This window comes from Lepisosteus oculatus, chromosome 22 (assembly GCF_040954835.1).
Source record: "Lepisosteus oculatus isolate fLepOcu1 chromosome 22, fLepOcu1.hap2, whole genome shotgun sequence".
NCBI classification, from domain to species: domain Eukaryota; kingdom Metazoa; phylum Chordata; class Actinopteri; order Semionotiformes; family Lepisosteidae; genus Lepisosteus; species Lepisosteus oculatus.
The window spans coordinates 8,571,914-8,716,092 of NC_090717.1; the positions used below are offsets into that span (position 1 = coordinate 8,571,914).

The following is a 144,179-nucleotide window of genomic DNA, read 5'->3' on the forward strand; positions in this document are numbered from 1 at the left end:
TAACAATAACTCTTTCTCTGCCTATCTAATTGTGAAGTACTGATGTATGCCTTCATTTCATGAAGATATGACTACCGTACTGGCTTACTTATTGCAGTATCTTGTAAGGCAGGGATTCTCACTCCTAGTTTGGAAGAGCCACACACTTCTGGGCTTCATTCACTTGAGCTTAATTATCTAAATTAAATCTTAACTGAACAAATTGCTTCTTTGGAATATTTGCAATATTTTTCTACTGAAAAGTTTGGGATTTGACTTGCAATAGGTAAAAGCCAACCTCCTTTGCGTTTAAAAGTCAAACTAATCTTAAGTCAATTAAGAATTCAATTATAGAACGGAGAGCTTGGATTAACTAAAAGCCAGCAAGTGTGTGATCTTCCAAGACCAGGATTGGTAATTGCTTCTCTAAGGTGTTAAATGAGCTTGAATATGTCAGAATTGTGGAGCTCATGTGCATCAGCATACAGTATAACTCATCTTCTGTAAATTGTCTCCCTGAGAGTCTGAACATTAAGGTTCTGCTCTCATGTACACTGAATGATGTAACTCCAGTTTATGTTATGGGCTAATTGTAAAAATGTATTCCAGCTCTTAATCAGAGATCAGCTGCTGATGAAGACACAGCTCCACACATTGGCAATAGAGTTTTCTTGAGTGTAACACTGCGTGAGTGCATCTCACTGCCTAAATCAGTTAGATGCTACATGACTGTTGACATTTTTAAAACTTGTCATAAACACCCATCTTCTCTCTGTAGGTGGTGATTTTATTTATAACACTTCATTTTACAAATTCAATCTACTAAGCTTTTCTCATTTTTCTTCTTTGCCTCATGCACATTATTGTAGAGTGCTTTACACTTCTTGAAATAAGATATGAATCATTATATTCTTAATCTCAAATCCTAGGGATTCAGTGCAGAATTACATGATAGCACACCAGCAATTACTACCAATCTGTTTCACTTCCTCCCCACCCCCCCCAAAAAAAACAGTTAAAAGACAGAGCTGAGTTTTTTCCATTATGTTGTCTTTGAGCTTTGATTATATTTGGCCCTCTACCCTGCACACTAATTACTGCTGTACAGCAATGAAGAGGGCTCCTGCCTTTACATCAAGTCCTTCAACTTAAGAATAAATACAAAGGGTTCTTTGAAAACATCAACAGATTTTAGGAAATTTTGTATGACTGTCAGTATTAAAGAATTGAGCACGAAGGGGTAGTAGCTTAGTTTTAATTCTCTTCCTTCACTTGTAACCTCTTGGGGCAAGATTGACTGCTTCTTATTATTGATAAAGAGATACAAGTTACAAGGCAAGCAGCCAAGTTTCAGGGTGAGGAAATAAAAATTATCCAAAAAAGTAAAAGGAAGTCAGGGATACAGCATCTTAATAACACACAAGTGCTATAACTATTTTGGGGGGGTATTTTCCCTGTAGAAATACAAGCACAAGTTGAAAGAGGAAGATTGGGTATTGATGGATTTAGGGAAAACTGTTGGGTCTGAGTGAAATTTGAAGAGATAAAGAAGATGCTAAGCAAACATCAAGCAATGAATTGAGACCGAGATAAGCAGCCCTCTTGATATTTTGTTGATGCGAGCTACTCTCAGCATTTTTTCCACACCACACATTTGTTAGAAAAAGGGTTTTCATGTTTAGACATGTTTTTGGGAAGGCAAGACTGAAAACAAGGAAAAATTGTAGCCAAGTTGCAAATAAGTACATTTTATGGTTAATTTATTATTTTTTCTAAACTTACCTTTAGAAGAATCATTTTCAGTTTTATAATCATTCCCATTTGGTATTTGGGATGAAGGATTGAGCAACTGCAGAATTTTACAATCCAATGATTAATTGTGAACGCATTCTTTTTTGCCTAATTAAGATCAAGTGAATATAACACTAGACCAGTTGAGCTACTGTTTCTGCACGTCTCTGTGCAAATAAATGTTTTGGGAGCCTGAATGGCTGTTGTTCCCAAGAGCTGGGATACTGATCCTGTTAACTGCATTAACCCAATAGCAAAACAAAGTGCAGAGGGAGGAAATAATCAATAGGAAGGGAGGAGATAATCGATGAACAGCTTTAACTGACTCAAGTTGAAGTATTGATCTTGGCAAAGAAAAGCCTCTTTTAAAACTGCCCTGGTAAAACGCTGATGGCTTTATAATGGGAAGCCATCATTTTAAATAGTCTAGACACAATGCAAATTACTTTGAATGAGATGCAACTACCATATATTTACTAAAGAATACAACAACAAAACTGCTATTTCGCATGACTAAGATCATTATTTTTGCTTCTGAATAAGTACCTAGTAACTTTATCTTTAATTCATTTGTTCTTATGAGCCATGAAATAAGATTAATCTTTTGTTTTCAAATGGTTCTCAACTTAAGCAGTGACATGTCATGGTAAATGTTTGCATACAAATAAATTGACTGGATTCTCAATTATCTGTCAGGAAAGCTTTGAAACCAAAATATTTTCCATTGCCGGATCAGTCAAGTAACCAGGGTTTGCAAAGTTGCTGTACTCTCAGACTTTTATACTTAAATACCTGCATCTCAAACTGCAGGATTTTAAATTTAAAACAGTTTTGGTCTCTGGGTATCCCTGATGAAAAATTGTTGCTGTCCAATTGGCTTGGAGGTGTGGAAGAGAGGCTGTGAGGGATTTGTCAGCATGACTCCGAGTAAAGCTGCCTTGAATTTGCAACAAAGTTTTGCTCATATTAAAACCGATACCTTCCTGCATCATCACACACATGATCATCCTTAAGCTCTGTTAAGGACACAAGAAGATTCTAAATTTGCATCCAGCTTGCAGACTTTTTGTGCCTTATGAAATAGGTTCATGTGCCAAGCAGGAAATCATCCACGTCTCAAATTTTTCTTAAAGTCCCCAAATACATCAGAGTAAGATTTTAGGCTATTTTATTAGCATAGTACAGTACATACCAGAGCCACAGCAGGTTACCATCCATAACTTAATGCTACAGAAATCAGGATAAGACAACTAAAGAGCAAGTGACTCGGTGACTCCCCCCTGGATAAGATGTAGGTCCAGTTTAAGAATCACCCCAAGCAATATAAGCGTAGCAAGTGAAAATATAACAGCAAAATCAAGTTAAATTAAAATGCCTTCTATGAAACATACACCAGCCGAAACAGGGATGAAATTGATTATCAAAGCCTAAATCATAGAAAAAAATATTATTTATTCATATTGTATTAAAAAAGTTATTTTAAATGTATTAGCTTAATATAAAATTCTTAAAAACTTAGGTTTTTACTTACCAACATAAGATGTTCATATTGCCAGCCAGCTTCCAGTTGCGAAAACGTATGAAACTCCGTTTCAGTCAGCTTTATAATCCACCAAGAAACTTTCAAATAGCTTTTACTAGATCGCATTCATAGCCAAGCTATTGCCTTTTCCTTTTTTTTCCCTTTCATTTTCAAAAAGGGAACCAAAATACCAAGTTTCCATTTCCAAACTTGAATTTCTATTTCATGTTAACCTTAGTTACAATGACTTGTGTTGTCATATAACAGAATATATGGGTCAGAAAAACCCAAACAGATTTTTATAATTACAACTGATTAGTCTGAAAAGCTTTGGACAGGTGGTTCTGATCAATTATTTGTGGTGCAATCACTGAAAGCCTGTAAAACAAGTCTATGATAGCTTATTTAACATATAGGCGAATAAGCCAGTTCTCATAGTAAATCACAGAATATATGTTGCATATGTTACTATTTTATTAAAGGAAATTGTTAAAGACTCAAATGATTTCTAATATTCTCCTCAGAGATGCAATAAAAATAAATGAGTTGTCTAGCCATGTCAAGGTACCTTGTTAACTCACATTTTGTTAAAGGACACTAAAGGTTTTCCTATTTTCTAGATTATGATGTCCATGATATTGGTTTAAGTGTACCATGATTAAATCAAACATTACAGTCAATACACTAATTTAAAACAGGGGACACAAGTTCATTTTGCTGGAAGGCATTTTCTTGTCCCACCAGCCTGTCAGCATCTTAATTGGACTTGCTGTATAAATTAATCAGACACATTTAATATGTCTCACCTGGCTTCAGAATGTTTAACACATGTGCTGCCTTCATCCATGTGCAGCATTTAAAATCCTCAAAATGCAATACACCTATAGAGAAAATTAAATACCTTTACCTTGAACAAATAGCTTAATTAAGTAATTGAGACCTTCAGCTGGGACAAAATCCAGCAGCCCCTTAATGACTGGAGATCGAGACCTCAGATCTCAGATGATTTGAAAAAACCATTACAGGCAGGATGAGTTTCTTTTATGATGTTTGTTACAATTTCAGCATTGAAAGACATCTCATCTGCCAAGCAAACCCTGAAACATTACTGCCTCATACATGAAAGAAACTGCTATACAGCAGCCTAGGCAGAACAGTCTGTGTTTTTTTTTTTAGTTTTTGTCATAAGGCTTTAAAATAATGGAAATATATTCCTAGTGTATTCTTACTGAATGTCATAGGGATAACACATGAATATCTTGAAATTTTCTTTGAATGCTTTTGGGGAGAGATGGTGAACAGTAATGCCCCCGATACACAAATACGCTATCTCAGCTGCCACTTAAAATAAGTATGATCATTTTGTATCAGCCAGTAATTGGGTTGGTCAGCATAATCTCAGCCTTACCACCAGTATTGCAATCCAACCCCATCTCGGGGGTAAAAAGTAACCACAACAACATCAACAATAATAATAATAAAAAAAACAATGATTAGTATGATTTATTAATAGGTTTTTGGGATAACCATCGTAAATGTTAGACTTTAAAGCAGAAAAAAATGCAATTAACCATTCTGTCCTCCTGCCTGTGATTGTGCAATTATACCGACGTTAAGTTAAATAAATGAATGTTAAAAAATATGTCTTCTCTTAGAGATAAAATATGAGCTGTTTGCCATGGATTTGGGCCAGCCAGTGGCCTGGTGGTTGGCCCTGTGACCTGAGTTCTAAGGTTTTGGGTTCATGGCCGACCTTGTCTGTGTGGAGCTACTGTGCTTGTGTGGGCATTGTTGCCAGCTGCTGTGGGTTCCCATTCTTCCACCTTTACAAAAAAATGCTTGCCAGGTTGTCTAAATACCGCCCACACTTCCTGCTTGATATTTAAGACTGTTGTATAAGGATGGCGGCTGAACTCCCACCTGAGAAATATGCTCTTTTCCCTCTAGCCGACTCTGGTTGAAGTCAGCCCGCACACTTTCTTGCATACCAACATTAGCTTGTTTCACAGACCACACATTTTCCCCCCAATAAAACCAGTGAGCAGTGTCTTCTGTACATACTTTTTTCCTTTATTCGAGAGATCATCATTTAAATAAAGGCCATACAGAACAAGGATCTTCAAATACAGCAACTAAAAAACTGCCAACAAAACAGACAGAAAAACTGTCCCTCCTCATAAAAATGTAGTCTCACTGCAAAATAAAAGAATTTATAGGAAACAGAATGCATGTACAGTGTTAAATGTTTTTGTTTGTAGTTCAATTGAACAAAAACTTGTCACAGTTACGATTTTTTACAGTTTATTTAGTACAAAGACAATGTGTTGGACCCAAACCTGAGGCCCCTATCTAAAGTCTACGCAGAGCACAAAAACTGGGAGATAATCTACAAATCGCACAGCCACCTCCGATATTATATTATGAAAGACTCTGAATTTGTTTTACAGAATCAAATAACAACAGTTTTTTAACAATGTACAACTTATGTGAGACAAGGAAACACAGAAAAAGATTCACTGATTTATACCCATACTACTATTAAAAAACAACTAGACAAATGGATTGCAACTCAACCCCTAGGCAGGACATCCCAATCCTGGTCCTGGTTTTTATTCTATCTTCTATCTGAGCTTTTCTTATTATTTAATAAGGCCTTTAATTGAACACTTTGCTTAATTAGAACTCCTTCACTATTTTCACCTTCTGAAAACAATGAAGATTTCAATGTGTTTATTGGTCATTTCACAGACCCTGATTGGCAATATTGAGATGCCTAGACTTGAGTACCTACTGTAAACTAAATCAGGTGGTCCAAGACTAGTGATAATTCGTGCCTATGACTGCAGTTAACTCAAAATATCTAAAAAGTTAAAATTATAATTCACATTAATCAAACTGGTAAGTAAATTAAGGACTCAGTTAGGAAACTGAGAAAGTCACATAAAAAAGCATACTCTGGGTTAAGAAGGACAAGGCCTAAGACGTTCCCCCCTTGTTAAAAACTGCTCCAGCTATCTGATGCCTACGTTATGTCCATTAAAGACTGATTCCAGATGCTTCAGCAGACTCAGCAACATGCAAATCATGTACGTCTTTCAGAAATGGCAAAGTGTATGTGCCATTGAATTTCATTCAAACTGGATATACCAGGAATAGGAATACGACATTATCTTACTCCCACGATTCTGCAAAACTAAATGCACTAAGTTCCATAATAAACAACACAAGCAAGATGAATATTGATTTTCCAAAGTTTTTGGGTCACTTGCAAGAGTAACATTTTAGCTAGCATTTTTAATGCAATATTAAGACTGATTAACATAACTTAAATCTGATCTCTTTTTATTTTATTTTGATAAGGCACTACATTGTTAACGTATGAAACCCTTATTACTGCATAATTACAGCATAATAATAGATATTACACATGATTAAGCATTTGTATATTTAATAAACAGTTTATAACAATGATCAGGGAGAAATTCTCCAAAACACCTGTGAATTCCAGCTACAGTACTAGGGTAAAAATAGTCTGATGTATCTCAGTGTTTGCTACTCTTAAGACAAACTGCCTCATACTCATAGCTAATTATTTGAAACTTGTCCTAACACATTCATGATAGCGTTATTATTAGGTTTATTTGTTTATCTGTTTTGTTTTTTCATGTTACATGCATCAACTTGTGTGTTCATGTTTTGTCTTTTTTCATTTCTTTAGCATTTGTATTTCACACTCATGTATCTTGAGTTTGCTCATTTCACTCTGCCTCGTCCTTGGGCAAGACATAATAATGATGAATAGTAATTGCTTACACTTATGTAGTGCTTTTCTGGACACTCCACTCAAAGCGCTTTACAGGTAATGGGGATCCCCTCCACCCCCACCAATGTGCAGCATCCACCTGGATGATGCGACGGCAGCCATAGTGTGCCAGCTATTAGTTGGGAGGAGAGCAGAGTAGTGAAGCTAATTCAGAGATGGAGATTACTAGGAGGCCATGATTGGCAAGGGCCAATGGGAAATTTGGCCCGTACACAGGGGTTACACCCCTACTCTTTCCGAGAAACGCCTTGGGATTTTTAATGACCACAGAGAGTCAGGACCTCGGTTTTATGTCTCACTGGAGGGACAGCGCCTGCTTACAGTAATGTCCCTGTCACTATAATGGGGCATTAGGACCCACATGGACTGCAGGGTGAGCGCCCCCTGCTGGCCATACTAACACCTCTTCCAGCAGCAACCTTAGTTTTTCCCAGGAGGTCTCCCATCCAGGCACTGACCAGGCCCACACCTGCTTAGCTTCAGTGAGCTGCCAGAAGTGAGTTGCAGAGTGATATGACATGAACAAAAATGTTCTGGTTTTATCAATTTTGCATATAGGTTGAAGTTCCAACTGTATCATTATTCAAACCAAAGCCAAGACAGAACAACCCTGTATTATCAGTGTTGCCAGCCTAGGAAAACCAAATAGAAACAGTATGTGTAGGCAGACTCAAAATCAGATTTATTTATGACAAAAGGCCAATGAATATACAGATTTAAACAGCTGCGCAGAGAAAAACTGATTATGAAGCAGTGTCCTTGTGGTCTCTCATGGCAGGTGAATATTTTTTATGTGTGTCTGGGTGGGTTCTGGAATATCACTGCTCTAAGACAAAGCTTTTTTTTTGTTCATTTTTGGTTAGGTCTGACTTTGATTAAAATGAAATGCAAATACAAGAATCAAGAATTTCAGTACAAGGGTGAAAATAATAATTCTAAGTCATTCTTTATTTGTTTTTGACTGCTACTGTATTTGTACCTTACTGTACACTACTTTAGTAGAGTAATCTAAAAGGCAGGAGGATATCATCATTTTTCAAAAACCTAGTCTCTTGTTTCCTTTTTAAAGAAATCAAATGCTTTTTCATTTTCATTTCTATTTTGCTGCAGGAGGAACAACACTGAAAATGTCATGATAGACCTCAAATCAGTTAAACCAAATGATCCCCTTTAAAGCACAAGGGAGAAAACTGATCTGCAGTGCTGAAATATCTCAAAAATATATTTAATAAGCCTTTAGTACTGGGTGTTCAGAAGGCATAGCAAATATAATCTTTTCAAGGAACTGAAGCTGTAAGGGATATTTGCTTCGTCATAAATGAACTAAAAGCTTTGTCATCAATACTGTCTTTCTATCACCACACATGTTTAGTGATCTCTTAGGCAAGCGTCAATGCAGTAATAAACACTTCTTGCACTGGAATCCTGCCTCAAGTATAACTCTAAACAAACCTAAAATCTTAAATAAACTGTTGTCATGCAGTCTTCTGTAGACTGTCTGTTTATATACTAGAAGTTTGGATTTAATTTGGAGAATTGTAATTTTGTTGTATATATGCAGTTTAATTTGGCTAAGGATTTGCTGTCCTTTCCAAAAGATTAGCATATATTTTATATCCCTCATATGGCATTACTATACTTACATTTCCAGATTACTAAAAAATTAAACAGTGATGAATTTTATAAGGGTTTGCTTGTCATAAACTCCATTGAAAGCATATACAGTATGAATAAGTCTTCCTGATTTCTGGTTATGGTGAAGCGTTCGTTGAAAGGTTCACCTGTTTGAATTAGCCAGTGTTAGTTTTCTATTTACACCAATTCATTTTCTTCCCTCATTTCTCATTTTTGTTTTCTTCAAAAGTCAACTGATGCACTCCAAGCTGTGTGTTACACAGCTGACAAATCAATGCGATTTGCAGAGTTTGTGCTCTTATCCCACGTGTTCATTTTTGTGGGTGTTGTTCCAGGACGGTTTCCATTCATCTGGAAAGAAGAAAATAAAAAAACTGTAATGTGATCCCAATATTACTTCCTTTTACAGGACTTGAGCCAGAAAAGGTAACAAATATAGACTGAAGAACAATTCCTTAACTTTAACAACCTTCAATATTCAATATGCGATAAAATTGTTACTTCTGTGAATATGTTTGCCAAGAATTGTCTTTAAATTTTTGTATATAAGGATAAGCCTAATGAATGATCTCTAATGTAAATTTTCCCAGAAATACTTACAACCATTAGAATCCTGTCAGTGAGTACAATTTCAACAGAAGACCTTAAGACTGTTTTAAGAGATTTAACACTTACTTCTTCTTACTTACTACTTTTGCTTTTTTGAACTTTTTTGAATTTGTTGTGTTTCACTCAACTATTTTACCTTTACTGTTTCTTCTACAAATATTTATTAGCAGCACAAAAACTTCAGTAGAAACTCAACATTGTATCAAAAGTGTCTTGTCCAATTACTGGTCAACTGATTGACTTGGAAATTTGTCTTAGAAACAAGTGAAACGAAGTAAATCTGGCTGGTAGTAGCTTTGGGCAACCCATAGGTGGAACCCTTCCTCCTTGACCAAAAAAATATTAGAAACATCACAGGGCGTAGTACTGTGCTCTGCTAGTCTTTGAGGTTAGCACTTAAAAACTGGTGCCATCTCCACTCTTCAAGCAACAGACATCATTGCATGTTCTTAGAATGATGTGAGATAATAAATCAGATATTCTGGCCAAATCAGACTCCGATTGACATTCAGAAGAACAGTTACACACTTAAACTTAATAGCAGAGTGTAAATTGTATTACACAGCCATTCAACAGGTTTACTCTGGTTTACTCTCTCTGTACAACTGAATAATCATGCTTTGTAAAAATATGTGTTCAATTAATACACTGGGAGAAAGCTGTATAACGCACAAGAAAAACAAACAGTACTTACAATGTCTGAGTTGAAAGGTTTCACATTGATGTTGCGGATGGAACTGCTGGTTAGAGACCAAACCTTGGTTTTGTGTTTAAAGGCAGCTCTGATCTTTAAAAAAGGAATGAAAAGGTATTATCTTTAAAGGAACATAAATATGAATAAATGAGCATAGTACTATCCTCACTTTAAATCTTTAAGTAGGATCAACTACTCGCAAAACTCTGGTAAAGTATTTTAAAAATACACTGATGAAAAATTCACTTCTGTTTTGAAGAACTTCATATACTGTAGACATTTTTTTCCTGCGGTTCTTTTTACTTTTTATTGGAAACTATAATTAAATTACATAATCATTACAGGGATATTAAACATGCAGATTAGTTGTTCCATGCTCATTTATTTTTGAAAGAGTTCTCTTTGATGTTGGTAATCATTTTTAATTTTCACCATATTAAACAAAATAATTAAATATATGCATTACTCTGCTAGGTTTTCAGACAACTTCAAAAGGGATTTTTTACAAGCAGTGTTATACAATACAGTCCATTATAGAGAATTAGAGCTGATTAGGTTCAGGATTAAATTCAAATAGTTTACGGTACCTCAGAGTTGAGAAGGCAGTGGAAAAGAAATACGAAGAACCCCTTTAAGAAATAGAACCATAAATAATATTCAGAGCCTATATCTCTGTAATCCAAAAACTTAATGATCTGGTGAAATTTCTTTTTCATTTAACATCCCTTTTACATAATGCATTTAAGTCTTCTTTTCATTTTTAAAAGACGTATCAGCAGGAAAAAACTTGGTTAAGCCTAATAAATACACAATTACAAACATTTTCTGGTTAAAAATATTTAGTATAATTCTTTTATACAAAAATATGTAAGCAGATTTTGATAATTCCTACAATGTATTTACTTAATAACATGTAAATACCATTTATTTTAATCTTCCAAAAACTCTGCTAAATCTTTCAAAATTTATCTCAAACCACACTTCTTATAAAACATAAGACTTTCCATGAAGAACCATGTGACTACATTTCCAGTTGCATCTTCTATGAATGAACAACATTAATGATGCAATCTCTTTTTTTACTTTTTCTAAATCTTAACAAAAGACGTTCAAAGATTCACTCTGGGTCTTCAGGTGCACAGATGCTGTAACTGAAGTTTGAAATCTTCACTGTGGTAACACAGATAAGTTTTTCTGATATAAAGGAAACACTAAAAATGGGCAATTACAACAAAAGTTCTAGCAAATCAATTGTTATTTTCCTCACTGTCTGATACATGTTTGATTGATTTCCATAATGGTGAACTAATGCAGAGCTCTTCTTATTTTATTTGTGCTACTACAAGATCAAAGGCATTGCTAAAACATTTTAAGAATGGGAAATATTTTGATGTGGTAGGCAAAAGTGGAAAGCCTTTAAATGGAGAAATTAATTAATAGTGACTAGAAGGCAGAGGTTATTAAGGAAGACCACACTGGCCTATTTCCCTGCTTGTTCATAGGTATTGGAGAACAAAGGAAGTTGTTTTTAATTTTTTTTTATATTAACCACTAATATGACTTGTACGTACATCACAAGTAAAAAACAAATCTTCTAAAATGTGCATCTGTACGTATCATATAATCCATCAACAGACTGAGTACAATGAGATATTCATGCAAATATTCATCATTTGGTTTGCTAGGTATATTCCTAGCATTGAAACAAAACAATCCTTCCGTTTTAAAGCGAGAGCTGTGCTTAGCTCGTAAATTGTACATACCTGTAGGGAATTAAAAATAGCAAACATGTACTGGAATAGCAGGGCATGGTCATTGAATGCCAGGACCCCAAATATCCATGAAATTCCCAGTATAGGAAGGAGGACAGCAACAGCTTTGGCAGTCAGCCTAAAAGGGACATTGAAACTCTTGTCAAGGGGACATGTACCTGCAAGCAGCTGAGCAAGTCTGTGATTATAGCAGTTAATGTGTGCAGTCGCCAACATTCAGAAAATAAAACTTTTTTGTTCAGCCAGCTCAATCACATGCGACTGCCTTGCTAGTTCGACCACAGTTGGAGGGAACCTGCTAGCTACTATAGCTGTGTCTATAGCAGAGCTACCCATTACATTTCTGGCAGACAATCAATACCTCACATCTGTCCCATATTACATACTGTATGGGTGCATCTCATTACAGTTTTCTACATGAGAGCATGTAAGGAATGTCTGACTGGTTTAAAATTAAGAAACATGTTATGAGATGTAATGTATGTACATACTGTAGGTTAATTGTTAAAGATACTGTGTTTATCTAACGTAGCACTGCTTTAATTTGAAAATAAAAACTGTTCTGTTCACAATCAGTAAAGGAATGTAGGAAACTATCTACTGCCTGCAACAAATGTCACAAGTTATACCCCTGGTCAACAGATAATAATAATAAACGTTATTTTATATAGCACCTTCTCAAAGAGCTTTACAGAATGACAACAGATATAGAAGATGCCTTCTTCTTCAACAATGTGTGACAACAGCATCCAATTCATGTGTTTCGGTTAACACAAAATGAGATGTGGAAGAGAATTAAATTACTCTTTCATCCACATGTAGCCTAAACTAGACTGACAAGAAAAAATTCCCAAAATGAGTGAACAGCAACACAATTTATACAACCCTCGCACAGCTTTTACATTTTCGATTTAGCTCAGAAATGCTTCAGAAAGTGAATGTGCACTTTATTCCTGTTCCAAAGAACAACAATCAGCTGCCTTTAGCTGCAAATTGTTTCACTTGATTTTATGTCTGCCCCATGTGACACACAAGGTACTTCTCATTGGGATGAGAATAAGGCATCACTTGAAAGGAAGCATCTGACACAAAACAGATCCCAGAGCCCACTGGGTGCATAACATTACCTGCTACATTACTTAAGAACAATAGTCAGATCTATGACAGACAGACACTGCTCGCAGGTGGACCAATTCCTTCTTCTGAACAAGCACTGAACCATAAATCATTTCACTTATGATTGAATATGGAGTAGGATTCCATCTTACTAGTAAGACTCCTCAAATGGATACGAAATTAATTACTTTCATGTGGAATCAAGTATTATGTTTTCTGGGGTATCACAGACATCCATTTATATTTTGTTCTTCTTTTTAGCATTTAGAATAGTCAATTATTTTATTGCTATTTAAACTCAATACCAGTCTGGAAGCTATGAATATCGTAGTCACACAAGTGTAAAGCAACATTAAATTCCCTGGCATCCCTGAAGATGTGTGCCACACTGTATGTGTGTGTGACATTCCTGACTGATTCACGTCTACCTAAATCCAGCAGTAATTGACCATTTGGGTGTGGTCACCAGGTCATTCCCGTCACCTCGTGAACAGGATCACTGACCATCGTTTGTCTGACTCTAACAGAAATGCCCAAAATATCATCATAAACACAAAAAACCTGATAGCACACAAGGAGAGGTTGAACCTAGGCTGAAAAGTGCTGGTGCGTACGTCTTAGGTTCTCTTTATCATTAAGTGATCATTTTATTGTTATTCTTTTCCCTATCTCTTTTCCCTGCAACAATAACACAGTGGATAGTAATCTGTTGAATATCTCTTTAGCTGAAAGACATTATTATCCAATGAGCACATCTTGCATCTGAGTGACACCTACAGTATAATAGTCCTGTCACTGTAAAATGAGTTACTTTTGTTTTTCTTGAGACATCTTGACTTCAAACAATATTAATCTAAAATGATTAGCTTTAATAAGCAGCTAAGATGAAGAGCAATGCCTGATGGATTTTCTGAGGGACACAATTGACTGTCAGTTACTGATTACATTCAAAGAAATACTTTAATGATGGCATCAGCAACTTGTCCTGAACACAGATGAGGGTAAAATGGATAATCCAAACAACAAATAATACACTAACACATCTTTCATAGACTGTGACACCCATTGATGGAGCACCACAGTACAACACGACTGTTTTCTACATTCAAAGAAAAAACTAATTTGAAATGGACATAAGAAAAACAGTGGTACTCTTGTACAACTATATACTGTAGCTATTGTTACTGTTTACAGTTTTTACCCTAACTTTATCATTAAAACCAGAAACAATGCATCTTCTCTCATAAAGCATAGTGAAATGAATGTCAACTTTGATTGTAAAACATTCATTGCTTATGTAGAGGCAAAACAAGTTCCTTTATTCTTTATTGAGATATATGTGCTTTAATATGTCTATTTCTAAAGAGCAATCATTCAACAGAAATACAGCAAAGTGCAAAGTGGAAGGATGAGTTGTGTACTCGCTAAAATCAAATGGTTATGAATTTACAATTAAACACAAGATTGTGAAAGAAAGCAAAAGTGATCTTGCAGAGATTTTCACAATATGAGAGAAGCAAAGTTGTGTGTGTGTTATTGTTTTAAAGAAAAAAATGATTTTTCTTCATTAGGCCTTATTCCTTTCTTCAGTATCTTCAACAAAAGAAGTGGAAATTATAATAATCATGCTTAATTACTATCATTACAGCAAAAGGAAATGATAAAGACTCATTCCATTTTGTGAATTTCCATCAGAAAAAAATGAGATTACACAAGAACTCTGTGTGTGGGTTTCCTTAGTTATTTTCAGCACATTTTAGATTGACTGCACACGTTCGAAGGAAAACAAAAACAAATTATGTACCATTAAATCTTCAGTAGTCATGATTATAATTAAGGTACAGTATTCTTTTATAGCTGTCTTTTTGTCTGTTAATTGTTTTTCTTTATAAACTATTTTGTCTTTGATTTTGATATGTGGTTACTCATCCTTTCTCTGTTCTTATTTATCTTACTTTATCCATTTAAGTTGTCCACCCTCAGAGTACATAGGCTTGTTTTGTGTGATCTGAACTGATTAGTTCTTATCACTAAAGAATATAAACAAAAACATGTCTGAATTTGTTTGAAAGAATATTAATAATAAAGAAAGCAATCACTATACTCTTTTTCATCTTGGTATCTTGACGTGATTTCATGTTGACAAGAAGTAGTTAATTTTCTGTACTGTACCACTTCTGTATACTGTAACTCTGCTTTTTGCAATATTACTAAAATTGAAAGAACTTTATTTCTTAACTTTAGTCACAGTTTCTCAAATCCATTTTTACTTCTGAAGGCAGTTATGAGGTAAACGCCCTTGCTTTTCACCAAGAGCTATCTGTGTAACTACAACAAATAAGACAACTTTCACAAGCAATACAACTGTCTTTGTTAAACTATCACCATTTCAATGATGTTAGTATGAAAGACAGCTTCAGTACTGTACTGTATATTCAAAACACCTGTACCATGCAACCTAAACTAGGTTGTATATTCTACTCTAAATTCTCCTTGTGTGCTTGTGTATGTACAGTATATCTTCTCACTTTGTATCCTTTACTATTGTTTGTTGCAATTCGTAAAGAGCTATCTGACAATGGGTGGATGTTTACACAAGACACAAAAGTCTTTTTATTTCATTGCAGCAATTTTAGATAAAGCTTAGACCTCTGTCTTGTTGCACATAGAAGATTCAGTTTTGCTGTCAGCTGTTTTTCAATGATTTAGCGTTTCACTTGATTTTGAAGTAATGGATGACAAAATCGACATTAAGCTTAGTAATCACTGCAAAAAAAACAGAGCTGGCTCCATCAGAGCTAACAAGGCAGCTTTTGCTGAAGTTATCAACATGAGATGTCTTTCATTCACCCCTTCTTCCTTTTTCAGGAGCATTCTGTCCCCATGACAACATCTACACTGAACTGAAAGAGATATCAAGGTTGAAAATGCAATAAATACATTCCAGCAAAAGCAATTTTTCAAATACAATTTTTCAAAGAGCCAGTCACAGGAAAGAAAAGGCTTGCCAAATCCTTAATTATCTCTAATAATACATTTTATAATAACGTTGCATCTAGAGTTTTACGGACCCACTATATACCTCCTCCCCAGCCTTTTCAGTTTTGGTATACTGTACCACTGATCCGAGGTACTGAAAGAAAGTGTCCCCAGTCTGCTGGAATAACATGATTTGAGGTTGCTTCCTAAACCTTTTTTAAACCTGGATAGTAAACTGAACAGACCAACAGCAAAGCCATTTCACTGAGCTGTGAGACGTTTGAAGAAGAAAACCTCACACCAATTTCAATCATATTTGGGGAAGGTAAGTCCAATTAAGCAAAAAGGCATGATGGCTGTATATTAAGTGACTTATCTATACAATTAAGTCATTCCCTTCCATTTCTTCAAGGGGAATTAAGATTATCTAAATTAGGGTCTTTGTTTTGGCCATTGTAAGTAAAAAGATGAGGCTTTTGGAGAGTGGTGATATATAGGATACAGAATTTGATTTTACAAAAAGTTTATTTTGTGGTGGTGTGTTTCATTCATGTTGTTTTGTTTGTTTTTAATGTTTCATTATTGAGTCTGTTTGCTCTTGTTGTGTTTCTTTTATGTAGCAATAAATGTCAGGTTTAGCAGATAATGCTGATAGAACAAGGCAGCAAGAGGGCACCAGCAATGCCTGAAAAAATGTTCTTGCACTCCCTTTCCTAAAGGGCACCCAGTACTTGAACCACTTAAAGGAATGGATGTTACTAGTTCTCCCTAGCCGTGATATTTGTTTCATAGCCCTCATTTGAGCGGAGAGGGTTGGATATCGCCGTGTTTACTTTTTCTTCAGAACAAAAAAAACATGCTGTTTGTATACTCATTACCACATGCACTGATGTCAAAGAGTCCCTGATCATTTACACATTTTATTCTCTGGCCCTTAACTTTAACAAAACAAGACAAAAGCTAATAAATACCTATTACATCATCATTTTCCAAGATAGGGAGTTAATGGTAGCCTGCAGGTGGTAAATAATAATAATCAATACATCTTTGACAGCTTTTGGAATGTGTAGTTGTTCCAGCTGGTGGTACTATTCCTAAAATCACCAACTGTAGAATAAGCTATGACATTATAATGCTAGGGATTTTAATGAAAGATAAATGAAACACATTCCCTCTATCGGGCAAACTCCTGGATCTCATGAGAATCCTTTAAATATACAAACATTCATTTCCAGCATCTAATTACACATTACACAGGTGAACAACAGGATTCAGTTCCGATCTAAACTGTACTGCCAGACTTGCCTAATGGCTTCAATCATTCACTCCTCTTGTGTGCACCAGCCACAATTCCTAAGCAGCATGCTGTTTGAATATTTCATGCTCTCTATAGGAAGGGGTAATTAAAAGCCTAATACACTGTATGTGGATTTATCTTAATTTACAGCTTTGTTAACTAATGGCCCACAGTATCATTGTTGCTACATCTGTTTCATTTTTGTTTGAGAGCAAGGGCAAAGACCGGCATAGATGCCCATCACAAATAACAAACTAAGACAGCAGATGTCAGATGAGTTATATATATGGATTCACTTATATAGCAGGTTTCTGGACACTTCATTTAAAGCACTTTACAGGTAATGGGGATCCCCTCCACCACCACCAATGTGTAGCATGGCAGCCAAAGTGCACCAGTACACTCACCACACATCAGCTATCAGCGGGGAGGAGAACAGAGTAATGAAGTCAGTTCATAGATGTGGATTATTAGGAGGTAATGATTGGGAAATTTGGCCAGGATGCTGGAGTAACACCCCTACTCTTTTTGAGAAACACCCTGGGATTTTTAATGACCACTGAGATTCAGGACATCGGTTTTACATCTCATCCAAAGGATGGCACATTTCTTATAGTATAGTTTCCCCATCACTACACTGGGGCATTAGGACCCACACAGACCACAGGATGAGCACCCCCTACTGGTCCCATTTACACCGCTTCTAGCAGCAACCTAAGCTTTCCATCCAGGTGGTGGCCAGGCTCCTGCTTGCTGATATTCAGTGGGTTGCCAATTATAATGCAGGATGATATCACTGCTGTTGATATGGTTATGGCTACTTGAATAGATGTCGTCAAATATCATTGTAGGAAAAGTAGCACATCAAAAGATATTTTGAACAGGGACTGAGAGATGAGACAGAGCAGGTGAAAGGCCTTTAAGACACTAAAAAGATATTTTGATCAATTTTTCTTCTTCGCATAGTTTATTAAATTAAGCCTTCAAGGCATACATATGCAGGGGAAAAAAAACGTTGAAATGGGTTTTGATGAGAATCTAAAAGTATTGAAAAAACAGAGCAAAAGAGGTTTTTATGAAAAGAAGACAGAAAAGAGACCTCGTGTTATGTGAAAGGTGTGCACCTGCAATGACCAGCTACACTCATCTACAGTGAAACTAAAGCGGTTTTCACATAAAACTGCTTTCAAGTATTTCTCTGTAAGGTATCTTTAATTTTTAATAAACGCTAATGTATTTGTAATTGTTCTGTACCCATAACAGAAAGTCACTTGGGTGATTTTATTCTCTCTTAATGATCCAAAATATATTTCAAGTTATATATTGACAAATGTCTAAATTCGTTTTCACTGAAAATGTGTCTCACACACACTGTACAAATACCAAGCCAGCAATCTTTTTCACAAAAACTTGAAGCGCTTTTGTTATTAGTTAATAACCAGACCATTTTAAGTATGACAAGGTATCACCAATGGCAATTAAGAAATTAAGCCTTCCATAGGTGGAACCTAATGGAAATTAATTTTTGCCATATGCAGAATTTAAAATAAATGCAATTTAGCATAAGATTGAGCTTTAGAAATTACTATATAACAAATTATAATATATATATAATGTTTCACATTTCACACTGAAGACTGCTATTCAAATTAAATTCAGTAGAGACCCATGAATGAATTCAAGGGCAGGGAACCAGCTATTTCCTTTAAAATATAATTGATTAATTTCAATGGCTACCACTTAAGAATAGGAGATGCCTACAAGACATCTAGTTATCACTATTACACTTTTGGGGGAGCTAGAAAATGTTTAATATATGGCTTATTGGACATATATTTATTTATTCCTGATTAGGCGGTAAGTTCCAGGACAGCCATGGGATAAATGGTCCATCATGTGTAGAGTGCCAGAATTCCTTCATCCATTTCATTCTAACATGATTTAGACTCCAAAAAGTTGCTGTTGAACGAAATACAGCCTTTTGCAAGAAAGCAACAGTAAAGGAGTAGTTTATATAATCTGCACATTTCCTTCTGGGAATTTCTTCTAATTTGATGCTTATCAGCTCCCACTGCCATTTGTCATGCTATCTCAGATTTGACTTCTTAAAGCTGATTGCAAGACGGCGTGAGAGAGAAGCAAATTAGTGATACACTGTGCTCTTAAGACCACTGGAGAAACAGTGAGGGCTGAAGCTGTGAAGCACAGCCATGCCATCTTTATTTCGTTTTAATTATTGTACCACAAGCCCCACAGAGATTTTTCAGACCTTTTATTTTCTGAAAGAATTAAAAAAACAGGATAAAATAAGACGACACAATGTTCTGTGGAATGTTTAGCCAAGTTGTTAACATCATACTGAATTGACTGAATTTGAGTAAATGCTTCTCTATACAGAAGTGTAATTACAGTAAGTAACAGATATGAATGTAATGCTGTCATATTTGCAACAGGGAAACAAAGTATACTCATTTTGTTACAATCTAATTCTGCTGATATCAAATTGTAAATTTACCTGCCAAGGATGGTCTTTAGGACTACTCAGTATTTGTCCAGCTTTCAACAAGAAAAACTACTAAACAGTTTATTCACAATGTTCTGTATTAGATTTCAGCGACTTTCACAGCTTCATCCCTGCAGCAATATGTTTTTCCCACAATAAAGTGAAATGTTTCACCTGGGAGCTCAGCAATGCAGAGAATGGCATAATGCTTTGCTATGATGATGATATCAAGATTACTTTTCTATCTGTGCATTTCCTTAAAACCCTGTACATTTCAATCAAGCTGCAGGACAGATACACATAATAAATATTTATAAGAGATCTATCTGCCAACCAACATCTATCAACAAATCAGTCTGCTCATTGCTTTATAAACTGACAGACATACAAAACTGGCTTCTCTCTGAAACTCTAAAGTGAACTCCATCTTCCATCAAGTGGGCTATAGGGAATCCCATTTGAAGTAGAATGCAAACGTTAATAAAATGAAAACAAGAATAATACGGCTGTCGCCTTAAGGCAGGAAAACAGTAATAACAAAAACTCCTGATGTAATAACTACTCGTTCCCAATTGCAAAGCACACACGTATGTGTATTTGGCTCACAGTTCTGAAAGACTCGAGCTGGAAATCTATCTTCTTCAATTATTCAAAGTATGATCATTTCTGTAAGTAAGATACTGTATTAAAGATTTAAAGCTTTCATCTAGGATTTTAGTGCCTTCATCCCCTAAAACTGATTAAACTGCATGTTTTCCAGTACCACTGGGCAACCTGACACAATTAGCATTTATCAATTTATGATAAGCAGTTTTTTTTTTCAGTAGCTTTTATGAGTAACTGCTAATAACACAAAACAGTTAATAGTGACTATTTCAAAACAACTTAAAATAGACCATTCTCCCAAACAAATAATTAAGTAGGTCAAAATTACTGCTTGGTTACTTAAAATTAATATTATTGATGGTATTGCTGCTTACAAAAGTATCTTTTTGCAGGAGACTATAACATTGAAAGCCTGATAAAAGTCATGTAAAGCCTAAGAATTCACAACTATCAAAGTGCATCAGTGTACTGCATTCAGTATACTGAACGTGCCTCAGTTAGGTAAAGGTTGTGAAACATCTTAGCTTTAAATTGCTTGCTTTGCACTTTAACTACTATAAAAGTAATAACTTTATTCTATTGGTTTTAATCATAGAAAATAAAATTGAAAGACAATATTTACTTGATTGCATTGGCGTCTCCATGCACCTTGTAGTTATCAGCACTAATTCTAGAGATGATTCTCGTCACGGCTATGAGGATACCAATGTTGATCTAAAGAGAAAAAAGAATAAGAATAAGAAAAACTGCTTGCAGACACAAGTTTTTTTAATATTCATAAACAGTGAAACCTTTTGTACTCTTGTACTTGAACAGCGAGCTATACAATACATATAGTGACATACCAGCACCATTAAACAAGCAGTTCTCACGTGAAAGTAGTAAGAACTAGAGATAAGAAACCAAGAATAACTAAAGGCCCATCAATACCTAATAGTGTTTAGATACAAAAAGCCATTGAACAATAATGCAGGTTCACAATGCTTGTTACTGCCATGAAAATAGAGGAGAAAGAGAGTCTTCATTCAAGTGCATGGATTATTCAGGTTCTTTGCCAGTCTGTCTATCTGCTTATTAAAGGAATAGATCAAAGTGGTTTTTATATGGAGGTACTTTATATGGTAATGAAATTAAATCTCCACACTTCAGCTATTACAGTATTTGTATTGACACGTTTTAGTCCCAGGATGAAACAATATTTAGGTGCACTAGAAGGATATTTTATTTTGTAAAGGATGTGACTTCTCTCTCAGTATTTTAGACTTTCATAAGAGCAGAAAATAGCAGTCAGCAGCAGAGTGCCTAACTGGGAAATAGTTTCTGAAATGTATCTTTCATATTCCTCTTTGTCCTTAAAGAAAGCAAAAAGACAGTAGCAACATACTAATAATACCAAATCATGTTTTTGGCTATTAATCAGACTTTAACTAGAGTTAGGCTACTCTCACTCTATTGCTAATCAGATGTCCAAAAGATATTGTCCTCTATAACTGTCTCAGACAATTTATCTACCAAAGGCAAAAGAAAGAAAAACATACAACATTTTCTTACCACTATGACAAACAGGGCAGGTGCAACAAATGCCCAGATGGCTCCATTCTCAAGGGAAAGCCAACAGCTGTGTGAGAAAAAATGGACATGGAGAATTACCTTAAGTTATATGTACTGGGGCCATTACAGTTTCGTGAAGTTTTACGTAGAATATGTTTCCACCACATATAGTATAAGGCTTTTTTTCTGATTGGAACTGCAGTTACAAAAAAGAATATCAGGATGTTGCTGGTGTTGGAATAGAGAGATAAACGTCATTTTGGGTAATGGGTTTTGAGATGATTAAAGCCAAGGTCTAGTGTGAAATTTCTTTAAATCAATGTAAACAAGATTATTAAAGAATTCCTGATCTTTTGCCCTGCCTGTCCTCAAAAGCTTTGACCTCTGACCTGATCAACTTTATCATGCTCACTGTGGTGTATCTCAGAGGAAATACAGCTGTGTATTTTTCAAGAGCAGTTTTCACTTTTGCCTCAGACCATGTTTCTTAGATAAGTAAGAGCTGTTAGTTTTGTTTTTTTTTACACCCGAGTTAGAGTGAGCAACTCAATAGTAATGGTTACGCTACACAGCTAAAGCCATTTTATGCTAGATTACACAAATCATTATGGTTTATGTCACATATGTCACCGAAATATGATTCCTGACAGACTACTGCTGTGAGATATTGTTAGACATAATAATCATAGTCAAAGAATAATATAATTCAATATAAATTATCAATATTTGTGTACTGAAATGCATTAAAAATGCAACACATAAATATTGGATCCAATAGCATTTGTTACGTTTTTAATGTCTCTCTGTATACTGTATAAAATAGATTGTTGGGCCTCCCTAAAATAAAGCTAACACTATTAACTTCATATGCAAATGCATTTTAAAACATTCATGACCCTAGCAGTATTTTCCTTCCTGTGCTCAATGCACATTTCAAGTGATATTCACTTAGAGAGGTAGCTATAGAGAGGTAAAATCTGAATTTTTAAAACTTCAGCAGAGAATTGACTTGAATTTATTACTGGACCCTGAAGAATACATCTTTTATACAGCAGGTTGGTTGATAATACAGCTTTTTCTTTTGCTGTTATTTTAAATATTAATTAAACTGTAATGTCTAGTGGAGAGGCAGAAGCAGGACCATAATTAATCCATCTGCACTCTAGATACTGTATGTTTTGCAGTGGATAGGGATTAGTTGTTCACTCAGCTGTATCTGCAAAACAACTACACTGTTATTTTTTAGTTTGATTTAACTCATCCTTTTCAAAATCCACAAAGTGACTGTTCAGTCTCTGCATTAATTTGGCACAAATCAAACAGATTTGCACTGGTTTTTAGAATTCAAGGATTTTTTGGAGCAGCAAGAGTATTTCTTGGAGAGAATAAAATCAATTATTTCTCCCTATGTAGTTTTAAAGCTTTCATCTAGGATTTTAAACCATACTGCTATTAATAAATTTAACTTCTCTTTACTACATACATTAATGAATTCCTTAAAATCAAGACAGAACATCCTTAGGGCTGCATTGTGAGAAGGGACACATAAACTTGGGTTTTAATTAAGAGTGAAAATGAAAGAAGTTCTATTTGCCTTTCAAAAATTGATGAATTGTGTTCTCAGAAGTATTTGGTTATTTCATACAGATTTTGCTCTGCTTTACATTTTGAATACATTTTAAATTCTGAAGTCTTTAAAAAGCTTTTTAAAGATCCATCCATTATTTCATGTGTAGTACTAATTCTGTGCTTTGGAGGAGCTGCTGCAAAAACCAAAAAAGTATAAATAAAATCCATGTGAAATTAAGTTTGGTCATACAGACTAAATGAAATACAGCAGCATTTGGCTCTCTTGATGTTTCCATGTAGAGTATCATTCTTGTAATAAATGAGGGATATAAACTAATGGAAAGGGATCATTTAGAGGATGATCAAACCCAACATGCACTTTTAAAATGTGTCTTTGGGAGGTTAGGGTTAGAGAACCCAGAAAAAAAAAACAAGATGGTGGATTTTGGTGTTCATAGGCCCTAGACACTTTCACTCCGAAATGTGCAAAAAGAGGAGTAAATGCCAACTGAATGACGTCGCTTGACATGATGCACTTTAAACTGTTCTAATGCTAAACCACATGGTTGATGGAGCGAATCGAGCGACCTCTAGTTTCCAGAACAGCCACTAGATAGAGTATGATTATTGATTTGGAGCACCTAGAGTCGATCGCAAGCATGTTGTTTCAGCTTGTTTGTTATTAGACACTAGTTTTCCCCTCCTGGGCCTACAGTGCCTCATGGGAAACGTGACACCGATGGAGAGAACATGAAAACTCAAAAACAGACAAGCGTCCTCGGTTGGAATCCAACCCTCAAGACCCTGAAGCTGTGAAGCAGAAGAACTAACCACCATGTTAACAGGTCATCACAAAACATAATGGAACATATGAATCAAAAACAAATACAGTCAGCTTTCACAAAACAAATTATGGGCTTAAGCAATAAATACTAATATAAATGCACTGTGGTAGCTCTATTGTTCCTGTAGTATGAAAGGAAGTGGGCAGTTGAGCACATTTTGGTTAAAGTTTTTGCTACTTTTTGGGCATTTGTATTACACTGCAAGAGACATGGTTAGATGCCTATAATTAACGAAGCAAATTAAAAACTAAAGAGAATTTAAAGCATATGCTACTGTTTCCTTCACAAATGTCCCTCCAGAACTTCAAAATACCAGGAACAAAATTATTGTTCTTTACTGGATATAATTCATGGAAATATGATTTGTAGGTTGTTGTTTTTTATTTATGTACATCCATTTAAGTTGAATGTGTCTGTATTGCAAGCAAAAAAAACAACATTTTTGTGCTAAAAAAATAAAACTATTTCTTGAAAGACAAAATTTTAAAAAATCAAAAGGTTTTTAGTGAAAAGCCTAATTAATCACTAATGTGTAGCATGGTGACTGACCTGGCTGGAGAACTGCAAATCTTACAGCATTATGAAGCAAGAAATATGAAAGCACCTACCATTACTTTTCAATTCCACACTCCCTACAACATACATGGGGTCTGCAAGCTGTATTCCATCAGTTTACTTAGTTCCAACTAAACCCACATACAGCTACTGCAGACCAGCAGGGATTATATACTGTACAGTATAACAAAGGAACACAAGGAACAGAAACCTTCAGAAATCACTAACACATTGACTGTGAAATGAGAATTAAACAGTCAGAAATATATTAGTAAACTGGGGTTCACAAAGTGAGGTACAGTACACTTAATACACTGTTCTATTTCTGCTACTTACTTTCCCACTTCTCCATAGCTGTCCAGGGCTGACGTCACAGACACGATGCAGATCACTAGAGGGGAACCTAAGACAAGATAACATGTTCTGTATACTGTAAACTAGAAAAAAAACAAGGAAAATCAAAGGCCAGAACCTGTTCAAATCTCAAAACAAATCACAAATTACAAATGTTTGTCTGGAGCATCTTTCGCCATACTAGTTGAAGAAACCTGTCATCAAGTATACAACTTACATTTTTTTATCTGTTTTAAGGGGGTTATAATTTGAATACATCCAGGCCAAAGCCCAGCATCACACCGTGCCAACAGTTCACATCTCTTTCCCTTAAGATACTTCAATGTCGGACTCAAGAAACAGACTTGGGCCTACTTCGATAGCACCCGAGTCGCTCATTGTACACCAGTGGTGAATTAAAGATGAACTATGTGGCTGTGGTAAAAAGTGAATATTTATTTAAGGCTTTTGGCAATGCAACTCTGAGACCGCATAGTTTTACCATTTAAAAAGAGGAATTATGCAAGATGGGGACATGTGCTAGATATGCCAAAGGCAATTAACTGGGGAATGCACTGAGAAGCAGTAGTTATGATAACTCATTTAGCTATTAATAAGCACAGTTGGCTGAAATCCTGCATTGTGTGCGTTTGGCCACAATGAAGCTATATCAATTTTTTTTTACATGAAAATTCCGCATCCAAAATAATCAATGCAACAAGTGGGTAAGACATAGCCCTAAGCTTACTGACAAACAAAACAGTAGGGTCTCAAGGTCTGTGAATTTAACATCCGTGGTTTCACTTATTTGCAACTCTGGGTGGCTGACAGGGTCTTGTATGGAAGAAAAGCAGAAAGGAATAAAACCAAGCTGAAATTTGTTAAATGCAACATTCAAATTAGCTGAGCAACAGACTAGGATCCTGAGAAAAATCTAGCTAGGACTGACGCCCTACCTGCCCTCTGCCCAAGTATCCACTACGCAGCGTTGGTATCTCAGCGTGGTCTTGTTTTGGTATTGTATCAGATGTTCCAGATTAAGTTAGCAGTACGGGGAATAATAGGCTGGAGACGACTGTACTTGTTCACTGTTTATTTCCCTTTTCATTACAGTGGGACATGCTAATCATGGAGGCAGAGAGAGAAGTGCAGGTATCCACTGGACACAGAGGGGAGATTCATGTTGTTTATTTTATTTACAACACGTTTGTGATTAGTGTGGTTTGTTTTAGTTGTTTTACACACTAAATATTGTAATACATTACACAATACTATAGGGGTGGACCTGGTTATATGCAAATGTTGTTATTTGTGATGGTTCTCAGCATTAAACACTCGCAAATGTTAAGACCCTACTGTGCATACTTTGACTTGCTGAAAGTAATGGCGATCTTCAACATGCTTCTCTTTGACACACATACACTTTCAATGTCATCTCCAGTGTTAAATCCTAGGAAATGTTAAAAAAACTGGACAGTGATTCATATACAAAACATAAGACATGGCCTATTTACCACTACATTTTAGTCATGTGTCCTCATTCTGGCACACACAATCCATTTTAGCTCAGCTAAATTCAAGCACTTTGTAATTAATGTTGTTTGCAAAGTACAACATTAATTATTTATCACTTGCAGTATGAAAACACTAACAGTAATCATTCCTGATTTGCAGGGTACCTAAATGAATCTCAAGCCAACCTGATTTATTTTAAGACCTACTAAACTGTTATTGAATATCTCACAACATATAGGTTTGAGTACAGACTTACTGTAAAGAATACAATTATCTCTTTGGCTAATTGAACACTAAACACTACAAATTAAAGGTATTTCTTATTAGGTGTCATCTCCAAAACTATTCATACATCTTTTTCCCAGGGTGAACAGTATTCTTGGGAGAAAAAGAAAATGTGGACATTAAGACAGTTGTAGGATATAAATCAAGAAACATGCCACATTAGATTGATGTTTTGGTCACTAATTTCTCATACTGTGTGAGAAATCACTAAGATTTTCAGTGATCTATTCAGTTGTTTAAACTTAACAGAAGTATGTGTCTTCTGAGGAAATGCTTTCATGAAGTTCCCCCTCTCGCACATTAAAAAGGGAAATCAAGCCTTGTCAGGACTGACTAATGAAGCTCATCCAGAATTACGAGAACAAAATCGTATTATTCCCCACTTAGTTATTAATCTGATTTTAAATGGCTATTAATTGGATATGCTTATCCAAACTCAAAGAAAGAATATTCGTCAGGGGCCAAAGGCACTGATCAATCCTTGGAAATGTCATTTCAGCAGTCCCACCGTCTCAGTTGTACAGTATAGTGTTATCTAAATAGGAAATTCATTTCTAAAAAGTGCTGACTCACTAAAATAAACCTTAATGTGTCTAATTACATGTGAATAAAACTGTCATTTTTTTAACAGTGCTAAGCACCAAAAAGGGAAACAAATTATTCATAATAAATAGTCCTTTCACCCCAAACGTTACCAAATAAATAGCTCATCCCCACGAGAAAAGCCAAAACACAACTGCTTCTCTTTATTTTTGCATCACGTTCATTTGAGAAAATAACCGCAGAGCAGCAGTGACAGGGAAAAGTTGATTTATCAGGACAGGTGCACTGAGAATAATGTCAGGGAAGATGGCTGTTGTCTGCATGCATAATACAGTCCTTATCGAGAATGCTCACATTCTAAATCAATGCAAAGAATATTAAGGGAATGTAAATATTTCTGCATATTTCAGCAAAATGAAATCCACTTCAGTGTCAGTGCATTTAACCCTGTAAAGCATATTAAAAAAATGAAAATGTGGATCTTGTTCTACTGGGTATTTCAATCAAAAACTGTCACCAGTCAAGCAGATTTGAAAATACTATATTACTTTTGCTTCCACTACAATTTTGTTATTCACAGCCTGAACAACAAACTTTTTTTTCTTCCCCTTTCCGCTCTTTCAGATTTAAATTCAGCTGTCAATATTTCTGAAATTAAAAATATGGCTTTATGGATGAAGTTAATGACTACAAAAAAATTGTACTACAGTAGCACAATATTCTAAAACAGGGAGCGTTTCTTCTGCTGGAAATTAGTCACATTATTTATATTAGTCAAATTTGACTTTTTTTTTTAGCCACAGAGCCTACAGTACATTCCAAAATATCTTCAAATATACTTTAAAACTGGTATGAGTTACAGTTATAGGACAATACACTCTGTTTCTGTATTTGTATACAATTTAGTTATTTTACTTATATATCAGAGAGACTAAATTTATAAATGACTAGAGCCTCTGTTAAAACCTGTTTATGGGTATGAAAATGAGGAATTACTATTTAAAGTGGCCTGGAGCCCAGACGTACGTTTCACAACTATGATATAGTGCATTAAATACAGAAGCACGTACTGTACAGTACTAGGATTCTTTCCACTGGGAACGTCACAATAATTACTCTGTACAGCTGTAGCATTTCTGTATGACTGAGGAAAACCTGGTAGAACACTGGTTTCAATCTGTCATCACAGGAAATCTCCAAGGGGTGGAGATATCCATGCCAAACCTGCCTGCTGAGAGATTCAAGGGAATTACATCACCCCTACAGATTCCTTGTTCATCACGAGCCTGATTATACTCTTCTCCCTCACGTCTATAATCTCTGAAGCACCCTCAGTGACAGGCAGGCAGCAATTTATTGTCACAGTATCACAGCTCCATTGTTGTATGTAAATGCTGGAGCCCAGTTTGAACAGAAATCTCTGAGATACTAAACTGCACATATTGTACCAAACAAGCATCAAGCCCACTATGCCAAAAAGATTGGTTCCCAGGAGGAGGTTTGAACCCTCTGAGACACTGTGAGGAATGATGTCACTGTAACTCACCCATTGTATACTTTCTGACATGTTTTCAGATTTTTAACAACTAAAACGTAGATTTCATTTTTTGTTGCACTACTTAAAAAAAAGATTCCAAAATAGAAAATCAAGACAATAGTGTACATTTTTATTTGAAAATGAGGGATTTAAATGATTTGTCGTGTGAAATTTAGTGCACCAAATCATTAATGTTTTTTTCTCCACTTCCTCAGTCTATTCAACCTACTACCCATACAGTTTATTATAAATTCTATTAAAACATGCAGCTTCGAGTCAGGTTTCATTACAGCATCAATGTTCCATTGCGTCAATAACAAAAGACTAGTGCAAGGATGCCTGATTTGTCTGTTTACTCGTCCTTGATGCAACAGCGGATGAGAGCCAGACAGACACAGTTTAAAAGAAACCAGATGGAATGACACTAAATTACAGCCCACATTTAGAACATTAAGAGTGTTGTTGTTCTTTCCCAGATCTAGAGACTCATGGCTAGTGTCAAAGTTCTCTTCTGCCTCCTTATCACACTGTAACTTTGAGCCTTATTAACACAGTATGAGTATACAATATACTATATATACACTATATATATGGGTGTAATGCATAGTGCAAAATAAAGTCCCAAGGTGTATTAGACAATAATACTCCAGTGGCTCATAGCACAAAATTTGACCTTCATCTGTGTAAACTATCTTTTTTTCTCCATCTCAAGTGGTCTATGTTTTTTCTAAAGATCGTTCAACAAAATAACTAAATATATAATTTATGTCCTTCAGTTATTTCTGCTATGAATTAATAATTAATCACAACGACAGCACATAAACATCAATTATACAACATTATCTATTTCACAATATTCATATATTAAAATTTCTTCTGCCTACATGGGAGACTTAATAGATGGATTTCAATGCAAAAAAAAACATACAAGATTTTTAAAAGCATATGTGGGGACACCAGATACAAATCAGGAAAAAATTAGATAAAAAATGAGAAAATCGTGCTTAAATAAATCAATTATGATAATCATAAATTCTTAATTGATTCCAGAAGGGGGCACTTGTGCAGCACTTTGATAGACACCCACACGCACGTAACAGGAAAGACTTACCCCAGCCTATCCCATAGTAATAGAAATGCTTGCTTTCCTCAGACCCGAACACTTTGATCACCATGCTGTAAAGATGAAGACCTTCTACCAACATCCAGGCAAATGCACTCAAGAAGAAAAAGTGAAGCAGAATGGCCATAATTTTGCAGGGCAGCTGTAAAACAACAGGAGGAAATACATTTAGTCCCCCTGATTCAGCGACATCTACACCCCGCTGTTCAGCTCTTCTATTTTCACGAAACGGCATTCTTTACTTTCTTACGGAGGAGTGGGTCCTCAAACACGCACTGCATCTCCTGGCCGTGCAATGAGCTGATTAAAGCCAATGTGTTGCCCAACATTTCCAGCAAAGGCCAGTAGCACCCCTCACTGCTTTCTCATGGCCCCCCTCTCGGGGCTGGGACCCTTCTCACAGAGGGAGCTCGACTGTGGATCGTGAATACGGCTCTCCTTCACACTCTATATCAGGGATGGGAAATCCCGGTCCTGTGGGGAGTCTAGTTGTGGTCCTGGGGGGTGAGTGTGTTGGCAAGTCTCTGCACTGCAGCTGGGATGAAGTTAGTTAAGTTGGAACTCAAAACCTGCAGACACACTGGCCCTCCAGGAACTGGACTGGCCACCCTGGCTCTTTGTAGAAACACAGTTGCCAGCATAAGAAGTTTGTGCAGAAAATGCATGTTCACCCCATTCTGTCATATTGTATGACCTACCAGAATAAGGTTCACACCCCATTTTAGGGGTTCTGACCTATAGTTTTAGACATTTAAATTGCTTAAAATGTAAGAGTGCAGTCACTTGAATTTATCCCCGTTTTTTACAACACCACCAGTGGTGGGACAATTAAGATGTCAATGACAACATTAATGACAACATCATATTGATTTTACATGTATGTAAGAAGCGTACCGAAGAGCTTCACACAAAACAAAAAACAAAAAAGAACAGGTGTTAAGAAAAATAAAGAAAAATATACACAAAAATAATTTGCGAGGTGTGTGTGTGTCTGTACTGTGGCATGTCTAGAACTATTGTTTGTTTTTTTAATTTTATTTTATGTTGAGTGTTGTTTTTCATAGTTTTGTGTGGTGATCCCAAACAATTTCCACCTTTTTTAGAATTAAATAACATAGATTAACATCATGTATATCAACATATAATAATAAATCCAAATGACAAATATTGAAACCAAATCACTTGTTTTGGACAATTGTTCTGCATAGTGGTACATAACATAAATATCCTGAAGGCTCATTGTGTACTTCTTTTAGGCTGTGTGAAGGAGTATATGATGAAAGAAGATCACGAGTGTAGTCTGCTGTTAAATGATTTAGAACTATAAGAGTAAGACTCTGAACGCAACAGGGAGCCAAAGCAAAGGCACTAAGAATGGTGTAATATGTTCGGAATTTTACCGGAAGTCTGGGCAATTGAATCTTGAACACAAAGCAGCTTAAGGACGATTTATTTAAATATCAGCAAATAAAGCTTTGACACGTCTTTCCAGAAAAGACAATAGCATTTGTTAGCTTCTGTGCTACCTGCTTGGGAGAGACGAGCAAATATAAAAAATGTTTTTCAAAACATTTGTTTGGTTTTTCACACAGGTGAAAAAAATCAACCTTTGTAACACTGCAAATATGCTTTTCAAAAAATGTCTCCACAGATGAAGGAATGTACGTGTCTTGCACACACTGTAGTTATTAAGGGGCTGAATGTGTCATGTGACACTGAGATATCATGGGTGAAAACTGGATCCATATTGACTGAATGTTGCCAGGATTTCCTTTACATAATATGTAGCATAGCCAAAGCTGAACAAACAACTGCTCTGAATCTCTGTGGAAAAAAAAGGAAATTACATTTTATTAATCCCCTGTGAAGTCTGATTTAAATCAAACCAATCAACCATTTTCCTTTAGCTAGATTTTAAACTTTTAATTTCTCAGCTTGATGAAACCAATTTTTTTTTCAAGACCATATAATATTTCTAGGACATCTCAACAATATTTTTTTTAAATAAATTGATTTTCATTGCCAAAACTGATTCTGGTACGAAGATGTGAAATATATGATGTAGGATCAGAGGTGGGAACGTTTCATTTGTTTGTGTAGGAATGATACAAAGGAATACTGCCTTTTATATGAATCACGTTAGGTATGGTATTTTATACAACTTTGGAACAATTACAATGGAAAGCTGAAGTGGGAAAATCCTGACATTTCTTGTTACATGGCATCATCCTAACAGAAATTATTTCTACACCTTTGATCTTTCAGAAATGAGTCATTGTAGCAGCCACTTATATCTATCTACTTCTTACTACAAAGATGTAAAACGTCTGCTGTAATTTCCTAGCATGTGACATCCTTCAGCTTGATTGAATACCAACCTTCCATTTTTGTTACCATTTCTTTCAATTCAGGGTCGCATGGGTGCCAGAGCCTATCCCGAGCAAAGAGCACAAGCCAGGGTACAGCCTGGATGGGACGCCAATCCATTGCAGGGAAGATGCACAGGCACGCAGACACTCACACCTAGAGCCAAATTTCCCACAAGCCAATTAACCTACCAGTATGTTTTCACACTGTGGGAGGAAACTGGAGCACCCAGAGGAAACCTACCTGAACACGGGGTGAACGTACAGTACAAACTCCTCTGAGACTTATTCTCTAATCCCTTGGTCTGAAATTAAATGTAGTGCTCAGGTCACTGACATTCAAACAGAGCTTCAAAAACGCTCTTCATATAATTAGTCAAAACCAATAAATCTGGCAAAGGAATTCAGAACACTCATTCTTCTTTGTGAACGAGAGCCACATATCTGCAAGCAATCAAGTGTTAATTCACAGCTGGCTAACTGTAAAGCAGATGTACTTCCTGTGCTTTTTAAAACTCATTATTAGCTCATTTAACCATGCTGCTCCAGGGGTTTAGTTTAGTTTTGCTTAATCAATGAATTCAAGTGCAAGACAGATAGTGACTCAGGAACATATCAATATCAAGTTTGTCCTCAAAGTTATTTCACATTAGGAAAGAGATTTTATAAGATCTTTATCCTAGTGAAGCTTTTTAGTTGTGGCTGCAATCGACAAAAGCTACGCAGACATACTGTATGTGTACAATTTCTCAGCTGGAATAACAGCAGAAAAGACAAAGGCACCAACAGCTTTCGTTAACAAATGTGTAACACTGAAAGGCTTAAAGCTGAATAGGATTATCTTTCCTCACTTCTGGAAAATGCAGTGTTTGATCCTTCATAATGCTGATTTTACTATTTCTCATAAACCTATACACTATTTATAGTTGGGAATTATTTCCCACCAAGAGCAAAGTACACAAACGATAAAAGATCTGTAAAGAAATTTGAGAAACGCAGTAAAAAAAAGACAAAAAGAAAAATTGATTCCACTCCATTTTACTTTTTTTTTCTTGAGCTGTAGGTTAGATTTAAATAGGTCTTTAATTCTTTTTCCATTCGCAGTAGACAAACTAATGCAAATGACCATAAATGAATACAAGTTAAGAACTGGGAGTATGATTACCTTGGTTCAGCTGAGCAAATAATTACCTCAATTACCCAATTAGTAGCTTGGATGGAGCAAAATCAGAAGCTACCGCAACCTTTGATGATAAGCAACTCCGATATACAAATATGTTGAATGTATAATGCTTTCTTATCAACAGTTACAGTATATGTAAGACATAAGGTTAGTATTAAGGGTAACTACGTATTGCACTTACCGTTCCTGAATCAAACCGGAAACTGATTAGAAGCAGGATCTGAGCCACCAGGATAGCGAAAGACAAATTGGCATGGATGTGGTAGCGCTGGTTACGGATTGTGCTCACAGATCTGAAAAGGAACATCAAGCAGAAACAGCTCTCGTCGTTTAAGTAAATTAAATGTTGAATTTTTTATGGCGCATTGCATTAAATGTTCATAGCAGCTGTTACAGGGGAGAACAAGGCACTTTTTCTTTCCATAAAGCAACTGTCCAATTAATTTAAAATGTTGGTGAGTCGTATGCTGTTTCCAGCAACACTTCCACAATATCTTACACCTAACTGAAAATTCAATTAATACATTTTTGTTTGCTGTGGTGCTGAATGCATGTGCTTTTTATACTACATTACATTATGCAGTTACATCATCATGAAAGAGATTCCATGATTCATTTGTTTCTAATATAGTAGCGATTAATCCTAATTGTTGTAAATGTATAATGAAAAGTGAAAAATGAACTACCAAAATCCTACCATGACTTTTTTGAGTTTCATTTAACTAGATGATGACTTGATAATGAAATCAATTAAATTTGCAATGGGTGTTGCTACAATACTGAGCACAGTTCCCCTGAAAATCTAAACTAATTTCAAAGCCATCCATTATCCATCCATTATCAGAAAGCCACATATTCCTGGCAAAGTTTTCAGACACTTTTTGCTTAAACTGGTAGAACAGGGTGCGAGGTAGGTCTACACCCAGGCCAGTCCATTTCACAGAACACACATACATGAGAGTACCACACAGGCACACTTTAGACACACCAGTCTGTCTTTAGAAGGTGGGAGGAATCTCAGACACTTGGAGAAAACCCACATGAACAAAGGTATAACATACAAACTCCACAAAGAAGGTGTTCCAGGTTGGAATCAAACCTAGGATGTTTTGGTGGGCCAACTCATAGCCGTGGGGTCCTGGGATCAGTTACAGATCTGGGGTGCTATCTGTGTGGAGTTTGTCTGTTCTGTGTACACATGGGTTTCCTCTAGGTGCTCCTGTTTCCTCCCCCAGTCCAAAGACATAGTGACATAGTTAACTGGTTTCTAGGGAAATTGGCCCTGGTGGGGGTGTGTACAAGTTAGTGTCTGTGTGTGCCCTGTGATGGACTGGGCTCCCATCCAGGGTGTACCCCACCTTGCGCCATTGCTCATTGATCCAATGAAAGAACATGCATTATCAGAGGAAAAGTTTGAAATAGATCTATCCCTCTGATTACAGAGCTTTCAATTAAAATAGTATGAAAACAGAAATGTACTGTATTAACATGTAAAAGAAATGTTCCTACATTTTTACTGGCACTTAGCAGTATATTGCAATACTTGCACAACGTAAAACTTTCATTTTTAGTTTCTGTCATTTATATTTGTTGTTCTAAAATTATCTTTTTTAACAGTACATTTGCTTTGCATCCTCGACTAATTAATATATCACTCCAATTTCCACAGAATCCCTGACCAAATGTTAACTTGGTCTGATCAGAGAAAGAAACAGCTGAACAGTATTACTTATTCATCAGAGAGTGCAAATTAGGGTAAAATATTAATTAACAATTCACATATTTAATTATGAAACTGAAACATAAAAGTCATAATAAGAATTATCAATGAAGAGCAAGTTACAAAAAGTATTTCTTTTAAATAATCATAATTATGTTGATTAAAAAAATAGGTTATAATTTAATGTTATAATTGGGGTTGTGGGACCAAATGAACAATTTACCAAGTCATCACATGTGGACATACTCACGAGAGGATGGCGAAGGTGACAAGAGTGATGGTCAAACAGAAAATGGAGATGGAGCACCCAATGTAGCTGATAGAAGACAGCGCCACCTGGTGTACACGACTGAGCTGTACACAGAAATAACATCAAAGAACTTCTATAAATAACTCAGGATTTTGTGAGAACTCCATTCTTTAAAAGCAGAGTTTTTCCAGACACTGTATATCACAGGAGGCATCTCTTAGCCTTGAGTAAAGTCAAACTGCACAGGTCCACATATTTTAAGGCAGTATTAAGAAGTGAATGCATATATTGTAGGCCTATTGAGTTGCTACTGGTATGTGACAAAACAATCAATTTCAAAAACCTCTCCTCTTCAAAATATCCAGAAGCCCATAGCTATACATCTGTTCTGAACCTTAAAATGAATTCTGCAACATCTTTTCTATAATTAGATGTAAGGTTTATATTGGACACATAGTGTCAGGCTAGACAATAAATCAAATAGTAGTGTTATCAGGGGTTGATCCTACTACAATTGCCTGTAAAATAATTAAAATGAGTATCCCCCAAGGGTGGCAATAATGACATACTGAAGAGTATCACAATTGCTAATCTGAACAAGCCTGTTTCTAAAGATTTCTATCTCTTTCTCTTTGCTTTCTAACTCATTCTCCCTCCCTCACCCACAGCATTAAGTATTTAAAAATGTAATAAAAATACCTTTAACTATGAACTAACAATACAATTTTAAGGATGAGCTAATATCACCATCTTTAACTTTAACCTCTTGAGTGGCTGACTTAATGGCTGAGAAGCACAGAAGAAGTGAAAAGCCTCCTGTTTTTTGAAGTATGCTTTCAGAGCTAATAATATTTTCAGAACAACTTTTAACTAATAGTTCTGACTGCCATTAAATGGAGTGCTCCTGGCCAGGATCCAAGAAAGATTTAATCACATAATGTCAGAGCAACCAAGTAGCACCATCACTTGCATAACACATTCCCTTGCCTCAGTTCTCAAACAATTCTCGATTGCCATACCAGCCAATTACTAAATTACTGGGGTCTACTGAATTACTGTAAGTGCATCCGGACAAATTTGGTGAGTGTTTTGTTTCACTGCGTCATTTACATAGCTTATGGTTATTAGAGATGCAAATTATGAACACTGTAAAACCTATCCATCCATTTCTAAAACCACTCTATCCAATACAGGGTCATGGGGAAACCAGAGCCTATCCCAGCAGGAAATGGGACCGAGGCAGGATGCACCCTGAATGGGATGCCAGTCCGTCACAAGGAACACATACTCCCACCTGGACCTATTTTACAGTATATAAACCCTCATGAACACATGGAGAACCCAAAGCCCCAGCACTGAGAGGCACAGCTCTAATCCTGCCACCCTGAACATCATAAAATGTAATACAATTTCTTAAATGAATAAACAAAGGTTACTGAACTGCTCCACAGTTCTGAAAAAAACGACTCAAAATTTGTACACTATTCCCTCTCTACTCCTTACTAATTTCAGACAGCAGCTATAAAGAATTGATTACTATCAGTTCTATAACTGATAGTAATAGAACTATCCATATATTGGGGTGGAGCAGTGGCTCTGTGGCTAAGGATCTATGCCTGTAGCTAGAAGGTTGCTGGTTCAAATCCTGCAGCTGGCAGAGGAATCCTATTCTGTTGGGCCCCTGAGCAAGGCCCTTCACCCCAGCTGCTCCAGGGGCGCTGTACAATGGCTGACCCTGCACTCTGACCCCAAGCTTCTCTCTGTCTGGATTTCTGTGTGTCTCATGGAGAGCCAGTTGGGGTATGTAAAAACAAACAAATTCCTAATAAAAGAAATTGTATATGGCCAATAAAGTGATTTTATCTTATAATGTAGACTTTTTCACCATGGTCCCTAACATTACAGTTAATTAACTCACAAGTTAAAAACCAAAATTATTTGTAACCCTGGAACAACCTCATAGGACATTTAAGAAAAATCACTTTGTCAGGAAACAAGAGATTTCTTAGCATGATTTCAGTAATCTGTCCAGATCAAATAGACTAGAGACCATTTGGCTCATAAATGAGAATATTACCCAGCAAAATTAAAATTGAGGTTTGTTAATATGTGGCAAATGTGATTATATGTTTTCCAAGGAGTTTAATTTGGCTTCATGCAGTCTTTAATAAAACTTAATTATGTAAATGTGATTCTATTTTTCAGTGGGAACTGAAAACTGAAAGTAGATTGTGATTTACAGTAGCCCTAAAGCTTATTTACACACCCTGGATGATCTGCAGCTAAGCGGCAATTTAGCATGACACTTTTCAGTATTTTATGATACAGCTAAAAAAACGTAAAACCGGTATAACTTTTAATATTGTAAGTTTGAAATAGAACATTTGACAAAATTAGTTACACATAAAACCTTACATTTAAACATTTTAGCCATTGAATTTGATGAACGCTATCCATATTTGCTAGGTGGCACCATTTTTTTGGATAAAATACCCTGCTAAATGTCAACCCTGGCTGTTCTTCAGTGCTAACTAGGGCAACTACAGTAGAATGAAGATTGCAAATCACCCATAAAACACAACAGATCCACTTTTGTTCTCCACAGAAGGGATGATATTCTTCAACATGAACATGTTTCTGTGCTAATCATACTGCTGTCATGTTTCAGCCAATCATATTGTGTGGTTCAGCAATTACTTGACTGCCAAGTCAACTAATTGCTGTTTAGCAAATCATTGTTTATTTTTATGTTGCCATGGAACTATGCCATCAACCTCAAGATTCAGATGGTCAACCTCAAACTGTGGTCTTGCAGAAGCTGTATCCTGCTGTTGCTGTGAATTAGTGAATTGATTGTGAATTAGTCTTCTGGATGACAGATACCAATGTTGAAATTGATAGATCTTATAGATTTTTCATAGCTGTCTCTAGAGATGTTGCCATGAATCGCCTGTTTACCTCAGATCTTTGGAAATTCTCTAATCTTCCCCAGGATGACATGGTCCTGAGGGTTTTGCTTCTGTTTTCAGCCTCCTTTAACACGTTGTGGAACCTATGTTACAGTACTTCCAGATGTTTCTAGAAAGACTTTGTGAAAATATTATAAAATATCAGAAGATTAAACACACATATTTGAACATATCTTCAACATATTTACAGGGTATGAATTTTTGAACTATGTGTATGTAGAAATATATAATTACTGCATAAGCAGCCTCCTGGCCTGTTGATACCTCTCTGGTTTGTGCCTGTCATGACGTGGCGTTTCTGATTATTCCGATTGTGTATCTTAGCCTCCCTAAGGAGAGTGGAGACAGGTAGAGCTGTAGCTTGTCATTCAAGGGAACAGCAACAAAACATGGTAGCTGCTTCTCAATTCAATATCTAATCCTCACAATGACACAGTTTGAAGTGATCGTGCCTGGGAGGGTACAATGTAGCACTAGGATGTAGGCTCATATTTTCAAATAAATGAAAACACTCTTCTTATCTCTTCTTATTTCTGATATTGTTATTGCTTCCCTTTTATAAAAGACCACAATGAATGCATTAAGGTGGATTTTACTCCATAAAAGTAACATTATACTATCTCATTCACTTTCTGCTTGAATTTGTTAAACAACCCTAAGGAGACTGGTTTACATTCAAAGAAGGAGGCCAAGGTACATAAAATCACTAGGTCTGTTGAAGTCTTCCTTTCTGTACAAGCCTACAAAAACATTCGTCTGACTCTCTCGTCCCTGTTCACTGCCATTTGCTGTGCCCACTCTCTTCATGAACCTCATGGGAATTACAGCACTTTGCACTGTGCCCGTCTGGGCAACGTTTTACACTCCATACTGTATGTTAACCAGCTGATGTTTCTGGGCTTCTAGGGATATAGGGATATAGAAAAGATGGTACAGGCCAGCAGGAAATTGCCTTGGCCCAGTGGGAGTCAGATTGCAAGGGACTGGTGTGATTCCTCTTTAACTATTAACTTTGCAACAGCTAATAGGGACCTGAGGGTCACTGTTCTAGAATGGCAACTCATTATAACTCAGAGTCCAACAAGTGACCTCCTGACATGGTAGAATTTATTCCTGCTCTTCATTGCAAACTTTCCAGGAAGCATTAAAACATGACCATCAATCGGGCTCTGCAACCACTCCATAATGCAGCTGCTCACAAGCACACTGAACCATCTATGTTTTTTCTCTCTCTTTTGCTGACATGCTCAATATATATCGGAGTCAGGTTGCAAAGAAGGGGGGCTTGGTGACTGAATTATAACATGCCCTGGTACCTCTCTTAGCTGCGTGCTGACCTTCGCAATCTCTATACAAAAAGCTACAGCATGCAAGTCAGGCCAAGACAAGAGGCCACAGGGACTCTTTTTTGCTGGTGATGTATTTTTGATACAATTACATCAGCGCAAACCACCCTTTCAATAGCTTGGCCCTAAGAATTTGCTATTCCCAGCCCAAGGAAAGTGTAACTCAACAGATTTTGTTAAAGTACTTATTTTCCTAAATAGAAAATGCAATCTAGAGCAATCTATAATAACACGCACGCAACTCATAATCGCTATAATTATGATGTGGTTGCAAATATTGTTGCAGAAAAGTCAAACTCTGCTCTAATCTAACTGAAAAAATATGTTAACCAGGTGTTGAGAAACGTAGCCTACATGTATTTCTGAAGTGATTGCTCTCTTTGATCATGTAGATTTTGCTGTGTTTTAAGTAAATTAACAATGGCAAAAAGAGAAACTGATTTTTAAAATGAATGAAAGAAAAAAACAAGTTTATTTATCTATTTGCCTGCCTTGTACTGCACTGAATGAATATGTGCTGAGAAGGTCACCTGGGGACATCTTGAAACAGAGAAGCTTTAAAAAGGTTAAAAACAAGCCCTATAAGGCCAAGCACCTCCACAAATAATTGCTACCTGCAGAAGCAGAAGGGTTTTGTAGCCTTTACAAAATCACTATGATAATTGCGTTTGCAAGCTAACCTGAAATGAAATATTATCCCTATACCTTTTTTGAGGATTATCTCCAAAGGATTAAAATACGAGTGACATGTAGAGGTTGTATACCCAAAAAAAAGTTCCTGTGCTTTGTATTTTAATGCTGTTTACTTGGTTTATGCCTCAGGGCATCCAGTATCTTTCTTGCCTTCCAAAACCACAGCGCTATTTAAGCCATGCAGAAACAGCATCCCATCAACAGCATAACCCTAAACCACAAGTGACTGGCACTAAAGTTCTCTGCAAGTTTCTCCCTGTTATTTCTACATAAATCTGCTAAACCAGCAAACCCACATGAGTTCTATTTATGATATGATAAAGATGGTGTGCTCATTTGTGCTATATGAATAGTGAGCTCGTCTACCTGTGTTCTGTGAGAAAAAAAAAGAGAATGTGCATACAGTACGGACAATACATACTATACAAGCCACCCTTTACTTTTAAACGGTTGCTATTTGATAAAGCATACACATTTGAATTTTTAGAACAGACCACCAAGAAGATCAGAAATGCATTACTTTAAAATCCAAAATATTTTCAAAGTAACGCAGCTCCACCTTCAGGGCAATATGGTTAAAAATAATTTAATAAAGAAGAACTGTTTTGAAGGGCTGCCCAGATTAAAGGTTACCTAAGAAGTCTCAATTTTTGCAAATGTCAGGCTCGTCTCTCAGTAGCTTGCTTTTTCAAGTTTGTTTTTGTTTTTAATTTAGTGTCTGTGAATATGCATTTCCAAAGGAGAGTGAAACAGCACTGCCTACACAGAGGCCCTGTTCCAACAGTAGCTCGGAGAACTTTCTTTCACTGCTTTGTGAGCACACTTCATTCTCAGCATGCTATCAATTCCTAGGCCTCCGTTAAGTCTTTAAAACAGAACAAGTGCCAAACTTAGCATTACCACATGCTTAGTGTCCAGTAAATCCTGCAGTCAGACCACTAAGAGTCAGTCTCCAAGCCTCAGTTGCCTCTTTCAAGACAAGCAGTATGCACAACATCTTTTACTGTGACCTCCTTTAACTGCTGAGCAACACTAGCTTCAATTTAAGTTTTATTTTTGCGGTTTTTAATTTCTGGGCTTTACCAAAAACTTCGTACTTCAAACCTGGAGCGTTAATTTTCAAATCCGTGACCCCTCAACCAATGTTAGAGATTCAAAAAAGCAGGACAATCCGAAGAGGAAACAATTGCTTCATAGTGTTGGGAGTGGTAGTGAAACCCAAACAGAGTATTATCAATGACGAATACATATTGTAGCAGAGTACCCCGCTGAAGGAGGAATGCAAAAAGTGCTGCACAGAGAACCCCATCAAGAGAATTTAAGGTGCCAATTAGCTTTGCTAAATTTAAATGGAAATAACATCTGTATACAATACTTCATATCAGATCTCTAAACATTTTTTGTCAATGTACTGTCATTTAAGAACAAGCAGCCAAGCAATATCTGAGTTAAGTGACCCCCAGATGTGGAATTCTTAAAAAGAAGCATGTTGATCTTGAAAACCTGATTTGTAGATTCCAGTTTCAAAGCCAAGAGTTAGGTATTAGTGCATAACCTCTGTATTAAATGGGTCAGTCTATTACAGGTCCTGACTGAACTCAAATGTTTATTAAACACACACCCTACTTGTGACTGATTAAAACCAGGCAGGATCTCAATTGGCCTGTGTTGAAAAGGTAACACGGCAATCTCTTTCAAAAAACAAATGCAGTTAACTCTTTTCTGGACAATTTTTGTACAGTGCAATTTTGTGAACATCGCTTTGGCATAAAATTGCAAAATGCCTGACTCATCTCCATTTTTTGTTTTATTTGAAACACCCGAGAGTCACCAGCTTCTGGAAAGACTAATTTTCCTTATTTGTTTGTGCAACACATTAAAACAAGAACCTATTCAAGGAGGCCAACTCTGGTTATTCCAAATATATGTGAACATTGCAGGTAGCAGTTTCGGACCCCAAGTCCAGAACTGAACCCAGGGCCCCTGTGCTGCGAGGCAGCAGTGCTAACAACTGCACCCCCATATCACCCCTTTTCAGGATTGTGACTTGTAAATTAAAACTCCCAGAGGAACAAAAGGAGTGAAACAAGAAACAAGGCTCTGGCTGTAGCCTGTATCTTTAATGTATTAATCTAGGCTTTGCACTTCCACAGGGAGAAAGGGATCCAGCTGCTTTAGTTTAGATTTGTGGGATGATGGATAAGTATGAAAAGCATACATATCATTCCATCACCCTCTATTTTTAGAATTACGCTCATCTGAAACGGAGAACTAGTAGGTGAAATGAGTCAGTTTTTCTTTTTAATCCCAGTCTGCGTGATGCCAGGTTTTTGACACCGTGCTCCAACCCAGCCATATAATTGAACTGCGTCCTGATTTGACGAGAAACTAGGTCTGAGGGGCTGCCGAGAAACATTTGGGGTCAGGCGCCAAATCAAACAGCAAAGGAGAAACCCCTGCAAACCTATACACGCCTCATGACTTTGCGCCCTTGAGAGCAAATGATTTCACTTGGCACAATCTGAAAGGGGAAAAAAAGAAGAAGTTGGGCAGTCGAATGATAAGGTAAGCAATTTAACGAGCTCTGAGAAAAGTCATTAAAAACCTGAACCCAGGCAGACACGGCATAAAAAAACAGTTTTACGCGAGGAGTGAGAGAAGTGTGAATTTAAAAAAATGAAGCAAATGGATGGATCTGGCAAGGAACATACACTCATCCCTTACAATGCAATCAATTATATTCCCATACCTTTCGCTTATTTTGAGCATAACCACATCTTCTACAAGGCACCTTTTGCACATTCAATAATGAATAAGCAGCAAACATCCTAATGAATGATAAGGTATTGGTTTCTCAGTCACTTTCACCCCAGCCTCCACCTGCATTTCAGGTTTCACCTGTTTGGGCAGAACGGCAGCACACTACTTCATGCCTGGCATTTACTGCTTTGTGTGTGTGGGGATGGTGGGGAGGTTGAGAAAATACTTCTGTGTTTTTTTCAGACATTACAAGGCAGTGGTTAGGTTTCGTATAAACTTAGCTCACTACCTTATAATTAGAACAAATCTAAAACTCATTGCTTTCCAAAGATGGCAAGATGGTAATGCTCACATACAGTACATCTGGGATCAACGGAGTTGGCCTCTAATTAGTTTCTTGTGAGAGAAAAGTATAGCATCAAAGTTCAAGGCCATGGTTTTGCATTATTGAGCTGCAGCTTCAGAAATTGTTCTGTTTTTTAAGGGCATGGAACAATAGCTTAATCCTGTGAGTCTGAAGAAAGCCTTCAGCCCATATTCAGCCAGAACAATGGGTCAAAGGTTTTAAACCTGGCAAACTAGGATCTTGTCAATTAACACAACAAATCATACATTTAACACAGGATGAACTGTAAATCCTCAGATTGACAAAGTTATCTTCAAGTGAACTCTTGCTTTACAGCTTGATTGGTGTTTACCTCGTCGACTGCTGTTTCTGCATTTTGCAGTGTATTTGCACTTCACTGCAGCTCATTGCAAAGGCTTCATGGTGGCACCCAGGTGGGTGTTGTACCGTGGTGGAGTATGGAGTGGACTTTAGTCCACCGCTAACCATGGAATTGTTATTCATTTTAATAATATAAGTGGGTAGTGTTGCACCAGTAAGCCTTTGGACTCATGACTGACAGGTTGTGGGTTCAAGAAGCTGCTGCAGACAATGAGACACTACTCTTCAGTGAGGCACTGGGTGCACCCACCCAGTTGATTAAGTGGGGAGCAATCTCTGTGAAGGATCGGCATCCAGTCCTCTTAATGATCATCGGGCTTGATGAGCTGCTGTGCATTTGGTCTTGACTTTACCTGCTTTTATTATAGCAACTAATTAGTACAATAATTCTACATGCAATTAATATGGCACTTCACAATCTTGTTTATATGAAATCCTAGATAGTACCAAGCTGACTCTTGCAAAATGATTCAATTTCCCCATTAAAGAAAAACAGCTCACATGGTGTATCTATAGCAAACATCCCCAGAGAATAAGCCAGAATCAGAATTGATAAAACAGATGAAAGGAAGGTGGAAAAAGCAATATAAATAAGAAATAAAATAGGTTGGCAATCAAATTGAATTTGATGGCAGCCTTGAGTTTATTCAGCAGACACCTTCAACAATTTATAAAAATGGAAAATGCAGAGGAATTATTTTGCTTAAAATGCACAGTATTGAAACAACAAAAATCATTTTTGTATCCGTCAGAATGACGTGCATGTATGAGCTATTTTAAGCTGAAAATGTATTGAGAATATTTTGGCAATAACAATATTTACAAAACGTATATATGTATACTGGTATATATATATATTTCATGTGAAGAAACTATATATAAGCAATGAAAAACAAGCCCCAGTAACTGACTAACAGGTAAAGTCTCTCAAAAATGCATGTACAGTATGAGCACAAAAAAGACTAAATAAAAAACAAAGGACGTAAATACAAACAAATTAAACAAACGGAACGCGAAAATAACTTTAATAATTGAAGTTACAGTATACTGTAACTGCTCATTGTTAACAGCTTCTTTATAATCCAAAAATTGGAAGTTATGTGTGATCATACTCCGATCCAGAAAGTAGCTTTGATAAACTACAACCTCACCATAAATGGAAAGTGCCAGTACTTACCCATGTAACAGATACCACCTTCCTCATCTGTATACATTACAATTAAAAGTGAAGGATTCCCCAGATATTTAGATTTATAAGGCTTTCAAAGCATGAATTGCAGCCTACTGGTTGCTGATGGAGCCTGGCCCTATTTCTTTCCTGTTCAGTACCGTAAATTATCCGGCCAAACTACAACCACTGAGAAATTCAAATTCCCTTTACAAACAAGGGTGTATGCACCACAATTAATTATGCCTGGATACTGAGAAAGAATAAAGCCTATCTACCCGTCACTTTGCAAAAAAGCAAGCTGTTATGTAGAAGCCTTTTTTCTAACATATTGTTAGGTATATAAGAACATTCAGAAGTGCTTGAGCCTTCTTCGTATGTGTTGCTTTGCTTATATTAAAAGATACCATCAACGTGTAGCCCCACCTGGATGATGCAATGACAGCCAAAGCACACCAGTACGCTCACCACACATCAGCTATCAGTGGGGAGCAGAATAGAGGCCATGATTGGTAAATACCAGAGGGAAATATGGCCAGATTTATTTGAGTTTTTCTCCAAAGGCAGCTTATTAAAAAATCTAAGGTAAAGGGCTAGAGAGCAACATGAGAAATGTGAAAATACAAAATGCAAATATAAATGACATGAGGCTCATACCTTCAATGTCAGCACTCTATATTTATTATTACCTATATAAACATATATTTTCCATACCACATTTTGCCCTAGTTTAACAAATGCTGTACACCATAGTAATTTATTTTTATGAGCTGTCTATACTTAGATTAGGTAAAACAAATTGATTGCTAATGGGTATTAAACAAACATGGATACATTAAGCATAGGCATTTAATAGAAATATAACTGGAGTTCATCATATATTTGCTTCATATCTGTTCACTGCACTTAGAGATGTGAGGAGATATTGCAGTGCATTTGTTGATACCTAAATCTTCTGGCAATTAAGAGCGATCCATGAATTGATCAATTCTTGTTCATCTCATCTAATAATCAAAGTGGAGATTACAAGTGTCTTGTTTACCGGTATCTCATTCTGCGCTCATAAACTAAAACTCCAAAACAGCTACCGCACCTGCCTTAGTTGAACAGTCAAAGCAGTCTCTCACATTTTAAATGCCTCTACCTTTTCACCTCACCATCTGTGACTGCATTAAAAGCAGATTTGGGTGATTGAGAATGAAAAGTTTACTTACCCAAGGCAGACATTAACAGCTGGATATTATAAATCATGTGCCCAGTGACTTTAGTTTTATGTGCCACCTGTAAGAATTATTGAATATATTCGTGCTTGTGCGGTTTAAGACAATCTCTATTTTTAATAAGGATTTCGTCATCAATAGGATTTAAGCCACATTAATCGAGGCTCTCACCTTGTACTCTCATGTTCCTATCATGGCCAACCTAACCTAGAGATGAGATATCTTTGATTGCAAATGTTGTTTGTGTGTGCTGAGTATAATTGCTTTTGGAGCCTGATTTGTGGTATGTATTCCATTAATAGCACTTTAACAAGCATTTTTATTATTGCAGGTTTTTCCTTGATCCTTGATTTTTTTTTTGCATATTGGATTCGAAGTCCTTAATGATACTCGATATGCTGCGTATGCTTTGTGGATTATGTAATACTTCTAGAGAAGCAAGATATTCTGTTAAATAATATAGAGAAACGAGTGTGTTATTTTACCAAACTCTGGTACAAATCACTCAATACGTAAAAGTAAAATATACTCAGAATATATTTTTTCACTTATTTCTGCATTTTACATTCTTTGTGGCATTGTGGACTTTCATGCACTTGACCAATAGCACAAACCTGCACCTCCCTTAACCTCTGGCCTAAAGATGCCATCTGCGTATACAGGTTACTTTGTGCTGAATTCAAGCAGGACATCCCTTGGTAGTTAAGCAAATGTTCACAAAAGTAAACAGAAGGTAATGGAAAACCATGAGATAATGAAGAGAATGTGCTCCCTGATCGGATGAAAGTGTTGTAATGAGAAAGGAGAGATTTTATACTTCTTCTTAAGCCTTTCATGATTGAAGCACTGATTGGGAAATGTGATCCTAATGGAAATAAAGCATCACTGCGCCCTCCATAGCACAGGGTTACGTCTGGTATATATTTTAAACATGTTCTGCTGCAAGAACTGTGTCGGAGCCTTTCTATTATTTTGACCAAAAGACAGAAATGTGCCAGCGTACACTAACATCTGACCACCACATGCTAAGCACTCTCCAACACCTCTTTTATATTTATACAGAAAGGGCAGGGCTTGGTATTGGTGCTTGGCTGGTTGCTACTGATTTCTGAACTAAGCAGATGTCTTTAATTCTATCATATGTTTTCTATCACTCACAGAGTTAAATCAAATTAATAAGTAAAACCTATGTTTCAGACTATATTTAGCTGTTAGCTGTTCAGAAAGGGGAAGTGGAAAGTGGTTTCTTAACCAGCTTTTGTAGAGGTAACTTGAGAAACGTTTCCAGATTCCAGGTATCATACACTCAGGACACAAGCAGTTATAGAAATATAGAAACTAACTATATGGATCATAAGATGCACAGAATTCCATGTCCAGTAACGTCGCCTACTACTGGGAGAAGGTTTTCACTACGTTAAATTTTATTTAAATTACAGTAAGTAGATCTAGAAATGGTACACCTGAACACCAAGATTGATTGGTAAAAAAGTCGCTCAAAAATGGACAATCTGAACAATGTTATGTTCTCCTAAATTACTTTTAGATGAACACACAGAACCCCATTCAGTAACCTATCAAATGCAAACACTACATTGTAACAGATTACAGAAATAAACTGGAAAAAAGTTCGCTTTCTGCCTCGTCACTCTTTTTAAATACTGCAATTATTAAGCAATAGTGCCATCTAGCTAATACTTAATCTGTTACATACCATAGCAAATCCAGCAGGCAAAGCAATGTGGCAATGTGGCCCTGTCCGTTCTGAAAACACAGTCTGGATAGCAAATCACACATTCTGAGGCAGTTTCTCAGTCTCCAATGCAACCTCCCTTGATATGTTACAAAAACGTTATCAAGTTGGGGGTGTGCATTACAAATATACAGCTGAAGGTAACTTACTTCAAGTGGCACCACCTGCATGAGGATTGCAAAGTTGGTGAGGTGATTGCACAAGCAGATGGAGTATGAAAGGTTTCCTCCGGAACGGACACAGCCTTTGTTGGACCACACTCCATCTCCAGAACTGGAAGATAAAGGGATTAGGAAGAGCTCTTGAAATGTGACATTCCCCTTAGTTTCACTGCTGGTAATCCGATTAAGAGCTTTTATTTCGAATTGTATGCAATATGGACATAGCACTGAGGTCCTCACGCATAATTAGAAATCATATTAGACTAAGAAGGCTAATTGATAACCTTGCATAGCACATGTGTACACATTACTCACTGTGAATGCAGGAAATATGAGAGACCTGTACAGTTCTGACATTCTGGGAATTTATTGTTAATGTTTGAGTGCATCAGAGGAAATTTGTTGTATCCCACTATTTTATTACATAATGAAGAAGCATTGTGTTCATTTACCTGTAGTCCAGAAAGGCACAATAGAGAAACACCCTATTACTTTTGTTGGCTGCAAGGCTGTACTGCTCCGAACTCTGCAAACATAAAAGAGAAGATGTTCAATTGTCTCCATCAGGTCTCTTCTCAGAGATGAGAAAAGAACAAACAAAATCAAATGCTTCTAATCTGTCAATGTTACTCATTTTCACTACCTATTCCAATGGTTTCTTCCATGAATAAGTCTCTGAAATCAGCTATTTCAATGGGAAACCTTTGGTATATAATCAATGCTCGTCAGCCACATATTTTAATAACGGTTCCTTTAGTAGAAGGAGGTGAATTGTACCGACACATTAAGGGTGATATGAGTAAATTCCCATTAGGGTTTTGATGATGTATTTAGAGTTGAGTTACAAATCAAAATGAAAAAACAAATCGTTCAGCAGCAGTAGTCATTACCCGGCAAGTTTTTCAAAGGACACAGAATGTCGATTCCTTGTTTTGTTTTGTTTTAGTATCAGTAGTTATTTATTTAGTTATTTAGTATCAGTGATCAGTAGAGGGGTATCATCTTCAGAAAACCGCAAGAGCCACACATATCCAACCTAGTCCTTCTATCAAAAGGATCAAAGCAAAGCAATATATCTTTTTTTCAAAGGTTATTATTACATTGTACAGAACTGTTCACCCTGCTGTCTTAAAGTGTTTAAATAAATCTGACTATAACTCATTTTTTCCATGTAATTCCTTCAATTGGATTTGGAGTCCCCAGGGACAATGAGCTAATAGTTTTAGGAATGTGATGTAGTAATTAGGTCTTGGCAACAGGTTCAGTTTAAATCCCTAGACTCATTGGTTCAATTTAAAAAAAAAACTAGAATCCTAAAGCCTGGCAGACTGCACATATCAGTTTGTTTTCCCATTTCTTAATTGGGAAATTGGATTAATTCTTATGTGAGATAATCTTCATTGCCCTGTCTTTGGAAAAAACTGATTTACAATCAAATGTCACTTACACTAATTTTCCACTGGTGCACCAGCTGAGCCAAGGCTGAACTTGAACCTAGCAGAGCCTGCCTGGCTCAGTCCGAGTGCTTATCCACGGCACTAAGTGAGCTGTAGCACACATATCACAAGCAGTGGGTAGGAGTGCCACAGGAAAGAAAAGATTGGTGCATTCGACTTTATCCTTTTTTACGAGGTCTTGTTGTTTTCTTATGTTTGGACCAATTGAGCTTTATGGATATCCCCCGTGAAGTTATTCAGGGGCTCATGAATACAGTAGCTCAACCAGTAAAAGTGCTTGCCCAGGAATGGATTGAGCTCTCTTGTTCAGGACTCTGGTACTGTACACATACAGTATCAGCAGTCCAACTGGTTAAGTGCCACTTAAAGAAGAGTGAATTTAGTCAGCCAGGGCTCTTTCAGCTCCTGGAGTCCCCTGCAGTTTCTAGAAGGTTTTTGGGCTCATGGTGCCAGTTGTCAAGCATTGCAGCTCTCCTCCAATCGGTGCCGGACATCCTGCAGGGCGCTGTGTGGACTGTGATGTGATGAAGTGTCACGGTCGACATCCCTACTACTCCCGTCATTAGTTCTGCATGATTGCTGGTATATTCTCCAGGTGTGCCTTGTTTTGTCTCCCTCTATTTAATCCTAGTCCCTCCAGTGCTCAGGGCTCAGCATTAGGGTTCGGATGTCGCCCACCTATCACCAGGCTGCCGGACGCCTGAGGGCACAGCCTCATCCCCGACATTGCCTGAGCTTCTGAGCCCGGGGCCTAGAGGACCTCGCCCCGTGATCCCAGGACTTCCCTTGTTTGTGTTTTCCCCTTCCCGGGGATTTAAACCTTGTGTCGTCTCAGGATGGATCTCACGCTATCGGACTCAAGGGCTGTGCCCTGACCCTCCTTTGGACCTGTTCGGATGTGGACGCCTCTCTCTGTTCCCCTGTTCACTGGTTCACAACCTGTCACTGCTATTTTGATGCACTATTAACTCTTACCACTTCGCATATGGTCTAACACTGAGACGGATTGCGGACCCAATCCGTAATAGAAAGTGGGTGTGTCAGAGGAGCCTGGGTACACTTCTTCATTCTCCCCCACATTTGGGTGCGTAGCTCACTACAGTGAGCTGAACTGTGCCAAACAAAAAATTCAGTTATTCCAAATCGAGTGGGTATAGTACATCAAAAATAATTGCAGACTCTAGAAATTAAAAAAAAGGTTTCTGAGAATAGACCTTAAAATCTCTTTTTTGTGGTTTTGGTGTCACTGGCAATGATTGTAATTACTGTGACTGGTGTCCAGATTTCAGTGTTTGTGATGGTGACATCCTGGGAGCTACCCTGAGCTTCCAAGTCCTGACTCTTACCAGGTACAAGGGTAGAGCGAACTTGTCTGGCGATGTGATGTTAGGTTGGCTTGTCCAATAGGCTGCTGTATATTACATCTAATTATCACACAACAAATGTGGAATGCATGAGATACCCAACAGCTGTAATGATGTCATACCTCCTTGACTTTGAATAATGGCACACGGCATAGTACAATTTCAGAATGATGTCATGCCTCCATACTCTCATGAATGTGTGGTATGTCACACTAGTAGCAATTACTAGTAGCATTCCATGTTTACTCCCTGTATCACCTGCTTGCTAAAGAAGGTTTGCCCTTTCCAAACCAGATTAGCAATTAGAAAATACTGGTGACTTTCAAATAGATTTATATTCATTTGTTTTATTCAGAATAAATATAAAAGCTCTCTAAAGTCCCATTTAGGTACATTGTAAGATACATTGATCATCATTGATGCCCTTGGTGGGGATACACCCTGGATGGGGTGCAGTTTTTTTCACCGCTTTATCCAGTCCAGGGTCTCTTAGCTCCCCTGTGACCCTATATTCAGCAACGTGCTTAGAAAATGATTGATGGATGAAGTTAAAATGCCTTTTTAAGCAAGTACATTTTAATCAACTCATTCAATATTGGTGCAATAATCATGGATTTTTGTAAATATTTCCCAATCTGAAGCATTGCCCTTCAAAATATTAGTGGTACATGTATATGAAAAGAGTTGTCAAGAGTACTACACTGACCTCCCAGGAAGGTGATGCAATAAAATACCAAACTAATTGTAATGCTAATTCTAACAGCATGCAGTTTCAGCTCCTATCACTATACAGTAGCTTCACTGATATTTTAAGTAAAACTTTAAGTAAGACTTATAAACCTTCATAATTAATCTTCAAAATATGGTCTTAAAGTCAAACAGAGATTACATGTACACCTAGAGAAAAAGACAAGGAGTGGGAGAGTGAGCAATGCTATTTCTCACACTAATCTTGTCCCTGACAGCATTATTACAATGAGCTATGCCAAAAACTAATGTGTATCATCTGATTTTAAAGGCCTAATGTGGTTCTCTGGCATGCAGATCATTACCACATTGTGGTTAGGTATATTTTAAGAGGGACAAATTCTATATAAAGTTTTCTTATGTTCTAAATTTATAAAATACTTACTCCATGCCATTTTTTAACAGTGTCCCCAGCCAAAAAAAAACAGAATTCCTTCTCTTTTCCCTTTAGATGTTTTATGTTATGTCCTTTAATTAAGGACAAAGAAGAGCAGGGTATAATTTTCAGAGTATTCATTTTCCCTCCCCTGACAAATCTCATTTGAGTACACATTTTGAATACGCTCTGTATTGTGACAAGACAAGGCAGCATCATCATTAATACAACACAGAATTTATTCTATTTAGAAAACTATCAGCGAATGTGAGAAAGAACCACAGAAACCTTTTTAGTAAAATAACAGAATAAGTAGGGTAAAGTTTTTCACAAGAAACAAAACCTTTTGATAACTTTTGTTCTTGCTTCTTTGCTTAAATAACCTAAAGTAAAGTAAAGGCATATACATTGCCTCTTAGAAACACAGTTTTCTATTCAAGGAAATATGTTTTATACCAACGTTTGATGCATGAAGTTTTTTTTTTATAAACACCAAGGCACAGCCATAATACCAAAAGAAAAAAAATATTGCTTTCAAAGATTTCAAGCCACGTCTCACAGCAAGAGACTTGTTAAAAGAAATCCCCAGTTTTTGGCAAAGAGGTCCTAAACCAAATTGAGAAAGACAGTTTGAAAGCACAACATGTGATAGTGTCATATTAGCGAGATGAAAACTAAAGATGCTGAAACGGAATGAACACAAGGGACCTATTTGGCTGGTGCGCACAGGTCAGATGAAGTCATGCTATCTGGGGAAATGTAACCCGCACAGCTGTGCAGCACAAACCAGAAAGGTAGAAAAAAAAACTAAGTTGTATTGGATATGCTTGGATGAAACTGAAAAGAAAAGAAGCACAAAGTGAGATGAAAATAAGACTGGGGAATCAGGGAGCTCTTAACACCCCAAGGCTAGCATTTTGTCTCAATGCCAACTAACCCCAAATGATTCAAGTCAGCTGATTCATTATTGCCACTTCTGTCAGTGCTTGAACAGAGAGTTATAGGAAAGAGGGAGCTCCTTCACTGCGCTATTCCCTGCCAGTAGCATGTACATCATGCACGAGATAGAACATCAGCAATAAAGTCACTGTTAGGCTAGAGACACCGATCATTGTAGAAATTATATGTGCATGTTATGAGGGCTGTTTCTTGGTATACTAACGTAAATGATGTTTTATCATATTTGTGCCTTATAAAGAGAATGTTTACATGGGGATAAGCAGAATATTATACTGTGGATAGGGAGGCCAAGTGCTCGGATTCTCTCTGCTTTACATAAAGACATGCCTGAGTTGAACATCTTGCTTTTAAATAATATCTCTAGTATCTCTTGTCCTCCATTAAGAAAGACTTCCTTCTGAACAAGGTATCAGGCTGTAGAAGTTTCCTTGTAAAATGTGAATTTGCTAATTAATGTAGCTCTTCTATTAAAGAAAAGTCACCATCACCAAAGATATTTAACTTCTCAGTTACTCCACAATCTAGTAGCACCAGTTAAGCCATAAGCAATGATGCAAATCACAGTAAATATAAAGCCTAAGCTTTTTAATAATTAGTTCATATGTTACATGGATAAACAAAGAGACCTAACCAACACATCTTCCTCAAACCTGATGTTTTACCTGTTCTGAGTATGGAATACCCTACAGTTTAAAGGCAATAAAAATAAAATCTGGATATTTATTTCCCATTATCTAGATGCCATTTGTAGGGTACGTAGTTTTGGCTTCACATTTGAAAACGTACGAAATGCTACATATAAATAACATCTACACAGGTGGATCTGAATAACGGTCTTATATTATTATACAGGCATTTTATTTATCTTCAAGGAAATTATTGAATTATTCCGTCGATTGATTTTCAGCCATAGAAAAACCTCAAAGGAATAGAGCAAGCACTTTCAAAAATAACACAGATCCTTAACTGAATACTGTACAAATGTCACACCTGACATCTCTGCACATTACTTAGTTTGATCAATTGACAGGAAGTGGTAGCCCTGACCTCTGGGCGCTTTGCTGAATCTAGAAGCAGAGCCACAGTAATGGAGCTGGTGTTTTTAAGACAGATTACAGAAGTCTTACCAACTGGGCAGATTACTCTGTTCATTTCCAGAATTTCTGTGCATAACTCTTGGCAGCAGGATCACACCAAGTGCCAGACTTCCATCTGTAATTGATCAGTCCACTACCCAGAGTGAGAGAGAGTTTTTTCCCACAAGATTTGGGTGTGTTCTGGGAGTTATAAAAAGTCGCTGGCAGTTAAGACTGGTTATTATTGTTGTAGAAATTTCTGATACTAACTTTGGCTATGCTTGTAAAAAAAGAAAAAAATATTTATTTCAACAGTTTTCCTAAACATTTTTGTTTTCACAAAAGCATTTTTCAACTCCAGTCAAGGGAGTTCCACATTCTAAAACAAGCAGGAAAAAAAAGAACAGACACAGTACTTAACAATTAAGATAAGCCATTTAACTTTATGTGCAATACAACATGAAAACAACAAAGTGTAATGGGTAGCCCTGGAAATTGAACTTTACAAGAAACAGAATAAAGTAGGTCTCACTGGCTTGGTACTTTGTCATTATTTTTGTTATTATCAAATCAAACACAGTCAAATGACTTACGATGCCTAATAGTTTATGCAGAAATGATTACTACCAACATTCCTGACAACTTTGTGTTTAAAACAAAAAGAGGAAGCTGTTGTTATCTATTAGTCGGTCAATTGAAGCTGCTCTGTGAATCATGCAGTGCAAGCACGATTTATTAGGATGTTTAGCAAGTCCTTGAATGTCAAAATGTATTTTTTAAAAATCTTTTCATTTTAGACACAGAGCAACAGAGGCACTTATTGCAAAATCACTGTTTCCATTTCTTCACCCCAATCTTTCATTGCAATCAGGCACCAGGTTATTTTTATTAATGTTTAACTGCACGCCCCTGCACACGCCTCCTTTCCCCTCAACTCAGGGTGCAATAAATCACTTCCAATGCCAAGACCCAATCAACACGATGCAATGTTGGCATGAGAAACAAGTCAGCTATAGCTGCAGCAATTGATAATAGGTCACTCTCTGGGACTGGGAACGAAGACTCACTGTTCAGCCCATTATTGCAAGGAATTACGATTAAAGCAAATGCATACAATCCAAGACAGACTTATCTCCATTTTAATGCAATATCTTAAGAAATGCCTTTTTCATTAGGTATATTCCTACTCCCATTCAGAGCTAAAATGACAAATCCAAACTATACCTTACAATTCTGATTGGCACTTCTCTCAAGAAAGGCGGCTGCACCATTGCATTCTGTTGCTGTGACCTAATTTCCACTGGATTTTCTATCCTAAATCAAATAGAAATGCTAAATATCAGAGGTCACATTCTGAATAACTTGCCTGTGCTATCCGGCACCCAGAATTTAATTTGCAAGTCCTAAAATGACACCTTTAAATGTCAACAACTTGCACATGCAACAACAAACATTGACACCCTGTACTATGGATTAGTTAATTTAATAGACCATGTTAGCACTTAATCCCTAGGATGAATGACTATTCAATAAACTTAGAACAGGAATTACATTGAATAAATTACTCAGTTATTCTGCTCCTGATATAGGAAAACAATACTTCATGTATTAATAAATAGAACATTAATATTGTATAATACCATGGTTATGATAACAGAGCTATAGTCATACCAGCATGAAGCAGAGTGCAGACTTCCTGCACAATAAAGGTCATTCCTAATTACAAATACCTTTGCCTTGCATTGAGACATCAAAAGAAAAACTTTCAGATTAATCACAGAATTTCGTTTTCGCTGTAATTAACAGGGAGAGGCCAAAATGAGGTAACCAAGGAGCAGGGGAAAAAGTTTGAAAAATATGGCCCAGGCTGACAGCAAAGCACTCCTAATACGGTACCCCTTTTCAATGCAATGCTTCAGCTTTAATTAACTGAATGTAGTCACTCAACAGCTTCTTTGTTCATCTGAGGTTACAGTCTCTTAAACAGAGGTAGTTAACACCAAAGAGGTCAGCACATCACGTATATCATACCAGAATTGCAGCCGTGGCTATAAATTTTTAAAGTACTTCTGGGAAACCTCACAGTTCCTGAAAAGAGTGCTAGTCTTGGGATATAGCAACTTGCTTTCTGCTCAGTGTAACTGGAACATAGCAAATGTCCCAATTTCACAGAATCTGTGAGCTCCTTGAATAAGTAGTGGCCTTAGCTCCTTTGATTTTCTTCATGATTATGTAAGCTTTGTCCTCAAATAATTGCTCTTCTTTTTAAGTTACTCACCACGCAAATATAATTCACTACATTCCCATCCTATTCCATAAACTCAAATACCAGTGGACTATAGATCTTTTCCGTGTTTTTCAAGAAACAAAGCACATTTGCATCCTAAATTCCCAGATATTAGGTTATTTATTCTGGTGCAGTTCTAGACAAAAAAATGATAAAATTGCATCTTCATTATTTTGGCTCTGTAGTCATCTTTTCACAATGTTGCTGTTTAATCACTGAACATTACCGGTACCTTTTTTACAGATTTTGCTGCAGCTTTAATCATAATATTGTTCATTGCAAATGTAATGCATAGACCAATAATTCAATCTTATTAAAATGACTGCCAACAGGCGTGTGTACTGGTATTTGTGTGTAACAATCCAAAAAAGGAAATTTTCTCTGGAATTCCATCTAAGAAAGGAGATGGGTGTCTAGTAAAATAAACTAAGCAACCATTTGACAAGGACAATGCTTGGTAATTACAAAGTAAACATTTCTCTTTGAGGAAAGGTATAACAAAACAAATCTAGACAGTTAAGCATAGCGGAGTGTTTCTCATTTATTTTGAATATCTTTACAAAAACCACTTTGATGGCAATTTATTTTAATAGCAACTGAACGTTTTCTGCCTGGAACCTGCTCTAGCTGGAAAAGCACTTTCAAAGAGCGAAATGTAATACCTCCATAGAGTGCTTCTTGTGCTTAACTGTATTTCAGTTATTTTACTGTTTTTTTTCTTAATTCACTAAATATAGTAGTGCCCTTTCCTTAACACTCATTTAATAAATTTAAAGACAGCAGGAAGACGAAAGAAGAGAACATTTTTATACATAAAGCATTTCACAAAGCAGGAGTCTATCCAACCCTTCTGACTAAGTTTTTTGTTCTCTCAGAAATGCCTGCATTAATAAATATGAATAAAATATAAAGATAAAAATAATTTGAAAAATTACCTTCTCTATTCATATTCAAGAGTTACTGAAATATAGCGTTTTACTTCTCCCAAAACTTTCTTCTTAAATGATAAAAAAATCCACAGTCACTCTAGTTTCTACATCTTCATAACTTTCTACAAAGCCTACTCTTTACATTTGAGAATATTAAACTGGAGATGCGGAATATTAGAAAATTTTGTTAGTAGCTTTAATAGTGTAATATATCTAAAGACAACAGGTAGAATAAGAGGCAAAACTATAGAAGGTCAAGAAAGAATGTTAACTTTGCTGACTTTTTAAAAATATAGATGGAAGTAACAAACAGTGAAAAGCAATTCATTAGGTTAGAGGTTAGAGGCTGTACACTTATTGGTACAACTCAACACTAATCTAAGGTTAACCAGTGCCATACATATTTTATTAATTCACTCAAATCACTCCCTTTCATTTAGGTTTTTGACTGCATTTCCCATGGAAAATTGGCTTGTGAATATATCCTTTGCTAAATCCCAGCCGTAATGATTATCAAAGCAAAACTATGCTCTCCATAAAGTGAAATATTTTTCTCCTTTCAAAGCATTGAAAACCCAAAGTTCAAATTTCAATAATTATATTTATTGTATACCACATGTTTCATTTTTAAAAAAGCCTGGGATAGAGGGCATTGTTAAAAATAGATTCCCATCAAGAACTCTGGCAGATCCCTGCAAAAACGTGCTATTAAACATGGAAGGACTTTCATCCATAAGGAAAGCTCCTTTTTAATTCAGGGTCACAAAAGTCATAAGAAACAAAGAAAAGGCTATGTATAACTGAAATGAGTTAAATATTCCGGTCAATCCCTAACCTCCCGATGGGAATTGTAATACCAATCAAACAAATTTAATTAATTAAACAAATGGGTTGTGCAAAATGACATAAAAGAAAACATTAAAAACAAAATGAGAAAAGGCAGAAAAAAAGTAGAAAAAAACAGTATAAATGTTTTTGAGAAAAGCAGTTCAGGATTGTTTTGCACAAGCTGGAAACTTTCAAGTGAAATTTTTGAGATGCTGCCAACAGTGCAATACAATAGTCAACCATAGATAAAACAAAGGCTAAGCGGGAGCTGATTTGATCAATATTCTGCAAATGAATATAGGATGCTTTAAAGGATGCTTCAAATATGTAGTACAAAGCTTAGAGTAGAATCAAACTTTCTGACAATACTATGCATAGTAAATTCAAAATTATTGTGACAGCCTTAAACTTAAAAATTTAACAATTCAGTTTGTAGAACCAACTAATACCATTTTTGTTCTATCAGTATTAAACATAAGGAAAGTGTGCTATGTTTTTATATCCTGTTAGTGTGACATAAGCAAGGAAACTGTTGCTTGAGTATCCAAGTTAAAATTGAGCATCTTCATGATATAAATGATATCCAGTGTCATGCAGTCTCACCCAACATATAGGTAACATATAGATATTATTCAAGAAGAGGCCTAATACAGACCCCTGAGGCACACCAATAGAAAAGGCTGTTATGGCAGACACACAATAATCAAGTGGTACAAAATTGTGTGCCTATTCTAGCAATAAACCTTTAAGAAGGATGTTCACATCAAAAGTGTCAAACACAACATCCAAATTAGGCAATAACTGAAGGAACCAGAACCCAAGGTCTTTAACTGATTGTTCACAACATCAACAGAAGCTGTTGCTGAGCTATTTTTATATGTTAAAGTAACACAGACTGTAAATTAGTGGCCACGACTAAAAACCTTTGCTACAATAAGTAGATTTCATGTTGTCCATAGTTACAGAGATATTCTGATCTATTGAAGGCTTCTTCAGTAATGGTCTTATGACATACTGATTTAAGCCTGGGGATGCACAAAAACATCTGTCCACAAAACAGAATTGAACACCTCAGACACAAAACAGGTGATCGCAACAGAATGTGAATGAAACAAATATTTAGACATGGAATCCAAATTACAACAGGTGTGCCTTATTAAATGCATTAAAACAGCAAACAAATGAAACAAGAAGATCAAAAATGGAAGGATTTTCAACTGGTTCCAAGAACATTGTCACAATACATGGAGCAATAAATGGAATATTTGAATTGTACACTTATACTTAAAACATTTAGGAAAATCATTACACATTGTGGTTGTCCCATTAGCAACATAAGCACAAGTCAAGTAAAAAAGGGCAACCACAGGTTGTTTATTACATTTTAAAGATCTCTTGATTCTTGCTATGTAACTCCTATGAGGTCTTTGCCTAAGCCAAAAGGCTGGTTACAGATACTAAGGGGACTTTCACAGCAATCATAGGCTGGTATCCAGTTTAATGCCTCACTTAGTTTGACTTAAATTACAAGAAATAATCCAAAGAAATAGAATGGGCAACCTTACCAATGTGACTAATGAGAATTCCATCCTCCAGTGGCAACACAACATTGTTTCTATTTAGATCACAGTGCTCTGTGCACCTCACATTTCTATTTAAGAGAACCCTAGTGGTTTGTACTTGAGACTCACAGAATGTACTTCAGACTCAGCATATAAATTGAATATCATAGAAGGGACAGTGGATTTTACTGTTGAGAGGCAGAATAACACGAGGACCACTACACTGACGAAATGGAATATTTATAGAGAAAAAGCAAATGGATTCTAGGACAAGATTTGATTAAGAAATTCAAAATTCTGCTAGAGGTGACTTTACATACTCTCCATGCCTATCACTGTCTTGATGAGTTAACTTGGAAGTAAACCTTTAAGCAGATAGATGAGATAACCTTGGCCTAATTACCTCCTCATGTTCTGAGGTTTTTCTTCAGTCTTGAAAGCATAAAATACAATTTACAGAATATTGACATCTGCCCAATAAATGACCTATCTTCCCCAAGAGAGACAGAAAGTACACTCAGTGCTGCACTATGTCAGTTACACCACAATCTTAGGAGCAGGGGAGTGAGAGCAGACCAGCTAGTTGGTAGGTTCCTGTTTGTTTTACTTGCATTCGTACAAAGAAATAGCGATGGCATGTCACAATACAGTAGCACAAAGTAAATCATGTCTTACCAGTAAATGTGTAAGGACGATTTTGATGAGGGGGGATCCTGAGAGGTTGACAGACAGTGCAGGAGGGGGTTCGACCTTCAGGGAAATCAGGTAACTGTTCACTTGGATCTGGCAATCTTTGAAATCGGCAGCCTCATTAATTCTACATGCAACAGCAGAAAAAAACGAGACGCTCAGAGCATTCTAGACATAAACATGGAAAACTTAAAATTGCTTAAAAATGCACAAAATCTGATTTAAAATATTTCAACATCTACCTAAGGTAAAGACATCTGTTGAAAGTTGACATTATCAAGCCATGTTACAACCCTCTGCTGCCAAAGAAAGCAACTGAAGTTATTGGCCATTATGTAACACTACATTATCCCAGGGGAACCCTACCTGACACTGGTCATGCTTTTGTTCATGTCACAATAAAGGCAAAGTCTTCTAAAAAGATGTTGAATGCAAGTTTTTCCTGACCTCTTTATCACATTCCAAGCAAATTTTTTATCTAAAATCTGTCAGCTGTCATTCTAGTCGGGCCTAAGGCACTTTGAATTAATCAAAGTTTGGCTATTAGAAGTTTAAAGCCATTACATCTTGAGTGTTAACCTGTGTGCTTCATAAAAAAATGAACAAATGTTTTTAGCATGCTTAAGCGGACACTCACAAATCTTTTTATCCCTCATTTTTTATGAAAATTAACATCATCCTTCGCCTGGGCTTTCTCAATGATTCATCGTTTTCATTTATTTGTGAGGTGCACTCAAGCTTTATTTAGCCTTACATTCTCACTTCCACACTAAATTAAACACCAGCTACTCCATTTACTAGGCACTGATGCAAAATTAAGTCAGGAGAAATCATCAGATAGCTGTTACATACAGTTATGTAACCGTTTATGGAGAACAAGCAGAAAAAAGATTGCAACAAGTAACTTAGTGGTGTGACACAACACTGCACGGAAACAGGTTGCACTCAAGTAAGTGTGCGGGAAGAATAAAAAGTTAACCATAATTGATTCGACAGCAAATTCAAAAAACAATCCTGACCAAATGTAAAAATGCTAGAATTTCCTGTTTATTTCAGTGCTGTAGAGTTCCCATGACTATTGTTTTAAACTGCTGAAAATAGGAGAGTTGCCACAAAAGAAATGGTCCCAGTTTTTTTCTGACAACTGATTTATTACAATTGAACTCAAGTACAATGTAATAGCTAGCAATAACTTGGGTGAAAATGTGTGTAGGCTTACATTTCTGCTTAGTTCCCATTTCACTTCACACATTTAAGCCACATTTGGAAGCAGTGTCTTCATAACATTGTGAAAACCACGGTTTCAACTGATTGAACATCGGATTCTCCCTATATGCACAAAGACAGTATCTTCTCCATGCACATTGGTGTGGCTTGCTATTGGTACTGTACAGTGTGTTTGCAATACAACTGTAATCTGAGAAGCATTAGGAGCATTGCTTTAGTGTCTTCAATAACATAATTCTCTAGATCCTGTAAAATCGAATCTTATTTTTTTCTAAATGCTAAACCAATCTTAACTATGTTTGAAGTTGAAAAAACTCTTAATCATACAGAAAATAATACCTTCCACAGTATGTTATACTGTGTAAAAATCCAATGAAATAAGGGCATGTGCCGTATCTAGTTCACAGTTTCTTTATTATAGAGTATATGTTTCCCCTGACAGCCCTGTGAATACAAATTTAATACAGAATACTAATGGTCGCCAGTGTAGAATTCACAATTCACAATGCTCAGGCTCTCTTGATATTTTCAGTTATATTATTGTGGAAGCAGGGGTGAAAGCATTTTTACTTTGTTTGAGATTAGGAGATTACCATAGGATTAATAACTATTATAACTCAATAACTATTAAGTCTTGTTCTGTACTCTGTAGTCAATTTATCTGACTATTAGTAAATTCTGATTCAAGTGATTTAACAATTAATGGCTTATCAGTGAATTATAGGACGAGCAACTGACGTTTTATCTGAAAAGAGTACTAATTGTGTGAAACTAAGAATCGATACTACAGTATACGTTTCAGAAATTCATAATTCTCAATGACAGCCCTACAAAAAAGGAAACAACTGTATTTGCACTTTTTGACTTGTTATAGTTACAGAAAGCAACATTCCAAGCTTTATGATGACGTGAAAGCTGGGACTCACACCAGAGCAAAAGAGAGGACAGATATTTCTGAAAAAGTTAACTTAAACATTTACACATTTAAAAGTTTACTTAAACATTTTCGCTCATCTTAAGAACATTTTGTTTTTAAGGGGTTAATAAAGTTTTCTACAAACGTGGAATCTACAACAATCAAGAATGAAAGTAACAGATGTGATAGAAAGATTTTGAAAGCATGAATAACCTAACAAAATAGCAAAATAAAATCATGTGTGTATATCACATTATGTGTGCAATGTTTGTTTCAGTAGAAATTGAAGATATTGTAAAAATGTCCTCAGCAGGAGTGAAATGCCTAGGGACACATTCCCTGTAAGACATTCTGATTTTTAAAGATACCTTCATTAATTAACTTAAATATCATCCTCATATATTTTTCTTTTAATCAGCTCTAGGGCATTCAGTCCTTTAGGATCTATTTTACACGAATTAAACTAATCAAACTCAAAGTTTTTGATGTGGTAATAATGTAGTTCAACTCAAGTTAGAGAAATCGTGATTAGTTGCTACCAGGTTCACCAGTGACAGAACTTACTTTGTGCTGAGTGGGTTGATTTTCTTGTAGTATCTGTGCATGGTGTGGTAGAAGAGTCCCACAATGGTTGTTTGTGCTGAGGGGGAATAAGAATAGGAAAACAGGAAAAAAAAAGAAATGAATCGGTGTATTAAAAACAAATCACAGACCTGCAGCTTTCATTTTTCATTGAGCTGGTAAAATTCTGGCTCTCTGTAGAAATTAATTAGCACTTACCTGCCTGGGTTTACACTCCCCAGCTAATAAGAATCTTGTTTGCTTGTATGTGGGTGAAAGTAGACAGCAGCATGCCATGTGTCTAACTTAGCTCATAAAGTCAGTTCCTCAGAAATACATGCAGCCCTACTGTAAATCCTGCTCATCTGAGACAACACTGTCTTGCCTAGTCCTTTGACACCAGCTGACCACAGTTCAGAATTACCCCATTCATTACACATATTTTTTGTTTAGATCAAATTAGTTCAATATAGAGTAAAATAAAAAAATACCAAAGTCAAGTCATCAAATTCACTTGAAATTGAAAAAATAACAATTTCATTGGATTAAAATATTAATCTGTAGTGATTCAACTCAAAGCCTCATCTTATCAGGAGTGTATCCTGGCATTCAGCACTTCTCATTACAGGTACAAATCGTATCCAATACAGAATGAAGAATTAACATAGTAACAAATGTATTTTATTAACCCTCAGTATATACATGCATACATATATGACTGATGTTTACACATATGCTGTACGTACAGAATCTAATCTTTTAAAGGAAACAGCAAGGTAAATCTAATAATGATTTTATTTTAAAAATCTTCCTACATTGAAAGTAAAGCAGTTTTTAAAAGCTTCAGCCCTAGTATTCAAGGTCTCAATAAACCACAGCACTGTCAAATTAATCACTGACTGGTGAAAAACCTGATAAAGAAGCTTTCACTATCGGCAGGAGGGAAGGGAATGTGACGTAAATCAGAACCTTGAAGTAACTTCCTGTGTTCTGAAAGCATCCCACAATGTGAAACAATAGCAATCTCTGCAATGCTGTCTGAAGGCTGTGGCTTGTAGCCTCAAAACAAAGCCCAGATTAATCACTGTTCAGAGCAATAAGTGATGTTAAACAGGGGTTCCCAGGGTCCTGAAAAACCACACACCAGCTGGATTTCACATCACCTGAGCTTAATCACCTGATTGAAGCTTTAATTGAGCTAACAAGTTGTTGGAGGATTTGTGTTTGGGATTTTATGTTACTTGTGAAAAGCAATAGTTCAATGGCAATCTCCATCAGGTTAAAGATTTCCTACAGGTTTAATAATTATTCCTATTATTAATCCCATTAAAGCTGTAATAAGTAACTAAAAGCTTGGCTGGAACAAAAACCAGCAGGTGTGTGGTCCTTCAGCACCAACATTTAAAGGACTGAAAAAATAATCCATAGGAAAAAGAGAGAACAACGCTAAACATCTAAGTAAGCCAGACAAATTCAGTACTTCTCTGGCTGTGGACATTTCATTTATTAATGAAATTAGAGAGGCACATAATTAGTTTAAGGCAGTGTTGCAAGCTGGATTCAAACAGCTTTTAATAAAAGAAATACATGACAAAAAGCCTTCAGTAACAATACAGGTATTTCAAATTTATCAAGTGGCTCTACATTTCTTAAAGCTTCAAAAAGTCAGTCGCCCAAGAAAGGTACACGGATATTTTATTTTATTTTTTTTATGAAAAGGCAGCTACAATTATTTTTTTTAAGTATCTCATAAGGGGTTCAGGAGCTCAGAAGGGAAAAGTAAACAGAAATTGTTCAAGTAACGTAACAAAGCCTGAACTCTGAAAGCCCCAAAGAAGTGAAAGGTGAAATGTTCTGTATTATGTTAGTGGAGTTCCAACCTTGAGCACAGTTGAGGCTTCACAATGGTCTTTCTAATAGAGGGCCATTGCTATCGATCCCCTGAAGAGATAAACCTCTGTGACAATGTGGTTGCAGAGAAGTGAAAGAGAATGAGACATCAGCATGCTTTGGGAAAAGTGAACCCTGCCTTTTTCAGTCTCATAACATACTTTGATGGACCGGACTGAGTCTTGTTTTCAGAAGAACAGCAAGGCTTCCATAGAATAATCACCAGTATGGATAAGGATCTCTTCAGACGGATCTACCCTTATAGTACAGACAATTTCTTTTCTGCTTTACCAAAAGCTACACATTTAGAAATATACGTATACTCGCAGAAATTTACATTAAAGGCTCCCATTTTTTAATTAGAATTTCATTTAACCTGGTTTTCAAAAATGTCTTGCTGTTTTACATGCATTTGACTGAGTTATACAACCTCCACTAGGCGCCTTTAATGAGCCATGCCATGTGTCCAGGCTTGCATTAATTTTAAATAGACTTTCCTTCACGTTACACTGCTGAAAATGCCATTGTAATACAGGATTAAAGTTGTTAATTTAAATGGCTCGGTAAGCACTGTTTTGTCATAAAATACAGGTGTAACGAAAGATGGGAATAGGAAGTGAAGAAGAAAAGAACAGGTTGCTGTGCTTAAATTTCTATGAATATAATGAAAAATCAGTTACATTTGTGTTGACAGCTCTGGGATAAGCTTTAAAATTATTAAAGGAATGCTATGTAAAAGATGATCATTTTATCATCTTACAGAAAACTGTTTTTTGCAGCCATTTTTATGTAACAGAATACAAACCTAATGCAATACTTTCTTGGACATCCTTGAAGTCTTTTCATTTCATAAATAACCCTAACAGAATCCTACAGTGAAGGACAATACTGCTGTAAAACACGTGGAGCTCTACTAAGCTTTTGATTGTTAGTTTTGCTGTTATTGGCTTGAATGCTAATGAGCAGGAGATCTACTGTTTTGAATAAAAAGCTCTTTGAGAATATTAAACATTCAGAATGTATTAGGATATCCCCCAGGTCTTCCACTTTTACAAACAAACCTGGTGGAATGCTATAATAAAGAACAATGCTGCTGTAAAGAAAAGTGTTGTGTTGCTGGCTTGAATACTAATCAGTAGTTTTACTATTTTAGAAGGAACATCTGCAACAATGCAAAAGCACATTATAGAGATAAGATCCAGATACTGTTGGCTTAGTTTATGTGTGTGTGTTTTCCATTACTTGAAAATTTTATATCCTGAAAAAAAGTTGGAATTTGAGTATTTCCCGGGAAAACCTGAGGCCGACTTTGGGGCCTTTTTCACAAGTTTTCCACTCGCATACGTGTGCCTTGTCCATTCATGGGAGAAATAAACATTAATGTAAACTCGCCAGTTGTAGCCCTTTTTTTATATAATTCTATAATGAGCAAATGTTACACTTCATGACACCTAGCAAGTACAGTAACAACAGAGGAACGTGCTCCAAAGTGGTTAAAGTTTTTTACTCCAACAAACTTCCCAAGCAAAAAAGGTGAAAGTACTGTACTGCTGTCAATTTTGCATCACATTAACATGTGCATATTTCCTAACTACTGTGTTCCTGTTTCTCTTTACCACACCTTCTTTCAATATTTTCAAAACACAGAAAATAAAGGATTCACCCATTTTGGGTTGGCAAAAATTGATGATGGACTGCCTTTTCAAAATCTGGCAATTTAGCTAAATGTTGAAATGGTTAATTAAAAAATACAATTAAAGGCAAATTCACATACACTTAGATATAGAAACATGAAGGAAGGAATTCCTATACTCACAATTGTGTGTGAAAGCTTCCCCAGGCACAGAAATATAGTTCTTTCCCTTAATGGGAAAGCGGTAATGGGACATGTTCATTTTCTGTGGGATCTTTACAAGAGAATAATCTGTCAGAATGCAAAGACAAAGAAACAAATCTGTTAGTGCAGCTCAGGCTCCACACGATGGCAATCACCACTTCATTTGTTAATATTATTCATTCTCTGGAATGTATTTACAAGTTTGGCTGAAACGTATGGGATATAGAGAGTGAAATGTGATGTCAGTATCAAGAATACAAATTTGGTCTGTTTATTAAGGATCTTGCCTGAGACTTTTTCACAAGAGATGGTTGTGCAAGAGAGAGGTCAACCTTTGAAGTGAGAACAATAAAGAAAAAAATCGAAATATGACTATGCGGAAAAACATCTTATAAAATATAAATCTCATCTGAAACAGAGGTCCTTCATTCTACCACTTTCCTTTAGTAGTAAAAATCTTCAAAATCCTGATATTTCAGATCCAAGGTATAACAAATAAAAAAGCAAGGTACAACTTCATTTAGTGCAGAAAGAAGTAAAATCTAGGTCCATAAATAACCAATCATTGGCCTGTGTCATTAATTTCCTATAGTGGTGGGAGTGCAAAGGTTTTAAAGGTACCTGCTACTGATGAGGTCCCATCAATGGATATGACAGTCTGGGTACTGGATTCAAGGTTGTAAACCATGTGTAACATGACTTTTTCAACTGTCTCAATCAAACCACTGGCTACTGGGGTAGACTATAGTAAAAAAAAAAGATGCATGCATAATCAGATATGTACAGAAGACAATGTAAGAAAAAAATAATTGGCATCCAGTTAAACAGTATAGAGGTACAGAAGTCAAAAGATGAGTTATTTATTTTATTTTTTATTTAGAATTTATTTAATGAGTTTTGCTAATTCAAGTTTGGACAAAGCTGAGTGTCTTGTGTAATGCTTGTGACAAAGCTTGTGTAAAGGTGCTATCTATGAATACAAGGAAATTCTTCGAATGTTCCTATGTGCCACTTTGTCCTGAAGAACAACAGCCATTTTCACAAAGTGAGAAGGTAACACATATGACATTGACATTTTAAAGAATTATCCATTAAGATCACAAGACGGGAAGATTGATACAGGAACCCTACACATGTTAAATTAAACCCTACATGTTAAACCCTACACATATGGAAACTCTAAAAATGATATATTACATAATAAAAAATGGAAAATTACATATATGCAGTGTTTTTTCCCCACAATTAGTATATTTACTAGTATATATACTAATTTAGCACTTTATACATCTCGGTCACAGAAAGAGCAAAAGGATAATTTCTGATCATTGTTATCTGATATTGCATATGGCATTGCGGGTTTCCTCCTTTAGCACCTTTTTGCAGAGTTTAAAAAAATAAATTTACATCTGTACACCCTGAATATGTTTTATATATCTCTTATAATAGGCAATACTTCATATGCTTAATATAGCTTTTATAAGAGACCTGAGACCAGAGGAATTTACAGCGGGTAAATCTGATATTTAGTGCGTTCTGGTCTGCGTTAGGTTCTATGTAAATCTGATACTCAGTGCCTTCTAGTCTACTTTAGATTCTGTGTAATTTGCTGGAATGTATTCAAGTATTAAAACATCTGGTTTACAATTTCTTCATGTAATAAGAACTAAGCTTGGCTATGGTGCTGCTCACATACAAACCACAACCTCTTTAAAACATTTTTTCGTTGTCTAAGAAGCCCATATTTATCTGTTTACTCTGTGTTGAGGTTTGAGATTAGGTTTTCCATGCTTTGAGCAAAGTTTACCATTGGGATATGCACTAGAACAATCTTGTTTAATTTAATGTAATATTAACCACAGTGAAATATTGCAGCTAACCTCATCAGGCCACCCAGGTAAGGAAAGTACCTCTTCAACAGTCTTTAAAAATGCCTGATAAAGAAAAAAGGAAGATTCGTTTAGGCTTTCATGGTTTCTGCATCTGCTTTACATTGGTGATATTTCAAAAAAGCTGCCATAACAATCCAAAACCATATTATTTTATCTTGCACGCTATAATTCCTAACGTAAAAACATTGTCTTTATAAAATAAAGGAAAAGATGTTTACAATGTTAATGCTGACTTTATTTTGGAAAAGATTGAGATACCTCAGTCAAGTTGGAGGCAGTGTTTTCAGGAATAGTCTTGTTGGGAAGGTTGATAGAAACATTTTCCAGAAAGCCAAGCATTTGCACCGGATAGTGAAAGTTCTGGGCCTTGTTTGTCAGGTTTGTTATTATTGGATGGTAAGCATCAGTAGAGGCCTATCACATAAGGGAACATGGACACATACTGACATTCAGGCTGTACAGGAGACAACATATTGACATACCACTTGTACATGATCATCCACCACATTTCAGACATTGTTTTTCTTGATAACATCATGTCTCATTATGTACTATTACACCAGGAAAGTTTCACAACATCACCTCTGCTTCCATTTATTCAGTATGTGTTTAGTTCTTCTTTAATTTGGGCTATCAACCTGTAGGACTTCTACGATAAATAAACAGTATGATTGAAAGACACCATGCCGAAAAGATCTCCATGGACAGAGCATTAAAACCCCAGAAGATCAATGACTGGGCCACTCATCAGCTGTGGCCAGCAGGCCAGGACAGTCCTGCCTGGACTTTAATTTGAGATCCTCAGCTATATCTCTAAAATCCAACAACACCATCTGCTTACGTGTTTTTACAAAACTGACTGCTTAATACCACATTTGTGATAGAGTACATCATGAAAAATATTTAAAAACAATTACAAGCCTGCAGAGACCCATATTTTTTAAACATGCTCAGAAATAAAACCTAATAGGAGGTGAAGTAAAACTACAATAAACAGAAGTAACTTTTTTTTTATCAAAAGCTTCTTTTAAAAATTGGTGTTTTACAGCTCAGTGCTCCCAGGTTTTGTGTTTATTTAAAAGCTTGCTAAATGAGTGGTGCAACTTCAGTGTTGGGTTTGGACAGGAGGTAGAATAAACAGTATTTAGTATTTGCATGATAAGACTGACTTAGCAATTTTGCTTTGTTTCTCTTTATTGTCTTTATTTGGAGTGTAATCATGTACAGTATATGAAAACATCTTTACTAAGAGAATAATTCCATTGACCTATGATTCATTGACAAACAAACTGACACGTTTAGGAGTCTCTAAATTTTACATTAATAAACATATCCAAATTGATATAAATTTCCAACATGATATAATTATATATCCAAAATAAAAGTTTTTGTGATTTGACATACAGTATGTAGGTTACACTGAATATCAGCTTTTATTTTACTGATCATTCCTTATCTCAACATCTCATATCATCCACCATATTTATTGCTTTTCCTTGTAATAAAGTTTTATTTACTCACCGTCTATGGCCTTAAAGATATTCTTTGGTGCAGTTAACAAGAAAAGGCTGAGTGCCTAAATAACATTTCATTAAATGAGTTGAAAGATGTGACATTTGCAGTGAGGTAAGCATTCAGAGGAAACAGGAAGTTATTAAAGAAATGAGGACTGAGAGTTGCAGTCCCCAATACATTCATTTCTCAAATCATCTTTAAACTCACCATGGGAGGTACTGTAGCACTGGCTGAGTTTGGGACAAAGGGTGTTGTAGACATCAAAACTGGCTGCCCTGAAGGAAAAATAAGGAAATATGCTTGTTAATGATAACAGCAAGATGGCAAACATGGTGCTAAGATCCTGCTAAGATCCCATCCAGAACCTTCTCTAACATGGAAATTTTGCTTTGCAAGTGATGTGGGCATGGAAGGTCATTGGAACTCAATAGGCCTTTGTGCGGTCGTCTTTTTAAACTCGAGTCACACATGCTGTGAGCACTTCGTAAATTTTGTATGGACTCCTGCGATCTTTTGGAGAAACATTCAAGCATTTTTACAAGCTTGAAGGTCAAAGGGTACAGATGGTACATTTCATAAAAACAATTAGACTGGCTGCTGCCAACACTATGAGGTTCATTCAATTAAAATGTCACTCCAGATCGCCATCTTTACGTTCAGGTCCAAAAGGAGGAAAAATGCTTTAGCCACAAGCTTTTGATATTTAGATATATCACTGCACAAATTAATTCAAGGTTTTAAAGTTAACATCAAAATAACATTAGAACACAAAGGTGAAGTTAATTTCATGTGTATATGCATACTAGATGATAATCAAGGAGATAAATACACTGATAATAAATATTTGTGTAAGTCATATATGTTTTTTCTTTAATTTAGAACTTTAGAACTTGGGGGATTGTTGTAACAAAAAAGCCCATTCTCTACGTTTGATAGATTAAAACATAATTTGTATTAAAAGTCAAGATCTGGGTAATGTAATATACCGTTTGTGTACAGTTCCTTGCATTTAAAGACAAACATGGAATAGCCCCTAAATTAGAGAAAATAAGAATGTGTGCAATATTGTTATTGAGTGTACAAGGCAACCAGCCTTGAACACAAACTACAAAATTGTACTTTTGAGATATATTCCTAGGCATGTGGTGAGTAAACAGTAGTGTTTAAAAGCTCTCAAAGGACAGAAAACAGACCGCTCTTTTCACGATTTCTTTGCTAACACAATTGCACAATTGCCTGGGGGCAGAAGGGCTACAATTTACAAGCTGTACTTGTTTGTGATATAACAATGCGCAGAACAAATCAGACAACCTCAGCACACAGCAATAAAAAACTCCAATCACATTGTAATTTTAAGTATTTGTTTTTACTTTTCATTCCTTTTAGTTGCATTTAGTTGCAAAATGCCTCTGAAGAACCAGTCCTTAGAAAGGCATGTCTCATCTCCTAGGCAGGAAGATGAACTTGGATCTACACATAACCTTATAAGATCATGCACAACACAACATTCCTACATTACCCTTTATCATTGGCTTCATCTAAGCATTAGATTGCATTATCTCATGCTTTTGTTTTGACTTTGCAGAACAGGACCTGCTGTAATGAAGACAAACTCCAGTTGACAATAAAAATGATAAACCTACATAATAGGCTTTTTCATATAAATATGACTGAGATGAAAGGAAGGGATGGAGGATAGTTTACTGTAAGATCTTGCTTGCAATTCCTGTTAAAGTCTCCTTTCCTTTTAAAGTTCTTGACTTAGCAAATGTGTATACAAGATGACTGTGTCTTAAAGAAGATGACATTCATAAATAATTTTAAAAATCTGCAATCATGTTTATTTGCACCATTCCCTTTTTTATGACTAGCCATATAATCGCAGAGAAAATTTTATTTCAAACAATTTCAAATGGACATTTCAAACAATGTTATTTGCTGACTTGTAATACTCAAGTTTAAATAAATAGACTACTCTCATTTACCAGTATGTTATCTAGTAAGTTAGTGTGGTATTATCGGTACTGAAGTTTGCTGAATGGTGATCATCTTAGCAAGTAATAGCAAATATTCAACACTGATTTCAGAAAGATTTCTAACCGAACTTAATCTGTGGTGTACAGTTTCAAGAGACAAGTCAATAAGTTTGTATTTAATAGTATTTATGTCTAATTTCCTGTCTCAATTTACATATTTTCATCTCGTTTTTTAATTTGCACCATCCTGGAAGAACAGTCGGATACATGGGACAGTACACAGACTTCTGTGCTCCAAAAATCTGTGTACCTCCTTTAACACAGAACCAAACATATGGCAGCCGGCTATGTTTAGGAGTGTTTATACCCCAAGTGCCAGGATACAGTTTCTACTAGTGATTATTCCCAGTCTCATTTATGCACATTAATGCTTAGGGCTGTTTAAAATGTCATCAAACAATCATTCTAATCACATTTCACCCCAGTGTAAGTGATGTAATAATTCTGTTCTTTGTTATACTGTATATAGGCTAATATATATATATCTGTGTGTTAAGGCACCCATACAAGAAAGGATATCGTAAATACATTCCCCAAGCAAACATAATGCAAATAACCAGATGCTATATCAAATAAATCTTTTTCATTGTACCCATGTAAATACATTGTCATCTAATGTTTAAAGCTTTAGCTATTATGTTTAAATGAAACTGACCTGAAAAGCAAGATTATCAGCAGGATTCATATGTGAAAGCAGCTTTGCTTTTGCTGCTGGAACCTTTTTATGATAGCCTTACGACAGCCAATTTGAAATAATGGTTTAAACAGTTTCATGCGCGCTTAAACGGAGTCCTGCGCTGCCCAGTAGGCTTGCCATCACTTCCATTCAAAGTGGAACTGAGCATGCTTGTGGAAACAACGGATCATGTTGGAAACTACAGAGTGACTAATGAAGTGGCCGCTTCTAAATATGCACAGGAGCCGGCCATTGCAACCAATGAAACACAACTTTACATTTTAGAAATAACAAATTCAAAGTTACAGAAATGTAGAACTGGTGTTTTGTAGCCAGAACAGTAATTTAACTGAGGTGAATATAGTGCTGTGCTCCCAAGTGGGCCACCCAGAAAAGGAACCTGTCCAAAATGACAGCTGAGCCCTATAATTGTGACAGTACTGCTTGTAATCTAGACTGTGCCATTAACAGAGTATGACTGGGTTGTACCATTAACAGAGTATGACTGGGATCCCCCCTATACATGCAGCCCTATACAACAAGTTGAGGACCAGCAATCTCACTGGCTTTCCATGCTGATAAGATAGATAAGATAAGATCACTTCATTAGCCATATACAATTTCTTGCATTAGGAATTGGTCTTTTTTCATACCCCAGCTTGTTCTCCATGAGACACAATAGGCACGGAGAGAGAAGCTTGGGGTCAGAGCACAGGGTCAGCCATTTATACAGCACCCCTGGAGCAGCTGGGGTTAAGGGCCTTGCTCACGGGCCAAACGGAGTGGGATTCCTCTGCCAGTTGCGAGATTTGAACTGGCAACCTTCCAGCCACAGGCACAGGTACAGATCCGTAGCCACAGTGTCACCACTCCGTCCCAATGCACACTACCCCAGATGCACAAATGACCCCTCTGGTTTTCCATGCACCTGTAATTTAGCAATGTGACCTGCTTTAACCAGAGCTCGAAGGCTTTCACTGTCTCTGCAATCTGGCAGGGTGAATAAGAGATGAATTATCTGTATGTCTAGAGGATGCATGCATAATCTTCATCTTAATGCCACAAATCTGAAGCTGGCTACAGTAAAGCTACTGTTTCATATATGCAGAAACATAATAATCTGTAGTTCTGTTTTTTCAAGAAATTATACTTCTCATTCATACTGAAAAACCTTCAGATTTCTTTGATTCTCAACAAGTGAAGAGAACCAGTCTGTTCTGACATCCTAATAAGAATCTCTTCAATCTACTGACAAGGTTAAGACTGGGCACAGGAAAAGAGACCTATGATTCAAGGCTTCAAATAAAAAACCTGAACATGACCCAAAATAAAATTAGTAAAATACACTGTGAGTGTAGCCATTATTATGAAAAAAACATTAATGTAAAAAATGCTCTCCAGTGTCAATATATCAAGCCTAAGAGACATTTTGAAATGTATGAGTTCATATGTTCCAAATGTAAATAGAAAACTTTGGTACTTCATTAACAACTTCATTGTTGCTGCTTACCATAGAAGGCTATAAAATAGAGTTAAATGCTTTAAACTTCATCTAATTTTATAAAAAGCATTTTGCTTTATGTTTTGTAAAGCTCTATAAAAGCTTTTGTGTTCTGTTTATATAGACACAACTACTATTTATGTCAAATTATCTTTCCAGATTTTTATTGATGTTATGACAGCTTTCCATAACAGTTTAGCAAAAACAGTCCTTGGCAACAACATTAGAAAAATTAGATTTTGTAGACCGTTTCCTTGAAAACACAAAGGCCTTTCCTAACGTCCACTTCTGCTTAACAGATTATTGTTGTTGAAATAGAAACTTGGTCAGCAAGACTGAATACTTTTCATACTACTTTGCTACTAATACTGACATCCAATTGCTGTCAATTTAATTACTAACATTTATATTAACATCTACCAAGAGAAGGTTACTTCAGTCCTGTCTATTTCAATTACTCCCTTACTAGACCATTTGGGTTTGACCTTTAATTCTAGTGCATTGCTTTCAATTATAAACTATGTCTGAAAGATGATTTGAACTTATTTACTTGGGTACACAACCTGACAAAACATGAATTCCAAATACTGAATATTGTTAGGAAACAATCCTTCCAAATACTACAGCAAGTTTGTTTTTCAGTTTTAGCAGTTTTTAGGCATTACTAGAAGTGAGTAGACAGGTTATGTCAGCAATTTAAACACCACATTATTACAATGTAAAACATTTAACAGAACTTAATACAAAAGCTTTGTTAAATGTTTTAAGATGTTATTATATTGGTGATGTTTTTGCAAATTATTTAAAAGTTACAAAAAACATGCTGAACACTGCAGGAGCTTGGTGGTAATGTTACATTTTGGTTGTGACAAAAATATAACAAAAAATGTTTTGACAACATCAACTGGAATAGATAAATTTGTGCTTCATATTAAGTTGTACTTTTGTACTTTTCTATATTGCTCCAACATTATTTGGTTAACTGGGTTAAAAACCAGCATTTCCTTTGCAACTGTTCTCCTTTTTTCAGTTTATGTTTCTATAACAAATTCAGTTTGAATACTTTTAAACCATTAATAGTATTAAGTCATAACATTACAGAACCCATTTATTCTCACTTCCTGGCAGAAATGTGTCACAGAACTCCCAACTCAACAGTAATGCAATCCTTTTCAGTGCATTCCCCAGAATTTTCATGGTCTTGTTAATTCAGTACTCTGACTGGTTTACCTGTAGGATATCCACTTCATTTAAGTCGTTGTACATAATAATATCCAATATTGTCAATGACTTAAATGGCAAAGAACCAAATTATGCAGTATAGTTTACTTTTTTGATTATTGAAAACTGTTATACATGGAAATTGCCTTTGCCTGGTCTGTGAAGTTTCACAAACTCCTGGTACGGAAGGATGCAGAACTTGAAATGGCAATCCATAACTTGGAAAAGGTCTTCAAAGTCTACACGACAAGTTAGTTCAAATTCCACTGCTGACATCACAGCACACACTTCACCTTCAATAAAATAAAAGAAATAAACACAGACACTCGTTTTTTTCTGATTGGCTTTCAATAATTTAACTTTATCCATTATTTCCTTCTCTGATATATGTGCTACTTAACCCAGGAATGCAGTCGGCCTTCAGGAGGAAATTAAGGTCTGACTAGTTCCTTACTGGAATGTGGGTACCCATAAAACTGAAGCGAAAAACATGTAATGAAAAGACGACAAAACTTCACCCAGAGCAAAAATAAACAGCCGAAAAATGTCGTTGCCATACCTGAAAAGGATTCTACTATCCGTTTTGCCCTCTTTGTATAAGGAGCCTTACCTGTGGCAGCCATGTAATACAGTCTGATTTCTTCGGGAGTTAGGGCTCTTTCCCAGATCACAAACTCATCAAATGCCCCCGTTACATAATGCCTATAGGATTGGCCGTTGCCTGTTCCAATGACCACTTCCTGTTGAGGATCTCCATAGTTGTTGGATATGCTACCCCTTGGGTCACTGACATTAAATGTTCCATTGATATAAACCTTCAGGCCACTGTCCAGGGTCCACGTGAATAGTATGTTTATCCAGTACAGCCCTAAGAAAACAATGACAGATGTCCATTAGAGATGTCACATCTGAAAGGACAAGATAATGTTCGTCACTAGTGCTTCTGCAAAAAACACTATTCCATTCTTGAATGAGTGAGCCCTCAGTTAGCTGCTGACCCAGTGACCTGAAACACCTTTAAAATTCTGTTTTTTGTTGTGATAGTGTAGCATGTCAAACACATCTAAACACTGGTTTGCTACAATTGATCTCACTATCATATCTGAAACACAGAGCACAAGGAGGTTTATTTGACTTGCTCATTGTAACACAAAAGGAGAAGGTGGCAGATTAAGCTTTTAGGCAAAACTTCCTGATAAAAGGTTACATTAACCACATGTAAAATTAGCTACCTTATTCTATGCACATTTTTTGGTTTTCTTTCTTTAATGACAACTGCAGATCTTTACCTTGATTTTTTTTTCTTGCATGTGATGTCTAAGATGCAGTTAATTCTTTGCAGATGTAGAATGTTTAAAATCTGGTTTTGACTTAAGCTGGTCCTTATCTTTCCACAAACTCCAGAAAAATACAAATAAGTACACCAGTAACAGAAATAAAGTTTAACAGAGGTGGCCAGGCCATAAGATGCTTCTTTTGTTGTTTTAACCCCTCAGAATTAATGAAAATAGTGAACTTCTGAAATGATCATTCATTGTCTTTAGGCTTACGTCACTGGAGAAAATTACCTTCCCTGCAGCAGCTTCCTACTCCTACTCCAGCAGATAATAGCGCACAATACATTTAAGTGATCCCAGATTTAATGCTGAATTACAAACCATATGTCCTCCTTTAATGACCTGGTGGTATAGCCTTTCGAAGTCATTTTGAAGTGATGCAAGCATGACACCACTGCACTTTCAAGTGATTCATAGGATAAAGGGTTTCCAAACATGACTAAAATGTGTTTATACATTTATATACAATTCATACAATGAATTTGTTATTCATTTTTAAGTGTTGGAGTAAAGAAACTAGAAAGATATGAATTTGACGGGTTTCTTGAGTGCTTTTTCTGCTTAAGTTTCGGTACTTGTGTATGTGATCCTCAACCCTCAAGCTATCTGATAAATATGAAAGTACAGACATGTTTCAGTGAAATACCAGCCACTGGAAATGGAACAAAGCCAGTTCCAAAATTCCAGTGCCAGTTGATAATAGCCTCTCAGGAATGCCAGGCCAGGTCAGAGAAAGAGAAAAAGTAGAAATCAACAATCACATCATGATAGCAGAAGCTTCAAAATTTTGGAGGTGGCAGAGAGTACTGTGAATACAGAGCACAATATACAGTATTTAGCATTTAAAGATATGACATTTTAAATTAACTCTTAAATTCTACCAAAGCTTTTCTACCAAAACCAAAATGTTTCTGCCTCAGAGATGCCGAGATGCCTGACAAATTGAAATCTTTCATTTGTATCTGTATCTTGAGTGCAGAAATCAATCCAGCTGAAACACAATTTGCTTGATTTATGAATTCAATTATGTTGGAAGGGAGCCAGGTTTCTGTGTACAAAATCAAAGTTATTTTAACACTTTTCTTCAAATTTTCTTGAAAAACAAGGTGGGCCTTTGTCAAAGTCTTACCTGGGAGGCTGATGTCTGCTCTCCATCTGCGAGAGTTTTCAGGGGTGTAGAATTCGACATAGCCCATGTGGGCATTGACACAGACTAAAAAGCCACTGGAAATCACCTTTCCTCCTGAGGAACTTGCAACGCGGGACTGAGTTTCATGGGTCTTCCAGAAAAAGGAGAATGTGACTCCTAAAGATGAAAACAAGAAAGTTAGTAATGCACTGTACTGCAGGTGGTGCACCTTTTCTTTGGATGAAAGAACATAAAATGTATTACAAGTGCAGCATTTGTGTTCGCTTAAGCAATGCATTGGGCAAGTCCCCAGGGCCCTGTCCATGTAGCCCATGCAAGCGCTAAACCAGTAAACAGACAGCATCAAAAGACCAACACCCTGCTCCAGGGAGTGTCCGGAAGTGAGTGACAGCACTATAACAATGAATTATTCCATGAAGTCTGTTGTGCTCTCCTGCTCTAAAGTCTACAGAAGCCTAAATAACTGATGGACATAAATCATTGATCTAGGTCATAACATAAGAGTGACACAGGTGGTCAATCCACAGCTGTCCTGGACCTGTTGAACATCCAAAAGGCACTGACCCATAGAGCATTATGAAATGATGTTCTCATACACAGACCTGCATGAAGACATCTATGTGATTTTCTGAATTCTTTCATGGCAATTAAGAAAATGGCTTCTAACTTCATCCCTGGTGTTCAATGACTAATGAGATCAAGCTCTACATGTGTTCATTATATGAGTCATTGCAAACCACTAAAAGTAGTTTTGAAGATTCAGACTTTCCTGAAATTGACTATACTGTACCTATTACACAGTAAAGCTGAAAGCGGTGGTTTTGTAAAAAAACCTATGCAAATTTGATCAGAAATATCTTCTAGCCTATAGAGCATTTGAATTAAGCTTTTCCCCCATCTCTTTCTAAAAAGGAAAGAGAATTCAAAACTAGGAATGAAAAATTTATGCCAGAACGGAAATGTTTACGTTTGATATTCCAAAATCACAAAGAATTTATAAACACAAAATGAAGAAAAAATAATATCTGCATATTCCACATAAACTGTCTTTTTATATTCCACCGAGCCACTGAAATAGAAAAGCTTTTTTTTCTTTGCGTCTCATGCTGTCTTTGGACGAAGTGATTTTTGTTATAAGTAAAAAAGTTCTGGCTAATGCAATTCAACCACTCTGGAATGCAAATAAAGACATTTAAACCCAGATGGGGAATGAGCTCACACTTTGGTTGTTTTAGTATAGTTTTAAAAATTAGCAGGTCAGTTTTAATAACTTCTTGCTGCTGTGCAAAGCTTGACAAAAAATGGAACATTTTTCAACATTTTTTAAATGAAAAGACAATCATAAGTAAGTAGAAAGAGCACTTTAGTTAACATATTTGGCAATACCTTCAAATGATTTTAAATTTAACATGGAAGTTATTAAACAGACAAACAGTAATAATATTTTATTTATAATATATAAACAAATATTTATGATAAGATCATCTAAATAAGTGTACTAATCAACTGTTTTTTAAAATATTAGAACATTTGATGACACATGAGAAATCCTTTTACCTCAAGTACAGTTTTTTTTCTATTCTCCAAGGTTAACAGAACTTAACACTTTGAGAACTGAAGACTTTAAATTTTATTAAAAAAATGTAATTCTAACCTTCAGGTCCACAGAGGGCTGGGTCACTAATACAAGAGTTCTTATAAGTCCCAAAATGTAAAAATGTGGCTCCATCATCTCCATTCAGAAAAACCCCTTTGTCTACCAACCCCTCTACAATATCTACAAGCAAGAAAGAGGAAAAATAGATTATTTTTTCTTGCACTATTAACACAACTTTGTTCCTGACTTAAATGTATGATCTGTATCAAGACATACAATTATGCACAATTAGATTTTGCCAAAGAATCAACCATTTAACAAAAGATCACAGTATAATAATCTATGATACAGTATACAGAAAACTAATCCATAAACATGTAAACCTCAAGATCTCTCTAGAGGTAGAGATGTGGTTTTGGCCATTCATATGTTTGTATAATCCTGAACCAAATAAAGATTTCTGGTGTTCAAAAGTATGTGCTTGACTAATTTCTGTTAATTCTGATCTCAAGTCACAAACCACTTTAATCAAGTTGGTTTTTGGAAAAAGCATTCATTGGAAGTAAAAGTCTTAATCTGTCCACATAGAATATTTTGCAATATCCTGTAAATAGATGGTTTTTATTTTAAATGAGGATGGATTACATTAAATTAATGCAATATTTTCAAAGATTATGAAGAGATGAAAAATCAATGGACTTTTCATTAACAAAACATTACGCTAATGTATCACAGAATAACAGATTACAGTGTACTGTTTTTATTTTTTTAATTCTCACATCTGCGTTCTCTTTAGATGTCAACACTTTAATCATCACTCTATTGCTTCAAAAAATGACACGCTGTTTTAAAGGTGACATCTGTACTGAATAAAAAGCTCTTTTTATTCCTTCTTTCCACATAATTAATTTTCCTGAACAGAAAGTCCCACCATACTCATCATAAGCAATGTTTTGAAACCCCTCTGTTTAGACCCATGTCATTATATTCATGTCATTAACTTGCTGTTTAGCCAGGATTACAAATGATTCCTGATCAATTCCAGATAGGCACAATCAAGGATATTAAAAATGACTTACGTTTCAACCAAAATGGCTTACGATGTGCCATTGTACGAAATGGTTTCAAAAAAAAATATTGCACATTGTACAAATCAAATGACAGCTTTTCAGCCTTTTTTAACTCCCCATTAAAAAAAACCACAACCTCTATCCCAGGCCATAAGAGAAGGGGTTTGAAAACAGACTTTTATAGACACAAATCTCTTCTTGAAAAATACTGCTTCTTTTGTGGTACACTCAAATTAATTTACTACTTATGTCTCACCCACAGTTGCAGAAATGTTAGTGTAGGCAGAGTCATTGGTATACACAGAGGTAGAATTATGGGAAGGGAGCACAGTGTGATTGTGGATTCTGAGAGCTGAATGGAACAAAAACAAGAACAACAGGTGAATCACAGATCGCCACTTGGCTGGTGAAAAACAATGACACACAAAGACAAAGAGGATGAACATGGCCATACAGAAAGGTAATGAAACAGTGTGAGTAAGGTCCTATTGTACAGTGCTTAGGCTGAGACAGGATGTTGTGAACAACAACAGCAAGTATCTATTGTGAATCTTGCCATCCATTGATTTGCATTAAACAAAAAACATTCTTAGTTTATGCATTGTATCTGTAGCTACAAAGCAAGTATCCTGCCTTATTAGGACTAGTAAAAACAAAATTTCAAGATCAAAAACAGCTCACTTCAAAACGTTTTTACAGGCATAAATTAGTAACTGTGATTTTTAAGTTGAAGGGAAAATAAAAGTACATTAACAACCAATAAATATCTAATAGGTGTTTGGTATACCACACCATTTAATACTGGATACCGTCTTTTCTTTAGTTAATGTTTCTATAACTTTCCAGTTTGATGCCTGGCTATCCAAGCTTTTTATCCCAGTTTTTCTTTATCCTGCATGGAAAAATAGATAATTCTGAACAAAACATATTGCACTCCACTCCTCTTTCCAGCTTTCTGGCATCAGCAGTCTTACATTTCCTTTAAGTCATTTTCAAAAACATTTCCTTCAATTAAGTGCAGCTTTCAAAGGTTTTTCTTTCTGGTATGCATCTGTTAGTGTGATGTATTTTCCTTGCAGTTATTCAAGGCCTTGTAGGTATTATCCGTAACGTGCCTTACATACTAGTGAAGCTAGATTCACAATTGTCTCAATCCAAAGTGATGGATTCTTTGCCAGGTAACACAAGAAAATATATGTTTAAAACAGCAATGCTGCTGTATGGAATTTAAAAGGGTACTTGACAATATAGTAAAAGTTAACTAATTGTTTCCTACGCAATAGCCTGTAAAGCTACATAATATAATATAATAGCTTGCAAAGTGTCACAACGCATTGAAATGAGCATACGGAAGGTGTAAGATCCTGCTGTAATCTAACAAGAACTTTCAAATGTACACATTGTCAGCAGTAGCTAACTAAAATCACAGACAATGATTTCTCTCCATTTAAATTAACATTTTATCTTTATCTCCAGTTATGCAACCCATAACAGACTATTGAAAATGTTGTACCTCATAGATTTTTTATCATAGCGTATTCCATGAAGATCTACAGTGACTGTAAGACATCAAACATATACTGTATATTTAAATGCTGTTCATTAATTATGAAGGTTAGTATCTTTAATAATGACTGGATTACCAGTCTAATTAGCAGCAATATTATTCTACTAGGGACAATAGTTTTGAGTGAAATCCTATCAAAATGTGCCCCAGGAAACAAGACACAACAGTCTATTTTGAACAACAAAGACCATTCAAACAGACAGGAATATGTTTAGCCTACACATGTCACATTCACATACTTATATTATTTCCATTAATATGACCTGTTCGGTTTCCAATTACATCCCACAGTCCATATATCCCATCTACTGCATCCAGGGGCCAGTAGTGTGACGCACTGGCTAAAATTTTCAGACCTGAAGAAAAAGAAGAAAATACTTAACAGCCCATTTTACAATCGAGCTGTATGTGTCCAGCAAGCATTGATTAAGTCACAGGTGTTAATACCTGTGAGAAATTAGGTTTAGTATCAATTTTATTTTCCTGATAGGTTTCATTTCAGAGAAACTCTCAGTAGCTTGTGATCACAAGGCTAAATGTTGAGAAGCCCTTGACATGTCATTGTAAAAATGTATATATCTCGCATATCTTAAGTGAAGGACATATAAGGATGTAAGTACTGTATAATAATGATATATTAGGATGTAGGTATTGCATTGTGTATTATGTCAATTTCAGATTAGTATAGTACTATAACTTTACTTTTAGGATTTGTATCAGTCTTTCAACCAAATCTAATCGATTACAATTTCTGAAGCATTTAACTTTAAAATCATCACATAGCCCTAAGTGCTGCAGAAACAAGAAACAAAAAGGAAAACAGACACATATGTTAAAAAATAAATACACCTCCATATCATAGGTTTAGAGAAAGATGAAGCACTCTGCAACTTAAAGAAAAGCTTTGTTTAAAACTATCACACTGGTTTTAAACAAAATGTTGTTTGGGACATTACAAATATAATCATTTTTAAACCTAATTAAAATAATAAATAACTGAAATCTTAAGCAATGTAAGACCTTTACAATGCTACCTTTAACTTTAGTTAAATTAACAAAACTTTAGTTTAGACAAGCCTTCCTGGTAAAAAATACTATTCTTTACTACAGTGTTTCGTAAAGTCAACTTTCTTGCAACATTAATTAGTTATTTACATTTACTTTATTATCTGATCATCGTATTCTTATTCGTTGACTTAATAAAAATGTATATACAAAACTGGCAAAAAATTAAATTAACTAATATAATAAAAAAACTTTAAATATAAAACATAGACCTAATTTACCTGGATGTTCAGACGGGTTTCCAAATTCACCATAAACCTAAATATAAAAAATACATGTAGCTGTAAAACCCATAATATTGTACATAATGTGTTTTAAAATATTTCGGCGTTAAAAAACAATACACTACCTGAAAGCTGGCACGAATTAAAGCTATCAAATCAATAATATTTTACATAATTTGTTCAAATATATTAGTCGTTAAACAAGAAAAGTAGTTACATTACCTGAAAACGGGCTCGAATTAAAGACAAAAATGTCGTTATTGATAAGAGATGGCAGAGCTTTTCCATAGCTTGGTCTCAGAAGTTTGGACTTGTGCTGGTTTCAACTAAATCCTTTGTGCAGAGTGGCTCCAAAGCGGGTTGATCATCTTCTGCGCTTCTGAAAACGTTCCAGGTGTTGCACAGTTCAAAGCCTTTCTTTCCTTCTTGTGATGATATTAAAACCCCTGATGTATTATAACTCCTTATATGAAAGAAAAGCTCTGATGTACAATCTTTGGACTCTTACATCTTCTTTCTTATAGCTCGTTTTCTCGGTCTTCCAGCCTCTGCGGTGCACCGAGCAGAAAATGATCGCTGCATGGAGTTTTTTATCTGCCAGTTTGGAGCGCTCTGTCTCGTACTCTGTTTCTCGGTGCCTCGCCACAGATTTACTCAACTTGGATGTTAGTGTAAGAATTCACTTGCCTGGCCCCGAGCTCTGTTTTGCTGGGTGGGGGATTTGAAATTGTGATGTCATCCTTTGGGTCCCAGAGAAGTTTTTTTTTCCTTCCCGTTTCGATTGTAAAAGGGTGTATAGACTATGGATTTATGTAATGCACATCAACCTGGCCGTGCCTGGCCATCATTCCATTCGGAGATTAAATACGATTTTTGTAGCTAATATTTAACAGGTAGAAATGTGCGGTGTGACATTGAGTCACGCTCATGAGGACAATGATAAATGTCTACCCAGTATTTACATTTTCGTGTTGCAAACTAAATTATGATGCGGAGATATCTACACCGGTGCTGGTTGAACCCTAAACGCTTTCAATTACACTTTTATTAAGAGGAAAAGGTGCGTGTGTGAATTGTCACATGCCATCATCTCTTGATGGCAATGACGCCTTTGGTGATGTGTATTATGCTACAATCGAAATTCTGATCTATGATGTTATACTTGTGTATTAAAATAATCTGACCATAGACCAATCTGGTCCTTGGGGGCGGTGTGTCAATTTAAAAATGCCGCTGCATCAGATGTGCTGGGAGAGACCGCACAACTAGTCAGATTAGGGCAACAACGACATTAAAGTCGATAAACTGCCCTTCGGCTGATGCCATAGACCTTGGCTCTGTGTGACTGGATTAAAAACCCTTTCTATCAACCACGGAGCTGATCTAACCGGAGACTGATCTAACTGGCCACTCACAATCACTCAAAACATATACTAATAAGATTTGACACAGATCATTTTTATCAAGTGTGAGGTTATTTTCCCCATTTTCTGTAGTGAAAACTCCTGTTGATGGTGTCATTCACAGGTTCCTTTTGATGAGTGTTCCTGTGACTCGATTTTTCCCAAGATTAAAACATACTCTTCCTAAAACATACTGCCCTGTCTTTGAATCACTAATTTTTACCGATTTGGGACACGTGATTGCTGACCAATATAGTTAACATCACTTTGCTATATTCTGAGGTGTAAATTAAAAACGTAAAGTTTCCAGTTTCTAGTGGGGATTTTCTCTTCGTACGATCTCCGAACTATTTGAGCAAGATCACCTGTTCGAGACTGCAAGCGAAATTCGCCAAGCGTTTAGAAACTGGGTGTTTAACAATGACACATAAAACCTAATGGTTCTTCTTAGGACCAGGCTTGGCTCTGTGGAATTTAACGCCTTGTGACTAACATTTTGTTCATCCGCAACATCGTAATTAATTAGTCATTTAATTGGAATCTACTACCTTTGCTCACCCACTGAGAACACTTTGATACATGCGCACAAAGCACCTCTCCTGGAAAGTGAACTTTGCGCTGTGAGAATAAGACGCATCTGTTATTATGGCGAATGGGAGGTTCATTACTATTTCACCGTAATAGCAGGGAGGTTTTGCTAGTAATACAATGTTTCCGCTTCCTTGCTTGGAAATATTGTACTTGCACCACTCCGGCAGCATACACTTGAAAAGCGGTAACTTAGCGCCACCTATTGGATAATTGTTTAAAGATGTAAAGCTATAAATCCACGGAATTGATTTTTAGGCGTTACGTAGCTCGAGCTCATAACTCAATTGCCCAAAGCATTACAATATTTTAATCTCCATTTTACAAAATGAAGATTTTTGTCATATCCGACGATGCATTCTCAAGACTTGATTCTCAACCTATACAGGTGTATCTAGTTGACGTGCAAAGCTTTGAACTCCATTCATACCTGTGCCTCTTGCACACAAGTGTCATAGGTATTCACTCTTGGAAGCGCCCGTCTTCAGATACAGCGATTATACATTCTATCCAGTCACAAAGTTTGTCAAACCCTTATGCACCTTTAAAATCTGCAATGAAATTGGAAGGACTAGTATACATTTATGCTAAACCAAGAGAAACCCAGGACTGTAACATTTTGGGGTGGCGATGCAATTAACAACCGATCTGTGAACCAATGGGAACCGACCAAGAACACTGAAGTTAAGCCATTTGTTTTTTATGCTCGGGGAACTCAGTGAATGAAACAGTGAATCTGGTTTCTCAAAACAAGTTTTATTTTTTGCACCGTTTACATACATTTCACAGGTTTTGAAGGTGGATAAGGTGTGCAAATGTTTCAATACTAAACCTAAGGCATAAGAACTAACAGCTTGATAAGCATCAGTGGCCTCTTGAATAAGATGTTACACCAAGTCCACAAGCTAAAGAAAAGCTCTTTATCTTGACAAATTTAATGCATTCTGTACTGAATTTTAAGACCTTTTTTGGTTAAATCTAAAAAAAAAAGCCTCTATACGAGGTACCACTGACACCCCAACGATCTTACAAGGTTTTAAGTTAATGGTTGGCAATAGTTAGCAATCAAGGTGCATTCTTCAGTGCCCCTTTTGTTCAGCAACATACCATCTCTTAAGACAGCCATCAATCACACTGTAGGTTTATTTAAAAAAAAGTCAGGTTTGGTTGCAAAAGGTTGAACTGTACAGACTAGAGCCAAGACAATTTGGGTTTAGTTTCCTACATATTTAGGATTGTGGCAAGTGTGGTCTGACTTGGCGGGGCTGATTCAATTTACAACGTAGTTGAGGGAATCCGTAGATTCACAAATTTCACTTTAACATAAGATGCAGTTTTACGGTATTTCCATTCTGGATACTCCACTTTACACTTTCTGAAATAACGAATACTAGCTCAGGGACACATAATTACAGATCTATAACTCCGGAGCAAAATTGAGCTTTTACGCATCTGGCACATTCTATCTTACTAAGCCTTCATTGATCAGCCCATTTCAATTAGGATCAACATTAAAAATAATGCTACAGAAAAACTTCACAGCAACACTTAGACCTAGAAAGGCTCCATTTTACAAATATTTAAACCGAAAAACATCAAACAAATGAAAATCTTGAAACTCCACAGCAGAAAAATACACATGGCCAAACTGAGGTGCTGATAAGTATCAAATGCCAAGAATAAGAGAACATTTGAACTGCTTTTTGATTACATAATTTAAGGAAATACTCATGCAGCAGCTAAGCATGAGTTACACCACTTTTCACATTAGACTTCATATTTAATGTGCAATGAAAAATCCTGAGCCAATTGCTTTCAAAACTGAAACAACTTTATTATGTATTAAAAAAGGGAATGAGTAACAAGTGCCACCAATGTGTATTGTTTACTGCAGAAGGCTTATAAATTATCAAAATTCATAAGGGGGCAGAATAGTTGCAGTCCAAAAAGCCAAGTTTTATGCAGGTCCAAAGTAGTAGGAATTGATTTGTATTTTCTCCATCACACTTTCACACCGAAATCCACACTCTCTTCAGCCGCTCAAGATTTTTAAAGCACATATATAAGTGTTCTGTGGAACTACTGCGGGAGACGAGCCGCGCCACCAAGATTTTCACAGACAGCTGCCTATAAAACTAGACGGCCGGTGCCTGGCTCCAGCCGCACTCACAGGTCATCCTCATCATCTGGCAAAGCAGTAGACTGGGCAACCTGTGGAGGGACAATCAAAAATGCAGTTGATATCAGCCCAGCTTAACTGAACAAACGTTTGATACGAGATCGGGGCCTCTAATTCAGTAAGCATGACTTCTGATATAACACTTAAACTTCTCCTCTCAAAATCAACCAAGAGGTGACAACAGTATGCAAAAGCTAATGCGCCCCATTTGATGAGATTGTAATCTGTTTAGTACTCTTAGCACAACACCTGTGGACATCTGTATAGAAGGCAAAACAACCTTGGATTTACAAAATAATTTTCAGTCTGAGTTGGAAAAAAAATCATGTATCAATTTAAACAATAATTCTATCCACAGACCAAGTGAAAGGATTCAGTACATTATGCCACAATCAGTGTTTGAAAGAAGTTAGGTTGCCACAAATGAAAGTCCTGGACAGAGATCATTTAAAACAGTGTTATTAAAATGTTAAGTCTAAAACCGGCTTCGAGGATTATGTTTCTGGTGGAAAAAGACATCCGAGCATAGTAAATTAAGTCATGTATATCAATACACAACTTATAAAATTAAAGATGAACAATGACCTGGTCTTAAGCATCTGTAAAACTGCTCCTTTTAGCAGTGTTGTTGGACACATAAAAGGAGTGAAGGGAGGAAACTAAACCCTAATACATTAAACATACAGACTACAAAATTAAGAAGATCAAGTCAGCATCATACCTGTAAATCTTGCTCATACTGTGCAGCCAGTGCTGGATCCATAACAACCTCAGGTGGTGCCAAAGCAGGCATTGCCACAAACTCCAAATTGGGGTCTCCAATCAACTTCCTGGCAAGCCAAAGGAAGGGTTTCTCAAAGTTGTAGTTGCTTTTGGCAGAGATGTCATAATACTGCAAAGAAAGACATCATTAGCATCAGCCATTGTAAATGTGGTATATCCATACCTGCTTACAATTTTAAAATAAGCCACTGTAATAAATATTTAATGTTTTGTGATATTACTTTAATCTTTCTATGCCTCTCCAAGTCCACTATTCAACAAAAGACCCACCTGAAGGTTCTTCTTTCTATGGAAGACGATGGACTTCGCTTTCACTTTTCGGTCTTTGATGTCTACTTTATTGCCACACAAAACAATGGGAATATTCTCGCAGACTCTCACCAAATCTCTGTGCCAGTTAGGGACATTCTTATATGTTACCCTAGATGTTACATCAAACATAATAATGGCACACTGGGCTGGAAAAGAAAAAAAAGGACAGTCAAGAAGAAATTCACACCATTTGTAACAATCAATTTAAAACTTCCAATTTTGGTACATCCTAAGTGGGCTGTGCCATTAATCATAACATCCCTGTTAATCAGGTGTTTTAAATTTATATTTAAGAACAACTATTTCATTCATAAAACCAGTTCCTTATTCCAACCCATCATTTAAGAATGAACACATTGTGAACTTACCTTGAATGTAATAGCCATCACGAAGACCACCAAATTTCTCTTGCCCAGCTGTGTCCCACACGTTGAATTTAATTGCACCTCTGTTGGTGTGAAACACGAGCGGGTGGACTTCAACACCCAAAGTAGCTGAAGTTACAAAAGAAGATGCATCAGTGCCAATATCCAAGACGATTCCAGTGGAAGCAGCAGTCTTGTATTTCCATTAGCAGCACAATACCCTGGCACAGCTATGCCCAGAATATTTCTGCAGCACTCAATTTTAAGCTACACAGCTTCCATTATGTTACTCGTCTGAACTGATATTACATGGTCTCCAGATCATAAAAGGTTGTATAAAACCCTTAAAATATCATCAAGAACAGTACTGCGGTTCACAAGAAACAGGACTACATAGCCTGTATTCTTACGTAAAGATGTTTTTACATCTCCTAAACAAAGTGAACAAATGGAAATGTCAAGTCGATGGGAGAAAGGAACATCTTACCCCTTTTTGAAGGAAAGAGAAGGCTATTACACATATAGAAAAACAACTTCACATACCTACGTATTTTTTCTCGAATTCTCCTGTCAAGTGACGCTTCACAAAAGTTGTTTTACCCGTACCCCCATCTCCAACTAGAACAAGCTGAAAAAAAAATCCTTCTTAAGAACAGGTACAGACAAGAGGCCACTCTGCCCATCTAGCCTGTTTGGTCGCTCTTCCTTGAGTAACTGTGCAGCTATATATGAAAGAAAAGCAAAAACTGTCTAACAGTAACAGTAAATAGCCATGAAGTGTCACATTGCACAACAAAGACAGCCAGCTGGTAATCCTGTATGTGAGCAATTTTATTATCTCAATTAAGGAAAAAGACAGTCCATGTAGGTCTCCTATTAAAGTTAAGTAAGATTCGTTTGTTTTCAGCTCAAGAAAAAAAACTACAGAATATGCCCCATGTGCTTAAGACCTGTATGCATCAAATGCACAACCTCGAATTCAGTACCAAGAGACAAAAACATAATATTGACGCTGAAGTACTCGCTTTCACGCGGAGAACACCGTGGCTAATTAAGGAAAGAAAAAGTACCTTAAACTGAACTTGAGGTTCTCCTTGAGTTGCCATATTTAAGGATTGACCTGGAAAAAAAAAAGATGTAGAAATGAAAGATGCATATTGGAATGGTGCTAATCGAGCCAGATTTCCAAGTTCGCCGGAGTTAGCGAAGGGCACAATCAGTTCCCCGCCAGCCTTGCTTTCGTGTAAAGCAGCTAATTTCATGCTGACCAGCGCAAATCTACCTGCTCCGCAGCCTCTATTCACAGAAGGGGACGGGGCGAGGCCTCCGGCACCACATGGTTACCGGGACAGGCGAGCGACTGCTGAACTAACTCACTGTGGCCTTATCAAGATCCTCATCATCATCATCATCGCACACGGTTATAATGGACATCGCTGCTTAGATTAAACCCAACCAGCCTAACAGGAACTCTTCGCAAAGTCCAAATGGGGTCTAAAATGAATCGTCGAGTTTTAAAGAGCGGCCGAACGCCGTGCATCCGCCTCTTGCAGGCAACCCATTTTAATCGAAAACTTTGCCCTAGCTCGTTAGACAAAAGCATCGACGCCAAGGTAATCGCCATTCCATTTTCATGAAAACACTCCTAAAGCCAAGCTAATCCTTCCCCAGATAAGGCCGCGTTTCGGTACCCATGCCAGCCCTGACTGAAACACACAAGGCCCAAATGAGTCCGCATCACCGAGATACTTAGTCTTTAAGTGGGTTAATACTAAAACCCAGCCTAACGCACAAAATAAAATAAAAGGCTAAAAAAAGAAGCCGAGAATTCTTCTACAACTTTATAACAGGATATTATAATCTCTTAAACGAGCCAAATGCCCGGAGCATCATTGTGGAAACTAAAAAGAGGTTACATAAATACCGGATAAAGACTGAAAACCAGGTAAGCAAGTATCCTAGTATATATACAGCCGGTTATATTTGCTCACTTAAATTAAGCACCTAAAGTTGCAATCTCATTGTCACATAAAAAGCCCGCCAAGACAACCCCTTCCTAGCCACACAAAAACTCGCCCTGCTTACCATCTAAGACACTTATAAACCTAAAAAAACACACAAAAATCCCCACCATCCCACTACACATAACGTACATCTGTTGATATTAACTTTATATTTCACCTATCTACTCAGATGCCTTTGATTATTGATAGATTGTAAATCCCTGAACCCCCCAGCCCCTTACCGTTTCCAGAACTATCGCGGACTCTTTCGGAATATCCTGTAGAAAATGGCTGAATCGCTGTTGAAATACTCCGACGCGCACCCCTATCATGTGACCTTCCTTCTCTATGGCAACTCGCGGTAAGGCTAGTTGTTTGAAAGAATCCACGCCCACAATGAGGCGTTACCGAATTTGAGTTCGTTACATTATTGGTTAAAGCGCCCGGTTCTAACCAATGAGCTCCTGTGAAAGCGCGAGAAGTTTGAGTCTCATGAGGGCCATGTTGTTTCCAGTTTCTCAATTTTCAATGATAATCGCATATGCTGAAGAGCCAAAATGGCTTTCCGTTCACGTGCAGTTATGGTGATAATTCTATCGCTCAACGGAAAAGCATAAAAGCTGGACTTTTTCCACTCTTTTAAATTTTGAGGTTCTTTTTCCGTTATGATCCCCCGATTTAAACGTAAACTTAAAGATTCAATTTGCACGGTAGATATTTCTATTATTAATTATAAAATGCAGAACTAAATGTTTACACTTCCACGAGTCTTTGGGTTTAAAAAGTTTATCAAAGACCTTCATAAACATCCACAAACCCATTTTATTTTGCTGAAGACGTCTCCGCACAGAGAAGACGATTTGGTTCCAACTAGCTTACACATTTTCAGCCTAGAAAAGGCGTTTAAAAATCTATATATACCCTGCCTAGAAAATTTACAAATAATGATTTTGTAATGTGAAGAATGGCTTAAGAATCGTTTTGCAACAATCTGGTATTTGTAATGGAAAAAAAAATCGTTTATGTGCTGAATATACGTGTCTCCTTATCAATGCTTTAATATTATCATTAAATACTTGTCCCCAAAAATGATTTGTATCTTTAGGAAGATCGCAATACATGTATTTTACAGCATACACTAAAAAAATGGAAGAATTAGTCATGATGCAGACAGCAGGTGACACTAAAGAGCTCAGAAACGTCTAGGATGAGATAGGATAATTTTCTCATCAAAGAGAAGGTTTTCAACACATGAAACTGATAACATTTTATTTGACTTCAAATTAAAAGAGAAGAAGAGATATATCAAATGTAAATTTTCTTTTAGATAAACGAAATGTAGCTTAGAAGCAGTTTGGGCTCTGAGGTTGTGGGATCAAAACAGAACTGCTATTGTACCCTGAAGCAAGGCACTTCACTCAAACTCTCCAGGGAGGTATTGTAAATGAAATATTCTCTCAATTGACATTTTTTGTTAAACAAAGTTCATTGTGGCTGACAACCAGTGACCCTTGTAATGGAAATAGGCTCCCCGATGCTCCACCTGATTTGTTTTGTAATTGTGAAAAATACAGTTGCCAGAAGTATCCACAGAGCCCTGGGGCATCTCTGACTTTACAGACCATATTGGCCCTGGAAACATTAACAGAGCTTTCTCTTTCTTGTATTAGAAATAAAGATCGCAGCAGACGTAGCACCTGAAGGTCCATCTTGTCAAAAGCTTAGTAAGGCTGGGTCTGGTCATCACTGTGATGGCTCACTAGAGAGATCACTTTATTGGCCATATACAATTTTTTGCATGAGGAATTTGTCTTTTCGCATACCCCAACTTGCTCTCCATGAGACACACAGGAAGGGAAAGAGAAACTTGAGGTCAGAGCGCAGGTCAGCCATTTATACAGCACCCCTGGAGCAACTGGGGTTAAGGGACTTGCCCAACAGAGTAGGATTCCTCTGCCTTCCATGGAATTTGAACTGGCAACCTTCCAGCCACAGGCGCAGAGCCTTAGCCACAGTGCCACTTGTCCACCCAGTAGGGTCCTCTAAGTGCAACCAGTTTGCTGCTGTAAGTGGTGCTGTTGGAAAAGTGGATGAAACTTTTCAAAACCAGTGCCCCAGTATGGAAACAGTGGACACTGCACTGTAGGAAATGCCATTCATCTCCACATGAAATGCTAAGACAATATTCTGATAACTTGATAACTTTGTCATTAAAGATCCTATGGCAGTAAATCCCACTTCCTTATTTTTTAAAAAAATCCCTTCAATTCATGTGATGAAGTACTTTTTTACTTCTCCACCTGACCTGCTGTGTAGTGTGGCTGCCAAACGTCACCAAGGTGCGTTCTGGAATATCAGCGGTGAATGAATTGGTTCTCTTCCTAAATTTAACAGACCCAATTCAAAGTTACTTTGGAAAGCACACCGCTCAACAAAGGCAGTACATTATCATTAAACATGTTACTTAGGACTATTGCTGTGAATTGGGACTTTATGGAGAGTTTCACAATAACCTCAAACGGATGCTATGTTAATTGCCCTCTGAGCCAGGGAATTTGAAAGTGAAATCTACACCCACCAGGAACTTTAGCAAAATGTATGTTTCTTTTCCTGCCAAAATTACAAACACACACACATACCACCACATACGATGTGGTATGCAATAAGTAAGAATCACCTTAAAACGGCTTCCTACATGACGTCATTTAGGGTATCTCTAGAAAGGCCTTTAAAAAGTGATTTTAAGGACTCTTATTTGTCGAATAAAAGTAGTAATTGTTAGAAAGCACGACTCACCTCGAAAAATGTAAAAATGAATCAAACTCACGTATCACCTCCGTTATTACAACGTGCAGGTCAGGACTGAGTCATACAAACGAGACGAATATTTATTGATCATGTGTCTTATTGCTGTGGTGTCCCCCCCAGTGATGCTCGTGCCGTCTCGCAGGGATACGGTTTCCCCAAACGTGCAGCCGGGGAGGCGTGCGTGCGGGTGCGCGATCGTGCCCGCGCACAGAGGCGTTTCCAGGCGATTTCTGCAGTTGTAGTTAAAAGGAGTTTGAGAGACGCCGCCTGAGGAAACGCTGGAGAAGTTGCGGTTTGAAGTTTGGTTTCGGCGTCAAACAAACAAACAAAAAAACCCAAACATAACAGACATCGCCGTGTAGTTCTTGGCTTTGGACGTTTCCTTCGCCTTTCGGGATCCTGGGTGCCAGTGCCCTGGGGGTGTACATGTGTGTGTTTTTGGTCACTTGTGCTGAAACAGTTGTGTGATGAGGGACAGGTTGGCCGACCTGACAGCCGTAAGTAACTTTATTACGGATCGAAATAGCGGGTTAAACTTCATCGATCACATGTAATATTTGTAACATTTAAATCAAAAGTAACGGTATATGTTAGATGGATAGAAATGTAGCGTTAGAACGGTTAAGATTTTCACGTCTTAGTTTTATCTAGTTATCTTGTTTCAGAAAAGGTCGTTATTTTTCTTATTTTTCAGTGTAACGACTGAGTTACTTTGGCCTAGTTGTTAAATGAAGTATAAAGTGGGTTTGGGGAATTTACTTGTTGAATCAGAGGGTTGTCTTCTACAGGCATACACGTATTTGTCTAATTAATATAATTGTGAGTCTAGCTGTGAACGTTTTGGGTCATTAAGGAAACGGGTTTTATTTTTTTTCATTTCCTAAATGTTAAATTGAGTGCCTCTTTCATTAAGTTTTTGTGTATACATAACACAGGCCTGTGGGTTTGTGAGTTTTCGTGTGTAGTAACGGTTAGTTGTGTCGCTTACTTGACGGTGCCAGTAAACATGTTTATGTGCTCAAAGCATCTTGATTGGATCAGAGCGTGAAACATCTAATGAAACAAGTACACCGTCGCTATTACACAGTCTTACGTGTCGTCCTAACTGTGAGGCATGGACTAAATAAAAACTCGCAAATCACTGGTTACGATTAGGTCTCTCTAGGCAACGGTGAGACTGTCGACTGCGTGATGAACACGAAACAATGACTGATCTTTGTGGGTGATCCTGCTGTTGCAACGCTAGGAAATTGCATAAGATATAAAATCGACTATTAAACCAGTTCGTCACACTCAAAAGAGAAGTGAAAAGTATACCTCCCCCCCCCCGTCAATAAACTGCACCCAGTCTTAACTGCCAAGGCTAGCAGGAAGACACTTTCTACTTTTCTCCTAAGCAGCGCCCCTTTTCGTATTTTATGTTTTCTAATAGTGCCGAAATGTTAGGAGGAGAATCCAGTGGTCAGGGTGTTTGCACCCTGTGACCGCGTGAGTCTTGAGGCTTCCTTTATGCAAAAATATGAACTCGCAAGAGCTCTCAGGAACAAGGGGTGCTTTATTTTAAAAGCGCCGGAACTTGGATTTCAAACTCTTTTGACTTTTACATTTTGAATGTGCCTGCATAGCATCTGGCATTACATTCATACTGCACAGCACTGTACCATAGAACGGATTGAGATGGAAATCGGACTGGAAGAGGTGTTTTTTTTTATAGGGAGTTTGTTTTCATCGTGTCTGGAGTATTTTAATTGCTATTACATTGGTATGGTACATCTAGAAATATTTTGCTCGATGGGGGGGGGGGATGGAAAAATTAGTCACAGTTGAAAAAATATCTAACCTTAAGGCAAAGATTTCTCTCAGACTGCTCTCTTTTATTATTCAAGTAAGACATACACTTAAGCGAGTATGGACATGTTACAGGCCTGTATGACTGCAAGACTACAGATAGTATGCTATTGAAGCTGGGAAGGACTTATTGAGTGCGATCCACACGTCCTAAACGTTACAATACCAAAAACTAACGTAAAATTATTTTATTTTTGAAAAAAAACTTGGGGAAGAAAAGAAAATAAACCACCTTAATTTTCTTAAAGACTACTTTTACTGTATTTTGACTTGCGCTATTTTGAACAGTACTCAAGGACCCAACTGAAATATGTTTATCTAGGCACAACATTAGGGGGAAAAAAAACCCAAAACATGCCTGGTGTCTCCTTCTGCTTATCAGGTGTTTAGGACCCATCAGAAAACCCTCAGTTTTCACTGTGGTACAACAGTATGCTCCAAGATACTTTTGCCAACATGCTACAGCTGTTTGAAGCTTGCATACCGGTTTGCCCATTGTTTCAAGGAAGACAGTGTGATGTGGTGATGTTTGTACAGTATGTGATTAAAGTATGGCTTGCCTCTGATACAGTCTGGCAGCCTGAATGGTGTGATACCATAATCAACAGTGGGGTCATGGTTTGCACTCCTGATGTGTGTGCTATTTGTGCATGCAAGTAACAAACAGAGCCTTTGTTTCTGGCCTGTACTTCTGAAACTTAAAAAAGTAATATTGTTGGCTGGCAACAGACAACATATCCATCAGTATTTTAAAAAATCCCCACGATTTCTCAAGATTTCTGAGAAGTTCTGATGAAAAATATCTGGTTGTCTCTCTGCAAAAAAAAAAAGAAGTGAATTGTATGCCTTTTCCTCTCTGTGAGTTTATGTCACTTAACAGCAAACATGCTGTGCAGTATATCCTGTGTTATGATAAAAAAATAAGCCTCTTCAGCAAGAATAGCACCTTCAAAGAAGCGTCACAATTGATAACTAAGAAATGTTCAGGAAAAACAGAGTGAGCCACACATGAGCCCATAGGTGTGACATATGACAAATTGAGATCATAGGTACATATATAGACATCCAAGTCTGTTTTTTCATCACATTCAGCTTTGGGATTTTTTCAAAACTTTTCACTTTCCAGAATACTTGTCCTGTAGCAGCAACAACGCAGCAAAAACTAAACTAAAAGAAATCCAAACCCCAAAACACAAACCAACAAGGTACAGTAGATGTAATGTGCTCTTTTGCTGAAACTAGGTTACTATTTTGTTGACAATAGGTTTCTGTTTCTACCAGTTCAGCAAAATACTGCAAACAACATTAGCTGGTAAGTGACCTGCCAAGACTATTTAGTGATGAAGAGTTTTGACAAGATGTCACAGCAAAGTATAGTTTTACTGTCAATGATTTGACTGGTAATAGTAAAGGACATTGGATTATATTGGAAGTATTGAAGAATAATTAAATAACATTCATTTGTAGTTAATTTTGCCTTATATCGTTGAGAATCAAAGCTAATATTTTTGTATGAAAAGGTTAAAATGTGTTTTTGAGGTTGGATTTACAGACCACATTTCCCATTTCATTCTTTGTCTCTCATTTAGTTTATTGAAAAGAAAACTGGATTTCCCAAGTCTCTCATGGTTGACAGCACTATTTCTGACATTTTAGTTTTAGTTATTTTGTAAAGTAGTTCATTTGTTAGGAATATCTGAAATTCTTCAGAGAAGGTTTGTTTGAAATACCACACTATAACTTTTAAGGGAGTACAGAAAGCTATGATGTGGAAGTAGAATCCAAAAAGGTTTTTACAACAAAGTGAAAGTTAATTAAGGAATATAGTTTTAAGAAGTCCATAAGGAATAAAATGTGAAAACTTTTATGCTTATTTAAAAATGCCATAAAGCATATTTTACCATTTCTTACTTTAAAACCATATGTACAATTCTTTTACTTTATACACAGTGGCAGATTGAAATTTAGTGCTCAGTTTTTGCAAAATAAGAGTTTGGCTTTAGCTTCTGTCTTTCACTTCAGTTCCAAGATCCTTTTTCCAGTTTCAAAACAGCCCATTATTTCATCTTAGCCTGTTGTCACAAATGTTATATTTCTTTATAACATGAAGCAGGAGATATTACCCAATTGAACTTTGTGAGGCACATGCATTTATAGAGAGCCAGATATGCTCCATTTTATGCTGTATTGTGTGTACATAGTAAAATTCCAAGTGTGAGGCCGTGTCATTCAGCAGTAGGTTTCATTCTTGCATAGCTGGTGAATTTCTGCTTTTCTGCTCAGATAACAAATTATACTTAATAATGTGACTTCCCCTATTGCATCAGGCCTGAACAGACTATTTGCTTTAAAATAGACAACATTTCTGAAACATTGGATGGCCAAATAGTTTATTTGGAAGTTACATTGGTATTTTTAATACTCCTGTTAATTTCAACATCTTGACATGGGTTGTTCTTAACATAGCATTTACTGTCACAGCAAATGTTCAGAACTGAATGATTATAATAAAAATGATAAACAATAAACTTTATTTTATATAGTGCCCTTAAAGGTGGCTTCTCAAAGCGCTTTACAGAATGACAAAAACTAAAAAGGTTATGCATGATGACAATACACAGTTAGAGGATATGGTAGATGGGGGTACTGAATACAGTAGGAGCAGGGGGGTAAAGAACAGAACCAGTTAAGTAAAGGCTCTTCTAAAGAGCCTAGATTTGACGGTTTAGAGAAGGTGACTCTCTGATATCCTTGGGGATAGAGTTCCAGAGCTCTGGGGCATTACAAGAGAAGGCCTATCACCCACAGAGTGTAGAAGGGCTTGAGGGACAGATAGGAGACCAGAATTAGAAGAGTGAAGGTTGCGAGGTGGGGAGTAGGGTGACAGTAGCTCAGTCAACTATCAACTGAGGTGCAAAGCCGTGCAGGGCCTTATAGGTGAGCATGAGGATTAAAAATGTTCTTTATTGGACGCTTTATTTGTTTGACTTTATAACATATTTCTTCTTTTGTAGTTTATTGGGAGTGTTCAAGTTTGTTTTTTTCGAGCTCTTTTAATCAACATTTTTCTTTTTTTCCAGAGCAGCAAATATGAAGATGATGAATGTAGTGTTGCCATTGAAAGAGATGCGCATATGGATAGCTTCTTTAAGAAGGTGTGTTTTTGACATTTTTTCCCCATAATATCTTGTTGAATACTGGAGCAAAGCAATTCTCTGTCAGTCATTTAAATGACATGTGGATATGTTTTAAAGGTCGAGGAGGTTCGGTCAACTATAGATAAAATTTCCAATGAAGTAGAAGAAGTGAAGAAGAAACACAGTATCATCCTGTCTGCCCCCAATCCCGAGGACAGTAAGTACTGATTTTGCTGCTCTTATTTACTCAGAGGACAGTGGAAAGAATGTGTTATATTTTAGAGGCGATGAGCAGAACATGGAAGGTATGCAAGGAAAGTAGAATATGAGATCCAGCTTCAAACAGCCCAACAATGAAGTTCTCCATTTTGTTTACAAAAACTTCTCCAAGGTTTTACACCTTTGGCCTGTTCATCATTATTAAATTGGTGTTCACTTATGAATTTGTAATCAGCATAAAGAATGTCATCCATGCTTGATAAATGCATAGGTTCGGTCATTTCTCTGAAGTGAAAAGCTGAGGTTTACTACTGTGTCAAGGTGCTGTATGTGTGGGTAGTTTTCAGTTAAATATATTTTGTCATAAAGGGCATTCATAGAGTTAACAAGAACTGTAGATAAATCTTTGGAGCCTCTTGTTTCACACCCCTGTCATAACAGTCTTCCTTTTCACAGGTGTATTCATAACCAAAATATACAGCCAGACCACAGTTCCTGTCTTGCTCTGACACCATGGGAAAGTACATAGACAATTTAGATTCTGGCATGTCACGTTGTCCGTTGAACAAAAACTCTTAGGGAGTGCATCTAATGGAAAACATTGCCCAATGTTAATTCACTGCATTACTCGAACATGAAGCTTATTATTCTAACATTAAGCTTCTTTGAGTTATACATGAAAACATTGTCAATTATGTTTTTAGGACACACTCATCTAGTTTTCAGATATACAGTATCCGTTTAAAATTAGTTTGTATACTTGCCATTGAAAAAAGTGACAACAGAGCTAAATTTAAAACTGTAGTTTGCCAGATTAATTCTGCTTTCCTTATAAAGAGCAATATATATCCTGTCCTGAACGTCTGGGTAAGATCTGGCTTTTATCAGTAACCATCCTCTGCACCATAACTCAGTTATAATAATATTACAGTACCATGATATATACATATAATATGTGTAACATCTAATATCTTGATGAATACAGTATTACTAAGTGTCACGCACCTCTGATTTGAATTTTTAGTATTTGCTCTTTTTTATTTGATTTGAAGGACAGTCAAAGAGTTAAATTAAAAGGTGGCAAGTATTTATTTGCGGAATTGTATTTATTAATTTGTAATCCATCTTGTCCCTGATTCTTTTTGTATCTGTTCATGATTTGAGTGGCAACTTGATCTGTGAACATTGAGAGCCTTCAGAAAATTTCCTTAAATTAGTTTGTATACTTGCCATTGACAAAAGTGACAACAGAGCTAAATTTAGCTGTAGTATTGAGAGTGGTGGTTTTGAAGGCAGCTGTCTGGCAAAGAAAACAAGAAGTTCTTATTTCCTGTGTAGCATTGTCCTCCTTCAGGAAATATTGTATCTGTCAAAATGCAAATTAGATGGGAAGTTCGGAAGCCTGCATAGGAAACCTGGCATTTAAAAGATTCTTCCAGGGTGGCTAGAAGGAGCATCAGGCCTCTGTTAGAGTTCCAGTAATATCTAAAAGCACTGACAATAGGAGTTGTGCCAGAAACAATATAGAAATTATGTATGAAAAAAATACATTCTGGCCTTCTGTTAAAACTGCCAACAATAGAGATTGTATTTATTTTAAAAAATATATAAATAATACATAATAGCATCATTACCTTTTTGCAATCCAGTTCTGAAACAGAAATCTCCACACTATAAACTTTGTGTTTGATCGATGGGATTTTTTTTTCTGAGCTATCTTCAGTAACATTTAAAATGAACTGGCTTTTAGAGCTTCTTTCTGCATTGGTGTGTAATTCAGAAACGAAGACAGACAGAAATCACAGACTGGACCTTAACCTCTGCTCGCATGCTTATTGTCGTGCTTCAATGAGTGCCTCATTTCCTCAGGCACAGCTTGGACATATTATTTACCTTATAAAATGTCAGATGACGTTCTTTCTTCCTTTTCTGGTTGCTTTTGTTAGGCAGAATATCCAGCTCAAATGAGCCTTTGTTTTCTTCCCCACAGTGCTCTTGAGCAAATTGTGAATCCTGAAATTGAAAATTGTCTAAATCTGATTTTTGTTGTCATTCTTGGAATTGTATAGAAGAAATTTTTTATTTGAGGGTTCATAGATTTGGCCTGGTCTTTTTCAACTTTATCTTGAAAATGTGTGTCTTTTAGGGCTCCTAACATGAGTTTTTGAGTTCCAAAAAAGTGGATGAATCAACAGCACAATTTCTTAAGTAAACCTGATTCCGTTGATATGTAAAAATGTGTTTTTGAAATCTATTGTGTTCACAACATCCCAGAATTCAGGCATGAAATCAAGAAGTAGAAACAAAATTTCTTTTTTGACTGCATTTTTATAGCAATGGGGGATTAATTGTTAACACTTTTGAAAGGGAAGTGAAAAAGAAATGCTAATTGTTTACCAAGAGCTGCAGTTCGGGCTATACAGGAGAATGGAACAGCAGACTTTAACAAAAAAGAGATGAGATGTAAATCATTCCTGATAAAACCTGGGGCACGAAAGCAGGACTTCCAATGTGTGTTCTAAAAATAAAGCTCGTGGTGTGACTCTTGGAGAATCACAAGTTGGTAGTTGTGGTTCATGTCTTTCAGAACATGCTGATCAGAGCATACTACTTTAAAGTGTACATCATGCATCAGGGGTACTAGTCACGGGGGTATTGGTTTGTTACAGTTGTAACATTTTTACGTTTTATATTGAAATCTGTGTATATTCTTAAATCTTTGATTACTACAGAATTTTTCTTAGACATTCCAGTTCTTGCTTGAATTAAGACCTTAGGAATTTGTAGCCTTCCGAGATGCTTTTTGTAGCATATTACACTTGTAAAATGCTTCTCTTTGAATGACTTGTTTGCGAGCCAATAGATAAGATACACTTTTCCATCTGCTTTAGATATAATTTCTCTTTTGTAGTTGTATTGGGTCCTAAGCATGAGGATGGCCTTGAGTGTTTGATTGGAAGCTAGAATACTGAAATAGATCAAATATATTTCTTTCCTTTTGTAATGCTGTCCTCAAATAATTCTAATATTTCTCTTGGAATGGTATTTAATTCTAGAAATGGTATGATGCTGAAAGAAAACTGTAGTTTGCCAGATTAATTTTGCTTTCCTTATAAAGAGCAATATATATCCTGTCCTGAACGTCTAGGGTAAGATCTGGCTTTTATCAATAACCATCCTCTGCACCATAACTCAGTTATAATAATATTACAGTACCATGATATATACATATAATATGTGTAACATCTAATATCTTGATGAATACAGTATTACTAAGTGTCACCCACCTCTGATTTGAATTTTTAGTATTTGCTCTTTTTATTTAATTTTAAGGACAGTCAAAGAGTTAAATTAAAAGGTGGCAAGTATTTATTTGCAGAATTGTATTCATTCATTTGTTATCCATCTTGTTCCTGATTCTTTTTGTATCTGTTCGTGATTTGAGTGGCAACTTGATCTGTGAACATTGAGAGCCTTCAGAAATTTTCCTTAAGACATTTTCCTGCAAGGTACAGCAGCCCTCGCTAGATTAGTGCTGTGTTAATAGAATGGCATTTATTTCTTCCCCTCGTCGTACGCCCCTTCATTCCTTCTTTGGCGTTTTGATCGGAAAGCAGGACCCATTTAGCTGAATGGCCTGTGAATGCCGCATTGTCAGTGCCTTGGTTTAAAGCGTTGGTCTGATTGAAGGATTCTCAGTGCCAAGCGTAAGAAAATATATGGTTTCTCACCTGAGGTTGTTAAACTTTACAGGCTGGAAACACGCTGTTTTGTGTCAGTTCTTCTACATGGACGCCCTGCAAGGGGTACTGATCCTGACTCTTCATGTCTCCATGGGGATTTTCAAAAGGAGCAGGGGTGTTATCGGTGTCTTGACCAAATGTCCCCCTGGCCTTTACCAATCATGGCCTCCTAATAATCCCCATTTATGAATTTGCTTCATCACTTTGTTCTCCTCCCCGTTAATAGCTAATGTGTGGTGAGCATCCTGGCACACTTCGGCTCCCATTACATTATCTATGTGTTTGCTGCACAGTGGTGGTTTTGGAGGTTAATTTCAATTCCCTGTAAAGCACTTTGAGTGGAGTGTCCAGAAAAGCACTATATGAGTATAAGGAATTATTATTTTTATTCTTAGAAATGTAGTAATATGTTTCCATCATTGATAGCTGAGCTGATTGATTGTTGAATAAAGGTAGCTTTTATGCACCACTCTTGAGTAGGTTACCATTTTTTTGTCATCTTCTCTATTGGGACTTGCTGCAGGGAAACAGATTTCCTTTTGTGTAATCTACCGTATTTTCTTTAAGCACCTAAAAATAAACGTCATGCTAAACACAAGACCTGATTGATAATGTTGATTTTTGTAGAGAGCATCACAAAAAAAAAAAAATTCTTGTCCTATTCAGAAAGACAAGATCAAAAACTGTTCTTTTATAGTTTCCAGGACCGTTTATTAGAAGTTCACATGTATTTTGCATGGGGCAAATAGCACTGAAATTGCTAGAGTTTTTAAACTGATCCGTCTAAATCTATGACCAATAGAGCAAGTTCAATGATTTTACTTTTGTTTATTATTTGTTTTCTTGTTTCTCCAGAGACTAAAGAAGAACTTGAGCAGCTTACCATCGAAATCAAGAAAAATGCCAATGCTGTTCGAGCCAGGTTAAAATGTGAGTTAAGACATTTTACCATTTAAAACTAGAGGTTTTAAAGGTGGATACAGAGAGCTTTGTGTACACAGCAGTCTGAATTTGATATGCAAATACCTGAAACTGAAACTTGTCCTATGGGGTACACAAATGCTGTTTGTTTGTCACTGTTAAACTGCTTGATGTCATCTAAATCTCTGTTTATTTTCAAACTATTGGAGTATTCAGCGAATATATTGATGACTTTTGTAAACCAGCACAAACCATTAAATGGTGTTTTTTTTTCCCTCGATACCAATTATTTGTGCCTTGACTTTAATCGAGGTCCGGTGTTCATATATGTATAGTCTCTCTCTGCAAACAATTTTTCACACTTAACTCTGATATCTAGGATATTTTCTGATGATCAAACAATGTTACATTTTAAAATTAAAATGTTAGAATATTTTAAATGTGTTGCTTTTCCTCTCTCAAGACTCGTTTGTTTTAATTCAACAGCAATGGAACAAAACCTAGACCAGGATGATAATGCAAACCGATCATCAGTGAACTACAGGATACAGAAAACCCAGGTTAGAAAATGAAACCACACATTTCATTCTCTTTCATAAAGTACCTCTGTACCCTGTTTTATTTTAAAGTGGGGTTGTAGCGAATGTGGGAACTTGTTTTGGTTGTCAGTACATTTATTTTTTTTAAAGCAATAAGTGTGTTAGAGTGTAAATATAATCAGTGCAATTTCAAATCCAAATTACATTAAAAGCTATATACTTTTAAATAGGCTTTTGATAGCTTTATACTTTCTAAAATATTATAAGTGTATCTCGGACTGTATTGCAACCCATGAAAACTGTTTTGTTTTTCTTCAGTTTGAAATACTAAACCGTTATTCGTCAGCCATGACAATGTGTTTTGTTTTTACCTGCAGCACACCATATTATCCCGGAAGTTTGTGGAGGTCATGACACAATACAACGATACTCAAGTATCATTTCGGGAGAGAAGTAAAGGGCGAATACAGAGACAGCTGGAGATAAGTGAGTGGAGATTCATGTGAGCACTGTGGGAGAACATGCTACAGGTGTATGTGAATAATTTCACATTTGACGGGAAGCTCTTGAAATTATAACTCGCAATCATAATCTCTTTTGAGACCATGCAGCTTGCCACTTGCATCTGCATTCTTGTAAATTGACTGAAGATAGCTCATCTTTGAAGATAATTTTTAATGATTCGAAAAGGGGATATTTTATGTATTGTTCGGATTTTATAGCATTTAGTAAGTGATAGTGATAGATGAGTGAATATTTCAATTGAGAAGTTCAAGAATGTCAACTCGTCTACAGATGGTAAAACGTGCGTTTTGTGCTGAACTCTGGGAAAGACGATGTGCAGCAGGAGACACCTGTGTTTATGTTGCTAGGGTAACCGTGTGTGAGACAGCTGGGATTGCGAGTGCTCAGCAAACCCAAATAAGCTTATCTCATTGCGCAGGAGTGTGCTCTCTTCTGTGCTGCTCCCTCTTGTTTCTGGGAGACCACTGTCTGAGGCCGAAAAAAAAGATTGATTTCTTACAACAATATTACATTTGAAGTCAGCAGAAAAATTGTAATTGCTCGAAACAACTGTGGGGCAAAGTAAAATAAAAGTGTCTTATGAAGTTCAATTTGGAAAAACCTTAGTAACAGACTTTTCTTAAAGTATTCTAATCAGCGCTAGGCTTAATACAACTCGGAGACTCCCTGTGTTGTCATGCTTGGCAATATCAAATCTTCTGCAACGGGTTTCTGAGCTCATCCCTTAGTCATTAGAGGAAGAGCTGGGACTCTTTGTGTGCCTTTCTCCGATTCAGGAAGTCATTTTAACTTGTCGACTTTCACTTTACAGTATGGTGGAAAAAAAACATTCAGTAAAACCTTCATTTGAATAGATGGCGATGAGGGATGTAAAAATGTTGACTGCTGTTTTACCGTGTTTTCTTGTTTTAGCACAAGTAACCCAAATCTGTGAGAAACTGAGCTGGTTTGTTTTCAGTCCCCTCTCTGAAACAGGCTAAGCCCAGGAATACTGCTGTCTGATGAATTATTGCACTAGTTCTGCAAAGTGTAAATGCTACAATGATGTATACGCCCTGCTGGTATTTAAAAAATGTAAAGCATAACTTATAATAAACGGACAAAACACCAGACAAAATATTTTCTATGAGACTTTAACAGTTACTAGTGTTTAGTACTGTATATGATAAACTGACCATCATTTTTTAGCCATTAAAATATCAAGCTTATTGTAGACATCCTCCCAGAAATGAAATCTTTGTGGTTTTATAGTGTTCCTTTAACACAGTATAAGTTCCCTATTCCAGCCAACTTCAAAAGCCAAGCAGGTTAACCCAGGTGACTTCTTCAAATCTAAATGTACAAAAAAGTAATACTTCTGTAAGTGATGAAGCTTAATTTCTTTTAATGTGGCAGTTTTTATTTAATGCATTGGTTACTCATTTATCTGCACTATGTAATGTATATTATGTTATATGCCACACAGTCCTGTAGTTTTCTTTTTGTGAAACCATGTAGAGTGTCATGAGTTGCCAAAAGAAACACCTAATCCCTCCGCATTCAATGCGGGGCACTTTGCTGACGGATGAAATTTCAGCTCTCCATTGCAGAGCACAATTGGTTTTCTCTGGTAAAGCAGTCTCCCTCCCAGAGACTGTACAGCAAGCAGAGATGGAGCTGAAGGCCATGTGCTCGGCTCAGCCGGCTGACTGGAAAGGTGGCTTGTTGTGAATCCTCCCCCAGTGGGCAAGACTTGAGTTTCACGTAGGAGGCCTCAGGAGAGAAGGCCCTGCTCCGGTGTAATTAAGGATTCATAAAGGGGCTTAACTTTTCTGTCAGGTAAAAGCCAAAAGTCAGTATTTAGAAGAGATCTTCAGGGTTGTCACTTTAGTTTGCTGCGTGCAAACAGCTGCACGATCGTCCTTTTTCTGTTGCTGTTCGTATTGCAACTCGGGATCCTACAGCAGCTCCCTGTAACACTCCCAGCTGAATCAACAACTGGTCCCTTGAGGTGGAACGAGGTAGCCCTTGTGTCTCAGTACATCACCCCACACAGATGGTAGTCTGTGGGAACAATTGTTTGATACAGTATAATGATAGCTTTGCTTTTGAATGGAAAAGCAAACTTACTTTCAAGCTGATATCGAAGAGGTTATGATCCTCTCATCTCAGACTGTTTTTCAGAATTTTAAATTCACTTTTCTCCTATGGATCCTTTGTAAAAGGTTCAAAGACAAACGTAATTAGATGCATCTGGATAAATGTGTTTTATTTTTTTCAAATGTGAATACCCTTTGATTGACTTTGTTCTCAGCGGCTAAGAAAGTAATGGTTCTGTCAGAGTTCTTTTGATATTTATATTATTTATCTTACTAGAGGTGATCATAAATGTAGTTATTTAACTGCTCTCATCAAAATAATTGTAGTTTCTAATTCTCATTTATGTTGAATATAACAGAAGATTGATCTGTTATTGACTTTGTTAAATCAATTTTTTTAAATCTTATTTAGCTGGAAAAGTTACAACAAGTGACGAACTGGAAGACATGTTGGAAAGTGGGAATCCTGCTATTTTTACATCTGATGTGAGTCCCCCACATAAATGTATTTACAGTACTTGGCTATAAATGCGTTTTTTTAAATTAAACATTTTAAACTCATACTGTAATTGGAATATAATATTTTTTAAAAAAATATTAAGTATTGTTTTAATTACTTTGTCATTTGTTTCTTTCAAGTTGTGCCACTTCAGATAACTGATTATCATTGGGTTTTGACTAGGGTCCCAAAAACTAAATTGTTTTATTAGTATTCGTTCAAATTAAAAGAATTTGCAGCGCCCTCTGGTGGATGTTTTCTTTTATATTTAACCTCAATTGTTTTTGCTTTTGTCACATCTTAAATACTGAAATGAGTGAAGAAAAGTCACAATTTTGTGGTTTTGTGTATATCTATAACATTGATATATATGTTATGTATATAACAGCTTAAATTGTCACTTTCTTTATTAAATGGAAGAACAGACTATTCTTTCTGACTCCATTATTTTATTTTAAAACGACAAATTATTTGTTTTTGATGCTAATTTATTTAAAATGTTAATTAAAGGCCACATTAACTTATTTTCAGATCATATCAGACTCCCAGATCACTCGCCAGGCTTTAAATGAAATTGAATCCCGACACCAAGACATCATGAAACTGGAATGCAGCATTCGGGAACTGCATGAGATATTTACGGACATGGCAATGATAGTGGAGACACAGGTACTACTTTGGAATCTTATCAGAGTTATTGTTTCCCATTGAATAGTATTACGGTAATCAACTTCTTACAAAGAAGTCAATTACAAAGACCACGTTTGACTAATTTTGTTTCTTAACAAGCCCTTAATACCAGAGCTGAAAGCCACAGCCACAGCCACAGTCATAACATTGAGCTGGAGCATGTTAGCAGAGGACTGAGGGAGCACTGTCCTGCGATGGCTTATTTTGGGGTTAAAAACGTACTATGGAATCTGTTGGTCTTGAAGTTTGTGTTCCTAAAAGGTCATTTTGACTTCTGCGGTAATGCAGCCACATTAAGTGGTGTATTACAATGTGTAGTACTGGCAACGGTGCAGTGAAGGCAGCGTCGAAGAAGTTTTGTAATGATTTGTGTTTTCTGAATTGTGTGCTTCAAACCTGGCAGGTCTGCAATGCCCACAGGTAAAGATATTCTACCATTTCTGATGCCCATGCAAATACATTGAGCCCTACAGCATGCCATTGCTAAGCAGTAGAGCTTGCATCTATCCAGCCTCTCAAAAAAAAAAAGTTGCAGCTGACAGAAGCTAATAACATTTTGGCTCTGTAAAAAGTAAATATGATTCAAAACATGTTAATACCTAGTGTATTAAAGAAATTGTCTCCCTTTCCTTCAGTCCTAAGGTTGTGATAAGGCGTTTTAATTTGACTACTTAAATATGGTTTGTTGAATCCATACAATACTCATAGAAAGATCTTCAGGGAGGCTAAATTATGACTTCACTTAATGAAGTTGATCTCTCTGGGTTTGTCTTCATAAGCCGCATTCAAAGCAGTGTCAGCTGCTATTTCACATTCCAAGAAAATGTGCATGCTGGAAATGGACTTTCATTTATCTCACATCTTTCACTCAGTGTAATTGATCGAGAGTGGGTTGTCATGGCCGTATCTCTGTTTCATTATTGTTGCTTACTTTTGTCTTTGGCTGATTGTCAGTACATGACATCCATTTTTGGCATTGATGAACACATGTGCCGTCACATTTAATCAATTCTGTGCCTATGTCTTTTTTTTTTCCTCCCGTTAAATAATTATCATCTGTCCACTAATTGCATAAGATAAGTCTAAATATTTTTTTACTCCAAAGAATTTACAACAAATCTACTCTAATGAGTTGTAATTTTAGCATTTTGTATTGTTGTCCATTTCTAGCTTCAGGAAATGTGGTAATACACGCTTCTTGTTTCTCTTTTAAGGGGGAAATGATAAACAACATAGAAAAAAATGTAACTAATGCAGCTGAATATGTAGGTCGTGCCAAAGAAGAGACTAAAAAAGCTGTGAAGTACCAAAGTAAAGCACGACGGGTAAGAACTTAAAATGATTGTGTCTGCTTATTGAAATCCATTTATTGTTGAATACATCAATGCGGAATACAAGTGCCCATGTTATGTGTCCTCAGTGTTTACCAGAAACTCCCACGGTTAAAAACAGCTTAAACTGGCAGTGCATAAAGTTTGATTTTCCTCCAGTTTTAATTGGTCTGCATAAAAGACTAAAAGATCTTTGTAAAGCACCATAAAACAACATTATTGCAAAATGGTGTGCTAAAAATGTGCATGGTAAACTTGAGTTTAGTATCTGATCACTGTTATTGCTGTTTAATGTAAAAATGTGACTAACATGTGCTGGTCTAACACTACATTGCTCTTGTGCAGGTAGTAATAACATTGTATGTGCTGTACAATTGAATGCATTATGTATCATGTATAACAATTTTGCTTTTCTTTTTGGCAGAAATATTTAATAATTGCCATAGCAGTGCTGGTTCTCCTCGGCATAATTGCACTAATTGTTGGTCTGTCTTTGGGACTTAAATAGGTCCCTCTTGCTCGCTGCACTAGGTAACTATCAAAACACCACTGCTTGTATCATTTTCATTGCTGTGTACTCTTTTTTTAAAATACTCAATGCTTTTCATCTTGCATATGACAGAAGAAGAATAGTCACCTGAAGTTTAGCATTAGAATTACTAGGGCATTTCATAATAACTTCAGCTTTATAACATGTTAATCACTAGATCTAGACTATAACATTACATTTGTTTACGTTATCGTGTGCCGTCTAACACTGCACTGTGTGCGATGCCCTTTTGAGAATCTTGTTAAATGCAGCTTCTAAGCAAAAACCTAACAATAATAAAACCCTAAAACATTGCAGCTAAAGTCTTGCCTTTTGTGTCTCCTGTGCCCTTCCTCTCCGTTTGCAACTGGTCCATAAGCTCTATTTGTGTTCAGCCCGCAATGAATTATAGAGCCCGAGAGTAGTTATGCCCATAGTGTGAGATTCTTGTAATTTAATGTTCTAGAATATGTTACCTAGAGAATGTCACGATTCAAGCTTAGTTGGCATTTATTACAGGGTTTGCCAGTTGGCTTTGATGAAATATTCTCTATATTTAATGTTTTTAAAAAGCATAAGCAAAACAATTTTAAAACATCAGCATGTGTTTGGTTCCCTGCGAGTTTTATGGCCCCTATTTTTCCTTGTTTGTGTGATTTTGGACTATAATGAGTGTATTGCTTGCTGTATGCAGTTTGCCCTTGAGCTCAACTGAGCCTTCAATATGACACAAGTTCAGTGGTAATGCTTGCATAGTACTTTTAATAAGTATGCTGAATTTCTCATATCCCTTTCTTTCTTTTTACAGAAACAGTTTATTTTAGCTATATGTGTAGCTGTGGCCCTCCTCATTCTAGCTATTATCTTAGGAACGACCTTGTCATAATACCTGCCCTCCCAATGGCCATGGAGGGACATCTCTCAAGCTACACAAGCGAAGAGCTTCTCTCAAGACTCTGAAACGAAAGCAAAGGTTCTTGAGAAGCTGTCCGATGTTGAGCTTCGCCTGCTTTGCTCAGCAGCATTATTTCAAGTCTTGAGCAGGGAACTTGCACTCCGAGCAAAGGATTTGTATCCCAGCAGAAGCGATCGGTTTTCCTGTGGAGCACTTGCCTCTCTTCTTTATTTCAGTCATCTGAGCAACTGCCGTCAACCCTTTCTGGGCCTGTAGAAGATAGCAGAGCTTTCGTTGTCACATTCCGTTACCTCGGGCTTCGTTTTCTCACTCCAGCTGTTCCATTGTCTCTGTTGGCCTTGGCTAAACAGTGTCATTCTATGTAGTGATAAAAAGAGGTTCTGTTCTTACAGCGGTTCAGACTCTACTCTCGCACACCAGCCCTTCACCCCTCTTTTTAAAATTGATCACTTCCGTTTTGGGATACCTAATCTTTTACAAGGTTTGCACCTGTTGCACACTTAATGTTTTTTTTTAAGTTCAGTTTCATAGCGATGATTTCCTTTACCTTAGAAGTTGTGCCTCTCTTACAGAAGATGATATGAATGTAATTCTTTTTATTAGAACTCCACTGCAGAAAACACTCCCCCTGAAGCAGAAATGTATAATACAGAGAACCTGCTAAATGATCTCCTGCTTACCAAGCCATATTTTAGAACATTACATCTATTAACCAGAAGGTGTAAGCTGAAAAAAATAGATGTTTTGTATTAAATATTTTATGTAGCTCCTGATGTTTTTAAACTTATAAATAGCTATAACTTTGCACAGTACAGGTGTTTTTTATTGTTTTACTAAGCCTTAATATTGATAACTGTGATTATGATCATAAAATGCCTGAGAAGTGACTGATGAATGTGGGGTTAGAGAAACGCACTGTGCAATATTTGTACAGTAAAGCAATATAATTTATGAAGTAGTCTTTTTTACACTTTTTTTTTTTACATTGTAACATGAAACAAATCAAAATTCCTCACTGTGTATTAGATTGTTTGGTTGTTATATAGACAAGTAGAAGTATCATATTAAAAGTTTTACAAATGACAAATCCATGAAAGTTTTTTACCAAAAAATATTTTTCTCTTGAAATTCTGTGGCATAATTTGAACTGGTTTTGCAATTTTTAAAGAAAACAAAGAATGCATTCCCAGATTTTGTAAAAGGTATATTTTTAAGGGAAACATTAATAATCACTGTGAATATACAGTATCTAAACTACCTTTGCTGTTCCTGTCCAGAGCAGTACAGATATAGCCAGAATTAATTTCTTAGAATTGGATTGCTTCTTTATGTATTGAGATGTATAGTTTCTTAAGCATGCCTTTGGTTAGATCTGCTTCTGTTTGGAAGCTGGTGTGTTTCTGTCTTATACAAGCACCAAAGTTCTCTTTAAGGCTCTTTCATATAAATCTGCATTGGATGAAGTCACATTTCTGTGCATTTGTGAATCCAGTTATCAAATGTTTCTTGTTACCAATCAATGCTTTACATTGTCACTTTTACTTAGTGATACACCGTTTTAAAATTTTGGAACAAAAAATCACTATGGAGACTGGAAAAAATAAAGATGCTTTTTTAATATTTGATGTCTTAATTTGGGAAGGGGGTTGTAGGCTTTAACCTGTAGCAGGTGTTAATGATATCCCAAACTGGTACATTTTCTAAGCTTGTGTTTTTTCAACAAAACTGCCGATTTTCACCAGGTAGCGGAACAAAATTCATATTTATTTTTCCGCCTTGCTTGTGGTCGTGTATACTTTTGAGGTTTGGCTCAAAACCTGTGTGTGCTTCCTTATTTGTACTCCAGAAATACAGGGTGCTTTTTTATTTGTAGTCCAAAAATTGTGTATACTCATACATATAGTCCTACCTGTCCAGAGTGAATTTGGGAGCCTGTACCAACCCAAATCATGCTGGGGAAGTGGACAAATAAGACCGAAGCTATATAGGCTAAAATTGGTTAATCAATTTGTATCAGTTGATGAGCTGTAAAAGTGGAAAATTAAGAAGGGCAGATATTTATGTATTTCTTTAAAATTCTAAACTATCCATTTCTACATTTCTCTACATTGTCTAACTTGTTTAGACAGAAACAACTAACTGGAATATATGCAAGTTTCATTGTGAAAATGGAGCCCTTTTGTTCTGTGTTTTAAACAAGCCAAAAAATGAGTGTGGTTCCAACAGTCTTCTCCAGCATATTTTCTTCAGTCGTGTCGTGTATTTAGATTTTAACTTCACATGAAAAATAAGATAATCCTCTAAACAGTATTTCATTTGTGTCTTAATTTTTCATCCCTTATGCCATGTTTTTTGTTTGTTGTTTGCTTAATTTCCTTTGGCCTTTTAACAGACCACGATACAAGTTTTCTTATTAGGGTATACTCACACCTAAATAAGAAGGTTTACACTTTTACAGTCTCTGGGTGTTTTAAAGAATAGTTTAGGAGGCAGATGGAAGATAAGATCATTTCATTCCTTTTCAACTTAAAACTGGTTTTCGGTTGGGGGTTATTAAAGTAACCTAAAGAGGGTGGAATGTTATCTTAATAGTTCTGTTACAAGGTTATTTAAACCTTTGGCAGACTGTGCAAAATGCTTTCCATAACATTCTCAAGGATGTGTGTGTGAGCTGTACAGTGTGAATCTGTTGTTGCTGGAGTTCAAATAGTAGGTAGCCTGTTGCTAATGTTATTACGATCTGTGGGTTGACAGTCATTTCTGTCGTGTACACCTGTGGTCGGAAGATGATTTTTTTAACTGCTGCTATCTATTGTATTTTCTCACAATGCTGGGTCTGCCTACCTTCGACATTCCTCAGAATACACATGAAAGTGTTCCTTTGTCTACTGTGTCAAAGTCTTTGTGCTCTTAGCCTTTCTGATGAATGTCTTTTATTTTTCTACATGTTGTCTGATTTAATTCATGAAATGCAACTCCAGGTGGAAATGTTTCAAGTTTCTAGGTTACATTTACTATAGTATACCCTGGGTTACTTGCAGGGTCCAGTACAGTAAAGAGCACAGAAAATGGAATGTACCCATAGGACAAAATAAATCACACAAAGTAAAGTGGTTGGTAAAAATGTGAAACTTCTACGGATATCGGTAAATTTACATGATGGTTGCCATTGTTGTACCGTGAGTTTATTTCCACTTACAGGTTTGTAATCTTGTGTAGATGTTGTTTCGACCTTCTCCCTTTATATATACACTGGTTTTCTTCTTCATTTGTATCTGCAACAGAAAAGATAGTCATGGGTGCATGTGCCTTTTCTAAAACAATTATTTGTGCAATGTTCTTGTTTGTGTAATATGCTAAACTCCTTTTATTATAGTCTCATCATAATTCACAGTGTGACTTGTTATAGTCTAGTGCTGCAGTACATAACTATTTTAAACCCATGTCTCTTCTTGGTCCTTCTACCAGAGTATAAAATTAATACTATTATTAATAATTGAGCCTGTTATTGTACCCAGTGTAATGTAACAATGTATCTATACAGTACCTTATTACATTGTTTTGTTAGCTATAAAATAGATGTAATAAACAATTTTAACTGCTCAAAGATGTGCTCTGTTTCATAAAGTTGTGTTCAGTGTTTTGAAGCTACAGTTTATTTTTAAACTTTTTTTTAATTTAAGCTCTGTAAATTAATAATCTGCATGATGGTTAAATCAGGTGAAAAGTAATGGGAAAGATTTAAAAGGACCAAGCAGGCCATTGAAGCTATTTATTGCATTAGAATCAGAACATTTTAAGGTTAGATTTCATTCCATGTGAAGGAAAATGTGTTCTTGGAATAATATAACGTTTTAAACATTTTCTGTTTGATTAGAAACTCTTAAATTCGTGATTCTTTTGTTTGCATTTTTATTTATACCTTATACAGTAGTTTTAATGCTTTTCTTCTTTTTTAATATTCTGCTTATACCATTACTTAATTTTATAAATTATTTCATTTGTTTTTTTTTTGTATGTGTACAGTATAAAGAGTACATCCAAGTACTTGGGATTCCCTAGAATTTAGTTTTTCTTCAGGTGTCTCGTATGTTTTATCTGTTGTTTGTAATAAACAGCTTTTAAAAAAAAAACAACAACACAAGGACCTTGAGGGTGTGTAATGGCGGGCAGAAGAGCAAGTGTTTGATTTCTCTGTCGTGAAGCATTGAAACTGTTAGATGCTGTAACCTTTGGCAACTTCCAGTTCTCCTTTCAGCAGGTCTGTCAGATGAATCCGCATTTCCCCCAGGCTTTGTTCTGACCTTGACTGTCAGTACAGCTTGATCCGATCTTATTTATCATGATGAGAAAATTAAATGAATGTAGGAAATGCCTCATCAGGAAAGGCCTGCCATCCTTGCATTAAAATTTGCATTTGGAATATTGCTAAAATCTAAAGCAAGTTTATCACATGATTTCTGTACAAAATGATCTGTACAGTATATGATTTGCCATTTTGGGTTCATTCACCAGTTAAAAAAAAAAGTGTTTTCAGTATGGCTGCTGTACTGATATTTCAACCTCTTTGATAACCCATTCAGAGTGTAGGTCAACAAAGCGTGGCATTATTCACACTATCAATAGTGTTTTCCTATAGGATCCCTACAGTTGGGATGACCAGACAGAAGAATGGCAGGGGAAGTTTAACAAAGCCTTGGTACAGAGGTCATTTGCGAGTCATTTTGTGGCAACTTGAGTCATTGTCATTGAGTTTTTCTACAGCTGACTTTTGGCTGTGGAAGAACGTGTGCTTATTTTTTCATGATTCTGGCATGAATGTATGAGAACACTTTCTTCAATCCAGGAATAAAATGAAAGCTTCCCAGAAGCTAAATAAATCTTTTCATATACATTTCAATTGAAGACTGGACAGCATTCCTATTGCTCATCCATTCTGCTTGTATTTTAAGATTCAGATGTCCTGGAGGGCTAGAGTGGTAGAGCAGGAGCTCACCAGGAACAGACTAAAAGAAAGAGTGTGCAACTTCCCTTCAGAGTACAGTAAGTGTTGTTGTGCAAAGTTCATTTGTTTAACAAAAATGATGTAAACCGAGGAGGAAACAAAAAAGAATGTGATAAAATGATGCCAAGCATCTGCCCGAAAGGTAGGATTGTTGGACACTTGGAATGTACAGATTAACCCCTTTATTGATGGGGAGTGCTTCCAAATACAAATTAAGCAGGACCTTCCTGTCCCTTATGTGGTATACTCAGACTCGGCACAGTACATTTTGTGTGCACAACTTGTCGTGATCTTGAATGAACTGAAGAGAACAGGTGAATCCGTTACGATCTTATCAATGTTTTTATCCGTTAGGTTTTATCAATGTGTATCCAATTTCTAGCACATTTTTAAGAAACGTGGAAAAGTTTAAGTATTTTGCAGTTTGGTTCGCAATGTGTCAAAAAAGATGACAGTTATGATGTTATAGCATTGTTTCTTGACTAAGTACAATTGTCAAGAATGTAGGTATGCTTGCTGAATGTGCAGAGTTGCACTTCCCTCCCTGGTGTCATAATTTCTCATCTCGTTTTCCAGTTTTTGTCTCTATTCATTGCGCTGCTTCCCGGATCAACACTGGGACATATCGTAAAAGGTGATGCATGCTTCTGAGAAGAAAAACCTTGTACGCATCTGGAGGTGCTCTCATCTTGTAATCTAAATTCTACTTGTAGCAGTGATTGAAAGGGCTCTGGTGCCTTTAATGACAAGAATGTTTTTGTTGCTGCTTTGTAAAGTTCCAGAGGGCATAATACTGTGCAAGTAAGGATATAAACCCTTGAAGAAATGCTTTTGTTTGCTGACACTCAGGAAAATTTTGTGTTCAGTTATGTTTGTTTTTTTAGCAACTGAGCATAACTCTGCTACCATGTCAGCAGGAACATCAGAATTGTCCAAATCTCGTGAGAAGGATTCGAAATGCAACACATGCTGATAGTTCCAATACTCATAAACTGGGATTTAGCAGCTCTCAAAATAATTATGTAAAAAAGAAAAATAGTATATTATAGCTCTTATTTTAACCTGTCAAGTCTAGTAGTTTTAGTGGTCATAGTTTTAATTCTTCACACAAGATAGTCACTAATACTTATTCTTATTATTTGTGTGCAATTACATTTCAGGCTTTAAATAACAGTATATTCTGCCATAGAGTGAAAAATGTACAACCACTTTGAAATCACTGTACTATATATTACATTTAACTACTCCTTGTAACATTCTCTTTTGTCTAGCGTTTAGTCTTACAGTGTGGTTTATTTCCAGGAAATAGAGACATTGTGGGGGAGAGACAGGTAATTTAATAAAGTGTCAAAGCTAATGCCTAGCTTTCCATTACTCAAAAATATTTTTCCTGTAGTTTTCTTCAGGCTAGCTGTCAGAGAGCCCTGGAGAGTGAAAGTGATGAACAGAAAATCAAATTACATTCTCAGCTGTCAGGCCTTGCTCCTTGGATGAAACCTTTAACCCGAAACACAGCTCTTGCACAACCAAGCCATCATTGATTATAGAGACCAACAGATGCAATGACAGAGAGTGTACAGTATAATAGCCATTGACAAGGTCTGGAATTTATATAAGCAGAATATTTAAGTCCGGCTGTGAAATCAGCCAAGTTCTTTTTCCTGGCTTATTTTTGCAAAACCACATTAGTGAATCATTCATCAAATTACCACTCTTTTCAAAAATGTTTGAGGGAGGGAAATGCACCTACAGGCTCCGTGTTTCAGCAGTGTGCAGACTGAACTTTGCAGTTTGTACTATAGCTAAGTCATTTTGGAGCACTGTGGTCCTCAATTGTAAATGGAAATTGGGTTATACAACGCAAGTGTATGTTTCACCATGTACTCTCACTAAAAGCCTTCAGAATTCAGAGGGAATTCAGGAAACTGCTATGATCATTCATAGTTTATTATTGGTGAAAAAAGTACAAGACTACAGAGTAATAAACCTGAAAAACAGCAACAATATCGAAACCACATTATATTTATTATGGTAATTTTACGGAATAGCCATTAATTGTTTATTCGCATTGCTTTGGTTCTTTGTAATGCAGCTGTGACACTAGTGACTTAGTTACACAGACAGACTGCATTTGCTTGCTATTAAATGATATACACAGCCATATACTGTGCATGCAGGAATGGCAGATTCAGTAAAGGTGTGTATTAACACCTAAAGAGGAGACCACCCTGCACTATGAGAGCAATTCACTTTATCTGTAATTGTATACGGATTCTTAGCTCCATATGGTCACAAAGCTGACTGCATCAGACACTGGGTCTGTCTCTGCAAGGAGCAGGAATGATAACTCTTTCAGTACTCTCCAGCTGGATTACAAGGCTGCTTCACCTTACAACTGTGGTATTACAAATTATAAACAGGATCAGATTGCATACTACGGTGATAGGATTTTGACTTAGCTTTGCTACGATTATCTGGCAAGGTAGAAAAAGGACCACAGTAATGTCTGTGATTCTTTAAGGGATCGAGATTCAGAGTATATACAGTAGTTTGCATGGCAGATGTGTTGTTGTCCTAACTTTGTTTGGCAATGAGCTGCAGCTTGATTGTGAACCAAAGCATTTAAAGTCAAATGTATTTTAAGTAGTGCACGGTATGTATTGTCTACAAAATGAGGGAACATTGGAAGAGGAACAAAGAAGGATAGAAAAATGAACGTTTGAGGTAAGATGTGATCTTTTTTGCTTTGTGAAAAAACAGTATTGGAACAAATTCATTTTATTCGTAGGGTGTGCTTTGCATGTGATCAAAACAATGGGTAGTGATAGATTTCATATCATGTATTCAGCTTGAAGGTTGAACTTCGCGTACAAAACTGGCCAACTAAACTGATGCAACTAAATTGTACTTTTTGTTTCTTTGTTCATTTCAGAACTTTAGAAGAAATGTTTTAGCATTGCCTCATGGACCATAAACTCTATCTCTGTCAACATTCTTCCTCAATGAACTCAATAAACTGATTTTTGGCATTTGTATAATACCATTTGTGTGATCTGTTCAAAATTGTAAAATAGCTCATTAATTCTTTGAGGATTTTTTTGTTGATATTGATTTAACAATTTCATGCTAATTTAGCTTTCTGACAGCTTAAGTCATTCTTAACCTATTCTTAGCTTAAACCAGTCATTCTTGAACTCATGTAAAGCTGATAGAAATGTCTAGACTAATCAAGAGCAGCAATACAGGAACAACCCTGTTACTAACAGTATTGCAGTGTGAACCCAAATTCACTAGCCCACATGATATCATGTTGCAAGAAACAAACAATTGTAATGCTATAGCAATTGTATATGTTTATCCAAAAGTTATCTTTAATATTTTTTGTTTCTGCATAAAAATGGAAAAAAAGTAAAAAGTTAAGAACATGAGGAGTTCTACACCACACTGTAGACACCCATATTTGTTCATTTTTGGCTGTTTTATTTTAGCTTACTCACATGTGAAAAATGACAGCAACTTATGAAACGTAACGCACTCACCTTTAAATGATTACAATTTAAATGAGCCGTCTGCATTTTGTTAAGATGTTCACTTATATAATAAGGTGGTAATAATACGTAGAAATTCAACAAGGGGATGTGTTAATAAGGTTATGACATCCTTCATTTGAAAAAATACTCTTATAAAACTTGTGAAACACAATTTAATACAAAACCTGCAAGAGATGTTATATTGTATTTCATAAGAATTCCCTAGGTGCGATGTGGAAAACATTTTATTCTCAGCTAGTGATATAGTATATGAAATTGAGTCAATTTTGATAATTATAGACAAATACCCATATGTTACAAGTATTCTAGAAACAAAAAATAGCTTAATAAACGCCCACATACAGTACATTGAATTGTGTTGGCTTGGCAACGTCAGGGAATTGTAAGTCTGATGAAGCCAAGCCAAAATTATTTTCCTTACAAAATATGCTGATGCTATTGTAACTAATCATTTGGAGTGACAAAAGCGCCATAGTTTTTTTCAGTCAGGCCAAACCAAATCTTTTACTTTTTTCCACAAAGATGCCACAGTCTTAATTTGCTAAAACAGTGGATATACTTCACAGAAGAGGGATTTCACTTTGATACGCTCATTTGCTATCACTCAGTAGACTGAAATTCATATTAACCGATGTAAATCATTCAGAAATGTAATTGTGTTGATTGAAAGATAGAATATGCTCTAAATGTGTTGGTCACTGGAGTGTTCCACTGATAACAACAGACACTGAAGAGACCGTGTCTGAGCTGGATGACTGAATTAAGAAATTATGGCTCTTGTCACTCATTAGAAGAATGAGATAATGCTCTGGTAGTCCTGTGGAATGGAAAATGGATGATGCCAAATAGTTCGAAAATTGTCTGCAACATCTTAAAAATGAACAGAAAAAAATACTGGTTCCATATTTAAGAGTAATACGAATACAATACAATTTTAACAAATCATGCACATCAAAGCTTGTCCACCCCTTATAAATAATTGCAACCACCATTATGATAGATGTACTGTATTTACAACATGTTATTTGCACAAGAAAGCATGCATTTGTGCTATTTTACTTTGCATTTGTACTTATTTTACTATCATTTTCTAAGATCTGCTGAAAGCGTACACTCCCTGACATGTCAGTTGTAAAATTTTAAAGCATAAGGATTTTTCTTGACATTTTATGCTGTAATACTATGTGAACAAGTATGCACAAAATACTTTTTGATGAAAGAAATGTATTGCAGATGACTGCACTATTATTGATTAATTTCCATATGAAGAACATCTTATACAGTTAAGGTAAACATCTCATGAAATACTGGTTGTGAACTTGCACATACTGTATAATGGTGTTTAGCATTAAATGTTTGTAACTGTATTAAAGTTATTTTGAGTGTAAAAATAGTATTGTTGCAATGGTAACCTTAGTCACCATAATGCTCAGATGTGAACACTGTTGAGTCCATTTATGCAATTGTTATGGGCTTCCTGGTTTTAAATGTCTTTTAGGTTTTCTTACCATCCAGTTCAGCCAGATATTTTTATCCACTGCACATCAATTCAAAACCATCTCCTCTCTTAATAGAAAATAGACCCCAAACCTTATACAATCCAATCAAAGCATTGATCTACAGTAACAGCCTAAGTGGAATAATGATAAAGTAACTATAGCATTATTTCATTATTAATATGCAAGTCTATTGTAAAGAAATAACTACTAATGGGGAAAATAATTATTAATCATTAAAAAGAAAGTCTGCCCTTACTGAACTCATGCACAGTAGGCTTTATAGTGATTTTTTTCTGTTTGTATCATCTGTTTCTACTTTTTGGTCATTAAACACATTTCTGCATCTGTGATAGCTTTCACAGGGTTACAGAGATGATGCATTCATCTGGACATTGAAATGCCTCATGGTGAACGAACTGCACTTAATCACAAAGGTTTGTTTCCATATGTTTATGTAATTGGGCATGTATATGTATGGCTGAGATGAAAAATGGTGGATGTGAAAATAGTATTAAACAGTTTTTTACTTGAATTATCCATTTTTAAATGCTAGAATTGATATTATTCCCTATGAAGTAAATATACTGTTTGTGCTGTTTGCAGAGTTCATACATATCTTGAGGAAGACTAACACAATATTGTTTCATACTCCCCTCGTCAATGGTAAAAAGAGTGGTTTGCCGTTTTTAAATCTGAAAAAGTGGCTTCTTTCTGTGTTTACGTTTCTGGACTGTTGCAGGAGAAGATTACCAACTGTGATAACAGTAAGGAATGCAAGCAGCACACAGAGTCTGCAGGATTCCTGCACTATACTAGACAAAGAAATAAACCCTTTATGGCACATTATGTTTCATTTTATATAGTTCATATTTTTCTAATTGTTATTTAAACTGTTCTAATTAGATTTCAAAGATTTATAACAATATAATTGTCTTAATTGTCTTATTGTTTTGGTTAAATCCTGGTTTCTCAAGGAGTAAAGCCAAATTGCTTATTTTGATGCTTCCATTTAAAAACACCCACTGCAAGTAGAATGTTATATGCTGCAGTGGAGATGATTCCTGTGTGGTAACCTGTATCTAGGGAAAAAAGAACGAGAAGTGGATTTAAATTTCAGCATGTGTCAGGATTCACATACAAATGGTTTGACAAAATTAGCCTTGATGCTTAAAACATTCTGAACTCCTGTCCTCAGTTAAAATCCATAAAGTGCCTAAAACATGCTGAAAGAGACGGAGCAAACTTGCAGATTGTAGATGATGCAACTCAAGTAAAATATCTATATGTCTGTGTTTTGTTGAGCTTAGTCATCATATACTGTATAGTGAAGTGTGTACAGTATAACCCCGAAACACGACTGTTGAGGTAGGCGTTTCCACTTTTTCCATTTATCGGAAACGTTTTTTTTTTCTTTGACTTGTAATGATTTAGCAATCGGCTGAAGATATTTCCTGTTTATGTGTTCATAGTGATGCATCCATTATAAAACTAAAGCTATTTTTGCTGGAGTCTGGTAGAAAGACTGCTGTCTCATGCCTTTGTGCTTGGGGGGTTTCCTCTGGTTTCCTTCCATCTCTTTCCAAGACATACTGTATTGGCCAGGTTAGTTTGTGTCTCTAAATTCTCCCTACAGGCTTGTACATTTGTGTGACCTGCAATTGACTGACACCAGAAATAAGCAACTTTTTAATGTCAGAGAGGTTACAGGTCCCTTTGTTTTTTTTGCTTTTTTAGTGAAATGTGCAGACCTGAAAGAACGGTGTTGACCCACGTTTAGCCCGGTCAAGCTTTTAGGAGTTTTCTTCTCCATTCACAAGCATTCTGTTCTATAAACTTCATTTGTATTGGTGCAGTTCTGCTTTAATAATTTTAGAATGTCGTAATTGTGAATGTGAAATTTGTATCCGCTTTAAAAAGTGAATGGTTGGAGCATGCCTGTGGTCAAGACAGTCAGTAATGTTGAATCCACTTACCTGTTCATCTTTTTATTTTAGTGGCTGTTGTATTAAAGTAATAGCATAGAAGAGTCAGACGTATTACAAGAACTAAAAGCACTTAAGATAAACATCTCCAGGGCCTAATAGTATTTTACCAGTGGTACTTAAGAAAACAAATGCTGGTATTTCCAGGCTGTTAATATATTTTTTGCAGTTTTTCAAGACATTGACTGGGAAATTGCTAATGTAGTACTCATCTATGAAAAAGAGAATAAACTAAACCAGTATTTGTAAACCACTAAATCTTGCTTCTGTTAAGTGCTTAACAAACGTGTCAAAGTTTGATCAAGCAACAGTAATAATAGATACAGGGAATTAATAAGGTATACTTAGATTTTTCAGAAAATATTTGATAATGTTCACCATAACAGATTAAGATTTAGTGTCTGAAATTGCAGGCTGTATGGATTCAAGATGTAAATTAAGAATTGGTTAATGGACAGGAAAGAGTGGGTATAAATAAGGCATAACCACTCACATTAGGGTGATGTAATTAGTGGAGTACCTCAGGGATCTCTGCCTGAAGTCCACTGCTCTTCCTTATTTAGATCAGTGATCCGGATTCTGGTGTAATTTGCAGATTAGTCGATTTTGTAGCTGAAACCTAATGAGTAAGAATAGCAGACAATGTAAATTGCAAATCTAAAATTAGAAACACTGAGCTTGCAGACACTACTTATGAGACAGAGGTGTTTATGTAGACACATGAGATTCTAAAGAATTGAACCTTTTCGTTCTGAACAGAGAAGACTACGAAGACTAAGACCATGTGACTTAATTCAAGTGTTCAGAGCTCTCAGGGGATGGTCTTCAGAATCGGCTATGCACAAACCAGAGGGCACGTGTCAGTTCTGGAAAAGTATGTGTAAGACACAACAGCGGGCACTTCTTTACACACAGAGGGTTGGTGGAAGTGTGGAACAAGCTTCCTACCCATGCTGCTGAATCTGGCACTGTGGCTTTTTACAAGACATGGCTGGATGCGATCCTTGGATAAATTAGCTACTGTAAAAACTAAATGAGCTGTCCAAGTCCCCTTTCATTTCTGCCTGTTCTTGCATTGTATTGAGTACAGGTATCTGAATTTTGAGGGTGGGTATCTGAATTTCAGTGTGCAATAGGGCCTGTAGATGCCAAGGTACTACTGTTTACACCATAACCCAGTTCAACCCCGTAGGCAGAAGCTGTAAGACATTCCTTAGTTTTGTGTCCATAAAATATTTTAAGGGTTTGACTAAATGTTATTTTAATGCCATGTTTATTTTTACTTGACATATAAATTGTGATTTTGCATCATTAACTATACTGCCAAAGCTTTATCTGAAAAAACAAATCTTTAGTTGCAGCCTTATTTAGGTCAGATTTGGTGCTTTTTTTAAAATAGTAAATGAGAGCTTTTTCACATGAAAATATTTTCCTACCACATTAAAGGAAAGTGGTGCTTAAATTTTTACCCAAAAAACATTAAACATTAATAAATAACCATGACATATAGCTCTTCCTTCAGAACATAATCGCTTTTTGGAAGATCCTTCAGTGGAGCACAAGATTAACAAAGTGCTATGCTTCTAATCTTTTTTAATGACAAGGAAACCTAATTGCTGTTTCAATCAAGTAAAACTAACAGAAGATTACCCCGGGGAACAAACCTTTTGATGCATGAGAATGAGATCTGTGAAAGAGGTTTACGTTTTGCTTAGTTGTTGTGAAATTGTCTAATGGAGCTGACAAACTGAAGGTACAGTAACATGAGCTTGGCATCAGGAGCCAGTGCTGTAGGGATTGTACTGAGCACTGTTCTTGGGACAGTTCAGATTTCACAGTAACGGATGATCACATGGCCTCAGGGTGAAGCAATACAGTATATCCTTCAGAGTCACCGAGAAAAACTGCATTTCTAATAGCAACAATATTTACTGTCCAGTTTCCAGGCAAATTAATGACACAATCCAGTAGATGCTTCAATATGAGCAATAAGTGCTTTAACAATCCTAAGAAATTTTCAACAAATCGTTCACTGGTTGAGTCACTCATGAAAATATTGTTGTGAGTTTGGTGCAGTGAAGTTCCATAGCCCTTTCAATTGAACTATTCAGCCTTTTGCTGAATACTAGATATAATTGACTCTAATCAGTGCTGGTGATAATGGTAAAGAACATATTTTAAAATAAGATTTTCCGGTCGTGTAATATCTGCTCTGCTGACACACTTATCCAATGTTTCTTTTATAACTAAAATTGTTGCGGAGTGCAATTCTTGCTCTGTCACTGTTTAAGGGAGACAACAGGATGCACCCATCCATTGTGTAAAATGGACAGACCAATGTTCATTTTGCGTTGCCTGTCTAAGATCATGAAAAAAGTTCAAAAGACGTTGAGCTTTATTTTGATACAAGATATCTTTTAGATGATTTTTCTCCTGACAAGGAGATGTCGGTCATGTCCTGTTATGTCTTTTACATTGCATCAGTTGTTCTTTTCTTCATTCTTTCATTGTTTTGCCTTCTGTGGAACAATGGTGTAAGCCTGCTGGCCAGGTCAGCATTTTAAATAAGAATTTGTTCTGATCTGACTCATCTGGTTAAATAAAGGGTTATTAGTGGGGAGTGGAGCCCTGCCAGAAGAATAGGTCCTTTCTCTTTCTGTGACAGTGCCGCAAGGCATCCAGATGTTGAATGTTGCTTTGTTTCACTGAGATGAAATAAAATCAGTGTTTGTGGGTAAAGCATTCAAACTATAAAAAGCTAGAGGCAGGTGTGATCAAGGACAGCTTAAACCTTAACTATGGAAGCAGAAAATCAAGAATCTGGGACAAAAAAAGGAACATTTTCTGGAAAGCCACTCGGTACACTAACATGTAAAAAAACTAGAAACCATTTTTATAAAGAGTTGGAATTAATACAAAAAATTCAATACATCCATGACCAAACAAATATTACTCAGAAAACTCGAGACTGATCAGCTCTTCATAACAGTGAAATATAAATGAGGTAAGAAAATGCAGAATTTGTTACTGGAAAACCTGAGGGCTCTTCTTGGCATCTCTGTGTCTCCAGCAAGGTTGCCCTGGAGACAAATCTGGATCCAGAAAAGTAAGCAGCAGCCTGGCAGCAGGGTAGCACTTTGAGACATGATTTTCTATTTGCATGATTTCAGGACCCACCTTGGCATTTATGTGCATGTTACAGTTTGACGTTGTTTCAGTGAGCCTTGCTGGAAGATCAACAGTCAGCAGCTGCACAGAAGATAACATGGGAAAGACCTCAGTTCACTGAACAAATTTAGTGTGGCTGACAGCAAGGTGCCTTGATTATGTCTATTTCAAAGTGAAGAATAATTACCAAGATCAAATTCATTTTTAGTGCACTTGAGTGTAAGCATTGGTAGGAAGCATAAATATTACTACTCGTGTAAAATATGTCTTTTTACAAACCTTTAAAAAAATCGTTTTTTTTTGTATTTTAACATGCATCAAAAGCAAAAAGAAAGTAGGGTCTACAAAAAAGGCACAGCTTTCAGGAAGTGGTGCTCCTCTGCTTCCCCCCACCACGCCTGAAGAAGAGTCAACAGCCAAACTGCGCTTTTTCTTTGTTTCTACTTTTCAAAGTGGAAAGTCATTATCAGTTACAGTCCAGAACCATTGAATTAAAAACAGAAACAAATCCTACAGCCAAACATTTTGTGGATGTCTTTGTAGGACTTATTGTTTTTTAAAATAAAGTGAGCACTGTAGAAAATACAGATGCTTTTGGTGCCTGTTCTATAGGGATGCTTTGTGTGATCTCTAAAATCCAAGCAGATCCATCATAATGCAGTGTGTGCTTTATGATAACCTAACTTCATAAGACCAAATGGACATCCATTGTGGATTTTGTGCATGCTCCTTTTTCATCGTTTCCAACTTCCTTTAATAGATTGTGTTACATTAATGTTAACATCTTATATTGTTTTGTATGAGTATAAGCACTGAAAAGTAGTTGCATTAAAAATAAGGATTTTATTGTTTTAATGGCACTGTGCATCAAAATAGCATCGAGAAAGAAATGTCACATGTCATGATGCTTCTTTTATTTTGTGAACATCACAACATTACTAATCTCTAGACAACATGCTTATATGTCAGCATCAGCTGAATTTCCCCTTTTTTAACTGCGTTACAATACAATTTTTTACCCCTTTTATAGCACCAGGGAAGTGCTGGTCTCTTCAAGATGAATATGAAACACTGCAGTCTAGATTGTGAGACTGTTAATAAAGAAGAGCCAAATAAGTTCCCTGCCAAGAAGAACAAGGTACAGCTGTTTAAAATGTTCTGGTATATTCTAAAATTGACTAACGACCTGCAGACATGAGCAAGATACTGTAGCTCCTATGAAACGTCATTCTTTTGAAAAGACAATTATGTGCTTTTCATTTACTGTCATTATTTAATTCCTGACTCCCTTTCATTACAGTACCAATATCTATATTTTTAAGGACCTGCATTTTGCAGTGGTTGCCTCAAAGCTCTTGGGCCCCGGGTTTAATTCCTGGGGTGCTCTCTGCATAGAGTGTGAATGTTCTCCCTGTGTTTGCTTGGGCTTCCTCTGGATTCCACCAGTTTCCTCTCCTAGTCCATAGACATACTGGTAGGTTAATTGGCTTCTGGGGAAACTGGTCTCGGTGCGTTTTTTCGTCATGTTGCAGTAGGTTGTAGTACTTTGTGTCCTGAGATGGACAAGAGTTCGGTACAGGCTGTTCCCATTGCTTGCTGGGATATACTCTGGCTCCTTCGTGACCCCGTATTGGATGTGCATTTCAAAATCTTGTTAGTGCCTTGTTAGTCTTGTTAGAGCACAAATATGTCAAGGTTCTTTAGTACAATTTTCTGAAATTGGAGTTTCTCCTGTGGGTGTGGGGACTTTCCACTCGAATGAAACGCCACACACTGTGAAAAATAGATACCCACCCGAAACAATATTTTCACATTTAGATTTCAAATGCCATTACCATTTGGTTGGTAAAAATGTCATTTTTTTTACCAACGAAATATGTGGGTTCCAACATATATTTACATTTCAGATAGGATAGTATTTTCCTTTTTTACATCCTTCATGAAAACATAATGCCTGAAAAAGAATTACAAAATTAATTTCTTGTCATCCTCATTCAGTTTATTCTTAATATATGTTTTTTGTTGTATGCTACAGCATTGTTAAAGGACTAATGTATAAAACCTTTAAAAAAGTTCAGATTTAATGTAGTTAGGCTATCATGTTGAAACAGCTGTCCATCTTATTAACAGAATCTGACTTTACAGTAATTTCTAATTATTGAAATTTAAATGAGAAGGCCATAACTTTATGCACTATGCACATACTACGGTATATGTGTTTTTGGTAATAGTGCACAAATAATTTTTTACTGCTGTAATTTTCAAACTAACACAGCCTGAGTCCTGAATGTTGGCAAAACAACTAGGACTTTATTAGGCTGCTTCAGAAGAATCTGCTTTTATTCCTTTTTTTAAGAGGCTATTTTCTGGCACGAGACACAAGAAAACATTTGGGTAACTCCAAAGCTAGGAAAGGGCCACAGTCCGCTGCCTATTACCTTACATGTTTATTGCATCACTTAATGGTACATTGTTAATGAAAGTTAATGATAACTGCTATAGCTACAAAACTTCATTATTTGGTATTGAAAGATAAAAAGGCTTCACATAAGCAGCATAAGATTATCTGTGTTAGGATTTCTAGCTTTCTAAAATAATCTTAGTATAGCAGGTTATGTAGCTGCTCTGATTTGAAAGTATTATGTTTTTATATGCTGTACAGTATTATATTATCTCTATGCTTCTCACCCAATTACAATAAAGACGTTATACTGTTAGAATAACGGAGGTAGTAGGAAACTAAGTGGTCTGGCAATTGAATTTAATCAAGATAGACATACTGCTTGATGTTGTGCAGCTCTATTTGAACATTGTCCACCCCATCCTAAAGTCTCAACACTAGTACTGAACATTTACACATACCATGGAGAACTGCAGTTAATTATCAAATAGAATACTGTATGTAGGCCACCTTCCTTACAACATAATCAGCCCATTGAAGGGTGTAATAATGAGGGTGCTAGCCATTTTGACTGTTTTACAGAATGACAGTTCCAAACTTTCACCGGGGAGGAGGGCAGCGCATGAAGAGAGAAGTGCAGATCTAAATGGAGGACTTCCCCAGATGTGTTGTTTAAGCAGGCCGGGAACAACGGCATCTAAAGACCTGGATATCGCCGTCCTTGAAGACAAGTGCCAGGAGTTCAGATTCCGCCTGGGCTCGCTAAAGGTATCGGCGGATTCGTAGTGAGATTTCATCAAGTTGTCAGTATCCGTCTTCCCTGGGGTTGCTCTGAAGGTGTGAGCACACCATGCAAGAGTTATGTGTCAGGAAGTGTTATTCAATTACAGATAGGTACTGTATACCACAATTTATGCTTAGAAGGCTTGTGAAGATTTTCAATCTTAAAGTGATTGTTTTACGAGATCAAGGCAATTCAGTCCATTTAGCCCATAAGGCAGTGCATTGGTATAATGTAATAAATATAATGGTATATAATGGTAACAGCATCCATTCATGAAGCATCTGCATGTTCTCCCCATGTAGGAGTGGGTTTTCTCTGGTTTCTGCCACTAGCTTGGCTTAGCTTCTTTCGAGTGCTCCATGCATCGTGAACCTGTGATAGACGAGCGTCCCATCCAGGCACTCGTGTGCTCTCGGTCCTGCTTTGCACACCATGGCTTGGCGTGATCATCACCGAGACGGGAGACTTTCTGACAATGGATGTCCAACTCTAGAATTGAAGACTGGGAAATTAGTGATCAGCAAACAGACCAAAATAGTGGCCATCCTAATTCCCCGTGAAAGGTTTCTGTTGAAGAGCCTTCATCCTAATGTTCAGATTAGGATGAAAAGAGCTAGCCCACTCTGTTCGCTTTGGTGCTGGTTACTCTGGGTCTACTGCTTTGTTCTGTTGTGTATATGCTAAAGGCGTGAATGCCGAGTTGATATTTATAGTGTATTCAGTGATCAAGCTGTTAAAAGATAGATCATAATCTGCAGATTGACATCATCTCTATGCACAGTCTGATGGTCTACTGGTTGAGCTGGAAAATGATTTAATAAGTGCTATACAGTGCAGTATGTGACTTGTAAGAAATGAACTGAAGAAAATTAAGAGAGATTAGTTAGGTGTTGACAGCAAGAGGAGTCTGTAACTGCATAAGGTTTTCCTTTCTTTTCATTGAGCACATTTGGTCCTGACTTGGCACTTTGAAAGCAACGGTAAAATAATATTGAAAGTATTCTTTTATATTATTTCATTGAGACAGAATAGTTTGCTTCTTAATAATAGTGATATCGAGTACATTTGTAAACCTCTTGCAGTTGGTTTGTGTTTCATTTTACATCATAGAAATAATACAAAACATAATGAAATCTTCAAATGAGATCCTTTTTATTACCTTAAAAAAGGAAAGCAGTAATGTTTTCAGAATAGCTGAAGCAAAGGAAGCATTGAACACAATGAGGAAATTTGTGAATGTGGGATAAGAGCTCCACCTAATGGCTCAATTGAGGTAGTGAAAGAAATTTCAAATTGAGTTAGAGATGAGTTAAATACAGCTTTAATAATAATATATAATTGCTTACACTTATATAGCGCTTTTCTGGACACTCCACTCAAAGCACCTTACAGGTATGGGGATCCCCTCCACCACCACCAATGTGCAGCCCCACCTGGATGATGCAACACTCACCACACACCAGCTATTAGTGGGGAGGAGAGCAGAGTAATGAAGCCAGTTCAGAGATGGGGATTACTAGGAGGCCATGAATGGTGCCAATGGGAAATTTGGCCAGGATGCCTAAGGTAACACCTACTCATTCTGAGAAACACCCAGGGATTTTTAATGACCACAGAGAGTCAGGACCTCGGTTTTACGTCTCATCCGAAGGACGGTGCCCTTTGACAGTATAGTGTCCCCATCACTATACTGGAGCATTAGTCGGCTCTGACCATTTTTAAGGCCTTTAGAATGTGGGATATTAGCTTGTGATTCTCAAAAGACTGAATTGCATTGCATTTGGAAATCTGAAAGAGCATATTTGTGAACTGATTTCTGGAAGATTTTTGACATTCTTTTGCATGTGTTGAGAAAGTAATTTTTATTTCTACTGAAAAGAGAATTCAAGAAAAGAAAGTAATTGCGAAAGTAATTTCCATATTTGGAAGTGAAATATATTGCTCTTTTTTATTAAAGAGATCTGGCAAAAGTCCAGTCAACAATACCATTAATACTCTAACAATATAATCCTTCTTCCATTATTATGTAACTGCAAGCAGAAAAATAATCCTAGTAAACAGCAACGTGCACAAGAGTCCAGAGACTTGCATGTATAGCCTTAGGATATTAGGCAAATGTGCAAAACACGGGTTGATGGTATGTGAAGCTGTAAAGTAAACTAATTAAATACGTCTGTGATCTTGTGTATTTGGAAAAGAAAAGCCTTTTGATGAAGATTCTGTCCCATGCCTGTTTCAGGAGGTGATGGGAGGTCAGAGGTCATGCAATGTCGAGGAGCTGTTGAAACAATCACAGAGAGAGCTCTTGTGGATTCAAAGACAGCTGTCAATCATCAATGAGAGGAGTTCTATGACCGTGTTGTCTCATGATAAAGTAAGTATTACACATCTAGGATATACTAGAAAAAACATTTTCTTTTGGAATGGAATACACTGTGTACTGTATATATACAGAAAGTAATTGTAGTCAATATAACTTTTTTTACTGGAAGAAAAAGGAGCCAATAGCAGTGATACAGGACAGGAAAGCAGCCATAAAGCCTATGAATTGTCATCCAAACCTACTGCTAACTGTAAATAAATAATATATAGCGTATATACTGTATACTATAAATAATGGATACTAGATATAATAAGAAATAATCTGCAATTATACTGATAAGGTATTGTAATTTGAAAGTTAATGTTTAGTTAGTGAGTTTTACATTTGTTTTATTGGTAAAGATAAGTTCTATATAGTTTTTTTATTTGCTGTATATTTTTTAATTGGACAACATTTATCACTTCTTTCTAGTGACTGAAATGTGTTATGCATAGGTAAAAATATCAACCATTGGCAAAGAGGAGACATTCACACTTGAAAAGAAAAACAAGAGGCCTTTTTTCTGCCCTTTGGAAGCTGTTGTTTCTGCAGAACAGGCAAGGATGCTAGGATAGACTGTCCCTCAAAGTCTCGGGAAGACAGCAGGAGTTCTACTGACACGTACAGTATTGAGCAACCCAAGGGGGAAAATCAATTCTGTATTATAGATTTTGCCACAGATGATTGTGGAACTTCACAGGTTTACATATTCCTTATTCCTGCGGATAAAGATTCTACTGTTGCTCATCTACCAGTACAGTATCTATCTCTTGTGCCAGTTACAGTATGGGCCCTTGTTTCTCAACCTGTGCAATATCTTGAGCTATCATCTGTTTAAACCAATGTTTGTTTTATTAAGTAAAATAAAATCTTCTCAACATTTGTAGAATTTATGAATTCATTATCTACATAACAGCAATATTCAACACAGTATCTTAGTTTTTTGCAGTGCTGTACTATTTAGTCACAGATTGATTAAAAGAAAATAGACAATTATTGCAATACAAAGAACTTTGATAAGGGATTATTTTTTTCTTACTTAGTTTCACACAGCATTGAATAAACACTTTAAAGGCTTTACCTTTAATACCCACACACGGATATTCAAAGATTATGGAAAATAAAAAGATACATATTTTATAGTGTTAGTCTGCATGAATTTTCTGACGTTTTTTTTCCCCACATTTATTTCTGTCTTGGTATAAAAGAAGGAACAGTAGTACTATTTCTTAGAATCTGACCTGACCCTTGTTTCTAAATTTAAAGTAAATTGACTTTTTAAGTGCATTGTAGATCAATAACACAAGAGTTTTTCAAGGTTCTGCAATGGCGCACTTAGATGAGAACTGGAACTTTCTTTTTTACAGGGCAAAGCAAATTCAATTGTAGGTCTGACATAAATGAAAAAGTTGACTTAAAATAAAAAAAATTTTTGATCAGCTTCAGGCTACTGTATTGAACTTCAAGCAGCCAGCAAACTCTCATGTCTATTTTCAGACATGCATTGTTCATTCATTGTGTTCAAAATAATTACTTTGTTCTTGGGGTCCAGTGCTATAGCTAAATCAGAACTGGTTTGATGAAAGAATTACAATATCACTGAATAGAAAAAGCAGAGGAGGTATAAATATTATTGATCATTTAAGAGTTTTACACACTTCTTATGAGTTCTTATGAGTTGCATGTCATATATTTTATGATATTTTACTAAAGCATAAAAGTCTTAGAGGTTGGAAAATTTTTGTCATGTTTTTAGTGGATTTTTTAAAATCTGCACATTGCTGATTTTAGTGGTCTTATGGGAGGGAAATATGGGAATAAGGTCAATTTGTCAGCTTACATTTCTGAGACTCACACCCCCTTTTCCTTTTCTTCTTTTTTTTTATTCATCGGGCATTGATCAGTAGGTATCCTTTCTGGATAAACCTTTATCAATTCCAGATGGCTTACAGAAAAACAGCTGGGTCTGATCGTGAAAATGGATGGCTTTAAATCAGGATCGAAGAGGTAGAATGTCACTGGAGAGGAGAATCTTTTGATATAAGAGCTGCTGTGGTTGCTAGGCAGCTGAGGAAAGAGTAACTAGTACAGATCTTTTTTTATTTGTAGCCTGTACTGCTTCTACTATAGGTTTTAAAGCTAACCAGGCTGATCTGTCCCTGAATGAAATCTTCCTCCAGGCAAGAAGGGAGGGGGCGACTAGGACCATCCAAATAATCCCTCTTAATACCCTTCTGCACTTGATTTCCTGATCTCTGATTGGATGATAGCATAGAAAATTCCTCCTAGTATTTGTGTAGCGGATTGGTCTGGTCTGCACAGGGAGAGAGGGCCACTGTGCTTTGCTAGGGGGTGATCGTGCTGGGGCATGATCTATGAAGAGATTGAGAGACAGAGAAAGTGCCCATGTCAGTTTGAAAACCAGAAAAAGAAAGGGAACGGGAGAGGCAGGACAGGGAGCCATTAAAACCAAAACCTTGTTTGACCTTGTCAGCTTTGATCACGGCTTCTCACCAGCTAGTCTTAGGGAATGGGGGTGGGGTGGATATTTTGGGGGGCAGGCATGCAACAATAATACTATGTGAAAGAGATAGCTGGCTACCAGGGAGAAACCATCTTTGAATGTACTGGGCAATCAGTACTGTATGTACTGTTTCAGTGCCTGAGTGTTTGTGTGTGTGTGTGCATGCCTGTGTGTGTGTGTGCGCGCACTGGTGCACTGCTGCTTGCATCCTCCTCTCTGCAAGCTAAAGGATGCTCTTTCGCTGTCCCTGTTGCCTGGCTCGGCTCTCTTGCTGCTAACTAATGAACCATTTTAAACCCCGGCACGGACACACACAGAAACTGCATCGCCGTCACTGCCTGCCTCTTCTGCCAGCTTGTAATGTGACACAGTAGGATACAGCGGTCTCTCCATTAGCCATCCTTTTGGAACAGGGGAAACTGCTTCTGAGGTACAGTCACCCTCCTTCTACTTTCTTAGTATTTACTGCAAAAGCTTCAATTCCAGGACTGTGCAATTGTTTATGCGTGGCTTCTTGTCATTGACATGCACAGCGATACAGAAAAAAATATATAAGTTAACTGCTATTCCCACCTTTGTGTGATGCTGCACTGCAAAGGAATTTGTTGCTCCACAGCTTTGAGGAAAATTAAAATCTTTTAACCAATTTTAAGTGTTTAAGCCTGACAGGCCTTTTGAAAATAGTCTCGCAAAGGCACCCAAAATATCTAATTTAGAGATTGATACTGTTTTTCTGTTTGTAAATGCTAGCATGCCCTGTTGTTCTTAAAAGCATGAGCAGAATACTGTATACTTAATAGCATTTAAAGTGACAGCCTCACCACTTCCTGTAAACGAAGGGCAGAAATTGGAAATGCACTGCCATTCAAGGTCAAGGTGTGTAATTAGGATTAATACTACTGTGTTGTTATCCACAATGTGTAGGATCACCACCAATAAAGCAAATTAGTACCCTGCCTTCCCCCACCAAAGTGTTTTATAATCTCCAGACTCTAGTGGAGCAATACTAAATCCTGTAGGATCAGCATGTACCTGGAAGCTTTTGATTTATGTAAATTCAAGAGTGTGGCAATCTGTTTATGTTGTTTACATGTAAGGTTATATTTTTTTCAGCTGTGAGCAATGCCTGTTGCAGAGTAACTAACTGACAATGCAGCACAGAAGTAATATTATATACAGTATATACAGTTATAGACTTTAGATAAGAAAGAAAAAATGACAGAATTATTTTGAAATCAGTATAACTGTACAAAACATAAAAAATTGTAACCTTTACAGTTACGTTTTTTAATCTTATGCTTAACAAGACATAATCATACATTGTAGAGTTCATAGATAACATGTATAAAATGATAAAGACAGATGCTGTTTGTGGCTTACTGTACTTACTACACAGTGTCAATGTAGCATATTAAAGTCTGTGATTTACGTGTTATTAAGCTTTATTTTCAACTTGTTCAAACATAGTGAAAGTTACTGACTTATGGTGGTGTAGAAAATAAAGTAATACTGTTATAATAGTAATGATCTTTAACTAATTTGCTAAATTCTTAGTCCCATTGGCTGTAGATTTTGTTTGTGTCTAGCAATACAATAGGAAGAGAATATGAGCGTTTTTTCTTAAATAATAATGAGTGTCTTGGTTGTTACATCCAGATATTTTTTCTTTTAAAATGGCAGAGTGAGAAGAATCCTCCAGGATATCTGTTTTACTAAGACGCATTACTGCTCTCCGGTGTGAAGTATTAGTAATATGAATAGCAGAGTCTGTGGGTCATACACAGCCAGTATTGTATAACCCAGTCTTCTTTAGAAATGTCCATCAAGAATTCTCAGATACTAAAGATTTAAAGAATGTCTCCCAGAAGATGATTTCATAAATCTGAAGCAGGAGAAAACAAAATTAAATCTTGTTTTAGACAGTGCATCCATGTGGTGCTAAAAGCGTATATAAGGCAGTATATATCCCCTTAAATTTCAATTGCATACCTAAGTGTCTCTTTTACCTTCTTATTTTTACTTTCCATATTCTACTAAGACATCTGCAATGGAGCAAAAAGACATTTCCTTACACTTCGTCTGAAAGTTATTGTCAAATAATGTGCAGCAGCTGTATTCTAATTTATTGAAACGTTTCACAGGAAACATATTTCTGTAGTATTTGAAATAATTAAAGAGCAGCCCGATGGCACAGTGGTTAGCATTGCGGACTTGTAGTGCAGGGGCCCTGGGTTCAGTTCTGGACCTGGGGTGCCACCTGTTTTTTTTCGCCCCTTTTTCGCATGTGTTTTTTGGGGGTTGTCTGCTTTTCTCCCACAACCCCCCAAAATACTGTAGGTTCATTGGATTCTGGGAAATTTGGCCCTGGGTGTTAGAAAATGTGTCTGTGTGTCTGCTTTACGATGGACTGGGGTCCTGTCCAGGGTGAACATTTTTAATGAAATGAAGCTTTATTTTTAATTGATGTTTGTTATTTTAGACGTTTTCAGATAGAAAACTTTTCTCAGCTCTTAACAGATGAGAACTGGGGAAAAAAGATACTGCAACACTGCTTGTTGGAACAGAGAGATTTGTTTAAGTTTATCAAGCTTACCAATTAAAATGATGGACAGATGAAAAGCTTCAAAAACAAGTTTTGCCCCTTTATGCAGGCTTTATAGTCACTTATCGGTCTCCTTTTCCACCATTAACTTCGAGCGTATCGGTGTGAAAGATGCAACCACAAGGCAGAAGTCTTGCTCATTCTTTTTTCAGACATTTTTCAAACACTCGACATCAGCCATTAGACATGATCCTCTCCTGCACAGTAACCCTAAGAATGACTATCTATTACACAACCTTGAACAAAAGGCCATCATTTTCACAGTGTCCTTGTGCTTAGGTCACCTAATGACTCTTCTAGGAATGTACTTCTGCAGGTTTCAGGTTCTTTTCCTATAACAAGAAAATAGGTATACTTATGTTTTACTCTGAAGTACAGCTAATTGCTGCATTTAAATCTTCCATCTTGCATGACATGAATTATAAATAAGGATTTAGATTAGATCTCTTTAAGGTTAGAATACATACATTCTTGTAACTCATCCTTGTTCAGTTTCAGAACAATGCAAACCTTTTCAATTCAGGTTTTGAGGTTCAAAATTTGTGGGTTCCTTAACATCAAAGCAATCACAAAAAAGCTTTAATAACTTGAAATCCCATAACCTGTCAGCCATTTCCAGTTACACTTACTGTATAATGGCTGTGTGCACCTGTACCTAACCTTGCACATGGGTATAGAAGAATATTATGTGCTGTAACTGCATTTTAATTAAACATTGATTTAATTTTCCTTCACAAAAGCTAATAAGTTGGATGGAGTTTTAAACAAGCTGAAAGTTTCAATGCATCAAACAGAACATATGTTCTTCACAAAATTCACCTTTAGTCCCACCTTAAGTTAAAAACTTAACTATTTGGTATCTGCATTTAGTTATTAGTAATTATTTTGTTTTTTAAATACCAGTCAGCAGTGTTTCGGTATCAGTAGTATAATCTTGCCTTGATTTTCAGACAATTAACATATGATGGTTTTGATGATGTTTTCATAGTCAGCCACGCTGAATTTTGTTATTTCTAGTAATTTCTACAACTGGGTTTTCAGACCTTGTTTATTTCCTCATGCATTATTTGATCTTGTTTGATTAAAACTGCATTAATGCTACCTCTTTCAGGGAACATTGAGATAAGACATTTGTCATTGATGATCACTATTAGAGGTTTGAAGCCCTTGGACCTGCAGGGGAATTTAAACATGGAATCAAGCTTAGCATCTCATCAGCTCTTCAAATAAAGAGTGCCAATGGATCTCTTCTGTCCATTGTCTAGAGCAAACTGTCATTTAACCTCTTACCAAAACACACAAAGAATCACTGTTAATGCAATCAGCTGAACTGCACACATTCAGAAACTAAAGTAATGGGTTCGGGAAATGGCTTGGTCACGGACTAAATAGCGTTCTGTGGCAGAATCATGAGATTTTGCAACATAAATCCAGTTCATTTAAAGTTATAATTTTGCTTTTTTCTTCAATTTAACAGTTTTTGCGGTTAAATTCCCTGACTTTGAGTGTTTCCTCTAATTCTTTTGGAGAAGAAAATTGGTAGCAAACAACCCTCATGCAGTTCCCTGTTTGCTTTTGGATTTAAGAGTAAATGTAATCTCTCTTATAAAGTCTTAACATAATTTTAAAATAACAGAGATTTTTTTCAATGTGAGAATTCAAATATAGAGGCATGTCTTTTAGAATTTAATGAATGTCTTCTGTTATAATGCATGTTTCACTTGTTTCAATTAATTTACTTAAGCAAAAAGCTCACATATTTTCTATTATTCTTCACATTATTGTAATGAATTCACTTTGACAGCGTTTGTCAAGGTACATATGGCTTAATTCAGAAACGGAAATAAAGTGATGAGACCTTATTTTCAATTTATTGTGTAATACAAATTCCACCATTAGAAAGGATTACATTTTCTTTTTAAATTCTAAAATTGTGAATTAAAATGTTATTTGTTTAAAATCAGAATACAACCTTAATACATCTCCTGAAAGAAATAGATTCCAAGCTCATGTTTCCTTTATCACTAACAAAGTCATATATTTTAGGTTAAAAACATGATCACTCCTTTCTATGGATGTACTTATCTTATTAATAGTTAATTAAGTAATTAATTCAAATTTGATCTTACAAAAACAATACCAGCTCTACTTTTACTCCTAAAGTAAAACTTTATTAAGATGAAAGAAATGGTTCCAAAGTTAAATTCTTATTTAAAAAAAATAACAAGGTAAAACACTTAATTTTTTTAGTGCAGTTTTTATATTTTATTTTTCATTTTCAAGTTAATATAAAGGCAAGAGATATAGTTTAGAAAAAAGCCTTTTACTGTAAGTCAACATTCCCCAGATCAGAACAATGGAAAATGGGTCTCTTCTAACTAAAACAATCAATGCCCTGAGAGGAGTATAATAGCAAAGATTAGATACATTCTAACAGGATTCCTTTTTACTTAACACTTGCTCTTTGAAAATGCTGAAGGAAGCCACGTCAGCTTTTTTTAAGACTGATACTTCAGGGCCAAGTGTGTGATTACCTTGTATGTAAGAAGAGTATGGGAATTCAGCAGTGTAAACTGTGGCAGTGTCGTGCCAGAAGAACTTTCAGCTTGCTGTAAGGGCTTAGCCTGATTGCGGTTGACTGTAGAAACTGGCCCAAATCCAGGAGTGATTATGGCAAGGATTTGCATTGTAATGAAAAAGCTTATCTCTGCAGGTCTGATCTTTCTGTCTTTGGCACAATATTGTTTTAACAGTCAGTGAAGGCTTGTATTATGTACAGTATGTCAGCTTCTCTGTTGCTGACTGACTAGGGATTGCTCCCTGCTGTACTTGCTGGACTTAGCATATTAGGAGGTGATTTACAATTGGTGTTGTTACTGAATGTACCATATGTTCTTGTGTGGTAGTTATAGCAGTGATATGTGCTTATGTTAAGAGTGAAAAAGTACATGACTTTAATCAAATATAGTGGTGTTGCTTTTAATCATTGCAGCTTAAATGTAAAATGTGTACTTTTGTTTCTGGAAGACAACAATATATACAGCAGTATCTGCACATGTTATACAATAAATGCTGTTGCTGTATTTGCATAAAGTGGTATTTATATTTAGCTATGCTAATCGCAGATTAAAATGAATACAATAATACGAAATTCGTAGTCTTGTGTACTTGTTGTGAAGTGCTTTCAACCAGTTTTGTACTGGAAAACAGTGTTAATGTTAATATAGGAAAATCTAGTATACTTCATTGTGAATTGTCTTCATTATTTCTGGATCATTTCTGGAGGTTGGGAGGTTAGGAGGTCAGATAAAAACTGAATTGTCCAACATGAATAATGTCTCATAAGTCTAACTCAGTGTTTGCATCTGCTTTCTTCTTGTAGAGGTTAATTAGATGTTGTTTGGCCAGTCACAACTGGAATTAAAGCAGTACAATTTGCATGAATACTAGCTTCTTCCAGATAACTGCTAAAGGCCAAGAGTGACCCCCCCTTGTACTGCTTACAATTAAAAACTTTGATTCAATAGATTGATTAAGCTGATTAAATATTAAAATCCAGTATACAAATCTCTTTAGATGTTAAACTAATAATTCTGCTACTATTTAGCCTTGGATTATAGTTGAAATGTTTCCATTCATCATTTCATGGTAAAATTTGTCCATTATGAAGAAATTTATGATGGAAGAATATGTCTGCCACATGGTATATATTGCAGTCAACAAGAGAAATTCAAATTGCATTTGAAGAGTTTCAGTGCTGTTGGGTACATCTGAATACATGCCATACTGATAAATGACATCTAGAGACTAGTGTCCAGGTAAAATTGTCACAGGAAGAGATTAAAAGGTGCTTTGTGAAATGGCTTCCTAAAACACTTTAACATTTAAACAGCTGAAGGGAAATAAGTCAAATAATAAATTTAGGTTGAACAAGGTAGAAGACAGATGAAAACCGTTGTATAGTGAGGTTAGAGTTTGTGTGCAGTGTAGCAGATATTGTAGCCAACAATTTGATTTGTCACTAAAGGAATACTCTATTGACATGCAACTTATTTCATACATCAGAGTGGCCCAACTCCAGTGCTGGAGGATCTGCAGGTTTTCTAGGTCTCTGTAAAATAGCAACACCCCAGGAGTTGGGAGAGGTTGGTAAATAAATCCAGCAAAGCCAATAACAAGCTGATTTAGGTCATTAAAAGCTTAGTTGAAATGAAAATCTGCAGACACACAGTCTCTCAGGGGCCAGAGCTGGACCTCACTGCCATTAATAATGAAATATAGGAGGATAAATTATCTTCTTGTTTGCTAATCAGATACTACTGTTGCTGTATACTGAAGATCTCCTGTAAGATGACAAGGTGAAATAGAAAGGTTGTAGAAGCAGACAGAATAGTCAAAAACACTTTTTGTGGAGAAATCCTGGTTGGAAGTTAATAAGTGGCTGTTCAGCAGATATTCATTTTTTTAATGTTGGTATAGAACTTCACCACAAACCTCAGATTCATGGGGTCACGCTCACTTTTCTGACCACATATTTTGGCTAAATGTTCCTATCATTCCTAGTAAGGAAGCAACCATCCCGTTAGCTGCGAAGATGGGCACTATAGCTCGGATTAAGATAAATTATAGATTTTGCTTATGTCCTTCACTAGAGTTGTAGATGTTGATATCCTTTTATTGAAATCTTCAGACAATTCTGACCAGGATAAAGTGGTGCTTAGTATTTTGTTTCCATAGTCAATCTCCCTTATTAATGGCCAGCAGTAATCAAGGTGACTGCTGCTATAAACTCTCTGAGGTTTTCTGAAATGACTAGAAGACAACAGAAAATGAAAAACCATAGAATTGCATTTAAACGTATTCACAGGATATGAATACATTTGAAAATTGTGTGTATGGATTTATATACAGTTTCTTTGAGTTACGGTGTTGAAATTCAGCACTCTATTACAATTTGTATTTTATTTTCAATCATAAATAAATGTACATTATCAGCTATTTGGTAACAGATCATCAAGGATACCAAGTCCATTCTGAGGCTGCTGTATTTTTTGTAAAAATACAACAACATATGTCTTAACAACATTTCTAAATACCAGAACGGAGATGCAGTACAATGTTACAGGAACCTGCTATCCTTTGATTGGTTTACTCCAGTGAATAGACACTACATCTAGAACTGGATGCTGGGCCAGCCAGCAGTGTTTACTGATAGAGCATTGATACCCCAGTATTTGCACTGATATAATCTCAGATTTAAATTGGGTTAATTTCATTTTTTGCTTTGCTGCTATGAAGGATAGTTTTACTGTCTCGAGCTGTTGTAGGTTTATTGATCTGTTTGCTGTCTTCATTCCTACATCAAGTGCTAAGCCGATCCACTTGTTGTATACTACAGTGCAGTCAAACAGAGATTTAGTTTCCTTATGCCATTTTTTAATAAAATGGCTAAATACATGCTCTGTGTTTTGATTTTCTGTCTGACACTTTCTCACCATGACGAAAACATCCAACACTTATGTGCATTTAGAAGTCGTTATAAAGAAATGCTTTCGATTTAAATACACCATACTGGATTAAATGTCTTTGAATGAATACAACTATACAGAAAGTACTAAAGGAAGTACAGACTAAAAACTAATTGCACAGCAAAAGTGGAAATGAATTTAAAATCTTGGAAATATTCCAATTCGATCAAGCGGGATAAAAATTGCATTGGTGCTTTGTGTTTTCGCTTCATGAAAGTAAATGAAGTATGTTTTTATCTGATAGCTTGATCACCTTTACTTCAGATCACCTGACCTTAATTGGACAGGCCTTATAACCTGCAGAGCATACTCATGCAATAATGGGCAATGGCATGAACTGCACCATAATGCATTCTCTTTGTTATCATCTTTGAAAGGTTATTTATTTAAAAAATAAAATCTATGAAAAATTAGGGAAGTAATTTAACTATTGTATTTTCTAGAATGAAGTAGACCCTTTTCAGATGGATATGGCTTTGAAAGCTGTGTTTGGCCTTATTTATTAACTGTTAATATACTGGTGAATCACCTATTCAGTAGTTGGTTTGTGTGTTTTGATTTGGTGCAAAATTTGAAGTCACTTTCTTATTATACTTGTATATATTTCTGTTGTAAAGATCTGTTGCCAGGGGCCTTACTGGCAACACCAAGCAGAACTTTGGTGCACTGTCATCATGAGAAAAAGCACACATGACAGAACCCCATGTCATCTGTTAATTTACTGTGCATGTGTAAAACAAATAAGTGGGTTTTAAGGAACAGATTGCACATTGCTTTCTTCACTCTCATTTTGAATGTAACTTGAACACATAAGCATATACAGTACTGTATCTTGTATAACAGGGTTTAATTGGAATGATAGAGCCTGTTGCAGTGACATACTGTATGGTACAGTAAATGTCTGGAGCTTGAATGGTGCTGCAAGTCCACTAGGTCACATGACTGGCCTTTTGTGCTTTTGTGCTCACATGCCTGCACTGTGGGAGGAGTCTGAGAGATGGCACATGGAATACAGGCTGGGGATCAGTCACTAAGCTTGCTTTGGAGGAGGAATTTCTAGAAGGTGAAAGCGCAACAAAGCTGTTTCACGATGACTGAACCTATTGTAATGATGTAATACCGCTGGAGACATTATGGCCAATGTTTTGTTTCCACTCCTGGGCGCAATATGACCTTCGGGGCCTAAGAGAGGGCAGATCAAATGACAGCCAGATATTAGTTGCATGTGATGCTGGTCAGTTACCTAATGTCCTGCTCGAGGTCTCTGACCCATTGGGAAGAGCTGGGCTCTCAGATTGCAG

The 144,179-nt window shown here is 36.4% G+C and overlaps 3 protein-coding genes across 9 annotated transcripts; 1 reads left to right on the forward strand and 2 right to left on the reverse strand.

Annotated features, from left to right (window-relative positions):
- Positions 1-5,347: 5,347 nt before the first annotated feature.
- adgrd1 (adhesion G protein-coupled receptor D1) lies at positions 5,348-85,041 on the reverse strand. Of its 4 annotated transcripts, none has more exons than XM_015365999.2 (26): positions 84,279-85,041; positions 84,054-84,090; positions 83,031-83,123; positions 81,457-81,552; positions 80,188-80,310; positions 78,513-78,689; positions 76,657-76,914; positions 70,820-70,887; positions 69,356-69,511; positions 69,086-69,139; positions 67,827-67,947; positions 67,185-67,292; positions 63,482-63,557; positions 60,760-60,901; positions 48,951-49,024; positions 48,487-48,610; positions 35,702-35,805; positions 33,913-34,024; positions 30,171-30,324; positions 25,183-25,249; positions 21,878-21,944; positions 20,949-21,040; positions 11,817-11,943; positions 10,641-10,682; positions 10,054-10,146; positions 5,348-9,101 (listed from the first exon to the last, which is right to left on the reverse strand). In XM_015365999.2, the coding sequence occupies exons 1-26, from the start codon at positions 84,342-84,344 to the stop codon at positions 9,006-9,008; spliced, it is 2,727 nt and encodes a 908-aa protein (XP_015221485.2). In that variant the 5' UTR covers positions 84,345-85,041; the 3' UTR covers positions 5,348-9,005. The 4 variants fall into 4 exon arrangements, with proteins under 4 accessions (XP_015221485.2, XP_015221484.2, XP_015221487.2 ...); XM_015365998.2 differs by having other exon boundaries at positions 83,007-83,123; XM_015366001.2 differs by lacking the exon at positions 81,457-81,552.
- Positions 85,042-86,782: 1,741 nt separating this feature from the next.
- LOC102694382 (GTP-binding nuclear protein Ran) lies at positions 86,783-94,558 on the reverse strand. Of its 2 annotated transcripts, none has more exons than XM_015366253.2 (7): positions 94,486-94,558; positions 90,757-90,806; positions 90,230-90,314; positions 89,690-89,815; positions 89,280-89,467; positions 88,948-89,118; positions 86,783-88,258 (listed from the first exon to the last, which is right to left on the reverse strand). In XM_015366253.2, the coding sequence occupies exons 2-7, from the start codon at positions 90,790-90,792 to the stop codon at positions 88,214-88,216; spliced, it is 651 nt and encodes a 216-aa protein (XP_015221739.1). In that variant the 5' UTR covers positions 90,793-90,806; positions 94,486-94,558; the 3' UTR covers positions 86,783-88,213. The 2 variants fall into 2 exon arrangements, with proteins under 2 accessions (XP_015221739.1, XP_006640309.1); XM_006640246.3 differs by lacking the exon at positions 94,486-94,558 and adding an exon at positions 91,932-92,032.
- Positions 94,559-94,667: 109 nt separating this feature from the next.
- Positions 94,668-119,515, forward strand: stx2b (syntaxin 2b). Of its 3 annotated transcripts, XM_015366251.2 has the most exons (12): positions 94,668-94,994; positions 99,426-99,500; positions 99,600-99,699; positions 104,300-104,374; positions 104,852-104,925; positions 105,282-105,390; positions 107,920-107,993; positions 108,538-108,675; positions 109,911-110,021; positions 116,425-116,515; positions 117,054-117,111; positions 117,874-119,515. In XM_015366251.2, exons 1-12 carry the CDS (start codon positions 94,965-94,967, stop codon positions 118,016-118,018), a joined length of 1,080 nt encoding a protein of 359 aa, XP_015221737.2. In that variant the 5' UTR covers positions 94,668-94,964; the 3' UTR covers positions 118,019-119,515. The 3 variants fall into 3 exon arrangements, with proteins under 3 accessions (XP_015221737.2, XP_015221738.2, XP_006640311.2); XM_015366252.2 differs by lacking the exons at positions 116,425-116,515; positions 117,054-117,111; positions 117,874-119,515 and adding exons at positions 110,452-110,558; positions 111,365-115,081 and having other exon boundaries at positions 94,674-94,994; XM_006640248.3 differs by lacking the exons at positions 116,425-116,515; positions 117,054-117,111; positions 117,874-119,515 and adding an exon at positions 111,365-115,081 and having other exon boundaries at positions 94,675-94,994.
- Positions 119,516-144,179: the final 24,664 nt, after the last annotated feature.

What these genes read in the sequence shown, in the direction of transcription:
- adgrd1 (XM_015365998.2), bottom strand. Translation starts at nt 84,344, where the DNA reads ATGGAAAAGCTCTGCCATCTCTTATCAATAACGACATTTTTGTCTTTA. An exon ending in AAACCCGTCTGAACATCCAG is followed by an intron (nt 83,124 to 84,053) that starts GTAAATTAGGTC and finishes CTTTTTCTTCAG; the next exon opens with GTCTGAAAATTTTAGCCAGT. An exon ending in TCGTCCTTACACATTTACTG is followed by an intron (nt 49,025 to 60,759) that starts GTAAGACATGAT and finishes TTATGTTTGCAG; the next exon opens with AGTTCGGAGCAGTACAGCCT.
- LOC102694382 (XM_015366253.2), bottom strand. Translation starts at nt 90,792, where the DNA reads ATGGCAACTCAAGGAGAACCTCAAGTTCAGTTTAAG. An exon ending in AACCTCAAGTTCAGTTTAAG is followed by an intron (nt 90,315 to 90,756) that starts GTACTTTTTCTT and finishes TTTTTTTTTCAG; the next exon opens with CTTGTTCTAGTTGGAGATGG. An exon ending in TGATGGCTATTACATTCAAG is followed by an intron (nt 89,468 to 89,689) that starts GTAAGTTCACAA and finishes TTTCTTTTCCAG; the next exon opens with CCCAGTGTGCCATTATTATG.
- stx2b (XM_015366251.2), top strand. Translation starts at nt 94,965, where the DNA reads ATGAGGGACAGGTTGGCCGACCTGACAGCC. An exon ending in TGCCCCCAATCCCGAGGACA is followed by an intron (nt 99,700 to 104,299) that starts GTAAGTACTGAT and finishes TTGTTTCTCCAG; the next exon opens with AGACTAAAGAAGAACTTGAG. An exon ending in CTGCTATTTTTACATCTGAT is followed by an intron (nt 107,994 to 108,537) that starts GTGAGTCCCCCA and finishes ACTTATTTTCAG; the next exon opens with ATCATATCAGACTCCCAGAT.